This window comes from Bubalus kerabau, chromosome 2, assembly GCF_029407905.1.
Source record: "Bubalus kerabau isolate K-KA32 ecotype Philippines breed swamp buffalo chromosome 2, PCC_UOA_SB_1v2, whole genome shotgun sequence".
Classification (NCBI taxonomy): Eukaryota; Metazoa; Chordata; class Mammalia; order Artiodactyla; family Bovidae; genus Bubalus; species Bubalus kerabau.
This window is the reverse complement of record NC_073625.1, coordinates 191,004,543-191,108,504: the sequence shown is the minus strand read 5'-3', so window position 1 is coordinate 191,108,504 and position 103,962 is coordinate 191,004,543. Positions and strand designations below refer to the sequence as shown.

General features: G+C 50.3%; 3 protein-coding genes across 7 annotated transcripts; all 3 read left to right on the top strand.

Moving 5' to 3' along the window:
- The first annotated feature begins 25,768 nt into the window (after positions 1-25,768).
- On the top strand, positions 25,769-43,817 carry PTTG1IP (PTTG1 interacting protein). Its single transcript, XM_055569826.1, has 6 exons — positions 25,769-25,999; positions 33,571-33,623; positions 35,509-35,617; positions 39,420-39,594; positions 40,269-40,315; positions 42,106-43,817. Exons 1-6 carry the CDS (start codon positions 25,900-25,902, stop codon positions 42,150-42,152), a joined length of 531 nt encoding a protein of 176 aa, XP_055425801.1. The 5' UTR covers positions 25,769-25,899; the 3' UTR covers positions 42,153-43,817.
- A 16,460-nt stretch (positions 43,818-60,277) lies between these two features.
- SUMO3 (small ubiquitin like modifier 3) lies at positions 60,278-70,896 on the top strand. Its single transcript, XM_055569825.1, has 4 exons — positions 60,278-60,433; positions 65,991-66,119; positions 68,222-68,293; positions 69,607-70,896. Exons 1-4 carry the CDS (start codon positions 60,413-60,415, stop codon positions 69,697-69,699), a joined length of 315 nt encoding a protein of 104 aa, XP_055425800.1. The 5' UTR covers positions 60,278-60,412; the 3' UTR covers positions 69,700-70,896.
- A 2,762-nt stretch (positions 70,897-73,658) lies between these two features.
- On the top strand, positions 73,659-100,390 carry UBE2G2 (ubiquitin conjugating enzyme E2 G2). 5 transcript variants are annotated; one of them, XM_055569820.1, is made up of 6 exons: positions 73,659-73,816; positions 82,134-82,169; positions 82,264-82,309; positions 92,493-92,611; positions 94,767-94,891; positions 98,653-100,390. In XM_055569820.1, exons 1-6 carry the CDS (start codon positions 73,774-73,776, stop codon positions 98,962-98,964), a joined length of 681 nt encoding a protein of 226 aa, XP_055425795.1. In that variant the 5' UTR covers positions 73,659-73,773; the 3' UTR covers positions 98,965-100,390. The 5 variants fall into 5 exon arrangements, with proteins under 5 accessions (XP_055425795.1, XP_055425797.1, XP_055425799.1 ...); XM_055569822.1 differs by having other exon boundaries at positions 73,663-73,816; positions 94,767-94,907; positions 98,653-98,887; XM_055569821.1 differs by lacking the exon at positions 73,659-73,816 and adding an exon at positions 81,958-82,021.
- Positions 100,391-103,962: the final 3,572 nt, after the last annotated feature.

The window sequence follows — 103,962 nt, the reverse complement described above, 5'->3', positions numbered from 1 at the left end:
TTTCTTGTGGAAATATTTGTCTTAAGCTATGTTAATGTGCTATGCATTTACTCCAGCCTCTTTCTTCAAGTCGTTCTGCCTAATGGCTCAGAACCTACTTGACAAACCAGTATGTTATACTCAGATATTGTTCCCCTAATCTATGTAAACGAAGATATTTGTATGGTAATCTGTCCTTCTACAAGATTCAAGTTAATCATTTTATGGCCCAGGATGAACCATTTGGTGCCAAGATTATCCCAAAATGCATCTTATGGGTGAGGAGCCTGGTGCCATTCTGAGTTTTAAGACATTCCTTTCTTTCATTAACAGACTGCTAGTGACTATATAACATCCAGCTGAAGACTAGCAGAGGGGTACTCTTTCTGCCCACTTCTGATGCCTATGTCAGAAGCTTTCTCTATCTCCTTTATACTTTAATAAAACTTTATTATGCAAAGCTCTGAGCGATCAAGCCTCAGATCAAGTCTCTGGCCCTGGATTGAATTCTTCTCCTCTGGAGGCCAAGAATCCCGGCCGTCTTTTCATTCAACGACAACCTTTTGGATGTTTGTTTCTAGACTGTGGGTGCATTTCAACAAGCTAATTTTGTGGGTTTGTTTTATCCTTTAACAATGACACCTCCATCGTGCACAATCCTGTCTCCTTAGGCCGGTCCATCCCAGCACTGGTACCACCGGGGAAGGAGCTAGATGCTGCTAGGACCACAGGCCAGGGGGGCCCTCCCTCAACCTCTGCCCCCCTGCCCCCACCAGGGGATTGTGGTATGAAAAGCTCTGAACCATGGCAGAGCAAGCACACAGCCCAAATGGAGAATTTAGGATTGGGTTCCCATACAGGCAGGTCGTGACCCTTGGCAGGTGGCACACACGGGGTGGGGAGGGAGGAGAAAAGGGGGGAGGGAGGGTATCAGAATGATGTGGGAGCATGGTTCATAGCGAGGCCCAGTGACCAACTATCCAGGGTGGCCTGGAATGTCCCGGGGTTTTTTTTTTTTGGCCAAGCCACATGGCATGTGGGATCTTAGTTCCCCAATAAGGGATGAACCTGAGTGCCCTGGAGTGGAAGTACGGGGTCCCAACCACTGAACTACCAGGGAAGTCCCAAGGGATTACCCAGTTTAACCTTCAGATTTCCTTATCCTGGGAAATCCTGCAGTCTCGGCAAGTTTGGACAGTGGGCCACTTCTGCTATCTGCACTTTCCCACACAACCAAGCAATTAACTCAGTTCCCTGAGGACACTGATCAGCGTCCCACAAATTTTACTTAATTCTGATTCCATCTGCCTGGAGATCTCACAGATGTAAGAGCTCAGTCCCATCAGACCGCCCCCATCCTTGCCCGTCCCAGGCCACCTGTGCTTCTGATGGACCAGCTATATCGCTCCGAGATCTGGTTAACTTGCCAGAGGGGCTCACAGAACTGGAAAACAATTTATTCACTAGATTACCAATTTATTTTTGTAATGAATGAACAGCCAGAAGGGCTGCAGGGTTTCTGCACTCTCTGAGCCCACTCTCCTCGCCCTGGAAGCCCCTCAAACCCTGCCCTTTGGGGGTTTCTATGGAGGTTCTGTTGCAGGAAGGGGAACCTGCATGTGTAACCCTCAGAAATGAATTGTCTTAGGAGACACACGTGCTGACAAAGCAAGAGACTTTATTGAGAAAGGACACCCAGCCAGAGAGTAGCAGGTTAAGGGAAACCAGGAGAACTGCTCTGCCATATGGCTTGAAGTCTCAGGTTTTATGGTGATGGGAATAGTTTCTGGGTTGTCTCTGATCAGTCATTCTGACTCAGGGTCCTTCTTGGTGGTCCATGCATGGCTCAGCCAAGATGGTACCAGCGAGGAAAATTCTGGGAGATTGGTAGGGCATGTGGGCTAGTGACTCCTCTCTCCTTTTGATCTTCCTAAATTCTTCTGATTGGTGGTATCTTGTTAGTTCTGCATTCCTTACTAGGACCTCCCATTGTAAGATAACTCACACAAGTGGTTACTCTCAGGTCTGGCCAGGGCGGGCAGTTTTGATTGGTGGTTCCCATAATATTTCCATTATATAGGCCTAGGCGCAGTTGATTATATCACTCTGGCCCCTCTCCCCTCCCTGGAGGTCGGACTGCCAAGGGGACTGGAAATTCTCCTGGCAACCGGCCCCCATCCACAGCTACTTTCCAAAGGTCACAGCTTGAACAAACTCTGATGTGGTTGAAAGGGGATTGTTGCGAGTAACCAAGACACACATTTTTTCACTCATCACTCAGGAAATTCCAAGAGTTCTAGGAGATCTGTGCCTTGAACAAACATATATTTCTTACCATATCACAGTATCACAGAATCCTCGGGGACCCAAGCAGACCTGCAAAGGGACACATGTAGGGGGCATCTGGCTTTTGGTCCCTTTTGTTCAGTTGCAAAGTCGTGTTCAAGTCTTTGCAAACCCAAGAAGCACGCCAGGCTTCCCTGTCCTTCTCTATCTCCCTGAGTTTGCTCAAACTCAGGTCCATTGAGTCACCTACTTTTATTTTAAACTCTAACTGCTGAGGGCCTCTTACTGTTGAGACCTAGGACCTGGGCAGGTGAGGAACTAGAATAGTGGATGCCTTTGAGGCGGGAGGTAGATGCCACCCCCACCAGGGTAAAGCCCTTGAACATTCTTTCCCTGTAGACTGAAACTTCAGGATGAGAATCGCAGGACAATTAAAAGAGGAGGCTGGGCCCTGCCCAGGCCACAGATCTCTCACTCCTGAGGTCAGGAGACCTCCCTGACCACACGCGCTCAGAAAGGCTCCTGGGAGGTCAAAGGGGAGGGATGTCATGGGATGTTCCACCCATATGCCTCTGTGATAGAATCTGTCTTGGCTGAGAGATGTGTGCACACGTGGGAGGGCCCTGAGATATACCAGAAAAGAACTGAACTAGGGAAACCAGAATGACTGGTCAGAGGAAGCCCAGAAGAAATGCCTCATAAAAGTAACCTAATCTGCCACGAGTGTACAAGTCTGCATCTCAAGGGCTCTCCCTCTGAGTCGGTCTGTGCGTCTGTCCACACGTATCGCACCCCTGTGTGTCCACCCACACGTACAGAACTCCTGTGTGTCTACCCCCCGTACTGAACTCTTTTTCCACTTAGTAAATACTTACTTCACCTCTTTCCATTTCTATGGCAATTCTTCTCAGCCAAGCTAAAGGGCCAGGGCCCTGGTCACTGACCACTGGTCTAGTGGCTAGAATCAGGAGCCTGAAGGAATATGAACAGCAGACTCAGCTGCACTCAGTCCATTTCCTGTTTTTCTGACTTATTCCGGCTAGTTTCCAAATAATCCTTTTGAAATGTTTCCACCTTCTCCTGGTAGGATGGAGACCCCAGGAAGGAGAGTGGACCCTCGGGGTGAACCCTGAGGTTCAGGCCCATCCTGCCTCCCCTGGCATGACCTGGGAAAAAGTTGTTTTCTGCTTTGTCAAAGTGCAGGCGGAGGACTTCCCTGGCAGTCCAGTGGTTACGGCTCTGCACTTCCAATGCAGGGGCTCGGGTTCCATCCCTGGTCAGAGAAGTGTCGTGTGCATGTCGCATAGCATGGCCCTCTAATTTTTTTCAATTGAAAAAGAAAGAGGTACTGGTGGAGGGGTCCATAGCGCCCCCTTCCTGTCCCTGAGAGGAAGTGCTTTAAGGATCCTGACTGTCCACGTGGGAAGAGATGGGTGGCAGAGTACCCCTGCCTCGGTCCAGGACAAATCCTTAAATTCTTGCTTTAAGGATCCTGACTGCCCACATGGGAAGAGATGGGTGACAGAGTACCCCTGCTTCGGTCCAGGACAAATCCTGGGGCCCTGAGAGGCCCGACCTGCCAGGGCCTGGGGAGCCTTCCTGCTTGCAGCCCTCCTTGGAGCCATCCTCATATCTGGGGGTGCATGCATGGCCCGTACCATCTCTCAACCCAGCCATGGAAAATGGGCTCCGGACACTCAGCACAGTCTTCTACCTCTGTCCATCCCTCCCAATGATCCCTGCCTATCTAAGAGCCCCACAGACCTTCCCAGATCCCTCCCAGTGCTCAAGGGTTCCCTTGTCCTCAGCTGAACTGAAAATAATCCCAGGGGTTAAAATGTGACCTGTCTGGGTAGAAGCTTTCATCTTTTCACACAGCCTTTCTGGAAGTCATTCTTTAACTTTCTACAGAATATACTAACAATGATGAGAAAATCAAATGGCACGCTCGACCACCTAATAAAAACAGCATGTTACGGGAACCACTGATGGAAGTCACCTGTCCTGACCAGGCCTGATAGTAACCACTTGCGTGAGTTATATTACAACAGGAGGTCCCAATAAGGAACTCGGAATCAACAAGCTACCACCAACTGGAAGGATTCAGGAAAGGTCAAAAGGAGAGAGGACACACAAGCCCACATGTCCTACCAATCTCTCAGAATTCTCCTCGCTGGTACCGTCTTGGCTGAGTGACGTGTGCACCCCAGGAAGGACCCTGAGTCAAAATGACTGGCCAGAGACAAGCTGGAAACTAATCCCATCACCATTCAACCTGAGACTTTGAGCCACGTGGCAGAGCAGTCCTCCTGGGTTCCCTTACCCTGCTGCTCTCTGCCTGAGCGCCCCTTCTCAGCACAGTCTCTTGCTTTGTCGGTAGGTATTGTTTACTTGGACAATTCATTTCCGAGTGTTGCCCACTCTCAGGCCCTGAGGGGTCCCCTTTCCTGCAACAAATTCAGGTGAAAATGCCTAACCTGGGTGACTCCCACATGCACACTCCTGGGGAGGGGGAGTTGGAGCTCCAGAGCCACCAGGGCTTAGGCCGCCGCCCACTGGGACTGGTCTGCTCTGTCTGTGGACAGCCTGCTCCATCTTGCTGGGGTGCTGCAATTATTTCTCCCAAGCTGACTCCACTGTGATTGTGTCAGTATAATTCCTTAACCATTGTGCTTGCAAAAACAAATTCCACATTGCAAACAACAATCAGTTTCTCCAGAAAGTGCTGTATTTCACATTTTTCATCAGCTTGATGCTCTCTGACAATTGAATGCGTCAAGTTTAATAATGCTGTGACCACCTCCAGCTTTTCAAACAAGGACTAGGGCTCTAGTTACTATTTTTTAAACTTCCTCATTATCTAATTATCCCAAAACCTCAGTTGGATTTTAAATGCCTTGGCTGAGGGCAGCGTTTGAGATGCAGCCGTGAACACTGTGTCTTGGTTAATGTGACAAATGCCCAGTGTCTTTCAAGAGCCAGCACATGGTTGTCCTGTGGTTGTTAGGATGAAAAAAAATGTTGCCTTCTGGACTTTCCTGGTGGTCCAGTGGTTAAGAATCCACCTGCCAATGTAGAGGACACCAGTTCGATCCTTGGTCCACGAAGACCCCCCCACCCCATGCCAAGGAGCAACCAAGCCCGTGTGCCACAATTACCAAACCCAGGAGTCTAGAGCCCATGCTCCACAACAAGAGAAGTTAGCACAAGAAAAAGCCTGAGCACCACAACTAGAGAGAGGCCCCAGCTTGATGCAACTAGAGAAAACTCACATGCAGCAACTGTCAACTTAAAAAGATGAGGACCGGAGCCCAGGAGACAGCACCCCAGATGGTTATGAGAGACTGCTCCAAAGAGGTGGGGTGGGGGGGGGGGAAGGCCATTATATGTGATTTTGGTGAAGAGGGAGTACATGGAATCAAGCACTTATCTTACAAAAGGTTCTCTGCTGGTCATGAGGAGCTGACGTCACCATGAAGGGATTCAGTGCTTTTCTAGATATGAAGAGGTGCAAGGATGGGGATCATGAAATCAGTTCCTGAAAATATCTAACTATCTAAAGATGCATTCAACCAGTTTCCTGAGCACAGAGTGCCCCACTCCACCCCGAACTCCCTTCACAGGGTGTCAGCAGCTGCAGCAGCACAGGGTTCAGTAAACCACAGAGGCAGATGCCAAGTGCCCTTGGCAAGCGCTGGCAATCTGTTGCTGACACAATGAACACCCAGTGCAGCCAAAAATATAAAATAAAATTTTTTTAAAATGTTGCTATCTGGGGACATAGTTCTAAGCTGAGGATGGTATGTACTCCACTAAGAATGCAAATGTGGCTTTTTAAAATTTTTTATTGGAAGTTAGTTCAGTTCAGTTGCTCAGTCATATCAAACTCTTTGCAATCCCATGGATTGCAGCACACCAGGCTTCCCTGTCCACCACCAACTCCCCGAGCCTGTTCAAACTCAGGTCCATTGAGTTTGTGATGCCATTCAACCATCTCATCCTCTGTTGTCCCATCTCCTCCTGCCTTCAATCTTTCCCAGCATCAGGGTCTTTTCCAGTGAGTCAGTTCTTTGCATCAGTTGGCCAAAATATTGGAGCTTCAGCTTCAGCATGAGTCCTTTCAATGAGTATTCAGGATTGATTTCCTTTAGGATTGACTGGTTGGATCTCCTTGCAGTCCAAGGGACTCTCAAGGGTCTTATCCAACACCACAGTTCAAAAGCATCAATTCTTCAGTGCTCAGCCTTCTTGATGGTTCAGCTCTCACATCCATACATGACTACTGGAAAAACCATACTTTTAACTAGACAGTAAAGTAACTTTGTCACTAAACTAATGTCCTGCTTTTTAATATGCTGTCTTGGATTGTCATCGTTTTTCTTTCAAGGAACAAGCGTCTTTTCATTTCATGGCCACAGTTACCATCTGCAGTGATTTTGGAGCCCAAGAAGATAAAGTCTGTCACTGTTTCCACTGTTTCCCCATCTATTTGTCATGAAGTGATAGGACCAGATGCCATGATCTTAGTTTTCCGAATGTTGAGTTTTAAGCCAGATTTTTCACCCTTCTCTTTCACCTTCATCAACAGATTCTTTGATTCCTCTTCACTTTCTGCCATAAGGGTCTTGTCATCTGCAAACCTGATATTATTGATATTTCTCCTGAGAATCTTGATTACGGCTTGTGCTTCATCAAGCCTGGCATTTTGCATGATGTACTCTGCATATAAGTTAAATAAGTAGGGTGACAATATACAGCCTTGATGTATTCCTTTCCCACTTTGGAACCAGTCCCTTGTTCCAGGTTCTTGAGCAACTGTTGCTTCTTGAGCAACAGTTAGAGCAATACAGATTGAGCAATACAGATTTCTTAGGAGGCAGGTAAGGTGGTGGTCTGGTATTCCAATCTCTTGAAGAATTTTCAACAGTTTGTTGTGATCCACATGGTCAAAGGCTTTGGAAAAGTCAATAAAGCAGAAATAGATGTTTTTCTGGAACTCTCTTGCTTTTTCCATGATCCAACAGATGTTGGCAATTTGATCTCTGGTTCCTCTGCCTTTTCTGAATCCAGCTTGAACATCTGGAAGTTCACAGTTCACGTACTGTTGAAGCCTAGCTTGGAGAATTTTGAGCATTACTTTGCTAGAGTGTGAGATGAGTGCAATTGTGCAGTAGTTTGAGCATTCTTTGGCATTGCCTTTCATTGGGATTGAAATGAAAATTGATCTTTTCCAGTCCTGTGGCCACTGCTGAGTTTTCCCAATTTGCTGGCATATTGAGTGCAGCATTTTCACAGCATCATCTTTTAAGATTTGAAATAGCTCAACTGGAATTCCATCACCTCCACTAGTTTTGTTTGTAGTGATGCTTCCTGAGGCCCACTTGACTTTGCATTCCAGGATGTCTGCATCTAGATGAGTGATCACACCATCATGATTATCTGGGTCATAAAGATCTTTTTTGTATAGTTCTGTGTATTCTTGCCACCTCTTTTTAATATCTTCTATTTCTGTTCTATGAAGGCCTATAAGACCTTCTAGAACTAACAGAAAAAAAAGATGTCCTTTTCATCATAGGGGACTGGAAAGCAAAAGTGGGAAGTCAAGAGTAACTTGACTTGGAGTAACAGGCAAGTTTGATCTTGGAGTACAAAATGATGTAGGGCAAAGGCTAACAGAGTTCTGCCAAGAGAATACACTGGTCATAGCAAACACCCTCTTCCAATAACACAAGAGACAATTCTACACCTACAATTCTATCTGGACATCACCAGATACTCAATACTGAAATCAGACTGATTATATTCTTCATAGCCAAAGACAGAGAAGTGCTATACGGTCAGCAATAAGAAGACCTGGAGCTCACTGTTATTGCAAAATTCAGACTTAAATTGAATAAAGTAGGGAAAACCACTAGGCCATTCAGGTATGACCTAAATCAAATCCCTTATGATTATACAGTGGAAGTGACAAATAGATTCAAAGGATTAGATCTAGTAGAATGCCTGAAGAACTATGGACGGAAGTTTGTAACATTCTACAGGAAGCGGTGACCAAAACCATCCCCAAACAAAAGAAATGCAATAAGGCAAAATGGCTGTCTGAGGAGGCCTTACAAAGTACTGAGAAAAGAAGAGACGTGAAAGACGAAGGAGAAAAGGAAAGATACACCCATCTGAATGCAGAGGTGCTCATATTTCATTCAGTCGCTCAGTTGTGTCCAATTCTTTGCAACCCCATGGTCTGCAGCACACCAGCCTTCACTGCCGGGAGCCAGCATGGGAGTCCCCACCCATGACAAGGTCATGTGGGAGAGTTCTGGTGGGCAAGGGGAGCCAGAACTCGAGGGGTGCCCCTCTGGGCCTGCCTGAGCGTCTACCCCCAAACCAGAATCTGTTTTACTATTTCACGACTTTCACCAACTCTTCTGACATTAATGGGGGGCTATCCCCGACCACCTTTCTCTGTAAGAAAATCAGCTTAAAACTCTAGTTAATAAATCTCCTGGGCATAATAGGAGTGTTTCAATTCAAACCCTTCTGATGACTTTCTAGTTTGCCTGACAGGTTTGTTCAGATTCTCAGAGAATTAAAATTGTTAGAATAGAACTAGTAGAGGATTTCTTTGTTGAGCTAATGCTTGCTGCCAAGTTTCCATATCCCTTACCTACTGTGTCCCTGGGAGTGTATTGATTAATATAGTTGGTGTATAGAAATGTAAGTAGTACCTTTAATGTTTGTAACCTTGGACCCTTGAGTTAATTCTTTTCTTGTTATAGCCCACCACACTTTTGCCCTATAGGAATGCAACTTTATCTAATGCTTTTGGAGGGTGGCACCTGACTTTAGAATAATCACCTTTAGAGAAAAATCAGTTTTCTGAAGAAAGGGTCATAAAATGTTAACAGGCCTCCTGGCCAGAAGATGATGTAAATCACCTAAAAACTTTTGCATATGATAAGTTTGCAGAAAGAAAGCCTGGCTTCGATAAGGATCAAGGACTGCTGACCTTGCATGACTCTACCCCTTCCCCCATTATCCTCTATGCACAACTTAAGGTATAAAAACCACTTTGGAAAATAAAGTGCAGGCCTTGCTCACTGAAGCTTGGTCTCCCCATGTCGTTCTTTCTCTTTCCTTTTCCTATTCAGGCTGATTCCATGGGGCGCAGGGGCTCTCTGTGTTCACTTTCCTGCCTGGGCTTCTAAGACCCACTCGAGAAGGTGCCTAAAGTGGGGCACCTTCAGCTCTTCCAGAGGGCGCCTGCGGCCTATGTGAACAGAGCAAGTCCCATGCTGGGACTTTATTGGCTTTCTGCGTAAACCAAGGAATATCAGCCTCTTTTCTCTCCTCTATTTTCTTAACTTCAAAATTCTTTCCTCATCTCTATATCTATTCTTTTGCCGACGCCGTCCTCCCAAGGGAATCCCTGAATCCTACCGGGGCTGGACCCCGGTACTTCACCATCTCCTGGAATTTGCTTAAATTCATGTCCATTGAGTTGGTGATGCCATCCAACCATCTCATCTCATGTCTTCTTCTCCTCCTGCCCTCAATCTTTCCCAGAATCAGGGTCTTTTCCAGTGAGTTGGCTCTTTGCATAAGATGGCCAAAGTGCTGGAGCTTCAGCTTCAGCAATCGGTCCTTCTAATTAATATTCAGAGTTGATTTCCTTTAGTGTTGACTGGTTTGACTTCCTTGCAGTCCATGGGACTCGCAACAGTCTTCTCCAACACCACAGTTAGAAAACATCAGCTCTTTGGTGCTCAGTCTTCTTTATGGTCCAACTCTCACATCCATACATGACTTCTGGAAAAACCATAACTGTGACTATATGGACCTTGGTTAACAAAATGATGTCTCTGCTTTTTAATATGTTATCTAGGTTTATCATGTTTTTCTTCCCAGGAGCAAGCATCTTAATTTTATGGCTGTAGTCACTATCCACGATCATTTTGGAGCACAAGAAAATAAAGTCTGTCACTGTTTCCATCCCCACCCCCACCCCCACCCCAGCCTCCTGCCATCTATTGGCCATGAAGTGATGGGACCAGATGCCAAGAGCTTAGTTTTTTGAATGTTGACAGGATGCCATTACTTTAGTTTTTTGAATGTTGAGTTATAAGCCAGCTTTTTCACTCTTCTCTTTCACCTTCATCAATAGGCTCATTAGTTCCTCTTCACTCTCTGCCTTAAAGGTGGTCATCTGCATATCTGAGGTTATTGGTATTTCTCTTGGCAATCTTGATTCCAGCTTCAGCTTCATCCAGTCCTGCATTTTACAAGATATACTCTGCATCAGTTCAGCTCAGTTCAGTTCCTCAGTAATGTCCAACTCTTTGCGACCCCATGGATTGCAGAACGCCAGAGTTCCCTGTCCATCACCAACTCCCAGAGCCTGCTCAAACTCTTGTCCATTGAGTTGGTGATGCCATCCAACCATCTCATCCTCTGTTGTCCTCTTATCCTCCTGCCTTCAATCTTTCCCAGCATCAGGGTCTTTTCCAGTGAGTCCGTTCTTTGCATGAGGTGGCCAAAATATTGGAGTTTTGGCTTCAGCGTCGGTCCTTCCAATGAATATTCAGGATTGATTTCCTTTAGGATTGACTGGTTGGATCTCCTTGCAGTCCAAGGGACTCTCAAGAGTCTTCTCCAACACCACAGTTCAAAGGCATCAATTCTTCAGTGCTCAGCTTTCTTTATGGTCCAACTCTCATATCCATACATAACTACTGGAAAAACCATTGCTTTGACTAGATGGACTTTTGTCGGCAAAGTGATGTCTCTGCTTTTTAATACGTTGTCTTGGTTTGTCATAGCTTTTCTTCCAAGGAGCAGGCGTCTTTTCATTTCATGGTTGTAATCACAATCTGCAGTGATTTTGGAGCCCAAGAAAATAAAGTCTGTCACTGTTTCCATTGTTTCCGCTATCTATTTGCCATGAAGTGATGAAACTGAATGCCATGATCTTAGTTTTCTGAATGTTGGGTTTTAAGCCAGTTTTTTCCCTCTCCTCTTTCATCATCATCAAGAGACTCTTCAGTTCTTCTTCACTTTCTGCCATAAGGATGATGTCATCTGCATATCTGAGGTTATTGATATTTCTCCCGGCAATCTTGATTCCAGCTTGTGCTTCCTCCAGCCCAGCGTTTCTCATGATGTACCCTGCATATAAGTTAAATAAGCAGGATAACAATATGCAGCCTTGACACATTCCTTTCCCAGTTTGGAACCAGTTCCATGTCTGGTTCTAAGTGTTGCTTCTTGACCTGCATACAGATTTCTCAGAAGGCAGACCAGGTGGTCTGGTATTCCCATCTCTTTAAAGGATTTTCCACAGTTTGTTGTGGTCCATACAGTCAAAGGCTTTAACGTAGTCAATGAAGCAGAAGTAAATGTTTTCCTGGAATTCCATTGCTCATATGTAGAAAAGTGCTAAATCCCTTCATGGTGACATCACCTCCTTGTGACTAGCAGAAAACCTTTTGTAAAGTAAGAGCTTGATTGCACCAAACTACTCCTTTCCCAAAATCACATATATTGACCTTACCACCTACCTCTTTGGAGCAGTTTCTCTTAGTTATTAATGCGAAGCAGTGCCCTGTGGGACTCCTGGACACAGAGGCCTTTTTGTCCCGCCTTTCCTATAGGTAAGACTCGAGCCTTCATGACCTCTCAGTTCCAAGAGGCAGAGCAGTTCTTTTTTTTTTTTTTTTTAGCAGTTCTTAATCAAAGGAGGATCAGCAATGAACCACCTGAGCCCAGACTGAAGGGCCAGAGAGATTCATCAAGATCAGGAGACAGACCACCTGAGACCCTGTACACCCCTCATCTTGTCAGCAACATTGCCCTTTCTAAACTCTGCTGTGCTGTGCTTAGTCGCTCAGTCGTGTCCAACTCTGTGTGACCCCCATGGACTGTAGCCCACCCGGCTCCTCTGTCCATAGAATTCTCCAGGCAAGAATACTGGAGTGGGTAGCCATTCTCTCCTCCATGGGATCTTCCCAACCCAGGGACTGAACCCAGGTCTCCTACATTGCAAGCGTATTCTTGACCATCTGAGCCACCAGGGAAGCCCCTGAAATCTTGCAGAAGAATGAATAGCCTGTTACTGTCTTAATTCTTATCACATACTCCTGCCTGACTATATAACCTCTCCCTGCTCACCAGGGAGGAGGGCACAGTTCTTGAGGCACTAGCCTACTCTGTTCCCCCTTTGCCTGGCAAAGTTATAAAGCTAGTCTCTCCTTCTCCTCCATAACTCTGTCTCCATATTTCTGTTTGGCCCTGGTGCACAGAGAGCCAAGATTTTGGCAACACTATCTCCAGCAGTCTCCTGGGCTGCAGTCCTCATTTTGCCCCAAATAAAACTTAACTTGCAGCTCTCACATTGTGCATCTTCTTTAAATCAACAACTGGAAGAGGTGGGGCAGACACAGCTTACTGCAGTCAAGGGCCCTTTGCTGCCTGACATGGGCAGGAAGGAACCTTGCCCCTCTACAAAGAGCCAGAGCAAAGTTGAAGACAGTCTTGTTAAAACATTCGACAGTCACACTGATGTGACCTCAGAGACCTGTGCGGGTCTGTGACCTGGTCTCTGTGCGTGGGAGGGCCAGGCTCCTTCCTGGCGCCACAGAGCAGCAGCGGCAGGACCCAGGCTCGCTCAGGGCTGCCCTGAAAGGGACCGGCAGGGACACGAACTCTGGGCTCTGACCTGTGGCCCTCAGGTCCTTTCAGTGTGTGACCCTGTGACCTTGTGATGCCAGCAGTGTGCTGAGCTGTGGCACGAAAGCTCATGGCAGCTGAGGTCATGGAGGCAGGAACTGGCGGGTCTGGGATGTCAGCTCACAGCCCTGATGCGCTGTTCTCCTGGCTTGGGGCCTTCTGCAGGAACCACGCTGGGCCCAGGTTTCCCCACCCGGCAGTGGGCACAATGAGGTCATGGTGTCTTTAGTCCCTGTACATGAAGAGGCACAGGTACAAGGCCACCAACCACGTCCTCTTAACTAAGAAAAGTTTTTCCACACTGACCCTAGGGGTTGAGGGCCAGTTACATTCCAACCAGATGGGACTGTCTTGGGGAGACCATGTGGAAGATTTTAAAGGCCAGGCCACTGAGTCCTAGTATGCTGGGGTGCTGGAGTTGCCTTTGAGGCAAGAGGTAGATGGGCCCCTGGCTGAACAATTTCTGAACAATTAGAAGCACCCTAATAGCAGAAACTCCATAAAATCAGGTATTAGGGGAATTTAATGGAAGTAGTCTTGTTCAGGCTTCAGAAGCAAGGAAGCAGAGGCCTCCAACCTTGCTGCAGGCCTGCCTGGACACTACCCTGACTATCTGCCTGCTCCTGAGGGCACCAGTTGTTACCTGAAAGCCAGGGACGCTGTAGATAAGATTGGGAGTGAGTCCTGGAATTCTCTTGAGCCCCTGAATCTGGCCAATCCCCCATGGTCTGGCAATCTTATCACTTACAAGATAAAAGATAAATAGCGTTGTAAAAAGATTAACATGAAACCAGAGCTACATTTCTGCTTGCAAACTGTTGATCAGTTTGTGGCCTGGGATTATAATTGGAAGCCCCTAAATTACAACTTTCAAGTCTCACCCATGGGGTGGAAGAACTTTCCCAATTGGGACTCCAGATTGCTACTACATGGGACTTCCCACACTGTTTGCATCTGGATGTTGGTTGGCCCAGTTTGGTGATATATGTGCTGTTACTCTCCTCTACAGTTTCTCTATTTTTTAAATGTTTGTATCAGTTCAGTTGCTCAGTCATGTCTGACTCTGTGTGACCCTGTGGACTGCAGCACGCCAGGCTTCCCTGTCCATCACCAACTCCTGGAGCTTGCTCAAACTCATGTCCATCAAGTTGATGATGCCATCCAACCATCTTATCCTCTGTCATCCCCTTCTCCTCCTGTCTTCAATCTTTCCCAGCATCAGGGTCTTTTCCAATGATGGTATTGTCAGCCACAAATTGGCACTTGCCAAGAGCTCTTGCCAGCAACTGAACAGCAACAAGGACATTTCCCGTCTACCTCTGTGGAGATTGAAGCCTATGTTGCTGCAGCTGCCAACCTTCAACACCTCTTGAGGGAGATCAGGGTGGAGAGTGAGGCACTCTGTGCTCCAGAGAATCTGGTGTAACAGGCCTTTGGATGGTTAGATTATTTTCAGGAACTGATTTCATGATCCCAATCCTTGTATCTTTTCATGTCTAGAGAATCCTAAATCCCTTCATAGTAACATCAGCTCCTCATGACTAGCAGAGAACCTTTTGTAAAGTAAGCACTTGATTGCAATGAATCCCTCCTTCACCAAAATCTTAAATATTTACATCCCCTATTACCTCTATGGAGCACTCTCTCAGAACTATCTCCTGGGCTGCAGTCCTCATTTTATCCCCAGTAAAACTCAACCTGCAATGCTCACATTGTGCACCTTTTTAGTCAACAGTTATGGTGGCCAATGAAGTGACCTAAGTCGACTTCCCTCCTCCACCTGAACTTCATGAGGAATTGGAGCTTTGGTACCAGCAGCAGCTGGGACCCTTGTGCCCATCCGCCTCCTTGGGGAGTGCAGATGGGAACTCTCCTGGTTCTCAGATATCCTGTATTGGTTGAGATCATGAGTTTTATTTGGTGGTGGAGCAGGTTACCTGCTCCCCCTGCCAGCTGAAAGATACTGAGGGAGGGGAGTTGAAATATGCTGGGGCACATCCACTAATACCCAAAATCACTGTGGACAATGACTGCCACCACGAGATTAAAAGACCCTCAATCCTTGGAAGGAAAGCTATGATAAACCTAGATGTGTATTAAGAATCAGAGACATTCTCTTTGCCACCAAAGGTCTGTATAGTCAAAGATATGGTTTTTCCAGTATTCATGTATGGATGTGAGAACTGGACCATTAAGAAGGCTGAACACCCAAAACCTGATGCTTTTGAATTGGGCTGCTGGAGAAGACTCTTGAGAGTCCCTTGGACTGCAAGGAGATGAAACCAGTCAATCCTAAAGAAAATCAACCCTGAATATTCATTGGAAAGACTGATGCTGAAGCTGAAACTCCAATGCTTTGGCCACCTGATGCAGAGCCAACTCATTGGAAAAGACCCTGATGCTGGGAAAGATTGAAGTCAGGAAGAGAAGGGGAGGACAGAGGATGAGATGGTTGGATGGAATTGCCGACTCAATGGACATGAATTTGAGCAAACTCTGGGAGATAGTGAAGGACAGGGAATACTGGTGTGCTGTGGTTCATGGGATTGCAAAGAGTCAGACATGACTTGGCAACTGAACAAGAACAGTACCCGCTCATAGTCCAGACACTGTGTGGGGCTTGGTTGAAAGATACCATGGGAATACCCACCCAGTGGAAAGGTACTGGGTCGGGGGGCTCAACTGAAAAAAATTCAGGAATACTGGGGGCTTGGCTGAAAGTTACCAACGTCACTCTGCTGCAGAGGACTGAGTGGTTAGGTAAGAGGCTGATCTGTCACTTTTCCTCAATTCTGCTGCCTTTATAGAATTTGTAGGGATAAAAGTGAGGAGAATGAAGAAAAGGGATAAGTCTCCTCCCAGCTGGTTACAGTTTTCTCAGGTGACTGAGAAATTTACAGAAGTGGTGGAGGCCTAGTCCTCATACCATGCAGTGGTCCCTTAGGGAAACCCATTCATTGATTAAAACACTTGCTCGTCCAGGGGTCACAATAACAATTAGCCATTTAGCAACCTGAGCAGCCACAGTCATCTTGGATTGCCAGATGCAGAATCTGAGACAAGTAAGATGGGCTGAAACAACTTTGGGATGGCTCCTGGAGGAGTGGAGGAGCAGCGCACAGGCCCATCACACAATTTTCCTAGTGATTTTTGTCCCTGACAAATTCAACTTAAAATGGGAAACAGTATCTCAAAAACAGAAATGAAGGGCATCAGAAAGTCAACTTCTGATTAACATTCCAACTAGATTTATGTACAATATATATACACTTATATACTTGCAAGTACCTAGTTAACTGAACTTCCCTAGTGACTCAGATGGTAAAGAATCCGCCTGCAGTGCAGGAGACCCAGGTTTGATCCCTGGGTCAGGAAGACCCCCTGGAGAAGAGAATGGCAACCCACTCCAGTATTCTTGCCTGGAGAATTCCATGGACAGAGGAGCCTGGAGGGCTACAGTCTATGGGGTCACAAAGAGTTGGACATGACTGGGTGACTAACAGATGTAGTTAATTGGAGAAATCATACTAAAGGACCTCTCAACAAAAATGTCCAAATTGGAGTTCTTTTGATACTCCAAAATTGATATTTTTGCATACACTTAGAAAATGCTGGCCATAAGATCAAACAGACTGAATGGAATGCTTTCTTTAGTATCTAGAAGGTTCTAAAAGAGGAAACAACAGAGTAACTTCTTTGCAGGAAATCAAATGAAATTGCTTGAAATTATATCGGAACTAAAAAATGCCACCTAGCCCTGACTCTGCCAGGTCACAGGTCTAATGGGACTGGGAAGTCACATTTAACATTTATGCCATTTGGCTATTGACTTCTTGGGCATCTCTTTGCCTTTTGTTTTGTTTGAAGTGTGACTTCTGGTTGGTAAGCTTCTGGTTTGGTTTGAGCACACAGACACCTAGTACAAACTGCTCAGGTTAAAACTGGAAGCCTACCTCTCACCTGGGAGCCTTCTGGGAACGACTTTAAATGACTGATCACCCCATACATTATGATCCAATGACAAGGAAGAATGGCCTAATAATATTAGATCTTTATTGCCATAAGATGGGAAAATAGACTGAAGTTCCCTTACGTCTAAGACTTTTCTCCTGTATTCAACAGCCTGGAGCTGATCTAAGACCCCCCCATCTCTCAGAGGGACAATCCCTTCCGGGACAGACATTTTATCAACCAGTTAGGGCCAATTTGAGCACCATCTGGCCTAAAATTTGGGCTCTGAAACTATGACCACAGGAAAATAAATATGCTTTTTGACAGTGTGGTCACAATATTCTTTAGCCTCCAGAGAAAGTTTGAAGGGAAAATTATCTCTTTAGAATCCTTGCCCTGAGGAAATAACTCCTATTATGCCTTGAGACCAGAGCTCTCTGGATCACTTATCTAGACCATCTCTAATTCCTGAAATTGAAGGGAAAAAAAAGGGAATGAAGCCTTAAAAATTTTTTTATTCCAACTGCTATTTACAAGTAGTGAGTTTTATATTGTGATATCTGATTCATAGCTAAGTTTGGAAAACAAAGCTATGAGATCTCTCATGTCTGTTTGGATGTACATGTGTCTCGGCTCGTGTCTTTGTCTTTGTCTTTGGATAATATTGGTGATTGCTGAGGTTAGTTTGTAAATGAGCTATAATCGAATCGGCAGAAAGAAAAGTAAGCACTTAAAAATCAAACAATTCTAAATACAAGAGAAATCAACCTAAATGAATTTCAGGTCTGTGTGGACTGGGAAATATTCAGTATTAAGTTAATACCCGGTGTCAATGTTTATTTGTTGATCTAACTAATACAGACATGTCTAAGAGTCATTAACATTAAGCACAATATTTTAATTGTGCCTAGGTTTAATATGTTAAATATTGTTATATCTGTTACAAGTTTATCAGCAAGGAAAGTAACTCAAGTAAAGAAACCCTTCAGGGAAGAATGTAAATGAGATAGGAGCTTTTGCTGCTGCTGCTGCTAAGTTGCTTCAGTCGTGTCCGACTCTGTGCGACCTCATAGACGGCAGCTCACCAGGCTCCCCCGTGCCTGGGATTCTCCAGGCAAGAACGCTGGAGTGGGTTGCCATTTCCTTCTCCAATGCAGGAAAGTGAAAAAATAAAGTGAAGTCGCTCAGTCGTGTCCAACTCCTAGCGACCCTATGGACTGCAGCCCACCAGGCCCTTCTGTCCATGGGATTTTCCAGGCAAGAGTACCGGAGTGGGGTGCCATTGCCTTCTCCGATAGGAGCTTTTAGATAAACTCTATTAAGAATAATTATATTTTATAAATATCTGTCTAAAATGGTCTCTGCAGGTTTTGGTAACCTGAATTTCTAGGGTTGTGCTAAACTGAGTGATAAAAGCTTATTGAATAGCTAGGTCATTTCGAAATAAAATAAGATTCTGAAACACTGATTCTTGAAAACGAATTTCCTCTTACAGAGAAACTTTGAGCTATTGATGAAAAATGCTTGTGCCATCCTGAGATGCTTTCTATAAGAAAGCAAAGGTTTTTTAGAAATTATCACTAGCATTTATACAGCCAGCAAAAACAAGACTGGGAGCTGACTGTGGCTCAGATCATGAACTCCTTATTGCAAAATTCAGACTTAAATTGAAGAAAGTAGAGAGAACCACTAGACCATTCAGGTATGACCTAAATTAAATCCCTTACAATTATACAGTGGAAGTGACAAATAGATTTAAGGGACTAGATCTGACAGAGTGCCTAAAGAACTATGGACAGAGGTTTGTAACATTGTACAGGAGGTGGTGATCAAAACCAACCCCAAGAAAAAGAAATGCAAAAGGCAAAATGGTTGTCTGAGGAGGCCTTACAAATAGCTGAGAAAAGAAGAGAAGCAAAAGGCAAAAAGAGAAAAGGAAAGATATACCCATCTGAATGCAGAGCTTCAAAGAATAGCAAGGAGAGATAAGAAAGCCTTCCTCAGTGATCAATGCAAGCAAATAGAGGAAAACAGTAGAATGGGAAAGACTAGAGATCTCTTCAGGAAAATAGAGATCCTAAGGGAACATTTCATACAAAGATGGGCACAGTAAAGGACAGAAACGGTATGGACCTAACAGAAGCAGAAGATATTAAGAAGAGGTGGCAAGAATACACAAAATAACTGTACCAAAAAGATCTTAATGAACCAGATAATGATGATGCTGTGATCACTCACCTAGAGCCAGACATCCTGGAGTGTGGAGTCAAGTGGGCCTTAGGAAGCATCACTACAAACAAAGCTAGTGGAGGTGACAGAATTCCAGCTGCGCTATTCCAAATCCTAAAAGATGAGGCTGTGAAAGTGCTGCACTCAATATGCCAGCAAATTCGGAAAACTCAGCCACAGGACTGGAAAAGTTCCATTTTCATTCCAATACCAAAGAAAGACAATGCCAAAGAATGTTCAAACTACCGCACAGTTGCACTCTTTTCACATACTAGCAAGGTCATGCTCAAAATTCTCCAAAACAGTCTTCAGCAGTAAGTGACCTGAGAACTTCAAGACGTACAAGCTGGATTTAGAAAAGGCAGAGGAACCAGAGATCTAATTGCCAACATGCGTTGGATCATAGAAAAAGCAAGGGAATTAAAAAAAAAAAAAAGTCTACTCCTGTTTCATTGACTATGCTAAAGTATTTGACTATGAGGATCACAACAAATTAAAGAGATGGGAATACAAGACCACCTTACCTATCTCCTAAGAAGCCCGTATTAAGGACAAGAAGCAACAGTTAGAACTGGACATGGAAAAAAGGACTGGTTCCAAATTGGGAAAGGAGTACGCCAAGGCTGTATATTGTCACCCTGCTTATTTCATTTATATGCAGAGTACCTCATGCAAAATGCCAGGTTGTATGAAGCACAAGATGTATAATCAAGATTGCAGGGAGAAATATCAACCACCTCAGATATACAGATGATACCACCCTAATGTGAGAAAGTGAAGAGGAACTAAAGAGCCTCTTGATGAGAGTGAAAGAAGAGAGTGAAAAAGCTGGCTTAAAACTCAACATTCAAAAAACTAAGATCATGGCATCTGCTCCCATCATTTCATGGCAAGTAGATGGGGGGAAAGTGGAAGCAGTGGAAGATTTTATTTTCTTGAACTCCAAAATCACTGCAGACAGTGACTGCAGACATGAAATTAAAAGCCTTTGCTCCTTGGAAGTAAAGCAATGAGAAACCTAGACAATGTATTAAAAAGCAGAGACATCACTTTACCGACAAAGGTCTGTATAATCAAACTATGGTTTTTCCAGTAGTCATGTGTGGATGTGAGAATCGAACCATCAAGAAGCCTGAGCACAGAAGAATTGATGCTTTTGAACTGTGGTGCTGGAGAAGACTCTTGAGAGTCCATTGGACAGCAAGGAGGTTAAAGCAGTCAATCCTAAAGGAAATCGAGCCTGAATATTCATTGAAAGGACTGATGCTGAAGCTTAAGCTCCAATAATTTGGTCACCTTATGCAAAGAGCCAACTCATTTTAAAAGACCCTGATGCTGGGAAAGATTGAAGGCAGGAGGAGAAGGTGGCAACACAGGATGAGGTGGTTGTATGGCATTACTGAATCAATAGACATGAGTTTGAACTAACTCCTGGAGACAGTGAAGGACAGGGAAGCCTGGTGTGCTGCAGTCCATGGGGTTGCAAAGAGTTGGACAAGACAGAGCGACTGAACAACAACAACATTTATGCTCACCAATCTATAGAATGCTAATATTAAGGTCAGTTTTGGGTTGCTTAAGGAAAGTAGGTTGTGTGTTTTTGATAAAGAAGCTATGAGGAATGGATTGCATTTTATGAAGGGAAAAGGAAGTATGTCTGACTTACAAGTGGCTGTTTCAGGATGTCAGAACAATCAATGTATACTGAAAATGATACGAAGGTTTGTGGATAGTGGACCCTGAGCAAAGAGTTTTGGGCAGGGTCAGGACAGACTAAGTTTAAAATAAATTTAATTAAGTTTACTTTTAAATGAACTTAAAACTAAGTTGCTGTAAAAACTTGAATTTGACTTTTCTCTCCATTAAGAGGATATGCTTTCTTCAGATGTTGAACTACCTTTGATAACAGATTTAAGTTTCTTTACCTCTTAAATAATCTGTTCTTTATTTGCCTTTGAAATCCTTTTTGGTTACTTTGGCTAAGTAAATAGCTATTGTCACCATGACCTATGATCCTATCTGACCGAATGTTCTAAACTCTTTTGATATTTATGGACAAAACTTCCCAAATCAAAAACTAACGAAACACTTCTGACTTCTCGCTAACTTTGGGATGCTTCAGAGGGCCCCTGAAACATCCCAAAGAGAGATATTAAACTAATTAGGTTCATTTGGTATGTCGAATTATATGGAAAGTATTGTCAAATGAGCAGTAAATCTACTCAGGTTATAGTGTGGTAAATATTACTAATACAAACATCCCAGAAATTATGTTCCTGCTAAGTCGCTTCAGTCATATCTGACTCTGTGCAACCCCATGGACTGTAACCCGCTGGGCTCCTCTGTCCTTGGGATTCTCCAGGCAAGAATACTGGAGTGGGTTAGCATGACCTCCTCCAGGGGATCTTCCTGACCCAGCATCAAACCCACATTTCTTACACCTACCTGCATTGACAAGTGGGTTCTTTACCACTAGCACCATCTGGGAAGTCCTAGTTTCTAAAATTCTGATACGTCCTCGTAAAATGTTATCAGTCATAATTCTAGTTACTATTTAAAAGTGCTGTCACAGTGGTAACCAATTTTTGCAAAAATGCTTTCTCTTCAAGAAGATTTATAGAAAGGACTTTTGGATAAATATTTTAATGGGATGCCTGACAGCTTCACAAAGATTAGCAAAATGACAGGTTTGGTGTGGGAGACTCATGGCTGAAATATTTACTTATAATTCCACTAATGCTATTAGCTATATTATTTGTAACTTTCCTGTTTTACAAGATTATTTTTTTCTTGTATTACCAAGTGTATGACTGAGCCACAAATGAAAATAATGAGGGCTAGACTTGAAGAAGCTGATCAAATGTATAACTCGGTATGTGATCAGTTCAGTTGTTCAGTCGTGTCTGACTCTTTGCAACCGCATGAACCGCAGCACACCAGGCCTCCCTGTCCATCACCAACTCCCGGAGTCCACCCAAACTCATGTCCATTGTGTCAGTGATGCCATCCAACCATCTCATCCTTTGTCGTCCCCTTCTCCTCCTACCCTCAATCTTTCCCAGCATCAGGGTCTTTTCCAATGAGTCAGCTCTCCGCATCAGGTGGCCAAAGTATTGGCGTTTCAGCTTTAACATCAGTTCCTCCAATGAACACCCAGGACTGATCTCCTTTAGGATGGACCTGTTGGATCTCCTTGAAGTCCAAGGGACTCTCAAGAGTCTTCTCCAACACCACAGTTCAAAAGCATCAATTCTTTGGTGCTCAGCTTTCTTTATAGTCCAACTCTCACATCCATACATGACCACTGGAAAAACCATAGCCTTGACTAGATGGACCTTTTTTGGCAAAGTAATGTCTCTGCTTTAATATGCTGTCTAGGTTGGTCATAACTTTCCTTCCAAGGAGTAAGCGTCTTTTAATTTCATGGCTGCAATCACCATCCGCAGTGATTTTGGAGCCCAGAAAAATAAAGTCACCCACTGTTTCCCCATCTATTTGGCATGAAATGATGGGACCAGATGCCATGATCTTCGTTTTCTGAATGTTGAGCTTTAAGCCAACTTTTTCACTCTGTTCTTTCACTTTCATCAAGAGGCTCTTTAGTTCCTCTTCACTTTCTGCCATAAGGGTGGTGTCATCTGCATATCTGAGGTTATTGATATTTCTCCCAGCAATCTTGATTCCAGCTTGTGTTTCTTCCAGTCCAGTGTTTCTCATGATGTACTCTGCATATAAGTTAAATAAGCAGGGTGACAATATACAGCCTTGACGTACTCCTTTTCCGATTTGGAACCAGTCTGTTGTTCCATGTCCAGTTCTAACTGTTGCTTCCTGACCTGCATACAGATTTCTCAAGAGGCAGGTCAGGTGGTCTGGTATTCCCATCTCTTGAAGACTTTTCCACAGTTTATTGTGATCCACATAGTCAAAGGCTTTGGCATAGTCAATAAAGCAGACATAGATGTTTTTCTGGAACTCTCTTGGTTTTTCGATGATCCAGCAGATGTTGGTAATTTGATCTCTGGTTCCTCTGTCTTTTCTAAAACCAGCTTGAACATCTGGAAGTTCATGGTTCACATATGTGATCAGTGATTATAATAGGGTAACTCTCAATATGGGAAGATGCAGAGAAGGTATACTTTCCTGGACCATAACTAGAAGACAGGTGTTCAGAGATCTTTGACTATTAAGACCTAGTCCAGTAAAAGCACATTGAGTGGCCTGTCAGCAAAATCTTCTCCAGAACTAGGAATGAGGCTTCCTAGCAACATGGGGGTGAAATGATCATGAAATCCCTCCCAAATTATGGTCCAATTTATGACCATGAGATGGAGAAGGCAATGGCAACCCACTCCAGTACTCTGGCCTGGAGAATTCCATGGATGGAGGAGCCTGGTGGGCTGCAGTCCATGGGGTTGAGAAGAGTTGGGCACGACTGGCCAACTTCACTTTCACTTTTCACTTTCATGCATTGGAGAAGGCAATGGCAACCCACTCCAGTGTTCTTGCCTGGAGAATCCCAGGGACAGAGGAGCCTGGTGGGCTGCCGTCTTGGGGTCACACAGAGTTGGACACGACTGATGCGACTTAGCAGCAGCAGCAGCAGCATGACCATGAGACAGCCCTGTCAATTACAAATTGGCACTTGCCAAGAACATTTGCCATAACTGAGCAACAACGATAACAATGAGGGCATTTGCCATCTGCTTCTGCAGGGATTGAACCCTGTGCTGCTGCAGCTGCTGACCTTCAACACCCTCTGAAGGGTATTACAGTGGAGAGTGAGGCACTCTGGCTCCAGGGAAATTGGTGGAACAGGTCTTTAGATAGTGAGGTATTTTCAGAAACTGATTTCATGATTCCAGTCCTTGACTCTCTTCATATTTAGAAAAGCATTGAATCCCTTCATGGTGATATTGGCTTCTCGTGCCTAGTAGAAAACCTTTTGTAAAGTAAGCACTTGACTGCACTGAACTCCTCCTTCACCAAAATCTTATGTACTGACTTTCCCCAACTATGTCTTTGGAGCAGTCTCTCAAAGCTATCTGAGGTGCTGTCTTCCAGGCTACAGTCCTCATTTTACCCCAAATAAAACTTAATTCATAACTCTCACATTGTGCATCTTTTCATTCAACAGTATATTGAAAGTAAGTTAGATAATTCTCTATTAAATATTTAATTTGTTTATTTGTGTATAACAAGTTTCTTTGGTTAACAAATCCTTTGAACCTGAAATGGAAGTTGAAGCTTTTGGCAAAACAGCAGGATGATGGAGGACAAGATAAATGATCACATATTCCTCATTCTCGAAGTTAAGAATTCTCCCACTAGACGTGTACAGAAAGGCTCGTTGGAGGTCAAAAAGGGAGGGGGTGCCACCCCATAGCATGTGATGTCAACCTACCCACAGGCCTCTTTGCTGGAATCCATCTTGGTTAAGAGGTGTGCACACATGGGAGCACCCTGAGGTAAACTCAATATGGACTCAGCAGCAGGCAAAGCAAGATGATTGGCTAAAGGAAATTCAGGAAGAAACACTCTTAAAAGTGATTCAAGCTACCTCAAGGCCACAGATCTCCTTCTGAGCATGCCTGTGTGTCCATACACACATACTCTTTTTCCTTCTAATAAAGACTTATTTCACTATTCTCTGTTTCTATGTGGAAATTCCTTTTACACAGCTGCTGGGTGAGGGCCTTGTCACTGGTTGCTGTCCCTGGTGGTCTAGTGGCTAGGACTCAGCGCTCCTTCCTTCCTGGCTCCATTTCAGTCTTTGGCAGGGAACAGATATATCCTGCTTCAAATGCTCGCAGGCCATCTGTCTGCATCCCACCTATTTCCCCAATGTCAGCTAGATTCCATGCTGGTGATGGACAGGGAGGCCTGGCGTGCTGCAATTCATGGGGTAGCAAAGAGTTGGACACGACTGAGCGACTTTTCACTTTCTTTCTTTCACAGAGACCCTACCCCACCCACCACCCACCCCACCCCGTGACAGAAGCTCCACCCCTGATCTCAGCACTGCTTCTACCAGGGGAGGTGGTCTTACCAGACTGGTCCAGGAAGCCACAAGTCAGGGACCCAGGAAGCTTAGGAGATGGGTCTCTGGCTTCCCTGTACCATCCCCGAAGCCACATTGTACTTTTTCGAACACAATCAAACACAAGAAAGCAACTGGACTCTAGCAATACATATTTTTTTATCGTTCCTTGAGGCCGTCGGGGCCGGAGCTGCAGCCTGCAGACCTCCCAGGAGAGGGCCAGCCGCGGCCGAACCCCGGGGAGGTGAGGGGCATGCGAGGATCTGGGTGTCGGGGCGGGAATGGGGGCCTAGCGCACTGGTTCTGCACTTCCTGCGAGACCAATCCAGGAAGCGGAGCCACTTTCTGACTCCTGGAAAGCTGCTGCACCCGTTGTGGGCCAAGGCCGCGGGGGCGCCGCAGCCGAACCAGCCCTTGCTGTCGCGCAGGCGCACTGGGTCGCACGGATCCCGCGGCCTGCCGCTTTCCTGCCGCGCAGGCGCACTAAGCCGCGCACCGGAGGCGGGATCGCGAACTGCTGGGAGCAGGCCGGAGGGCGATGGGCGGGGCCCCTGTTGCGCTGTGGCTTGGCTGTCGCCCCGCCCACTTCCGGCGTGCTGCTCTTCCGGGCGAAGGCGCCTGGCCTGGGTCCGAGGTGGGGCTAGTCCAGACGACGAAGGAGACAACGATCCACCGTCAAGGCTGCAGCGACCATGGCGTCCAGCGGAGTCCGCGGGCCGACGCCGCGCTGGGGACCGACACTCGGCAGCGCTGCGCTGTTCCTGCTGCTCCTCCCGGCGGCCGCCGCGCAGGGTGAGGGCGGTCGGGGGGCACAGGGTCAAGGGGTCGAGGGAACCGGGCGAGGTGAGGACAGGGGGAGCAGGGTCGGGGTCAAGGAGGGCGGAGGGCAGGGGGTCGCAGCCGCCCGGGGTGGCTGCTCCAGGCCCGCGCGGTTTGCGGGGACGGCCGGGGGCCACCCGAGTGTCCGTTGGTGGCCTGGGCCGGCCCTTTGTCCTGGCTCAGCATTCGGGCTGGTCCGGGACCGCGGGGGCGTCCTGGCCGAGCGCGCTGTCCCCTCTTTAATGTCCCCGCTACCCTGGGAAAGAGCTGTCGAGTGTGGACCCGGGGTCAGAAGCAGAGCTGGAGAGCTTGCCTAACCCACAGCAGGTCAGCGGCTGGAGTCCAGGGGCCTGGCCCTTGTGTGGGCACGGCTGGTGTGTTGGGGGGCCTTGCTCCCCTCGAGGATACCTGTGTGCAGCCCTTCCACCGATGCCCACTGTGCAGAGTAGACCCCTCTGAGGAGCTCCAGGGTCAGCGGCCAGTGCTTGAACTTGGCCTGCCCTGCCGGGGCAGATTGTAGGCTCTCCAGACCTTCCCTACTTGGGTAGGCGGGTGGCCCTCTTTGTTTATCCCACCACTTCTCAGTAACCACCTGTGCCCGGTGCTGAGCCCACATGGTGACTGGCTGATGGAGGCGCTGAGTTCCTGGGCTGCCTGACCTGGAAATAGCAGTTAGCGGGGTGAGGAGAGTGCATGACCTAAGAGCTCAGAAGCTCCAGGAAAGGGGCTGCTGGAGGGCAGCGTCCTGTGGGTGGTCTGCAGGTGGGTGGGGATCTTGGAGGGTTTGATGGGGGAGCTGTGTGTGGCGTGCGAGGGGTGGGGGGTAATCACCAGTGTGGAAAACAGAGCCTCTGGCTGGTGACCTCACCCACCTGGGCCAGCCTGAGGGGCCAGGGCGTTTCTCAGCTCCGGTCAGCTGTAGTTGCATCAACTCTGTTTAGCACTGCAAGGCACCTTTCCTCTGTGTGGCCCGGAGCGGGTGTCTGCGTGCAGCACTGCGTGAGTCTCTTCAGCCTCCTAAACATACTTGTGTGCACACTTGTGACATTATCTGTCAGTGCAGCGGTGGAGTTGCACAGAATAGGGAACTTTTGGTCGAAATTGACTTTTCAGCACAAATGTGAATTTTCAGCACAACAGGATATATGTAGCTGTAGAGAAAGTGTTGTTACGAAGACCTAGCTCCCATGACCATGGGTCCCAGGAGCCCTATGAGCTGGTCTGTTTGACCTGGGAGTGCTTTTTACTAAACAGGCTGGATGAGAACCAAATCTGCTATCACCCAAGAGTCTCTCCGGGGTGGCTGAAGGGCCTGCGCTCTTGTATTGTTAGAGTAGGTGTGTCAGGAAACGCCCCCCCCCCACCCCCACCCCCCCGTGTGTTTGGCTGCTTGCCTTTCATGCTGGCTTGGCCCTGGACTTCTGAAGCCACCAGAGACCCCTGTGAGCTGAGTGGGCGGGTCCTGTGACAGTTTGGGAATGAAACCAGGCGTAGTATTTCAGGAGAAAGGCCGCAGTTTTTCTAGCCACACTGAGCACTGAGGTGCCCCTTTCCCACAGAGGCTGGGCTTGCTGTGTGGTTTGACTGCTTGTCATGCCATAGGAATGTGACTACACCATCTATGATACTTTGCATTCCTTGTAAGGATGCTGTGCGTATTAGTCAGGAAAAATTACTCTAAAGAAACAGAACCAGCAGGATATATGTAGAGTTATTTGGCTCAGACCGTAAAGCATCTGCCTGCAATGTGGGAGACCCGGGTTCGATCTCTGGGTTGGGAAGATCCCCTGGAGAAGGAAATGGCAACCCACTCCAGTACTCTTGCCTAGAAAATTCCATGGATGGAGGAGCCTGGTGGGCTACAGTCCATGGGGTCACAAAGAGTCGGACACGACTGAGGGATTTCACTTCACACGACAGACTGGCTCACAGGACCGTGAGGCTGAGGAGCCCCATAAGCCGCTGTCTGCTCAACCAGGGAGAGCTGGCGTGTGGTCTAGTCCACACCTCAAGGCCGGGCAGCAGGGAGCCAGGGAGTCACAGCGCAGTCTAAGCCTCACTGGCAAGGGGAGATGACATCTCAGATCACACGGCAGATTCATGCTGCCTTGCCGTTTTCTGTCAGGGCCTCAGTGGATTGGGAGATGCCCACCTCCCTGGAGAGGGCCAGTGCTTTCATCTGTCCACCCGTTCAGATGCTAATCTCTTCTGGAAACACTTTCACAGATACTACCAGAAGTGTTTTTGGGAATTAGCTGGCAGTCAAGTGGTTAGGACTCTGTGCTTCCACTGCCAGGGGCCCCAGTTCCATCCCTGCTCGGAGAACTAAGATCCTGCAAGCCCTGAGGCTTGGCCAAGAAGAAGAAAAAAATCTTCGTAAAAAGGAAAAGAGAAACGGTGTTTTACCAGCTCTCTCGGTATCCCTTAGCACAGACAATTGACAGATAATATTAAGCACCACAGGTGTGTGAACTCAAAGACCATCACAGCAATCCAGAACCAGCCATGTCTTCTCTGCTGTGCACTTGGGTGGAGGGGAGGCATCAGGAACCCACAAGGTGTTGAAGAGCTTTGCAGAGAAATTCACTGAAGAAGTTTCATGGGCTTTGGACCCCACTTTAATCGTGTATGGGGTCAGACTCCAGCTGAGTTTCATCTTTACTTTGGAGGGAAGGCCACCCCTGAAAGGACCTCAGGATGTTGTCCTAAACAGGGGTCCAGAGGAGCTGTGGGGGTGGAGGTGGGGCTCCTTCAGCACTCTTTCAGTCCAGCAGCACTGCGGTCCTGCTGCTGAAAACAGGGGGCTCCCAAGCAGGTCACAGGGCAATGGGTGCGTGCACGGGTCTGAGCCTTTGCCTTGCTCTGTACTCTCCTTCCCCCTCTTCTGCCGAGGTGGTAAGACAGCCAGGACTTTGTGTCTACATGAACTTGCCGCCGCACTTCTCCTGGGAAGGTGACAGCCACAGCACCCCCTGCCCCCGTATCCTTTCGCCCTGCGCCATGGCCACAGTGCCTGATTCTGGGGACCTTCCACTGCCGCCGGCATGGCCAAATGCAGCCCTCTGGTCTGTTATGTTCCACAGGCAATATGCTTACTTGTTTCCTTGTTGTTAGAAAACATGCCCCTTCATACATGTAGTGTGTGTCCTTCCATGGTTAAGCAGGACTCACCTGAAACTGTAGGAAAGAGCTCACATGTACCATGGCTGGTATGTCTTGAGAACCCTTTTTCTTTGGCTTAGTTTTCCTGAGAGCACAAGACTTAAGGTTCTTTAGTCGGTGGCTCAGAGTCCAAGCTGGAGAGCCCGGCCTCAGCGACATTGCCCCTTCAAGCGCGGGATCTTGGGCAGGCATTTTGGCCCCAGTTTCCTGTTTCTGTGATGAGATACAGTGCCCTGAATGACCAAGAGTGCCTGGTCTCTGAATCAAATGTAAATAGTTAACATGTTTCTCTTTCTTACTATGCCCTGGTGTTTTCAAGGGCTTTGTGCTGACTTTGTGAGGGCTGTGTAACATTGGCGTTTCTGCACCGAGAACCTGCCGGGTAGTTCCAGGCCATGCTAGGAGCAGCAGGGGGAGGCCGTCCCCTTAGCCTGCTGCTCCTGGCCTCTCTGTTGACTTGTGTTGGCCCGTGACCTGGAGACGCTGGGCTGGACGGGTTTGCTAGTTCCTGCAGGACCAGTTGTCACACAGGCTTCTACGTTGGAAATTCTCCATGAAGAATTCCTGTGCTTTATTACTGTTTCTCTCTTGGCCACTGTTAAGATTGACGACAAGGAAGTGCAGGCTTGCTTCAGTTTTTCAGAAGGAATCGAGAGTGGATGTGCAAATGAGAGCGTCATGCAGATAGATCCCCACCGTGCCTCCCTGCCCAGCGCTTTATTAGAAAAAGTTCAGAGCTGCAGAGAAAGTTGAAGGAAAGATGATGTGGTGAACTCCAGAATCCCTGTCTGTTCTTGCAGCCTTGGCCATGTGTGCTCTGCCTTCCTGTCTGTGTCTGCCTGGGATGGCTTATTTTGGCTGTGTGACGTGGCTTGTGGGACTGTACTTCCCTGACCAGGGACTGAACCCAGGCCACTGCAGTGAAAGTGTAAAGTCCTATCCATTGGTCCGCCAGGAAAGTTGGATTACCCAAACCGATGAGAGCAAGTTGTGATGTGGCCATTTGCCCTAAGTTCGCCAGGGTGTATCTCCTAAGAAGGAAGATATCAGCAGCACATGACAGTCAGGTCTGCATGGTGACCATTAGGATGCTGCTGAACACTTGATTTAACACACACCTCGTGCACACAGATCACCAGTTACCCAGTGGCATCCTCCGGCCGCTGACCCCGGGCACGCGTGTGTTGCTGTTGGCTGTGGTATCTCTTAGCCTCCCTTCCCCTGGGGCAGCCCCTCAGCCTGTCCTTGGGCTCACAGGCCTCTTTGCGGTACCGTCAGTTTCCTCCGATCTGATTCGAGTGCATGTGGGGAGCGTTCAGCCACTGGGTAACTGTCCTTCCTGCACCCTCGGAGCACCTTCTCCCACTGGTCCTGTGGTCTTGTGGTCATAGGTCATACGTCTTGTGCACGTATTGTCTTCGTGGCAACATGTTTTATCACTCTTCGGGTGCCTTTTGTCTTCCTAAGTACAGTTAAACAGGGTGGGGGGTGCTCTGAGACCGTATGTAATCTCTTGTCCCTCTGCAGATGGCTCAGTGGTCTTGGCGTCCATTGTGGTGGAGACTCTCAGCTGGTTGTCCTTCTCTGTTTATTCCATGCTGGTGTGAAATCATGAACATTCAGGAGGCGAGAGTCCATTACTCTGATGTTTAAGTTGTGCCAGTTTGGCAAGGAGGACCCCCCCCCCCCCCCCACGCTGGCTTCTGGGCCTTTGTGCCACTCTCGGAGGCAGCAGGCTGTCTGAGGTGACGTGTCGTCTCTGCCCCAGTTGTGGGGCCAGCTGTTGTCCTGCACGGAGCCTGGTGCCTTGTAGTGGGGACAGTATCACCTACCCTCGGCCCCTTGGTGGACAGAACTCAGAATTCAGCTTTCAGGTGAAGCCGTCCTCACGGCAGCCCCGCAGGGCTCCCCCTCCTGCCATCCAAGGCCGGTGGGTAGGGGGGCTCCAAACACCTGTGGCAGCCCTGCCCTCTCGGCCCTGCTGTGAGAGGCGTTTGGGGGCCGTCAGCTTTCTCTGCCCTCCTGGGCTGAATGTGTCAAAGTAGTCTAAGATCAGCTTCAACACAAAGCTAACAGCACGCCACTGGAGGCTCTGAGAAGGCTGCTCTTTAGTAGTGATTGCCTTAGGATGGTATGTTGTGACAGACATGGGCTTTTATTTTTAAAAATGGGATGTACAGGAGCTACACTATTGAAGAGAAGCGCTCCCCAGCCCTCTCAGGTAGCAGTTTAGTACAGGTCCTGGTCAGCAAACGTTACGAATGAGATTGTGACTTAGACCTAAAGCTCCCTTTCCTTGCATTTCATCGTGAGAATCTCAGGAAGTCCAGGGAGCTGTGGGACCCAGGTGGTGAGCACTCCTCTGCCCACTGTTGGGTTTGTCACATTCTGAAATTACAGACACCCCCACCCCCGCGCCTCTCTGCACACGTCATTACCAAGAGCTCAGTGTTCCTCTCTTCTTAGATCCATTCATTCTTTGTGCAGTGAGATGCAGGAACCTACATGTGCTGTCAAGTGCATTCCACTTGTGCGACCCTGACCTCTTTCAAGCCTCAGAACAGGCATCTCCAGCGGTCGGGGCCCCACCCAGTCCGACCTGCCCCCCGCAGTTGAGTCTCACCTGTCCTGAACCCTGTGCTGTGGGCCTTTGTGGGGGCCTCTCCTGGCCCTCATGGTCTGTAGAGTCATCTGTATGCAGGCCTGCTTCTTTTGGGGCTGAAGAGTGTCCCACTGCAGGACTCCCCAGTCAGCTCTGTCCCCTGCCCCCCAGGCACTGCATGTGAGGAGGAGGTGGTGCTGGGAGGGGAGCATGCTCCCACTAGGCAGGAGGAGCCACCTTGCGGCTCTCCAGACCTGCAGGGAGGCCGAGGGCCACGCATGGTGCCTGGACCCCTGGGCCGTGTTCAACTCTCGGCTGTTACCACATGTAAAGTTTGCTGTCAGCTCTCCTGTGCACGGGGGTCTTGGTGTGTCTGGGACACACAAGACTGAGAGTGGAATTGCTGAGTCTTGGAGGAGCATCTTGTTGGGGTCCTTTAATGGACTGGAACCTGGTGGTCCGGAGTTGACGATAAGAAAGTGAAAGAGAGAAAGAGGCTGATATTCCCTGGTTTATGCAGATAACCAATAAAGCTCTTGACACAGAGCTTGCATCGCTCACTAAGGCACCAGGTGCCCTCTCGAGGGAGTGAAGGCACAGGGCACCTTCTCGAGGGGATCTGAGAAGCCCGGGCAGGAGAGTGAGCACGGCGGGTCTCTACACTCCAGAGAATTAGCCGGGGCGGGGAGAGAGAGAGAGAAACAAAAACGACACGGGGACCTAAGCTCTGATGGAGCAAAGGTGCTTTAATGATCTTTCTGTGAGTATATATAGGCTGTTGTACAAGATATTTCTTTCGACAATGATAAAGATCAGAAAACCAAACATACAGCAACTGTTACCAAGGGAACAAGGGATTAATCATGGTCACAAGGTCAGGAGACGATCCATATCTCAAGAAAGGGGATCGAGACTAAGCAGTTTTGTCGTAAAGAGAATGTTTACTAAAGGAGATTCAAGCCTGTCTCACACAATGACTTCAGTTCCTGGGAGCAGCATGCTGCTCCTCGTGAAGATAATCAAAGGACTTGTGAGAAACAGCATGTAGGAATCTTCCTGTTAAGCACTCCTGGACAGCATCTGTTTGTTTTCGAGTGGCTGAGCCATTGTGCACACCTGCTGACATGCTGAGAGCCCCTGATCCTCACCACGGTTTCACATCCTCAGTTCTTGCGGGTGGGAAGTGGGACCTGACTGTGACTCCTGTGCCTTTCCTAGTAGCTGAGGGTTGTACTCAGGCCTCTTCTGAGTGTGCGCACATGTCGGGCAGCCTGGGGTGAAGAGCAGCTGCTTGATGGTGGGTTGGAGAGTCTTTGTTCGTGCACCAGCTCTCCCCTGACTGGCTTGAGTTCCAGAGGTGTTAGCTGCTCAGCTTTGAGTCCTTCCTGTAGTGGTTGTCCCGTGAAGATGCCCAAGAGGCATGGGGTGTGCAGGGTGCTCCATGGGGTTGGAACGGCTTCTCCCTCTTGCCTGGGGAACCGGCCGGGGGCTGAGGCCTGGCTCAACCCCAGCCTGGAGCTGGTGTGGTCTTTGGCTCCAGAGTGTCTGCTGAGGAGCTGGTCATTGGTGCCCAGGCAAGAAGCAGGTGACCGTCTCCCGGGAGACCCCCGGGGTCAGGACCACGCACGCTGCTGGCATGTCCCCACAGGATTCCACTTACAGAGGCTCACCATGCACCTTGAAGGCTGGGTGTCCCTCTCCAGGTTCTGAGCATGACTCGCTGTGGCCTCCTGGTGTTGACACTGCAGGATTCTCAGTGATGTTCATTCTTTCCCTGCAGGTTGTTCTCAGAACACAAGCAGAACCTGTGAAGAGTGCCTGAAAAACGTCTCGGTAAGTGGTACGTGGTCAGCGCATGATGCAGAAGCACACTGGCCAGCTCTGACTCCAGGGGCCGTGTGCATGGTATGGGGTTCAGGGCAGTCAGTAACAGCTTTTCTTGGGCGATTTAAACTCTCAGGAGAGCAGCACACACCACCGAGTGTTATTAACGTGCTGCTTCAGCCCCTGAGAGCAAACGTGAGCCCCTGGCTTGCGGCCAGGAATGCATATGAGCCCCGGGGCCTACAGGTGTGGTGTTGGGTGAGCGCAGGTGCTTGAAAGTTGGGGGGACATGTTTAGCCCCTAGTCTGTGACTGTCAACCTGTGTCCAGGGCTTCCTGGGTGTCATTCCACCTTGCAGGCCTGTTGGGACAGGGGCTGGGCTGTTCTACACATGGGCCCTGAGACATGGCTGGCGTGCCTGGGGTCCTCCCAGCCCCCCATTCTTACCCAGTGCTGAGCGTCAGCTCTCCTGCTGAGGGGTCCTTGAGACAGAGCGCCCCGTGTTCTTTCTCATCTCTGGTTGGGTTTGTCCAGATGACAGTGGGTACACACGTCCTCTGAAGGCCTGACTCCCGCTCTGAACTCAGACAGGGGAGGGCTTCCCTGGTGGCTCAGTGGTGAAGAATCCACCTGCTCAATGCGGGAGACATGGGTGTGATCCCTGATCCGGGAACATCCCACATGCCTCGGAGCAACTAAGTCCCTCCTCTGTGAGTACTGAGCCTGTGCTCTGCAACAAGAGAAGCTACCACAATGAGAAGCCCACGCGCTGCAACTAGAGAAAACGTCTGAATAGCAGTGAAGACCAGTGCAACCAAGAGTAAAGAGTGCAGAGGAAAGCCAGGCCCTCGGTGTGTGACTCCTCGAAGCACAAGAGCTGCTGGAAGGGTCCATAGGCCCCTGCAGCCTGCCAGCGCCCCGCATGGTTCACCGCGTGCTTGTACCTCGTTATCTGAAAACAGGAGAGAGACGGTGGCAGAACTTCCGCGGAGGAGAACTTAGCGCAGTGCGCTCCAGGGGCTCTCAGTAAAACTGCAGGGGAAGAATGGAAGATGAGATGTTTAAAACTTGACGGTTTTAAAATGGAGGATTTCCCCCCAATTTTTAACTCAGGAAAGAACCACTGAAATAGAAGGAATCCTCAAATGGCCAAAACGAAGAGGGCCTTGCTGCTGTTTGTCATTTTGAGCATGAGGCACCAGAGTGTACACTGCCTCGGTGGTCCTGGGACCCCAGGTTTCATCGCGACATTTTTTTGGTAACAGACTCTCACCCTAACCTGGGATGGAAAAATAATGTTGTTTTCTATCCTGTTAAAACCTGTAAGAAAAACAACTTAGTGAAATCTTTACTTTCGAGCATAAAAATACCCACAATGTTCTAACCTGGGTGGGCTTGTTAGGTGGCTCAAACCTCCCATCTGAGCCAGCACGTGCCCGGCTCTGGGCCCCTGTCTGGTGTGCCAGCCAGGTCCCCACCACGTGTTCTAGGGACACAGGCAACATGGCTTCAGGTTCACTAGCACCACTTTCTCTTTAGTTCCATCGTCTTTAAAATGGACCACTCGGTGGAGTTGTAGAGGTCAAGTTAGGGTCTTTGCAGGGTAATAACCTTAGGTGGACACCACTCAACTGCCTGGCTTGGTCCCTCCTGCAAGGGATGTGGACCGTCCAGTGAGGGACGTGGGGAAGCACAGAGTGCCTGCCTTCCTGCCAGTGCTGCAGGAAGCCACGGGGCATGGGGGTGCCTGGTGGAGGAGGTTTGAGTGAGGAGGGCCTTGGTGAGTGGGTGGAGTTGAGCTGCTGTGTTGGGGAGGGGCTGAGGAGGGAACAGCAGTGGCGGGGGCGGCACAGGGCAGACCCTGGCCCATCTGACGTCTGACATCCTCTTCCAGTGCCTTTGGTGCAATGCGAACAAGATGTGCTTGGACTACCCAGTGACCAAAGTCCTGCCGCCCAGCTCCCTCTGCCGGCTAAGCTCCGCACGCTGGGGCGTGTGCTGGGGTAAGTCGCCACTTTCTTTGGTTTCTTGCAAAACCAGTGTCGTTTTGAACATTCTGGTTGTGCTCAATGAAGGGAAGACACCAGAAGTGGGGATGGCCAGTGAGAGTGCTGGTGTCTGAGAAAGGGGTGGCCCAGGTTTGATGGCCATGGCCTCTGTTCTGCAGGCGTCTCCCCACATCCCAGGGCCATGCAGGTGGTGTCAGCACCTGTCCGGGTGGCGGTGCTTCTCCTGGGGAGACGTGCACTCGGTGAGACCCAGGCTGGTTTCTAGTGGCCATATCAGTTGGTGGGTGGTACATGCTGCCACCTGGAACTCATTTTTATGAGTTGGGCTTATTAATCCTTCCCTTAGTGGCTCAGGCTCGGGGCCTTCCAGAGGCCCGCCTGGCTGCAGGTTGTAGGAGCTGGTGCTCTCACAGGGAGTTGTGATGGTCCGTTTGTGTGTTTGCATTTTGGGTTCATCTGCAATTTATTCTCTGTGTTACCTTTTTTCTAAACAATTTCTGTCCCAGAATCTGTCAGCCTTCAACTGAACAACTCACTTCTGATTTCACCCGCTGAAACCTCGGGGACCCAGAAGTTTGTGTCTTTGTGAGAGTGTGTGTGTGTGCACGTACACGTGGAGACGTGCCTGTTGACATCCACACAGCTGGCTGCCCTCCTAGCCACCCTCACTCCGGAAAGGCTCCTTGGGCCTCGCCAGCGTATGTGTCGTCCTGGTGTCTGTCTCCCCTGGACCTTCCCTCCCACCTGTTCTGCAGGGACGGCTCTGGCTCCAGGGAAACGTGGGCATCTCGGGCTTGAACTGTTAAAGTGCTTTCAACAGTTGGAAGCGTGACTCCTAACACAGTGCGCACTTGAGCCCTCACCCCTCCAGGCCTGAGCTCTAGAGTACATGCATGCGTATGCACATACGTGTGTGTGTGTACAGACACTCGTATTCTAGAGGGCACACACACATATGCACGTACGCGTGTGCAAACACTCGTACTCTAGAGGACAAACACACATGCACGCACGTGTGTGGACAGACAGACACACACTTGTGTACTCAGCGGGCTGTCACAGGAGCCTGCAGGTGATGCCACTCAGCAAGACAGACCACACCCAGTGCTTGCCTGTCCCCCGGGACCCCACGGGCGGCTGCCGTGGTGCGCTGGTGGACGTCGGGCTGTATGTGGGCTGCCATGTGCTCCTGTGTGGGCTAAACGCAGCTGCCCACCGCTCTGGGCATGCCCTTAGGAGCGGACTGCTGGCTCACACCAGCAGTTTAGCCTGTCAGCCACACGTTTCTCAGGAGTGGCCGCCCCAGTGGACGCTGCTTCAGGCAGGGCGGGGCCTTGGTCGGTCCTTTTCTGTGACGTGAGGTTCCCACCCTGGGGCTGTGAGTGTGGCTGACACAGGACACCTGGCCCTGGGCAGTTTGCGGAGGGGGCTCTGCACTCCACGCAGGCTCGCACTGGGTGAGGGCGTGCTGGGGGGCAGTCTTTGTGGTAACAGGAGGGTGGAGTGCCCACAGTTTGGATTTGGGCTCATCCTCAGGCAGGCAGGCAGGGAGCTGGGATCTCATGCGGGGGCCGCTGGAGACACTCCCGGCTCAGCTGGTCACAGCACGCCGCGCTCACAGGCCTGCACCGCAGGTGCTGTCTGTTCTTAGGGGCGACTGCAGGGGCGTCTTACTCAGGTCTAGGCATCATCGTGTGGGCTTGTGACTGTGACAGCCTGAAGTGCATACATTCAGTTGGAGAACAGCGAAGGCGATCGTTTGGCCCCTTGTCCAGGACCGGGTCTCTCTTTGCTCAGGTCTAATACGTCCTGTTGCCCATCATGGTGAGGTTTCTGTTTCTGCTTTATAACTGGGTCTAGCTGCTGACAAGAAAGGCTCCGGTGGGGGCAGGTGTGTCTTAGAGCCACGGTCTTCTCAGTCTGACTGGTTTCTAAAGTTGATTGTTTGGGAGTTCTCTGATCCAAAAGTTACATCCTCTGTTGCGAGGGTCTTGTGTTACTTCTATTTCTTGTGTTTCTGGCACTTCCAGGATAGGTCAGGGGAGAAAAAACCACAAGATTCATGGCCAGTGCTGTCACGCTGGCAGCCGTGGGGGCACCGGGGCGGTGGGCATCTGCCTCCCCCACCCCCAGCCAAGAAGCTGGCAGGGTCGAAGGTGATCAGCTCTGTGAGGCAAGCCCAGTGCTGCAAGCTATCATGGGAGGGTCCCACCACCATCCAGGAGTACAGGGCGGGGCCGGGCTGACTGGACGGTGCCAGGCTGTCCTCTGAGAGGCTCTGGTGTGAGAATGAAGTGGAAAAGTACTGAGCAGCTGGTTTTAATTTGTAAACCCTGAAGAGAAGCTGGAAAGAATTGGAATTTGTCCTAAGTGTGTTAGGTCTGGACGGGAAACCACAGTCAGCTGATGGCGGCGGTGCCGCCTTCCAGCCCCCAGGTGTCCCTTGGCCTGGGCCGTGGCTCTGGTGGGCCCTTGGCCCGCACAGGCGGACATGCCTCCTGCTGGCCTTTGACTCAGGTCATCAGAGCAGGGCTGGTCTACCTGCTTTTGTCAGCTTTCCTCAGGTTGGAAACATCTCTCCAGCATCAGGTGGTGAGGAAAGTTACCTGTTGCTTGAAGTTGATGGAAACTGGTGACTCAGTCACAGAAACAGGCTGGAGGAAGGTGGGGCATTGCCGCCACACCCTGGAGACCCCGTGGGGGAGGGGCGTCCCTAGTTCTGGAGACCCCGTGGGGGAGGGGCGTCCCTAGTTCTGGAGACCCCGTGGGGGAGGGGCGTCCCTAGTTCTGGAGACCTCGTGGGGGAGGGGGCGTCCCTAGTTCTGGAGACCCCGTGGGGGAGGGGCGTCCCTAGTTCTGGAGACCCCGTGGGGGAGGGGCGTCCCTAGTTCTGGAGACCCCGTGGGGGAGGGGCGTCCCTAGTTCTGGAGACCCCGTGGGGGAGGGGCGTCCCTAGTTCTGAAGACCCTGTGGGGGAGGGGCGTCCCTAGTTCTGGAGACCTCGTGGGGGAGGGGGCGTCCCTAGTTCTGGAGACCCCGTGGGGGAGGGGCGTCCCTAGTTCTGGAGACCCCGTGGGGGAGGGGCGTCCCTAGTTCTGGAGACCTCATGGGGGAGGGGGCGTCCCTAGTTCTGGAGACCCCGTGGGGGAGGGGCGTCCCTAGTTCTGGAGACCTCATGGGGGAGGGGGCGTCCCTAGTTCTGGAGACCCCGTGGGGGAGGGGCGTCCCTAGTTCTGGAAACCCTTTGGGGAGGGACATCCCCGGTTCTGGAGACCCCACAAGGAGGGGTGTCCCTGGTTCTGGAGACCCCACGAGGAGGGGTGCTCCTAGTTCTGCAGACCTCACTAGGAGGGGCGTCCCCAGTTCTAGAGACCCCATGAGGAGGGGTGTCCCTGGTTCTGGAGATTCCACAAGGAGAGGCGCTCCTGGTTCTGGAGACCCCACGAGGAGGACTGTCCCCAGTTCTGAAGACCTTTGGGGGAGGGACATCCTCGGTCTGGAGACCCCACGAGGAGGGGTGTCCCCGGTTCTGGAGACCCCACAAGGAGGGGCATCCCTGGTTCTGAAGATCCTTTGGGGAGGGACATCCCTGGTTCTGGAGACCCCACGAGGAGGGGCGCTCCTGGTTCTGGAGACCCACGAGGAGGGGCATCCCCGGTTCTGGAGACCCCACGAGGAGTGGCATCCCCAGTTCTGAAGACCCCACGAGGAGGGCTGTCCCCGGTTCTAGAGACCCCACAGGGAGGGGTGCTGCCAGGAGCGGTCAGGCCCTAACTCTGCACCTTTGAACTTGCAGTGAACTTCGAGGCCTTGATCATTGCCATGTCGGTGATCGGGGGCTCCCTGCTCCTGGGGGTTGCCATCTGCTGCTGCTGCTGCTGCTGCAGGAGGAACCGGAGCCGACGGCCAGACAAGAGCGAGGAGAAGGCCATCCGGGAGCGCGAGGAGCGCCGGGTCCGGCAGGAGGAGCGGTGAGGCCCAGCCTGATTGGGGGCAGCAGGGTGGGGTGCTCCTGCTGCCCAAGCTTCCTCCACGTCTGAAGAGCAGGACCATGTGGAGTGTCCACAGGGTTTTCTCAGGGTGGTGTGGAGGGTGGGAAGCTGAGTGTGGGGGCTGGGCTGGCATGGCCTCTAGCGGGTGGTCCAGTCCTGAGCCAGCAGAGGCTCAGCGGGAGGAAGGCATTTAACTAAGTCTCCTGTCCGTCTGAGGCCTAACTGGGCCTCTTGTGTGGCCAGTGCTCTGGTGACCATGTGTCCCTGATCCTGGAGCCCTTTGGTTAGTGTGTGCAGTACGGCCAGGATTGGGGGTGCTGACCTGCCAGCCTGCGGCTGCTGGGGGCCAGGACCCATGTACTCCCCACTGTCTTCAGAACCAAGGAGAAGATCTTTGCTGATTTGTTTTTATGTGTAAAGAACGTTTTCTAAAATCACAGTTAGGGGCACTGGAATTGGTTTTATCGAAAGGAAGAGTTGAATGATGTGCCATCAAAGCAGCTTTGAGTGTGTGCTTAACATCTGCCCATCCTGGTTGGGATGGCCACAGCCAAGCTGTCCTGCCCGGTCTGGCTCCAGGCCAGAGGATGTGAGAGGCACAGCTGTTAGAATTACGCTGTAGTTTGGTGCTAAACCAGATTTCTCTGTTTTAGGCGAGTGGAGATGAAGTTGAGACATGATGAAATCAGAAAAAAATATGGTAAGAGCAATGGGCTCCCCATTTCTGTTGGCAGGGGCTGGCCCGGCCTTCCTGGTCACATTCAGTGCCGGGCAGTCTCTGCTGTGTGTGGGGTGGCTCTCCAGAAGCACACGGTTGACCACTGGTTCCCCCGAGTGTTTGTGCCTCCATCGGCCTTCCCGGCACCTGTGTGCCCGTGAAGTGCTGCCTCCCTTCCCGTCTGCTCTGATTTGCCTTCCAGTGGGGGAGCTTCTGAGCTGCGGGGCCCTGTGTTCCCCGCCCTCATGCTGGAGTTGTTCTTGGCCTGACTTCCCACCCTCTCGGCAGTGGCCACACTCAGGCCTTGTCCTGGGAGCTGTGTCCTGTTCTGTTCCAGTGTTTGCTTGGTGAGGTTTTCCGTGGAGGGACTGTTTTCTTTGGTGTTAGGAGCATTGAACCTGCTCCTGTGTTTAGTTGGCTCTCTGCTGATTCGTAAACCACCAAGGTCATTGGTGTTTTCTGCACTTGGTTTCCTACGAAATTGGAAATTGTAGAAAGGAGCTTTTTGACATTTGATTAAAATTAATGGAAATAAGAGACAGGTGGGTGTGTGTGCGTGTGTGTGCGCACGCACATACACACACACACCCCCCTCTGATTAAAAATTAATGTAAATAAGAGGTGGGTGTGTGCTTGCATACACACACGCGCACACACACTCAGCTTTTTGACATCTGATTAAAATTAATGTAAATAAGAGACAGAGACAGGTGGGTGTGTGCTCGCATGCGTGTGTATGCGAGCACACACACGCTTGGACCTGTGCCCAACCTGCACAAGGCCTTTTCTGGAGCAATCAGAGATTCCCTGTATTCCTTTCAAGGAGCTGATCAGTTGCCCTTTAATTGCACTGATGGAATTAACTTGTGCGCATTTGTGTGACGCCCTCTGAATGGCCTGGACTGTGGAAGGAAGGCCTCGACCATGGGAAGAATTTGGGGCGGGGTCAGGGCTGAGCCTGATTGACACACAAGACACAGCACAGACGAAACCCCCTCTCCTTTGGGTTCCTTCTCACAAGGCAGCTTCCGTCTGTTTTTCCCTCTAAACTAGAAGTAGCGCCAGGAGCTGGTTTGGGTATTTTTTCCAGCAGGACCTCAACAGTACTGCTTTTACTTGGCACATGACAGTTCCCTACCCCAAACCAGCTGTGCGTTTCTCCCCAGCTGAGCTCACCGTCTTCCCCTGACAGACAGCACCCTCCCTCTGCCCGCACCTGGCCCCATTATCCCCCATGCCCCGAGCCCTGCGGGGAGGAGGGTTTTGCAGTGGCTCCAGCTGTTTAAAGAGAAGGAGAGTACGCTTCTCATGCAGGCAGCTCCTGGTCTCCGGGTGTTTAGCTCCTTCACTTTTGAACTGATAAGTCACCTTCTGCCTGTGATCTTAATTCTGAAAATTAATCAGGATTTATATAGAGCATCTCAAGTATGGTGCTTTTGTTTTCTTATATATAATTTAGCCAGCCATGGAGGGATGACACAGTGGCTTTCTTATTTCTTTCTGGATCAGCAAACAAGTCTTTTGTGCTTAGGACCTATTTTTCTTAGAAGTATTGTTTCCAGTAAATTTCACTTTGGTTTTAAAGTCGCCAGTAGTGTGACTTTTTCAGAAGGGTAGTGTCTGAGCTCCTTGCACACCTGTCTTCCTTGGGGCTTCAGTAAACCTTCATACGGGCTTCTGTGGAAACCTTCATACACAGCCTCACGTGCCGTTTTCTGGCTCTTGTTGCCTGTGGCTGAGTGTATTTCTAATCAGGCTTGTTTTGTTTTCAGGTTTGTTTAAAGAAGAAAACCCATATGCCAGATTCGAAAACAACTAAGACGCACTTGGTGGCGCGGCGAGCAGTCTCCAGGCCTCTAGTCAGCAGGGACCCTGCCGCCCGTGCGCCTCCCACCGTAGGGAAGGAAGCTGCCTCGGGCTGAGGCCTGGGAGCTTCTGTTTCCTCTTCTCTCGTTTCTGTATTTAATCACTTGAGACACGAAGGCTGTCAGGGCTTCTCTGTTCTGTTGTCCACTTGGGGAGGAAGCGGCACACCTCAGGCCTCCACTCGGCTGTGAGCCAGTGCAGACGGCCCTGCATCCAGGCCCGCGAGGTCCACGTGCAGGAAGCAGAGCGGTGCAGTCCGTCCTGGGACCTCCCCAACCCCTGTCGTTTCCAGTGCATCTCGGGGCCCAGGATGCAGTCTGACCTGACCCACACCAAGTAGCATTGAGCTGTAAACCTTTTTTTTTTATTATTGGATTTTATTCTCCCACCCAAAAGATTCTACCAAAAAGCTTTATTGTCAGAGTTCAGACTGCTTATGGGGTGATTTTTCAAGTTTGTGTCTTTACTGGTACATCAAGATATTTTTCTAGTGTTCATCTGAATTATAAAACCTCCGACGGGCAGTCGTCGGTCAGGTGCTATTGTGTCCTGGGGGTGGGAGGGCCTCCTGAGGCTCTGCCTGCCTTCTCTTCAGCCCCACTGAGTGTCAGCCTCAGGGTCTCCTGAGTCAGACCCTCCCTGCCGTCTCTGGTGGTCACTCAGGGCTTGCAGGTGACCACAGGCCCTCCCTCTAGAGGAGGGGGCTGCTGATGGGATCTCCACACATAGGCACTGGCGGCTGTCCCGCTTGTCCACCGACCCTAGCTCCCTACCCGTCGTCTGTCTCGGCCTGTCCTGGGCATCTCCCACAGAGGCGGCTTCTCACAGGGGCGCTGGGTGCGCGTGGTGCCGCCCTTGGGGTTCCTTTTTTCCAGATCAAGATGCAAGCCCGCAGTCGGTAGCCCTTGCACTTCCTGGCAGGGACAGCAGATGGTGAAGTCACTGTGAACAGCCTTTCTTTAAAAAATCTGAAAATAGTCCTAGTTGCCAGATTGTTTTAAATGAGAAAAACATTGAGCTTTGGGAAGGAAGGTGAACGTGCACACTAGGTAGGGGCGTCCATGCGGATCCAGGGGTCAGAGGGCATTGTCACACGGCCACATGTGCCTGGTCAGCCACACGGATCTGTGTTTGACCTCACAGTTCCACCCTCACGTTTCACAGACCAGAAACAACCTTTAACAAAGTCTTTTGTGTTATTTCTCTGATTTCTTGGGCATTTGATAGCAATGAAAGTATTATGAAACATTCCTAAATATAACAGTCTGCAAATTTTTACTTTATGCTGTTTGTTCATAAACTTTGTAGTAGATTTTAATGAACTTTGTATTAACTTGATAGTATGGATGTAAAATCACTCTTTCCTGACTTGAGGCTGCTGAGCTGAAAGCAAAGCCGGGTTGTAGATAAAACAGGTTGTTAGAGCGGGGTTGCTGGTGCACGAGCCACCCTCCCACACAGCACAGAGCCCTCCTGGGAGCGGCTCCGCAGTCTCACGTTCTTCTGAAGCAGCACCAAGAGCAGCCAGAGATTGTAACCTCAAGGAAACCACAAGTCTGAGTGCCTTAATCTTGAACCAGTTTCCAATCAGCTGATTAATACATGCTTTTGTTGACTATGCCTTGCGTTCCTTGTGTTTCATTTCTGGGGGCTGTGGACGTGAGTGCTTGGGGAGCAAGGGCAGCAGGGCTGCTGGAGTATAAGATGGGCTTCAGGACCCACTGGCACGAGTGCGCAGCCTGCTCCTAATGCCAGGCCGGTAGGGAGCCTCCACACCACGAGGTGAGTGGTCCCCGGGCCCTGCCTTGCGATGTGTTCATTCCTGCTGCAGCTCCCCTGCTTCAGACATGTGGCTAGCGCAGACACCTGGCCTTGTCCCCCGCTCCCTCCCCCTCCCCGGGGCCCCTCCATCTTGTGAGCTGCTGCTTAGTTAGGGTTTTTTTGAGCACAAGCCACATGTCTCTGCTCAGCCCTGTGATAAACGTTCTCTGCTCCAGACTCCGAGGTTAGTCTCAGTCACAGGGTTGCTGAAGGCAACTGGAAGGGACAGTCAGGCAAGGCACTGCGAGAGGAGGTTGGACCTATTCACACCTTGGACTGGGCTCTGCTGCCTCCCCTCAGGACACAACTCAGGAAGGGAAACCACGGTGGGGGCCAGGCTAGGTGGCTGCTTGGGGAAACTGGCCCACCTCCCAGGAAGGCTCCAGGCACTCACTGCCCACCAGTGCTGGCTGAGGGACAGTGAGGTTGTGCCAGCCCACAGGGAGCCTGCCTGCTCAGTGACTGAATCCCAGGGGTCCAGGCACCAAAATGAGCAGGAGCCTCTTCAGGGGCCACAAGACAACAGAGTCCTGGGCTCTCGAGTATGTGGTAGCAGGTCCAGGGGTCAGAACTGGGCCAGCATGCTCACCGCCTACCGCCCCACCACCCACCCTCAACCCGGTCAGCTTGCCCCAGGCCCTGTGACCCCGACTCCACCTTCCCACATCTCTCCCTGAGTCTGCCGGGCATCACAGGCCTCTGACCACAGCCACGTGGGCTCCATGATCCGTGACTGTGCTGTCCAAGCGTGCCACCCACCACTGTCATCAGCAAGTCAGCAACCGGCCTCCAGGGGACATTCTAGCGTGTTCCCAACAGCCAGACCCCTGGCATGCCACCTGCCCTGATCAGGCCACTTCCCCCCATTATCTGGCGGGGGTACACACGGTCTGGCTGAGCATCTGGGCTCCCTGCCGCCTGCTCACCAGGCCCATAAGCTCTGGTGATGTCATAGTCGGGTCAGGCGCTGCAGGTGACAGAGCCAGAAGGTTGACTGGCCTGAGGTCAGTGTGGAGGCACAGGCGTCAGATGGTCTAAGCTGGCAGGGCTCAGAGAGGAGAGGGAAGCAGGTGCCAGGCCAGCAGCTGGAGGGAGCCGAGTTAATTCGCCCCGGCAGCTGTGACCCTTGGGGCCTGGCCTGTGGCCCCAGCTGCTCCTCGGGGCTCGCCTGCCCTGGAACAGCCAGAGAGGGGCTCAGAGGATCTTGGAGTGCCTCCACCCCAGCCACTGTGATGAGACCACTGGCTTGAGGCGCACACACAGACATTTCCTGTCTCGGAGTCTGGGCCTGGGCGTCTCAGGTGGCCCCTCCTGTGGGAGCGTGCGGCCGTCCCTCCTTGGAAGGACCCTGACAGACGGGATTAGGGCTCACCCAGCAACTTTGTTCTAACTTCATTTCCTCATTAACCATCCCCTCTCCAGAGCTTGACATTCTGAGTGCTGGGATTAGGGCTTCGGCTTGTGAATCTGGAGGACACGACCCAGCTTGTCATACGCAGGGGGCCCCACATTTGACCCTTTACACCCGCTCTGGGATGCAGGGCTCTGCTCACCATCTCAGCGGCAGGGGTGGGTTCTACAGGTTCCCAGGCCTATCTGTAGGGCAGTCTTGCCTTCAGTCCCAGGCGCCGGTGGGGAGGCACCAAGTGAGCTCATCCCTGACACATGTATGGGCCTCTGGTTCCTACGGGCCCACAGTGAGCTAGACTCGAGTGGGACCCATCCTCATCTGGCCTCCACAGGCCCCACTCTGGCCAGCAGACCTCGGTGGCTGGCCAGGTCCCCACAGAAAATGTTAGCCGTTCAGTCATATCTGACTGCGACCCCCGGGCTGTAGCCCGCCTGGCTCCTCTGTCCTTGCCATTCTTCAGGCAAGATTACTGGAGTGGGTTGCCATTCTCTCCTCCAGGGGATCTTCCTGACTCAGGGATTGAATCCCAGTCTCCTGCACTGGGAGGCGACTTCTTTATCATCTGAGCCACTGGGGAAGCCGCCGCAGAGCTGGTAATAACTCCCGAGGGTCAGGGATTTCCTTTGCTCCAGGACAGTGGCCCTTGAAAATGGCTACAGGTCCATCTGGGGAAGCCCTGAGAACCACTCCATGGTCTCACCTGTGGTTGAATGACAGGGTCCTTTGTCACCAGCCTGGAGACCACTGGGGAAAAGCCAGGGGTCTCCATTACCGTTACAGCTGGGTTTTGCCCGAATTTATATGCACACTCAGTCATGTCTGACTCTCTGACCCCATGGACTGTAGCCTACCAGGCTCCCTTGTCCATGGAATTTCCCAAGCAAGAATACTGGACCAAGTTGCCATTTCCTTCTCCAGGGGATCTTCTAGACCCAGGAATCAAACTTGCTTCTCTTGCATCTCCTGCATTGGTAGGCGAGTTCTTCACCAGCTGAGCCACAGGGGAAGCCTTTGCCAGACTTCCGGAAGTCTTTGACCAAAAGACCTAGAATTTTCCTTAGCAGCTAAGCATCAGTTTCATTCTCAGGGCCCCTCCCCTGACAGTTCCTGGGCCTCAAAAAACTCCGATTCCTCTCCTTCCTTCCAGGTGACATATTATTTGCTCCTGGTCTATCTCTAGCTTCTGGTGCTGACCCCTGGCATCCACCCCATCAGGACCCCTTGGTGATCCATGGCAGACTCTCCAGTCTGCAGAGGTCAGCCGCTGAGGGTGCTTTGCCTGTACATTTCTCCATAACTCAGTGCAGGAAGTGCCCTGAATTTGGCTGGGAGGGCAGGGTGCAGGCTCACGTACTAGTCCCACCAACGGCCTCATTTCCAGGAGCCCATACCTTTGCTCCACAGCAGCTAACCTACCTTGACAGCCCACTGCCCTCGCCTGTGCCAGGCCCCGCCTCCAGGCACATCCACTGCCCTCCCCTGTGCCAGACCCCGTCTCCAGCACTTCCACTACCCTCTCCCGTGGCTGGCCCCGCCTCCAGGCGCAACGGTCTCCTGAGTTTGGGGAGGGAGGGACGCACGAGGTGGATTTTCCCCAGGGTCTCCAGGTGATGGTAATACAGAGCAAGGCTTAGAACGACTGCCCCAGAGGCTTGCTCCGCGTGATGTGGCCCGGGTTAAGTAGCCTGGCGTCACCTGGGAGCTCGATTGACTTGCAGAGCGTCACTGCCCACGCAGGGCCTGATAAGCCAGAGCCTGTGTTCCTCCGAGATGCCCTTACAGTTTGTCTGGAGTGTCCCGGCTGAGCACCGCCCACCAGGGCTCTCAAACGAGCTGCGTCGGAATCCCGGCATCCCCCGGAAGGCCCTTAAAACCCGGATGGCTGGGCCCCACCCCAGAGTCTCTGATCTAGCCTGTGCACTTGGAGCCTGTTCCCAGAAGGCAAGGGTGCTGCCCTTCCAGGGATGCAAGAGGATGACCCCGGTGAAGCCCGACGTCCTGTTAGCCCTGCGTCCCCGGCCTGCTCTCACGGCTGCACCGCTAGCCCCAGGCTTGTGCAGCACCTCCCAGGTCTGACAGGCGCGAGGCCTGTTTCTAGGATGTTCCCCAGACCCCGCCAGGACAGCTGAGGAGGACCCAGACCCTCGTTTAGGGTCGGGAGGTGATCGGCAGAGGGGCCCCACCTCCGCAGGAAGGGCCAGGTGGAGTCAGGCGACCGGAGGCTGTCCAGGGATCCAGCAGGGAGGGAAGAGGGATAAAATGAAGGATCGCTGACGATTTTTCTGGACCACGGGGGCGTTTCCCGGTTTCTCTGGCCAGGGGGAGGGGTTTTCTGCGGAGGTTTGGGCGGGTGCGCTGCCCGCACCGTGCTGCTCCAGGATCGGGATCTGTCCAGAAGTAAAAGAGCACAAAACCTGGATTCACCATGGCCTTTGGTTCGCAAGGTCTCCTTTTCTCTGGCTAGAGAGACAGGATGGGGTTTTGCCACCCGCACTGGCCTGTCACCCCCACACTGGGGGCACCCTCTGGTCGGAACTGGGAGGTGAAAGAGGAAGAACACCTGGAAAGTCACCGCATCGAGTCTCTTGGGTCTGCTCCCTAACCTGCCTCGTTCTAGCCTTTCAGAGTCTTCGCAGGTTGCTCTCACCGGAAGTCTCTTCTAGTCCTCGGAAGGCTGGTTTGCCGGGTGTAGAGATCTGAGCTCCATGTGTGTAAAGGCATCTGCCCTTCCTCTTCCTGGTCTGCGGCTTGCGTGGTCTCTGCATCAGGTGTGTGGTCTTCTGGTCCTTGTTCTTCTGCATGTCATGTGTCTTTTTTTCCCTCTGTCTGCCTTCAAGGTGACTTCCTTATCTTTGGCTTTCATCACCTTGAACATGACATGTCTTGGTGTGACTCTTGTATGTTTATTACGCTGCGGCTGCTTACTCACTTCGGTCGTTTTCGATTCTGTGCGACCCTGTGGACTGCAGCCTGCTAATCTTCTCTGTATACATTTAAATCCTTTTGAATTTGAATCTGTGCCATGGTGTCTTTACTTATAGAAAATTCCCAACCATTATTTTTTTCAAATATATCTCCTGCCCTTTCTTGCTTCTCCTTCTGTGACTCCAGTTGTTGCCAATTGTATGTTGTATGTGTGTGAGTGGCTCAGTCGTGTCCAACCCTTTGCGATCCCGTGGACTGTAGCTCGCTAGGCTCCTCTGTCCATGGAATTCTCCAGGCAAGAATACTGGAGTGGCTTGCCATGTTAGGCCATTTGAAATCATTGCAGGCTTTGTTTGCTCTGTTCTGTTGGGGGTGGGGCCCGTCTTTCCTCTCTGTTTAGTCTGGGTTATAACCATGGTCTTATCCCAAAGCTCCTGGTTCTTCCCCTTGTCTGTACTGAGTCTCCTCGTGAGACTGTTGAAGATCCTACATCTCTGTTTCCCTGTTTTTATTTCCAGAGTTTCCATGGGCCCCTTCTGTCTCCATCTCTGTGCTCAAAGTCTCCACTCTTTTCTTTATATTATCTTTTCCTCTAGAGCCTTAATATCAATTCGGTCTGACAACCCCAGCATTTGAGTCACATCTGAATCTGGTTCTGGTGATTTTTGTGTCTTGATTGTGGGAGTTTTTCCTCCTTTTTTGTGTGTCTTGTAATTACTGAGAGCAAGATACTGTCTGGAGGGCAATAGAGACTGCGGTTAACAGTATTTATATCTGGAAATGGACATTTTTCTTCTGTTTGGCTGCTATTGCAGGGGTCAGGCAGCTACCGGGGCTGACTGGCTCTGGGTTTTGTGGTTGTCATGGTTACCTTTAGTGCCCACTGACCTCACATTCCTCAGCATCACCCGTGCTGAGGGTGGAGGATGGTTTGCTGGAAGGTTTTTCTCAGTGTCCCCACTCCGCCTGGAACTCCAGGCCTGCCCTGCGCGCCTGCACCACGGGGAGGGGCTCTCTCCAGGCTCACTCCCCTGTGTGATGGACCCTCCAGCTTGCTTCTGGGCACTGACTGCCCTGGAATGGGGAGTGGCAGGTCGGGCTCCCTGTTGCCCTGGTGCAGGTTCACATGGACACAGATCTCATGTCCTTGCACTTTGGGGTGGGACTTAGTGACCCTGTTTCCTCTCCAGAGAGGGAAGACCACCAAGGAGCTGGGCCTGGATGTACTCTGACAATAACAGTGAGGTGACACCTTTAAAGGCTTTAGGCTTAGATTTCTATACCCAGAAAGCCATCCTTCTAATACCGAGAGATGTCTGGTGCGGACAAGACAAAGTGAGCATCTATCTGAGGAGCCTGAAAGCTTCAGTCTGAAAGTAAGAGCAAACTGATTAGGGAGAGGACCCTAAACTTAAACACTGGAAAGTCAAAATCCCAGCTTTCTGATGGGTTTAAGCAAAGTTGTAATTTTGAGGTTGTCCAACTTTTCTCATTTGTAGACTGAGATAATGATCATCCCAGCTTTCCACATCCTAGGCAGAACTCACCCTCCACAGGATTTTGCTTCTTGAGTTTTCTTAGAGACCTAATATGTGCTCAAACTTTGTAAATATTCCAAGGTGATTAAAAATATTACTTACAGCTTTCTTTGGCTTCCAAGTTCTCTCTCTATGCATTCAGTTCAGTTCAGTCACTCAGTCGTGTCCAGCTCTTTGTGACCCCATGGACTAAAGCACTACAGGCTTCCCTGTCCATCACCAACTCCTAGAGCTTGCTCAAACTCATGTCCATTGAGTCAGATACAACCATCTCATCCTCTGTAGTCCCCTTCTTCTCCAGCCTTTGATCTTTCCCAGCATCAGGGTCTTTTCCAGTGAGTCAGTTCTTTGCATCATGTGGCCAAAGTATTGGAGCTTCAGCTTCAGCATCAGTCCTTCCAATGAATATTCAGGACTAATTTCCGTTAGGATTGACTGGTTTGATCTCTTTGCAGTCCAAGGGACTCACATGAATCTCATCCAACACCACAGTTCAAAAGCATCAATTCTTCAGTGCTCAGCCTTCTTTATGGTCCAGCTCTCACATCCATACCTGACTATTCAAAAAACCATAGCTTTAACTAGACAGACCTTTGTCGGCAAAGTAATGTCTGTGCTTTTTAATATGCTGTCTAGGTTGGTCATAGCTTTTTTTCCTAGGAGCAAGTGTCATTTCATGGCTACAATCATCATCTGCAGTGATTTTGGAGCCCAAGAAAATAAAGTCTGTCACTGTTTTCCATTGTTTCCCCATCTATTTGCCATGAAGTGATGGGACCAGATGCCATGATCTTGAATGTTGAGTTTTAAGCCAGCTTTTTCACTCTCCTCTTTCACCTTCATCAAGAGACTCTTTAATTCCTCTGCTTTCTGCCATAAGGGTGGTGTCATCTGCATCTGAGGTTATGGATATTTCTCTCAACAGTCTTGATTCCAACTTGTGATTCATCCAGCCTAGCATTTTGCATGATGTATTCTGCATATAAGTTAAATAAGCATGGTGACAATATACAGCCTTCATGAACTCCTTTCCCAGTTTTGAACCAGTCTGTTGTTCCATGTCCAGTTCTAACTGTTGCTTCTTGACCTGTATATAGATTTCTCAGGAGGCAGGTAAGGTGGTCTGATATTCTGATATCTTTAAGAATTTTTTACATTTGTTATGATCCACACAGTCAAAGGCTTTAGTGTAATCAATGAAGCAGAAGTAGATGTTCTTTCTGGAATTCTCTTGCTTTTTCTATGATCCAGTGGATGCTGGCAATTTGATCTCTGGTTCCTCTGCCTTTTCTAAATCTAGCTTGAACATTCGGAAGTTCTCAGTTCATATGCTATTGAAGCCTAGCTTGGAGAATTTTGAGCATTACTTTGCTAGCATGTGAGATGGGTGTAATTGTGTGGTAGTTTGAGCATTCTTTGGCATTGCCTTTTTGGGGGGATTGGAATGAAAACTGACCTTTTCCAGTCCTGTGGCCACTGCTGAGTTTTCCAAATTTGCTGGCATATTGAGTGCAGCACTTTCACAGCATCATCTTTTAGGATTTGAAATAGCTCAACTGGAATTCCATCACCTCCACTAGCTTTGTTCATAGTGATGCTTCCTAAGGCCCACTTGACTTCGCATTCTAGGATGCTTGGCTCTAGGTGAGTGATCATACCATCGTGAGTGTCTGGGTCATTAAGATCTCTTTTGTACAGTTCTTCTGTGTATTCTTGCCACCTCTTAATATCTTCTGCTTCTGTTAGGTCCATACCATTTCTGTTCTTTATTGTGCCTGTCTTTGTATGAAATGTTCCCTTGGTATCTCTAATTTTCTTGATGTGATTGCTAGTCTTTCCATTCTATTGTTTTCCTCTGTTTCTTTGCATTGATCACTGAGGAAGGCTTTCTCATCTCTCCTTGCTATTAGAACTCTGCATTCAGATGGGTATACCTTTCCTTTTCTCCTTTGCCTTTCACTTCTCTTTTCTCAGCTATTTGTAAGGCCTCCTTAGGCAATCATTTTGCCTCTTTGCATTTCTTCTTCTTGGGGATGGTTTTGATCACCACCTCCTGTACAATGTTATAAACCTCTCTCCATAGTTCTTCAGGCACTCTATCAGATCTAATCCTTTGAATCTAGCTGACTATATAGTTTCTCCATCCTTGGCTCCAAAGAATATAATCAATCTGATTTCAGCATTGACCATCTGGTGATGTCCATGTGTAGAGTTGTCTCTTGTATTGTTGGAAAAGGGTGTTTGCTATGACCAGTGCATTCTCTTGGCAAAAGTCTGTTAGCCTTTGCCCTGCTTCATTTTGTACTCTGAGGCAAAACTTGCCTGTTACTCCAGTTTTCTCTTGACTTCCTACTTTTGCATTCCAGTCCCCTATGATGAAAAGGACATCTTTTTTTTTTTTTTTTGGTGTTAGGTCTAGAAAGTCTCGTAGGTCTTCATAGAAGCATTCAGCTTCTTCAGCATTAGTGGTTGGGGCCTAGACTTGGATTTACTGTGATATTGAATGGTTTGCCTTGAAAACAAACAGAGATCATTCTGTCGTTTTTGAGATTGCACCCAAGTACTGCATTTTGGACTCTTTTGTTGACTATGAAGGCTACTCCATTTTTTCTAAGGGATTCTTGCCCACAGTAGTAGATATAATGGTCATCTGAATTAAATTTACTCATTCCAGTCCATTTTAGCTCACTGGTTCCTAAACTGTCAATGTTTGTTCTTGCCATCTCCTGTGTGACTATTTCCAATTTACCTTGATTCATGGACCTAACATTCCAGGTTCCTATGCAATATTGTCATTTATAGCATCGGACTTTACTTCCATCACCAGTCACATCCACAACTGGGCACTGTTTTCACTTTGGCTCAGCCTCTTCATTCTTCTCTGAGCTACTTCTCCACTCTTCTCCAGTAGCATATTGGGCACCTACCGACCTGGGGAGTTCATTTTTCAGTGTCATATCTTGTTGCCTTTTCATACTGTTCATGGGGCTCTCAAGGCAAGTATACTGAAGTGGTTTGCCATTCCCTTCTCCAGTGCACCATGTTCTGTCAGAACTCGCCACCATGACCTGTCCATCTTGGGTGGCCCTACATGGCATGGCTCATAGTTTCACTGAGTTAGACAAGGCTGTGATCCAAGTGATCAGTTTGGTTAGTTTTCTGTAATTGTGGTTTCCATCCTGTTTGTCTGCCCTCTGATGGATAAGGGTAAGAGGCTTATGGAAGCTTCCTGGATGGGAGATACTGGCTGTGGGGGAATATGGGTCTTGCTCTGATATGTGGGGCCATGCTCAGTAAATCTTTAATCCAATTTTCTGTTGACAGGTGGGGTTGTGTTCCCTCCCTGTAGTTTCAGTTCAGTTCAGTCACTCAGTGGTGTCTGACTCTTTGCCACCCCATGGACTGCAGCCCACCAGGCTTCCTGTCTATCACCAACTCCCGGAACTTAAATTCACGTCCATCAGGTCGGTGATACCATCCAACCATCTGATCCTTTTTCATCCCCTTCTTCTCCTGTCTTCAATCTTTCCCAGCATCAGGGTCTTTTCCAATGAGTCAGTTCTTCACATCAGGTGCCCATAGTATTGGAGTTTCAGCTTCACCATCAGTTTTTCCAATGAATATTCAGGACCGATTTCCTTTAGGATGGACTGGTTGGCCTGAGGCATTAGTGGTTGGGGTGCCCTATAGTTTGGCCTAAGGCCAAACTATGGTAGGGGTAATAGAGACCTCCTTCAAAAGGACTTATGCCAAGACTGTTGTATTCAGTGCCCCTGACTCCACAGCAGGCCACTGTCAACTCATGCCTCTGCTGGAGACTCCTGGACACTCACAGGCCAAGTGTGGCTCAATCTCTTGTGGGGTCACTGATTCTTTTTCCTGGGTCCTGGTGCACAAAAGGTTTTGTTTGTGCCCTCCAAGAGTCTGTTTGCCCAGTCCTGTGGAAGTTCAGTAATCAAATCCCACTGGCCTTCAAAGTCAATTTCCCTGGGGGTTCTAAGTCCCTTTGCCGGATCCCCAGATTGAGAAATCTGTCGTGGGCCCCAGCACTTTTGCAACAGTGTGAGAACATCTTTGGTATAATTGTTCTCCAATTTATAGGTTGTCAGCTTGGTGGCTCTACGGTGGGGCTCACACATCTCTCAGGTCTGCTGTAGCCAGAGCCCCTGCCCCTGCAGCAGGCTACTGCTGACCCATGCTTCCTCAGGAGATGCCCAAAGACTCAAAGGGAAGTCTGGCTCAGTCTCTTGTGGGGTCCCTGAGTCCTGGTGTGCACAACATTTTGTTTGAACCCTCCAAGCATCTCTGGCTGGTATGAAGTTTGATTCTAAATGTGATTTCACCCCTCCCAGTGTCTTGTTGGGTCTTCTCCTTTACACTGAGTTGTGAGGTATCTTTTTTTGGTGGGATCTAACATTCTCCTGTCGATGATTGTTCAGTGGTTAGTTGCAGTTTTGGAGTTCTCACAGGAGAAGATAAGCGAATGTCTTTCTACTACACCATCTTATAATACAAGGTGCAAGCTTATTATCGCAAGATTATTATGTTACTCAGATCTTCTAAATGCTTACTTAGTCTTTGTCATTGTGACATCTTTCAGAAAGAAGATGGACACTCACCCAAACTTTGGTCCAGCTGTCAAGACTGATAACAACACACACACACACACACACACACACACACTAAGAAAGTATGGAAATATTTATCCTTTACACAAGGCAGCTTTTTGAGGTGAGCAGTGCAGGCCCCTCAAGCTGGTCTAAAAATGACTTGAGAGCCAGGAAAGGAGACGTACTTGGGCTTCTGTTGTGTTAGGGGTGTGACCTTGGTGAGGGTTCCAGCACGGGCAGGTGCCTCCTGTATGGTTTGAATTTCCCACTGGTACCAAGGGAGGCAGCGTCCAGGCTTTCTTTTCTGTCTGCTAAGATGTGGGGAGAAAGAAAAGACTCAGGGATGAGGCTTCAAAGATGTCAGCAGTTACCTAGAGGGGTGGGATGTAGGGAGGTGGGAGGGAAGTCCTAAAGGGAGGGGATATATTTATACATATAGCTGATTCCCCTCATCATACAGCAGAAATTAATACAGAAAAATATCAATAACCTCAGTTGGCAGAAAGTGAAGAACTAAAGAGCCTCTTGATGAAAGTGAAAGAGGAGAATGAAAAGGTTGGGTTAAAGCTCAACATTCAGAAAACTAAGATCATAGCATCTGGTTCCATCACTTCATGGCAAATAGATGGGGAAACAGTGGAAACAGTGGATGATTTTATTTTCGGGGGCTCCAAAATCACTGCAGATGGTGATTGCAGCCATGAAATTAAAAGATGCTTGCTCCTTGGAAGGAAAGTTATGACCAATCTAGACAGCATATTAAAAAGCAGAGACATTACTTTGTCAACAAAGGTCCATCTAGTCAAGGCTATGGTTTTTCCAGTAGTCATGTATGGATGTGAGAGTTGGACTATAAAGAAAGCTGAGCGCCGAAGAATTGATGCTTTTGAACTGTGGTGTTGGAGAAGACTCTTGAGAGTCCCTTGGACTGCAAGGAGATCCAACCAGTCCATCCTAAAGGAGATCAGTCCTGGGTGTTCACTGGAATGACTGATGTTGAAGCTGAAACTCCAATACTTTGGCCATCTGATGTGAAGGGCTGACTCACTGGAAAAGACCCTGATGCTGGGAAGGACTGAGGGCAGGAGGAGAAGGGGATGACAGAGGACGAGATGGTTGGATGGCATCACTGACTCAATGGACATGAGTTTGGGTAAACTCCAGGAGTTGGTGATTGACAGGGAGGCCTGGCGTGCTTTAGTCCATGGGGTTGCAAAGAGTCGGACATGACTGAGAGAATTAACTGAACTGAATTACACTTCAATAATAAATAAAAATTTAAAAATAATAAAATAGATAATAAACAACAGCCTACTGCAGCACACAGGGAACTCTACTCAGCACTCTGTAATAACCTATATGGGGAAAGAATTGAAAAAGAATGGATATATGGGTATGTAAAACTGAATCAAGTTGCTTTATACCTGAAACTAATACAACACTGTAAATCAACTACACTCCAATATAAAATAAAAATTAAATATATTAATGGATAAAAAGGGATGTCAATTTTTTCTTTGTGATGATCTTCTGGTCAATAAAGTGAATAACCTAAAACAAGCAAACAAACAAACAACAACAAAAAAAAAAACAGAGTCAGACTTCTGTTTGCATTTTCCTACCTGCTTCTTGGTGGAATGGACCCATTACTAATGTATTGATAATGTATCTCTCTGATGCTGAGGTTGAAGCTCCAATACTTTTGCCACCTGATGCAAAGAACTGACTCATTGGAAAAGACCCTCACGCTGGGAAAGACTGAAGGCAGGAGGAGAAGCAGACAACAGAGAACGAGACGGTTGGATGGCACCACTGACTCAATGGACATGAGTTAGAGCAAGCTCTAGGAGATGGTGATGGACAGGGAAGCCTGGCATGCTGCAGCCCATGGGGTTGCAAAGAGCTGGACACAACTGAGCAACTGAACTGAACTTAATGTATCTCATTGTCCATTTAATGCTTTGTGGTTTGAAATGTATTTTATCTGATATAAAGGTTGTTATAAGCTATAGTGAATTTGCCTTTTATTTTTACCCTTTCTTCTACTCTTCAGTTGTATGTCTTACAAACTTAGTTGTACTTTTTTGACACATTTAGGAAGCAACTGTCTTTAAATGGAACAACTTAATCCACTAATATCTAGTATGATTACTGGTATTTACTTATTCTTGGGCTTCTCAGGTAGTGCTAGTGGTAAAGAATCTGTCCGTCAATGCAGGAGACATGAGATGCGAGTTCGATCCTTGGGTTGGGGAAGATCCCCTAGAGTAGGAAATGGCAACCCACTCCAGTATTCTTGCCTGGAGAATCCCCATGGACAGAGGAGCCTGGCGGGCTACAGTCCAAGGAGCCACAAAGAGTCAGACATGTCTGAGCATCCAAGCACACACACAGCACATGATGTAGCAGCTCAGTAGCCATTAACCAAACACCATCACTTGGGGCCTCAAGTTCACTAAAATATCTTCATATACAATATTCAGAATAGAAAGTTCATGGAGAAAACCAGAAATCAAATGATCAAAACCAAGGGGAAAGAAATATGTATATATTAATAATAAATCCACTGACATTATTAGATAGATTTTAAAATAACTTTAAATAATATGTTCAAGGAAATAGTTTATGAGATGGAAATCTTCAGCCGATAAGTGAAATCTATACAAAAATAGAAATTTGTAAACAAAAATGCAATTGTTGAAACTAGATGAATTTAACAACAGATTAGACACAATGGAAGAGATGATTCTGAACTGGAAGTCAGGTTAGAAGAAAATAGAAGCAGAGGGAGTGGATTTTCCCAAGAAAATGAGAAATAACTTTCAAACCACTGCAAGAACAACGCATCAACAAAACGTAACCAATTAAAATAGTCATAAAAACAGGTAAAAGGAAACAGTGGAAAATAACAGAAGGTATTTATGTAGCACTTAACATGACTTGCACTCTCCTACCTTCATACAGATTAATGGAATGAGGTAAGTAAGTAAGTGTTAGTCGTTCAGTCATGTCCAGCTCTTTGCGACCCCATGGACTGCAGCCCACCAGAGTCCTCTGTCCATAAGATTGTCTAGGCAAGGATACTGGAGTGGGTTGGGTACCATTATTGAGCCATTTCACAGGGAAGTTGAGGTACAAGTTTTGCATCCAAGGTTAACTGGTTAGTAAAAGCAGCAGAGCAAGGATTAAAGCAAAGGAAATTATACTGGCTCTAAAATGAGAAACTAGAATAGAATATGTAATATACTAAGAATGTATAAATGGTGCTCAGTCACTCAGTCATGTCCAACCCTTTGCAACTTCATGGACTTGAGCCCATCAGGCTCCTCTGTCCACAGAATTTTTCAGGTAAGAGTACTGGAGTGGGTTGCCATTTCCTAATCCAGGGCATCTTTCCCAACCCATCACTTGTTTCCTGCATGGGCAGGGTGCTTCTTTACCACTGGTGTCACCCGGGAAGCTGATACATTATGTGTGCATGCGAGCTCAGTTGCTTCAGTCCTGTCTGTCTGCAACCCCATCATACCAATCATCAAATACCTGAAAAGAAAAACCACTTCCTATCTTTTGGGGATCTTCGCCCCTCAGAAAAAGTCTTTTCTGTTTTGGCATCTATCTGGTGTCTTCAGATTTTCAAAATATTTTATACAAATTTTCCAGTTGTTCAAAACCATAATAGTTTTATAATTTGCTTCATAAAAAACTCAACATATGAACATATTTTTCCTGTTATCAACTTTTTTTTTACACATTTAATAGTGGCATAGCTGTTCATTATATGAATGAACCGTAGTTTAATTCCTTTTGTAACACATTGAGATACTGTATTTCATCAATTCTAACCTGTAACGTGCATGGTTTAATGTATCTGTGTTAAAGAAAACAATGTCATATTTTATAGCTGCTGGTGTCTTAGAGTCACTGATGGGTCCGAACACTGCCTCTCTGAAACTACACCACAGCCAGTCGTCTGGGGGCAGGGGGTGATTCTGGTCCCAGTTGTCCACCTCTGTCCTGGAAGGGGCAGGCTCCAGAGACTCCCTTTTCCAGGAAGCACCCCTTGAGCTGGCCACTGTGCCAAGATCCTCTGGAACAGACACCATCGGTCACATTCCAGGATGACAGGGACCAAACTTTTGGACCTGGCTGAGATGGGAGTTCAGGTCTGACCACACCTTTCAACTGAGAGACTTACTCTGGGATGTGGCAGCTCCATTCTGGGGCGCTCTTTCACCCTCTCCTAAATGGTGCCTCTACACACTTTCACTTTTCACTTTCCTGCATTGGAGAAGGAAATGGCAACCCACTCCAGTGTTCTTGCCTGGAGAATCCCAGGGACAGGGGAGCCTGGTGGGCTGCTGTCTATGGGGTCGCACAGAGTTGGACAGGACTGATGTGACTTAGCAGCAGCAGCAGCCACAAAAGTGAATTTTTTTTTTAAAGTTGATTTTGACAATGTTTTGTCAGTGTTCTCTTTTCTTAAATAATTAAAAAATATTATTTTGGCTGCATAGGTCTTAGTTGCGGCACATCTTCTTTGCATCACTCAGGAGCTTTCGTGGCAGCTCATGTGGGCTCATGTCCAATAGGATCTTAAGTTTCCCCCACCAGGGAATCAGCATTGCCTGCATTGCAAGGCAGATTCTTAACCGCTGGACCACCAAGGAAGTCCCAAGAAGTGAATTTTTAAGAGTCAAAAACTGTTAAATTAAGGTCCATGAAAACTTGGCTTTATGGCCTTTCGATATTGACAGGAAATGCGCTGAACCCAACTGACTAGATCACTGTCTCCCCAGGTGCTCAGCTTCCACTGGCCAGGCTCAGAAGGTCCCTGAAGGGGGCTGGACAAGGGCAGAGGAAGGAGCCACACACAGTCAGGGAGCACAGATCGCAAAGTAGATGGAACTAGAGACTTTCCACCACCCCGAGGCCCTCTTAGAAAGGCCCCTTGATGCCTCTGTTCACCCGGAGCTCAGGGTGGAGGCAGCGGACTTTGGAGCCTGCGTTGGCCTTGCTGAATGAACGCACCATACGTCCTTTGTGGACGGAGCTGCCAGGTGGGTCGGCCTAGTAGGCATTCTTCCTCACTCCCACTTCCTCATGACCTGACCTTCGGCTCCTGCTGGCCTTTCCTAGTAGCGGGGGGTCCCCTCCAGAGCAGCTTTCACTCAGGTCTCCTAGGGCCAGGGTAGAGGTGGTTCGCCTGGCTGGCTTTATTTTCCTTGTTTCCCTCTGAGAAAGGAACGCACTATACGGGAGTCAGTGAGTGCAATGGGGCTTGACTGGTGGAGCCGCGGTAGGTGAGTGGCCAGTTCGGGAGAAGGGGACTAAAGAGGTGAACAGGCCATTCTCAGGCTACAAGATCAGGTGTCAGGCCTCATGGCTTGGATCTCTGTGCACCCTTGGGGGTCCCAGTGCGCCCCCTCGGGGTCCCCGCGCGCCTTCCAGCGCGCTCCCGGACCCTCGCTGGCCCCGGGCACCTCTGGGTCCCAGCGCCCCCTGCCCCACAGCTTACGCCTCGCCACGCCAGCTGCCCTATGCACCGCCCTGACCTCGACCCTAGCTGCTCTGTGCGCTCCCCGAGTCACAGCGTGCCCCCACTCCTCCAGCGGCCCCAGGCCTAGCTGCCCGGAGCACCCCCGAAGGCCAGACGCCTGACCGCGCAGGGCCCGCCCGGTGACGCATTTCCAACAGCCAGGAACCCTGGCCGACCGGGCACGCGCCCGACGTCCGGGAGCGCGCCTCGTGCACGCGCGACTACCACGTGACCCGCACCGGCCAACCTGCGCGCAGGGATTTGGGGGCAAAGCGCGGCCCCGCGAGCAGTTGCGGCGGGAGAGCGGCGGGCCGAGAGCGTGAGTCGCTCGCTCGGGGCTGCCTGCCGTCCCGCTGCCCTCCGAGCGCAGCCATGTCCGAGGAGAAGCCCAAGGTAAGGGCCGGCGGATGCGGGCCGGGCCGGACTCAGCCCCCACGCCCGCGCCGCCCTCGCGCCCGCTCCCCGGGCCCCGCCGCCCTCTGCCGCCGGCCGCTGGGACCCGTGTCCAGCCGCGCCGCTGGGCCTCCCCTCCCCCCTTCTCCCTCCACCCCCTCCCCCACGTCGCCCTGCCCCGCTCGGTTCCCCTCCCCCCGCCCTTTCGCGCCCCGCCCTCCTTCCAGACCCCGCCCCTACCCAGACCCCTCCCTCGGGTCCCGCCCCTCAGGGCCCCGCCCCTACCCAGACTCCGCCCTCGCGCTCCGACTCCGCCCAAGTCCCGCGTCCACTGTTGGAGCTCCACCCCTCCGGCTCCAACCCAGCCCGCTGTGCCGGGAGACCCGCCCCGTTGGCCCGAGTCTGGAAGAGCCGGCGCTTCTAATTTGGACCTTCTCCATCCGCCGACATCGCCCGCGTCCCCAAACCCTCTCTGGGACCGCCCCTCCCCAGGACCTCTTCCTTCGCCCGGACCCTCCCTAACTATGCACCTCATGGGAACCGGCCGGCCTGGGCTCTACTGCCCAGCGTGCGCGTGGTCCCCTCCTCAGTCCTCGCTGCGGAGCGCCGAGGGCGCAGGCCGGGCAGGGGCTCCGAGAGGCCTGACTTGTCTGGATCCACTGCGGCCCCTTGGGTGTGTGCTCATCCCGCGTCGCCGCTGCAGGGTGTGCGCTCCGCAGTCTGCTGCCCTGGCCGGCAGTCCTCGCGAAGGTCCGCGGTCATGAAAACTAGTCTTGGAAACGGGTTTCTGGAGATTTTCGTCAGCACTCTTGCTCTGCACGCAGCCTCTCTCTTGAACCCCGCTGCTGCTGCTTGGAGATCGCGCCCCAGTGCGTACCGGAGGCAGAGGCGGGCTGGGTGCGCTTGCACGGAGCCCCTGGACGGGATCCCACGATGGACGCGGCCCTTTCCGCCCTGGAGCCTCCTCGGAGCTGCCTTTGCTTTTCCAGTTGGGGTGGGAGGAGATGTAACTGCCTGCCTTTATGACCTCTAGGTGGTCTCCTCTTCCAGAGTTTAAATGCAGTGAGATACAGTGAAATACGCTCAATACTCATCCTTTGGGTGCGCTTAAGCTTAACACTACCACGTGTTCAATGTCCAAGGTATAGTTCAGTAGAATTAACTTGTTTTAACTACTTCAAAGACAGCGAGCTGGTTGTGCCTCAGGCCCCACCCTTGTCTTCGGAGGCCTTGGTTCCTTCCGGGCTGCTCTGGCTCAGAGATGCTCTCTCCTTCCGGCCTGGAGGGGAGGGGTAGGAGGCACACCCCCAGGCCATCTTGGTGCAAAGAAAACCTTGTGGACCAGTTTGCCTCCCCTGCAGAGTCCAGGTAGGGGACTGACCGGGTGAACCCTGCTGTGGTTTTTAGGGTTTCTTCCTTCCCTTTCCTTTTTTCCAAGTTTTGATTATTAGGGATTCGCTGCGAGTCTGGCCTTCCTCTTCCTGGTCTGTAGCCGCAGCCCTCTTTCTTTTTGCGTTCTGGTCCCTGCATCTCTGTTTTAAACACACCCATATTTTTTCATTAAGAAAGTGAATGTATCATCTGGCTATGTGCAAAAGAATGCAGTTGGCCCCTTCTCAACACTAAATTGGGAAGTTAAGTCAAGATGGATCAAAGACCTAAATGTGAGAATTAAGACAATAGAACTTTTAGGAGAAAGCATAGGACAAAAACTCCACGACATTGGACTTGGTGGTGATTTCTTGATTGTGACACCAAAGACACAGGTGTCATGAAAAAAAAAAACGACTTATGAAAATTTAAAAATTTTGTACATCAAAAGACACTGATAAAAGAACAGGGTAAAAATGCAACCACAGAAAGGGGAGATGATATTTTCAAATCACTATCAACCCAAAAAAACCCACAGAAGGCTGCAAATAAAGTAATTTGGGGTGTTAAGAATTGTGATTTGGGAGACACAGATTTGGGTAAAACAAAGAGCTTTCTGGGTAAGAGAAAGAATCAGGGGCTTACAAAGGCAAGAGCCACGAGGCTGAACCCTGATACAGAAAGAAATGTGTGTCCCGAAGGGGTGGCTGTCACGCGTTGGTTCAGGGTCAGGGTCCCACAGGCGTCTCGAGTTTTGGGCAGGTGTCCTGGATGCTTCGTCAGGACAGGACGTGGTCACAGGTCAGATTCCATCTGGGTTGAGATGAGCGTGAGTCCCGTCCTCAGTGGTCTCTGGGTTCTGTCTGAGGGGCTCTCTGAGCAACACCGACTCCCTTTTGATTTTCCTTCTACATTGCATATCTGATAAAGGATCAATATTTAGACTATATAGAGAACTCCTAAAACTCAACAAGAAAATAAGTGACCTGATTAAATAATGAGCAAAAAAACCTGAATAGACATTTCTCCAGAGAAGACATATATGAATAGCCAAGATGCTTGATATCACTGATCATCAGATCAGATCAGTTCAGTCCCTCAGTCGTGTCCGACTCTTTGCGACCCCATGAATCGCAGCACGCCAGGCCTCCCTGTCCATCACCAACTCCCGGAGTTCACTGAGACTCACGTCCATCGAGTCAGCAATGCCATCCAGCCATCTCATCCTCTGTCGTCCCCTTCTTCTCCTGCCCCCAGTCCCTCCCAGCATCAGAGTCTTTTCCAATGAGTCAACTCTTCGCATGAGGTGGCCAAAGTACTGGAGTTTCAGCCTTAGCATCGTTCTTTCCAAAGAAATCCCAGGGCTGATCTCCTTCAGAATGGACTGGTTGGATCTCCTTGCAATCCAAGGGACTCGCAAGAGTCTTCTCCAACACCACAGTTCAAAAGCATCAGTTCTTTGGCGCTCAGTTTTCTTCACAGTCCAACTCTCACATCCATACATGACCACAGGAAAAACCATAGCCTTGACTAGACGAACCTTTGTTGGCAAAGTAATGTCTCTGCTTTTCAATATGCTATCTAGGTTGGTCATAACTTTCCTTCCAAGGAGTAAGTGTCTTTTAATTTCATGGCTGCAGTCACCATCTGCAGTGATTTTGGAGCCCAGAAAAATAAAGTCTGACACTGTTTCCCCATCTATTTGCCATGAAGTGATGGGACCGGATGCCATGATCTTCGTTTTCTGAATGTTGAGCTTTAAGCCAACTTTTTCACTCTCCACTTTCACTTTCATCAAGAGGCTTTTGAGTTCATCTTCACTTTCTGCCATAAGGGTGGTGTCATCTGCATATCTGAGGTTATTGATATTTCTCCCGGCAATCTTGATTCCAGTTTGTGTTTCTTCCAGTCCAGCGTTTCTCATGATGTACTCTGCATATAAGTTAAATAAATGGTGACAATATACAGCCTTGATGAACTCCTTTTCCTATTTGGAACCAGTCTGTTGTTCCATGTCCAGTTCTAACTGTTGCTTCCTGACCTGCATACAGATTTCTCAAGAGGCAGATCAGGTGTTCTGGTATTCCCATCTCTTTCAGAATTTTCCAGTTTATTGATCATCAGGGGAATCAAATAGAACTACAGCGAGATACTGCCTGACACTCATTAGGATGGCTACTTTAAAAAATCAAAACAGAAAGCAGCAAGTGCTGGAGAGGATGTGGAGAAGTTGGAATTGTTGGTGGGAATGTCAAATGATGCAGCTGCCATGGAAGAGAGAATGGAAGTTCCTCAAAGAATTAAAAGCAGAATTTCCATATGATCCAGCAGCTCTACTGCTGGGTGAAAGTGTTAGTGGCTCAGTGATGTCCAACTCTGCGACCCACGGACTATAGCCCGCCAGGCTCCTTGTCCATGGAATTCTCCAGGCAAGAATAACTGGAGTGGGAGCCATTTCCGTCTCCAGGGGATCTTCCCAACCCATGAATCGAACCCAGGTCTCCTGCATTGCAGGCAGATTCTTTACCACCTGAGCCACCAGGCAGGCCTGGTCTGTGTGTACAGCAGGGTATTATTCAGGTTTGCTACATCAGGGATGAACCAGGAAGACATTATGCTGATTGATGTAAGCCAGTCACGAGAGGACATATACTGTAATTCCACTTACAGGAGGTCCCCAGAGGAATCAGATTCATGGAGGCCGAAGAATGGTGGTTGTCAGTGGCTGGGGGAGGACGAGTGAGGGTTTCATGGGGACAGAGTTTCAGTTTTATAAGATGAAAAGAATTGTAGAGATGGATGGTGGCGGTGGCTGTATTTTATACTACAAACTGTACACTTAAAAATGGCTGAGATGGTAAATTTTATGTGTATTTTAACACAATGAATAAACAGCAAAGAAATAAAAGAATAAGTGGATAGGAAATCTTATCTGTAAATGCAAGGAGGTACCCTGGCTTAGATTCTGGAACAGAAAAATGGTATTAGTGGAGAAAAATTGTGAAATACAAAACAGAGAAAGGGTATTAGTGGAAAAACGGGTGAAATACAAAAAAGCTTGCAGTTGTGTTGTCAGCGGTGCGCTAGTGTTGTGTTCTTGGGCAGGACGCACACTGCAGTGCGTGAGATGTTAAGGAGACCCAGTGGGGCGTGTAGGAGCGCTCTGCCTCTGTATGGCAGCTCTTTTGGAAATGTAGGATTATTTCAAAATTAAACCTTTATTTGAAAAGATGAAAAAGCAAAAGCATCCTTGGTCTCTGGGGAATGGTGAGGTGCTGATCGTGGGACCCCCAGCTTCATCAGACGGGGGCTCATTGCTAGAGTCTTGCCCGCTGGGACCACTTCTCAGAGCCACTCTGAGCTCCCCTACTCTGGTCTCCAGGGGCCTCCTTTCCTCTCTCCTTCATGTGGCGGGGAGCAGTCCCAGGGCTTGGAAGGGGGAGCGGTGGGGAAGGAGAGCCCCAGGAAGAGGAGAACTTGGCCGGGACAGCACACAGAATTGCTTTGGTCTTCATCCAGACTATGCAGATTGACTTAGGTCAGCTTTGTCATTTGTGAAAAAGCAGACACTCCTCTTTTCCCCAGCAGTGTGCTCTCGGGCTGAGCTCTGCTCAGAACACCAGCTTCTTGCACCAACTTCCAGAAGTTTCCAAGGACCAGAGACCTTGTTGATTGCTTAGCAGCTTGGAGTGTCCCATGGGTCATGTCCCATGGATAGGATAGGGCGGTGACCCTGTTCAAGTGGGACTGGCAACCCAGGATGCACTTGAGGGTGGCCCTCCCTGGGAGGCAAGCGGGGAAGCCGCGGGCAGTCTGGACCCTGAGCCACTGCGCAGCCTTCGTTCTGGCCAGAAACGTCTCTGGTGTCTTATTCACCCTGACCTTATTCACCCTGACACTTGAGTATAAGTCACTTGTGCTCCACTCTAAGAGCAACCTTACAACAAAGGCGGATCTTCTCTCTGTTGTTTTCTGGTGTTACACAGATTTTTTTCCCCCTTAAGCTGACGTTTGTGACAAACGCTAGGTTGGCAGGACACTTGCCTGACTCAGCAAATAGAAGTTACAAGTCAGTTTGGTATAAGAATACGACAGACACACCAGTGACTGAATTGCTGGGGACATTTAAGAAGCAGTGGTGGTTGTGGGGCAACAGGTGGAGGCCCAGATGCACGTCTCTTTGCAGGAGGGAGTGAAGACGGAGAACGACCACATCAACCTGAAGGTGGCCGGGCAGGACGGCTCCGTGGTCCAGTTCAAGATCAAGAGACATACACCGCTCAGCAAGCTGATGAAGGCCTACTGCGAGCGCCAGGTGTGGGGAGGGGCGGTGGAATGTGCGTTCAGGGGCCTGTGTGTGTGCTCATGTGTGTCCAGGCTGGCCAGGCTTCTCCGGGCGGGGCAGGTGTCTGGTGCTGTTGGAATCTGAACAGTGGGTTCTCACGGATTCCATCCCTCCTCCTCCGTGTCTGTGGAGACACTGCCCTGGCACAATTTGCTCCAGACACATTTAATCAGTTCAGTTCAGTCGTGTCTGACTCTTTGCGACCCCATGAACCGCAGCACACCAGGCCTCCCTGTCTATCACCAACTCCTGGAGTCCACCTAAACCCATGTCCATTGAGTCGGTGATGCCATCCAGCCATCTCATCCTCTGTTGTCCCTTTCTCCTCCTGCCTTCAATCTTTCCCAGCATCAGGGTCTTTTCAAATGAGTCAGCTCTTCACATCAGGTGGCCAAAATATTGGAGCTTCAGATTCAACATCAGTCCTTCCAATGACCACCCAGGACTGATTTCCTTTAGGATGGACTGGTTGCATCTCCTTGCAGTCCAAGGGACTCTCAAGCATCTTCTCCAACACCACACTTCAAAAGCATCACTTTCCTTTATTTACTGCTTTACAAGACAAAGAGCCGCCTCTTGTATGTGTCAGACTGTGCCCTGGGGCCCTGGTGCTCTCCACAGGAGCCAGTCCTCTGTGGGGGATTCTGAAATCCTTGACCTTAGTTTCTACTCTTGACTTTGATAACCCTTGCCTTGGCCTGTTTGTTGTTACTATTAAAAACACCTAAAAAAGCTCCATGCCTTCCTCTTTTTCTCCCCTCTTTTCAGGCTTTGCTCTTCAGAGGAGGTCACTATCAATTCCAGCTTTTTCTTTTTTCCACTTTTTCTTGATAAATATTGTTTCATGGAGAAATTTTGGATTTTGGAGACTATTTTCACCTGTGAAAGGTGGGACTTCTGCTCTGACCCGTGGTCCACACAGCCAGCCCCTGCCCCCGCACACAGCCTTCTCCCTGCACCCAGCCTGCTCTGGACTCTGCTGCTTTTGTGACCAGGCAGCCACCCCAGCCACATAGCAACCTGTGCTTATCGCTGGCTCTTGTCTGAGTCCTGTTGTTCTTGGTCTGGTGGTGGCCGTGTGTGTCGATTTCAGGGTGTCCCATCGTGAATTTATGCCCTGCATTTCCTGCCATGCTGCACTATCTCCCACCCGGGCCCCCTCCCTCTTGCCCCGCCTGGGCTGCCGCTCTGTGGTCCTCCCACAGAGCCTCCCAGGAATCTTTCTGCCCATGTATTTGGCCCCCCTCCTGGACTAATCTTTCTGGACTAATCTTCTTCCCCTGTCTTGATAAAGCATATCTTCCAGTATCTTGCTCAGAAAGCATATGAAGAATACTGCTTCTCTGAACGTGATTTGCTTTATAAACCTTCACACTTGAGTAATTTGACTGCATATAAATTTCTAAGTTGAAATTCATTTTCCTCTTTTGGAGTTCCTGCATCATATTCTTCTAGTTTCCCCCATTTGTATGAAAAGTTCAGTGATGCTCTGATTCTCGGTCCTTTGTTGTAATGTGGTTTATCTCTCCTAGCTTTCAGGACTTTATTCCTGGGCTTTTAGGTAGGGAGTTTTGTCTTAGACTCTTCTGGGCATGTTCTCGGCCTTTTGGTCTAGAAACTCAGTTCAGTTCAGGAACTGGACCTTCTGTCAGTTCAGTGACAGTTTGTGTCCCTCCCCAGTGGGATTCCATCCGATTTAGTCACCTGTGCCAGGTGTGTGCATCTGGATCATTTCCTCCAACTGTGCACGGGGCTTGTTGCTGTTGGTCTCTTTTCTGGGAGGTTTTCTCGACTTTGTGTTCCCGCTTTTTATGGGTGGTCTTGTGTCTGTCATGATTTCTGATTTTCAAAAGTCCTGGTTCTTTACTGTTTTCTGTGGCTCCCTTTTCCTGGGGGAACTCTCTGTTGTTTTCTAGCTGCCTCAGAGCTTCAGGCCCACTGGTGAGACTTTGTAGTCAACTGGGTCATAAATCTGTGTATTCACAAGTCTGGTGTTTTGATGAATGTGTGATTCTTTTTGAACTAATGTGTTAGCGGGAAATACTTACAGTGATAACTGCTTTTCTTTTCAGGGCTTGTCAATGAGACAGATTCGATTCAGGTTTGATGGACAACCAATTAATGAAACAGACACCCCAGCCCAGGTAGGAACCCAGCAGGTCTGCACTCAGGGGCTACTTCCGCCCTGCGTGTGGCAGCTGCCAGCAGGAACGCTCACATCTGAGAGTGACTGATTGCTGTTCATACAGAACACCGTACATTTTCTTTCCCTTTTTTTTTGAAGCGTGCTGCATGGCTTGTAGTTCCTGACGAGGGATTGAACTAATGCCCCTGCAGTGGAAGCGCAGAGTCCTAGCCACTGGATGGCCAGTGAATTCCCCTTACATTTTCTCAATGGCTTAGATTATTAGATTTTGTAATTTTGAGGTTTAGTTTTCAAATGAGAAAAATGTACTTTGTCAGCCTCCTTTGTGTTGGGGGAAGGAGCAGGAGGGCTGGGTTCTCAGCTGAGGTGGTCCAGGGTCACGGCCGAGGCCCAGCGTCCTCACCCCCCGACCCCACCCCCATCTCTGCTCCAGGTGAGCTGGGCAGATGTGATCGCCACCTCGTGTTGTCGGGACACTGGACCTGCAGCGTTAGTCTGCAGCTACATTCCTGCCTCCATCTCCTGCCCTCTGAGCACTGATGCCAAGGGGCATGAGTGGAGAGGGGTGCAGTGTGCTCTGTTTCCTCCAGCATCAGCCACCGCAAGCGGCTCTGTCAGGTCTGCACATCCCTCCTCGTGGAGGGAGAGCCTGGGGTCCAGGCTGCACCCCTGTCACTTGTCAGCCAGACGACTGCAGGGTCGAACATGGGGAGAATCAGCCAGCCTTCAGTGTAAAAGGGCTGCTCTGTGGAGGTTTCATCTGTGCTCCTATGGGGAGCCGCATGCCCCTTACACAGAGGGAAGGGGCAGCCATGGGCTCCCCCAGCCTCTGTGCTGATTTGCGTGCTGGGTCGTATCTGCAACAGGAGCCCTCCCCGTGCCCTCCCACCCCCCTCAGGGGTACTGCTCTTGATTTCTGAGCAGGATGCTACTCGACGGGATGGGGAGGCCAGCAGGGAGCCCTTCCTTTGGGATGGAGTTGGCTTTGGCAGCACCCATGTGGACTCCACCCCCTACCTCTGAGGTCCCCAGGATTCCGCGCTTCTGGCACTCACTCCTAGCTGAAATCTGATTTTTGTATACTTCTCAGTAAAACTTGAGACACTTTGCTTTTAACAGGACTTAGTTTCTCTGTCAGTCAAGGCGCTAGCGTTGTGGATTCTGTTAGGAGAACTTGCGGAAGAAGCGGGCTAACTGGAAAGCCATAGTTGAGCCTCTGTCCTCATGTGCCGACTTGAGGGTGGGCTCAGGTGCGTGGGGGCGGGTCCCCCCCAGCACGAGAAGACACTGACACACCTTCTGTGCCTGCAGCTGGAGATGGAAGACGAGGACACCATCGACGTGTTCCAGCAGCAGACGGGGGGCTCCAGGGTGGCCAGCTGCCTCTTGGGGAGTGGCCTCTAGAGCCCCCATCCCCTTGTGGCACCGTGCTGTGTTTGCTATTGAACAGTGGACGTGTGGCCAAGCCCATCAGCAGGGAGGCTCGGACACCGAGGACATTCCCCAGAAGGACTTCGCTCTGATGCACTTGAGTGCCACCGTGGTGATGGTCCCCAGCCTCCCGAGGCCCATCACCTGGTACCTGTGTTTGGGTAAAATGCGTGGTGAGGGACTTGGGCTTTGTTTTTACTTTTTCGTTTTTTCTCCCTCCTATGACATTTTCTCCAAGCTTGTGGCCTGAATGCCTGCTTTCTGTCTAGACGGGGATCTCACTCCAGGTGTTGACCCCCCTCATTCCAACCATGGAGAGAACTGTCACTACTCTGGGGGTGCTTCTGTGGGGCGAGTTTTGGGGTAATGGTTGGTATGGGAGATACACTTTCACTTACTGTTTCTTGCGGGCACAGGTTTTTTCAATGCTAAATATTAGAAATGTAAGCTTTGCCAGAACATAGTAAAGTTGAAGGGAAAATACTGGAATGTTTCTTAAAAGGTAAGAAGTTCTTCAGTAACACAGCCCTGGGCGGGGTCTGGGGCCCTGGACCCATTGCCACCAACTGCCGGTGACGCTGCTTTGACAACAAAAATGGGCTTTTCCCCTTTTCTTAACAGAGAAGAAAGTAAGTCCCACACGTCTGCTGTGCTCACAGTGCCAGGGCCTCAGATTTCCTCCAGTATTTGCTTCTGATGAGTAACAATGGTCTGTATGTAAACAAGGAAGATAGAATATTGCTGATTTTGCTGGTATGTTTTTGTGTAAAAGAGCTGCTTCAGAGTGTGGCTACAAGTGAGAGATGCCCCCGGGTTCTCCCCGAGGACCGTGCTCTGCTCCCCAAGTTGGTATGGAGCTTACATGTTACGTGTGATTTCAGTTCTGTGCATTTTGGGGTCTGTTTTGGTTAACCTCCAATGGTTGTCCTGTTGCCCTTCCGTGTGGACTCACTCCTGTCTGATGGCCCCTGGCTGCCTGCTTTGGTCACCTGAGCAGGATAACCACCATCATCTCCTGCTCGCCTGAGACCTTGCTGGAGAAGTCTGCACTTCCTTTGTACCTTGCTGTTCGGGCACAGGCGGGGGGTCTGCGGCTCTGTTGTGTTTATTCCCCAATTTGTACATTATTTGTTGTCCTTTACTACTGTCAACAGTAAATGTAGTTTGGTATTCTGTCTCTTGGCTCACACTCTATACTGCGTTTGGAGATTGGACATCGTGTCACGTTCAGTATTTGCAGTGACCTTTCAGCAAGACCACTCCGACTTCCATCTGAAGGCTGGCTCACCTGCACTCCTGCAGGCTGTGACATCCCTGCCAAGGCCGCCCCCTCCCCTGCAGAGCCCTCCTCCCTCTCCTGGGCTCCTGGGGGGGTTACCATGACTCTGGGCTTCTTGATATTTTTCGTGTTTGAATGTGAGACTGTTTTCCTTTGTGCAGTGCAGCTGACAACTTATTCCCTTATCTGTTTAGAAATGGAAGTGAGTTGATCCTGTTTTGGAAACTTCTGTGTTGCACTGTGATACTGTATCAGGGGGTTGGGGAGGTCCTCGAGCACAGGCTGAAAGCTCAGGGGCAGCGAGCACGTGACTTGCTTACAGCAGCAGCGGGCAGAGGTGTGGCCCAGAGAAGGTGTGGGGGGTGTGGAGCCCAGGAGGGCAGGCCCTGCACTTGAGGGGAGGGTGACATGTCAGGGTGCCTGAGGTCAGGAGCACTGCAGTTTCTGGGGAGCCCTAGTGCAGTGCTGCCTGAGCCCTACCCCCAGCATCTGACGGACAAGCAGGCAGTGTCCTGGAGGTTGTCTTTTTATCTTAGAAATGTGTGCAGATGGTGCATTTGGAATAACAGATCTGCTGATATATTAAAATACTGTTATGTAAAACCAGCTCCTAGAATCACTGGGTTAAACTGATGCTTCAGTAGGAGAGAGGCTCGTCTTTACTGATTCTGTTATGGGTGCCCTGGGACAGAGCTGGCACTTTCCCAGTTTCAGTACCAAAACCCCACACCCCAGGACTCCTTGGCCCCAGGCACACGGGTGGTGCCAGCCTGGCTGCACTGCACCGCGCAGGTGGGAGCGCACCCATTAATCTCATCTGCTCCATGACACCGCTTTTATGGAAAGAATCTGCAAAAAGCAGACCCTTTTTATACCTCAGAACTTCAATTCCCAAAGAAACTAGTTCATTCTGAACTTGCCGGCCTGTCCAGTGGGTGAAAGAAAGCCTGTAAGTATCACACACCGGGTGCTCGGAACCCTTGGGACAGCAGGACCAGCTGACCTGAGCTGAGATTTGCCAGATTTAGCAAATAAAACACAGGATGCCTAGTCTCAACTTGAATCTCAGCGAGGATGCACGGAGGGGAGTGTAAGTATCCTTGAAGGTGAGCCTGTCCCACCAGCCACAGCGAGGTGAGACTTCCATTATGTTAGCACCTCATATTTTGGGTTTTTGTCACTTGAAACTAATCCTGCTACACACTGCTGAACACAAACGGTGAACACACACTGCTACAACAGAATGACCTCAGAAAGACAGCAAGTGACCGACATGGATGCAGTTCAGAAAATACCCAGCATCTAATGGGTGCTGTTGTCTGAGCCTCATGTTGATCATAGTACTTTTCATTACCTGCACTAATGCCCTGTTTCAAGTAGAATTGTTGTTTAGTCGCCCTCTGACCCCTGACCTGCATGGGGGGATGGGGTGTAGCTGGATCACAGAGAAGGTAACTACTTGAATGGGAGGTGGAAACCTTAGGAGTATTTGCAAACCCATTACTTTTTGGAACTGTTTTAAAGTACAGTGTTTTTATATAAATCACCATGGTCATTTGAGAAGACAGTGTCAGGCTGAATTTTTGTTGATTCCTCTACTGCCAAACATGCATCATTGTGAGGTTTATTTGCGCGGTTTTATTCAACTCAACAGATGCTTCTTAGCACATCCAGGAACACAGGAGACAAAAACTCCCTGCCCTCATGGGACATGTTTCTGGTTAAAGGAGACAGATAATAAGTTGTATATATATATTATACTAGAAACTACACAGGGCATAATGTAGTAAATTCTACCCAACAGTATGTTGGAATAAGTGTGAATATAAAAACTTTAAGGAATGGGGTTCTAAGAAGCACAGTAGAGGAGTAGATAAATAAATGGGCCAATCAGCTGTAGAACCACCATGAATATTAATAAAAAAAGGACTCATCTAGTGACCTGTGATACACATTAGTCCGTGGAGAAGTCAGAGCAGCGGGGGTGGATGCTGGCTTGAGGCAGATGTCTAGGGGAAAACCGAGGGGGCCGCTGCCTGGGGCGGTGAGCTGCGGTTGTGCGGGAAGCCCATCCACCCTGGGGTAGGGGGGTGTCTGGCTGTTGCTCTGCTCCCTCCTCGGTCTCCAAAGCTCCTCTCCAGGCCAAGCTGAACCCAGACTGAGAGCGTAAAACGGCCACAATCGCCAATCTAACTTTTTCAAACCTCAAACCGCGTGAGAGTCGCCACCGAGCACCAACCGCTCTCCGCGTGGACGTTCTCGCTTTAACTGCAGTTGCGCCTGAAAATCACCGCCTCTGAACTGCGCGGGTGACGGCGCAGGAGCCCCAGCACGGTCCCAGGTGCACCCCAAAAACAATCTGAACGACACCCGCTCACTCGGCCCGCGAGAGGCCGCCCTACCCAGCCGCCCTTCCATGCGCCCTCCCTGCCCACCCGCCCTTCCATCCGCCCTCGTCGGCGTCTCCACCCTCCGTCCGCGTCCCCGCCGCCGAAACCCCGGAGGCCTCGAGGACGGAACAGGCGGTTCACACACATTCTGCTGGAGCCCGAGGCTCCGAAATCTTCTGCCAACTTTCCTATTGGAACCTGGATCCAGGGAGGCGGAGCTGACCGCACAAAGTGGCTCGGGGCCCGGACACCGCGCACGCGCCCCGCGCCCCGGAAGCGCTCCTGTGCCCTCACGGCGACCCGGAAGTGGCCTCGGCCTCGGGCGGGAGGGAAGAGAGCTGTGGAGGCGAGGCTGACGGTGCAGCTGTTGCCTGGACGATGGCGGGGACGGCGCTCAAGAGGCTGATGGCCGAGTACAAACGTGAGTTCGAGACTGCACCTTGCCCGCCGTCCGGTGCGGGGCGTGGACTGCGTCGGTGCGCCGTCGGGACGGGTTCGTGTGACCGCCCGGGGCCGCCCGCGACGTCCGGCTGGGAGAGGCCGGCGTGGGGCTGGTCTGGATACGCCGGCTCTGCGGTAACCGGAGGGCCAGCTGCCCCAGCCTCGCGGACGCCCGCGGGTCGGGGAGGGGCACCTCGCCGGCCTCCTGGGAAGTCCAGGAAGCGTCCTGGGGGTAGTGGGGAGCACATCGTGATGGGCCGGAGGTGAAAGGTCAGACTCGGGTCTCCGCTTTAACGAAGGGTTTTTGAGCGGTGCCACCTACCTTTCTTCTGGGTGGTGTTGACACAGCGTGCTTAGTGCTTAGTGCCCGCAGGATTTTCTGATGTTTGCTGAAGGCAAAGGGGAAAACGAGAACCGTCCTCTGCCTTCTACCGCGGAGGCGCCCTTGGAATCTCGGTGATGAGTGGGGGACGAATGCTCTTGTGTTTCCTGGGACACGGTGGCAGCCTGCGTGCGCTTCAGACCTGCCGGTCAGCTGTCCGACCTTGGCCTGGCCCTCGCCCCGCACCTTCCCCCATCCCCATCTGTGAGGATGGACCTTAGGCAGGTGCCTGACAGCTGGCTGTCTAGAGCGTGCGCTGTGACAGTTGTCGTTATACTGAGGACACTTTAAGAAGAAACTTGAAGATAAACTACAGTAATGAATGTCATAAAGCGAACTGGTCAACATGCGCGCACCCTAAACCGTCTTGGTGGCCCTGCACAGAGAGTATTGGTGTTTGGCTGGAGGGGACCAGTGTTGCAAGTGCAGGCTTAATAAAATAAACGTTTAAATAGTGCTCACCATCCAGTGTTCTCTAAGGTAAGAATGTATATTTAGGAAAGCCTTCTGGGGGCAGAGTGGGGAGATATGGTTCCCCCTGAACAGATTGGGGGTGGGGGCCACTGCCTCTGTCTCCTCATGGGACACCTGGCTGGGGTCAGGTGTCTGGGAACACATGCCGTCTCCTGCCATCCCAGTGTGTGTTGCTGTATCTGTTTGTGTGTTTGGCCCTGTTTCTAGACTGCCAGCGGGTGTTATTTTTGTAGAAGACACTATAAAACCCCTGCACAGGGAATTTAGGTGGCTGCTTCAGTCCAGTCTTTGCATCATTGAGCTTGTATTTTCTCATGTTGTCCCTTTATCGTACTTAAAAAAGTCTAACTATTTCAACCATATTGTCAGTTTGTAGTAATAATATTGTCAGTTTGTAGTAATAAAATGTAAAGAGCAGTTGATTTTCAAAGCTGTATCACAGAAATGTATCTTGTGTGTTTTAATGTGTAAATGCATAACATTTTGGAGTGTGTGTAGCACAGAGCTCTACAAGTGTCTCCAAAGACTCCAGTCCCCGGTTACCCATCAGACACTGACCTGGGCACCGCTGTGAGGGACTTTGGAAGTGTTGGTAACTAAGGAGCTGACGTTAAGGTGGGGAGTGTGTCCTGGGTTGTCGGGTGGAACCCAGTCATCACACAAGGCCCCCAAACAGACGAGGAGGCAGGAGGGGAGGTCAGGGACCCAGTGCAGGAGAAGGACCCCTCTGACAGGGCTGGGCCAGGACCAGAGGAACATGGTGGTCTCTGGAACCTGAGGACAACCCCTGGCTGGCAGCGGTGAGGACCTGGAGCCTCGGTCCTGCAGCCGCTGGGAGTGGGATCCTGCCAGGTCCCTGAGTGAACTTGGGTGGCAGCCTTGTGAGAGTATCAGCAGAGAACCAACTGGCCTGTGGGTGCCCAGCTTCTAACACAAAAATTGTGAGGTCATCGGTGGGTGTTGTTTTCAGCCACTGAGTTTGTGGTCATTGTCACATGAGCTATAAAAAACAACTGCAGTGTATTATGGGGGGGTTTGTTCTTGATGCTGTATCTCAGGAACATGACAAAATTCCACTTAGTGATTCTTTTGTGCCTTAGCATCCTGGCTTGCTGTCCTCCCGCATTTTAGGGTGGTGCATCCTTTGGGAAGGTATCCCCCCAGAAGCAGCTTCTGTGTGCCAGGGATTGGATAGATTTGGATGGGGTTTAGGCCTAATGTCTTGTACTTGAATAGTTATAGAACTGCAGAAACTCTGAGGTGGTAGGACCTTGGGTGTGAGTCTGTTCAGGCTCCTGATTTTACAGATTTTGTAGGGAATTGAGTAACAGACAAAATGATTTGCCCAGGTTCTTACAGCCAGAAAAAAGGAGAGGCAGGGAAAGAACCAAAGTGTCTTAAACCAACCTCTTTTCTTGATGTTTTATCTTCATGCATCTGGGATTTTCTAGGGGTATCATAGATGGACTTGGAGCTCCTGTAGCAACACATCACAATCAAGTGGGCTTAACGCAAAAGAAATTTATTATGTCACAGTCTGAAGGCTAGAAATCCCAGCAAAGTGTTGGCAGGCCTCGTTCCTCTGAAGGCTCTAGGAAGGATCCTTCCTTGCCTCTCCCAGCTTCTACGGATTGCTTCCCACGGCCGGCTTCCCTCTAATAAGGATGCCAGTCGTTGGTTAGGACCTATCCTAATCCGGCGTGTCCTTGTTTTAACTCGATTACATCTGCACAGCGCCCGTTTCCAAATAAGGTTACATTCACAGACTCTCGGGGGCACTGTTAAAGCCAGTACAGTATAGTAGGAACCCCAGACTTAGGTGTGTAGAGCCGAGCCCCTGTGCTTCTGCACCTTGTTGCCCCACAGCCTTCTCTGTCTCAGCTGGAAGCAATCCGTAGAAGCTGGGAGAGGCAAGGAAGGATCCTTCCTAGAGCCTTCAGAGGAACGAGGCCCACCAACACTTTGCTGGGATTTCTAGCCTCCAGACTGTGACATAACAAATTTCTTTTGTGTTAAGCCCACTCGATTGTGATGCGTTGCTACCGGAGCCCTAAGTCCATCTATGATGCCTCTCAGCCTTGTTCTTCCAGTTGTTTGGGCTGCAAGCCTTCGATTGTCTTTGCTGATTCGTGTTATTCTGTATCCACGTGTAGGCTGTTGGCCCACTTTTAGACTTTCTCCTCTATCTGGGGTTCCATGCTGGCCCAGGCTCTGTTGCCAGCACAGGAGGAAGTCAGATCAGGTCATTCTGCCCAGAAGCCCTCTTAGCCTCTGTGTGCCCCAGCCCTTCTGCCTCTGATCTCATCGACTCCTCTGCCCAGTACGACTCTTAAGCCCCGTGGGCAGCCCTTCCCTGCCCCACTCCCCTGGAAATGCCGTCTCTGAACACCAGACACCCTGGCCTTCCCGTTACTGTCGTCCTTCCCTGTCTTTATCTGTTTTTAGCTTTTTAAAGGTTTTATTGTGAAAGGTGTTATATTTTAAACAATATAGGAGGTATACATTCAGATATTACAGTAAAATGACACCAGCTTAAGGAGAACCTTAGCAGGAACTGAGCAGCCTGCAGTGTGTCCTTCCCACCCCCACCAGGAGTGACGACCACCAAATTTTGTGTGCCTTGTTCTTTTCTTTATAGTTCTGTCACTTAATATCCTCCTGCGAGCGTGCATGCCAAGTCGCTTCAGTCGTGTCTTACTCCTTATGACCCAATGGACAGTAGCCCACCAGGCTCCTCTGTCCATGGGATTCTCCAGGCAAGAATACTGGAGTGGGTTGCCATGTCCTCCTCCAGGGGATCTTCCCCTCCCAGGGATTGAACCAGCGTCTCTTCTGTCTTCTGCATTGACAGGCGGGTTCTTTACACTAGTGCCACCTGGGAAGCCTGTAATATCCTCCTACACATTTTACTGACTTTTGCCTGGTTTTATACTTAGTGGAGCTGGGATTGCACAGTATGTATTCTGCAAATTGAGTTTTTGCTCAGCACTGTTTCTGAGATTCATTTATTAGAGCTGTGTCCATTTTCACTGCTGAGTAGTGGTTATGTGTTACAAGTGTTTTATCCCTGTTTGTGCTTTGTCTTTCAACCTTTGTGGTGTCTATTTTCCTAGCCACCCTTTTGTAAACAGTTTTATTGAGGTATAATTGACCTGCAGTAAGCTGGTCTATAAAGGGTTCATTGATGACTTTGGTGTACGTGCAGCCGTCCCACCTCCCCAGCCTCCTCCTGCCTCTTTGTAATCCTCTGGGCCCTATCTTTCCTGCATCCCCAGCGCCCAGGCAATGACTAATCCACCTTCGGTCACGTTTATCACTCTCCTAGTTGTTTGTATTTTCTTTGTTAGAGGTCTTTCACTCTGCAGTAATGTTGCGATTCTTCAAGGTTGCTGCTTTGGCCAGTTGTCGCTCCCTGTCCTTGCAGAGGGACGTTCCTCTGTGTGGGCAGACGCACCACAGCTTGTCACTGCATTCGCCTGTCAGTGGACCTTTGGGTTGTTTCTAGTTTTCTTGGCTGTTACAGGTAAACCTGCTGTGAACATTTGGCTCCCTGTCTTTCTTTTGGGTAAATTCCTGGGTCACATGTGAGATGTGTGTTTGATTTTTAAAGAAATAGCCAAACTGTTTTCCCAAGCAGTTGTACCATTTTACCTCCCCACCAGCAGGATATCAGGAGGCCCACTGACCTGCTGACACTTGATGTGAGCAGGTTTAAAGTTTTAGTCACTCTGCTGGGTGTGTAGTGGTATCTTATTATGGTTTTAGTTCCTGTTTTTATGAGCTATCCTTATATCTTTATTGATAATATGTCTTGAGTCTTTTGCTCAGTTTTTAATTGAGTTTATTGTTTCCTTATTACATCCTAAGAGTTCTTTATATAATGCTGGTGCAGGTCTTTTGTTGGACGTTTTGAAAATGTTTTCGGTTAGACTGTGGCTTGCCTTTTTAAGCCTGCGGTGAGAAGCAGGTGCTGCTGCCCGGTTAGCATCTGGAGTGCGCTGTGCGGTGTGAGCTGTGTGCACTGGCTGTTTGGCAGGACTCTTGCTCCGTCACTTGGCTTCCCTCTGTCCCTTGAGTGACAGCACCTGCGGCTTGCCTTGTAATTTTCATAACAGTGCCTTTAAAAGAGCAAAGGTTTTAAAATTTTCAGTGACGTCTAGTTGATTGACTTTTAAACCATTTCTTGGCTCCTGTGTTACGTTTAAAAAATCATTGCCTAACATAAGCTCGCTAAGGTTTTCTCCTGTGATTTCTTTATACTGTTAATCTCTTATATTTCAATCTGCGATTCATGTCAAGATTCGTGTGTGGTATGGAATAAAGATCAAGGTTTATTTGTAGATTTCCAAATGGCTCTCTGAGTTTTTGAGTGCTGTACTAGCTTGCCTGGGCCTCTGTAACAAAGTGCCACAGGTTGAGGAGCTTAAGCCATGGAAATCGCTTCCTTACATCAGAGGTCCAGTGTGGCAGCACTGCCCCCTGAAGCCTCTCTCCTGGGCCTGTAAACAGCCGTCTCCTCCTTGTCCTCACGTGTCCATCCCTCTGCGTGCTGCGCCCTAATCTCCTTAAAAGGACACCTGTTAGAGTGGATTAGGGCCCACCCCCCCCCAACCTCATTTAATTTTAATTCTTTTTTAAAGATCCCAGTTATGCACTTTTCTCCATTTTGTGCCACTTACTGCATCCTGGAGTTCATCCTGTATGAGGACACAGAGGTGTCCCATCAGTAGGGGCGTCATAATATGACTGATCCCCTGTTGATAGACATTCGAGTCGTTGCCAACTCTTTTGTTTGTTTGTTTGCTATTACAAAAAGGCTTGAAATAACTAACTTTACCCACACGCCTTTTCTTATTTTTACCCTTATGTCCAGGGGATAAATTCCAAGAAATAGGACTGCTGGTCAAAGTTTATATTTTATTTTGTGCGGTATCTATTTTTTAAGTCACTACTTAAAACAATGTTTTTATCAACCAATTATCATTCTCAAGGAATCAGTGGCAAAGAATGGGCATTGCAAATTTCTCTGATATTAAGATTTTGTTTCTCTTTTTGAAGTTGTATTTATCATTAAACATGAAGCAATATGGTTGTGTGTGTGTTTTAAAACCAAAACAGCAGAACAGGTAAACAGAGCGTTGTTTGTTGTTCAGTCGCTAAGTCGTGTCCAACTCTTTGTGACCCCGTGGACTGTAGCCTGCCAGGCTCCTCTGTCCATGGGATTTCCCAGGCAAGAGAACACTGGAGTGGGTAGCCATTTCCTCCTCCGGGGGATCTTCCTAACCTAGGGATTGAACCTGCGTCTCCTGCTTTGGGTTCTTGGGGTTGCTGTAATTCTTTGCTGACCAGTAGGTGCCGCTGTTGACCAAGGATGGGGGCAGGCTGCTGGAGGTAGCGGTTCTCCAGCTGCAGAGTTTAGACCTTGCCCTTCCCTGAAGGGAGGGTGTCATTGAGGGGGTTGGGGGGTAGTTCCCAGGGGAACTCCATGCAGGAGGAAAAAGGCCAGCTCTTTTGGGTGCAAGTTCCTCCTCCAGGCCCAGGCACCGCACTCCCTTTCCTACTGACTATATCCGCCACCCCTCTTTAGCTCTTTGTAGTTCATCTATCCTAATCAGTTGAGGCAGTGACGGATTTTATTTTCTTGAGCTCCAAAATCACTGTGGACAGTGACTGCAGCCATGAAAGTAAAAGACACTTGCTCCTTGGAAGGAAAGCTTCGAGAAACTTAGCATATTAAAAAGCAGAGACATCACTTTGCCGGCAAAGATCCATCTAGTCAAAGCTATGATTTTCCTAGTAGTCATGTACAAATGTGAGAGTTGGACCATAAAGAAGGCTGAGCACCCAAGAATTGATGCTTTCAAATTGTCATGCTAGAGAAGACTCTTGAGAGTCCCTGGGACAGCACAGAGATTAAACCAGTCAATCCTAAAGGAAATCAACCCTGGATATTCATTGGAAGGAATGATTCCAGACTAAGGTCTTCTTACTCTTAGTTACTATGCTTGATCAGGGTCCATTCTCTGTCCCTTCCGGTAGCAAGCTATGTGTTACTGTCTAAAACTGCTTAGTCACATCCAGTGACTTCTCACCTGCTACTTCCTCAGATTTTTCTAGAAGTGGATTCATAGTTGGGTGGTGTTATAATTTGTTACACGTTGCTCTGCACAGAAGCATCTTTGTTGCTACCTGGATTCTAATGCTAGTCTTCAAAGTCATGACATCAACAATTAAAAAAAAAAAAAAATTCCTCAGCATGTCTCTTGGTGCCCGTGTGCACACATACCTGAGTTCACACTCTGGAGATGACTTTCTGGGTCATGTTTATTGTTGTTTAGTTGCTAAGTCATGTCTAACTCTTTTGCAACCCCATGGACTGTAGCCCACCAGGCTCCTCTGTCCATGGGATTTCCCAGGCAAGAATATGTGTCCGTGGCTGAGCAGTGTCCCTGGTGTAGATGGATTGTACCTTGTTCATTTACCATAGATAGACACTTGGGTGGTTTCCTATGTGAGGCTGTTATGATATTCATATGTCGAGAACATTCCCGTACGAGTCTGTGGGCACATACATTTTACATTTTATTTAATTTTACTCCATTCCTGTTTTCAGGTGCCATCCTGTGTTCAGGACCCCTGATTTATGTGTCCAGCCTGGACTGCTCTTTAGGGCTCTAGTCACAGGTCCAGTTTCCCCCTTGACAGACTGCATTTAGATGACTTGTAAGCATCTTTAACTTGATGTTTCAGAACTAGACTGTTTACATCCTTCTGAAACCTGTTTCTCTGGCGGGATTTTCCAGCTCAGCAGCACGCATCCTCCCTGTGGTTCAAGTCTGCCGTGCAGTTGCACCCTGACTCTCCCCGGCTTCAGTGGCCCACAGAGTTCAGCAAGGTGCCAGGGTTTCTTGGGGCTTCATGCTCACGGGCTCCTCTGTAGGAGCAGAGAGGTTGGGTCACCACCCCAGCAGGTGCTGAACGCGGTGGGGCCCCTCGGGGTCCTCTCCCAGGGAGGACTCAGGAGACTGCAGGTCCTTAGTCAGCATTATCATTTTGATCACCACTGTCAACATGACAGGAATTCCCATTCAGTCGGGATATACTATATCAAGTTTGATTTATGAGCTTAAGTCAGAATAACCAGCAGGAGTATTTTGGAAAGTTAAGCCAGTTTGTTTGTTTGTTTGTTTGTTTCTTCATTGTAAAGTGAAAGTGTTGGCAGTTCTGAAAGTGTCCTTTTCGCTGGCAGAAGGAACCGTTCACACAGTCTTGATCTGAAGTGTCAGTGCGGCCGCACTCACTTGGGACAAGCAGAATTCCCGTTTGCTAGTATGTATGCCGTGTCATGTATGAATAGCTTTATATATGTTTAACAGTTTTTTGTTAAAATGCAAGGTAATATGCATTCTTTTTCATGATGGCTTTACCTTTTATCTTACAGAATTAACGCTGAATCCTCCAGAAGGAATTGTGGCAGGTAAGGTTCTGTGAAGTTCAGTCTTTATCATTTACTCCTAACTGCCAAAGTTTCCTACAGAATTAAAGTTGTGGAATTTCTTCTTTGCCTGCAGGCCCCATGAATGAAGAGAATTTTTTTGAATGGGAGGCATTGATCATGTGAGTTCATCATATGTGTTGTTTGGTTTTAAGCCTTTACTGGAAATCAGAACTGTGGGTCACGTTCAGCAGTGTGACTGCTTGGAGGCGTCAACGGAGAGAGAAAGGCCAAGTGCACCTCTTCTGTTGAGTTTTTCTCTGTCTGCTGAACTGAAAGCAGAAAACGACATGAACATTTGAACTAGTTTACAAAACAGAAACCTTTGCACAGACTCAGAGAATAAATTTGTGATTGCTTGGGGGGATAGATGGGGGAAGGGATAGTTAGGGAGTTTGGGATGGATGTGTACACGGTGCTATATTTGAAATGGATAACCAACGGGGGCCTGCTCTGTAGCACTGGAACTCTGCTCAGTGGTATGTGGCAACCTAGAGGGGAAGGGAGTTTGGGAGAGAATGGATACATGTATATGTATGACTGAGTCCCCTTGCTGTCCACTTGAAACTATCATATTGTTAATCAGTTGTACCCAAATATAAAATAAAAAGTTTGAAAAGAAAAAAATACAAACAGCAGGTACATTCATCCAAAGGGAATGAGTGTTTCCTTAAAGCCAGTGAAAGGCTTAGTTAAGTATTTGTATTTGTAGAGTTTCAGAATAATGAAGTTTGGACTCTAGGTTAGCCTCAAACAGAATGGGCTCCGGCTTTGAAGAGTCCCTGAGAGCCTGGGGCCCTGGCGGTGGGGAGGGCTCCTCGGTGCGGTGCAGCCCCAGGCCTCTGGGTGCAGCCTGGATTCGTCTCCCCCCTCCTCGTCCCCCCCCTTCTCCCGTCCCCTTCTCCCCACCTTCCCAGTCCTTCCAGTCCTCTCCTGCTGCTCCTTTGTGTACCGTGTCTGGCCTTCCCTTGTCCCTGACTTAGAGACATGGCTTAGTTCCAAATGAGCAGTGTGGTTCCTGACTTCATTCTAGAAAGGTCCTGCCTGGATGTCATATTTCACTGTTAAGTGTCGCTTCTTGGTAAGAGCAGTGGACTTTTGACTCCAGAGTGTTCTTTGGCTCTGTGACCCAGGCCCTTGTTTTCTTTCGACCTTAGGTGTGTGATTCTTGACCGTTCTTAGGTGGTATTTTAAACAAAATGTGGTAAGGTAGAATTTAGGAAGTTGAAATTAAACTCAGTTTCAGTGTTCTTGTTAGTAAAATGAGGCCTTTCGGTTAGCTAGCAAGTTTTCTTCAGGTGGGGTTTTGTTGGGTCGAGGCATGCTCTGGCGGGGCAGGCCTGGGAGGTGTGTGAGGTTTGCTGGAGCAGGTGTGCGCCTGGGTGTGCAGTGTACTGTTAGCATCAGCAGATGCTCTGCATTTGCTCAGTGCTCATATCAGGTTTCGGAGAAGGCAATGGCACCCCACTCCAGTACTCTTGCCTGGAAAATCCCATGGGCAGGGGAGCTTGGTAGGCTGCAGTCCATGGGGTTGCTAAGAGTCAGGCACGACTGAGCGACTTTTCACTTTCATGCATTGGAGAAGGAAATGGCGACCCACTCCAGTGTTCTTGCCTGGAGAATCCCAGGGACGGGGGAGCCTAGTGGGCTCCCACCTATGGGGTCGCACAGAGTCGGACACGACTGAAGTGATTTAGCAGCAGCAGCATATCAGGTTTAGTCTGAGACAAACTGCTGCTGAATGTTGTCTGTGGAGCTTAGATTCATACGTGAAAATTGGTGTGAAAGTGAGGTTTTTTGATAAGCAAATTGTTTTAAAAATCATCAATAAACACTATCCAAAGAAAATATGTCACACCTAGCATTGCCTCATCGTTTGTTACAGCCAGTGGCTTGGGCCTGTGATGCCCATTTCTTGCCTGTGTGGAAGTGCTTTTGGCAGGAGCATGACTTCACAGTCTGTGTTTGTATCTAACAGGTACTGTCTTTCACCCCCTAAAGCAGGTCCAGACCGGAGGGTACGTCTCCTGGTCAACTTGTCTGCGTTTGAGGCACTCGGGTCAGCGGTAGCTTTTTATCTTTGGGGAAACAGGAGATTGAATCCCGTGAACTTGGTCTGTGATACATCCTTTCCATCTGTCAGGTCACATGCATTCTTCCTGTCCCGCCCAAGGCAGCCTGTCTGTGGGTGCACAGGGGTCAGCGAGCCCCTGATGGCCCTTCAGCTTTCCCAAGCCATGGCTGAGGCGCATTTAACAGAAAATAAGAAGCCCTTCTGGGACACTCGAGCTTTCCAGTGTGTGTGGTGTTTTTTAAAGGATTTACTGTTATGAATCTGTTAGAGTAAATATTACTAATTATAGGTAAATAGTATAAAATTAAACCAATATTTTGAAAACTTATCTTAAAAAGTGATTAGAACTGCTTTTAGGTAGAGCACTTTGTGTTTTAATAGGCTTTTGCGTTAGTGTGGAATTCCCCGGCCCCGGGATCTGCTGAGATTGTGGGTTTTGGTCCTGTTCCAGATCCTTCCACAAACAAGAGGCCGTTTACAAATGTGCTGAAAACATCTATTAGGGAATTAACTGTCCTCCCATTGATTTGTCTCACTCCGCTGTTCTGGCAGACGGCTGACTGAGTTTTGCTCCTTGGTGTGATAGGTTTTCTCTTTCCTCTTTTTATTCTTTGATTGTTTCCTGAGTTCCCTCCATTCCCTTGTGCTTCTAAAAAGCGCTGTGCCTGTTTCTGGGAGCCCGGTGCTGTTGGCTTTGCTGTAGTACTTACCTACGAGGCCTCAGCTGTGCAGCGAGGAAGACGTCTGTTCAGATGTCCCAGCAGCAAATACCGAGAGCCAGTGATATTGGGGCCTCGTCTGAGGATACAGATGTGTCCCGGGTAGCCCCACAGCTCTGTCCTGAAAAAGCAAGGTTAAGGGCCTAGGATGGGAAACCCAGCAAATTAAGGAACAGTAATGAAGTCGCCACAGCCTGTTCTTTGACTAAAGGAGATAGGAACTCCAGTGACTCTCGGCCCAGCTTAAGGTAGATTTTGAGCCCGTGGCCCAGGGGGAAAGGACTGGGGCTTCCGGTCAGTCCTGCTAAGGGATGTGGGTCCCAGGGCTGTGTGTGTCTGAGAGGCTTTATGGTTTTGGGCAGTCGCTCTGCCTCTCTGGATCAAAACCTTTGTCGACAAGTGGCTTCATGTCCACCTTGTCCAGCTCCAGGGTCTCTGGCCTGTACAACCTCAGTGGCCCTTGCTGCGGTGTGGCAGTGGTGGGGGGTGGTGGACACACGCTTTTGCAGGTTAGGAGGAGCCCTGCCGTGCAGGGTGGAAGTTTATCTTCCGTGTCAGGACAAGGCGTGGAGTCCTTGGAGTCTCGCTGCCCGGTTTCTGTCCTACCTCAGGCTTCTTAAAGCAGCTGCCATGGTCGAGCTGCTGTCCCATCTCCAGGTCAGGGCCCTGAGGCTGTGGTGAAATGAGCAGACCCGCCCCCCTTCCTGAATGGCTGGGCCCTTGGCTGACTCCATCCCCGTGTCTGCCGGGCACACTTGGGTCCCAGCTGGTTCACACCGGCTGTGGCTAGACTTCCCCAATCGAGGCCCCTCCTAGGCTGTGGCTAGGGTTCCTGGACAGGCCCTTCCTAGGCTGTGCTTGGCCCATGCTGAGTGCCAAGGCCACTGGCATGGTGCCGCCCTATACCAGGCTTTCATGACGAGTACGGAAGCTGGCTCCCGTTACTGCTGTGGCTGCTCAGATGAACCTGAGCTGTTACAGCACATGTGAATGATTTGTACTGCATGTCCTCTGGCCCAGCAGTTCGCTGCCTGGGGGTCCTTCATCGAAGTGTTATAAAGGACTTATGGTGGTCCAGTGGATGAGAACCTGCCTGCCAGTGCAGGGGACATGGGTTCCATCCCTGATCCAGAAGGATCCCATAGGCTGCAGGACGGCTAAGCCCTTGCACCACACCTATCGGAGCCCGCGTGCTATAGGGCCCTCAAGCCGCAACTACTGGAGCCTGCGGGCCTAGCGCCCGTGCTCCTGAACAAGAGAAGCACCACGATGAGAAGCTCGTGCACTGCATCTAGAGAGGAGCCCCCCTCTCTGCAGCTAGAGAAAGCCCACACAGTGACAAAGACCCAGCGTAGCCAAAAACAAAACCTGAAAAAAAAAAAGAGGTGTTACGAAGACCTGTGTGCGAGGACGTTCATTGCAGCATTCACTGCAGTCATAAAAAAAATGTGGAAACGTCATTGTCCCGCCCAAGTTACGGACGTCCAGTCAGCAGGATGCCGACGGCACGGCCACGTACGGTTCAGGCAGATGTTGGAAGGCAGGTCTAGACCAGTGTTGTCCCTGAGTAGGGCCGCTCCTGTGGGATGTTGGCCATGTCTGGAGACACTGGCTGACACCCCCGGATGGCAGGGGAAGCTCTTGCCCTGTCCTGGGTGGGAGAGTGCTGAGTGCCCCACAGTGCCCAGGATGCCCGAGGTGGCAGTGGTGGTGAGGTTGAGAGACTCTGGTGTGGCCGGGTACATTGAGCAGCTTTATTGAGAAAGGATCTACACGCAGAGTTTTACTTGGATCGAGTGTGCCAAGTCAGTGATTTTTTAGTACATTAAATAAGGAGAGTTTTGCAGTCATTTTTAGAGCATTTTCAGAAAAGTGCTCATGCCTGTGTGCACTCAGTCCCCACTCCCGCCCTCAGCCGCCGGCACCATCGATCTGCTCTCTGACTGTTGACTGGCCTCTTCTGGACTTTTCCACAAGTGGAGTCACAGGATAGGGCCTCTGGCTCCTTCTCTGGGCGTGGTGCCTTCGAGGTTCCTCCGTGCAGCCTGGGGCAGCGGCTCCTGCCTCTGTGCTTTATCTACTGCAGGGATCTGCCCACCTGCCAGTTGTCACGGTGCAGCTGTGAACTTTGGGTCTAAGTGTGCAGACAGGTGTCCCGTCCCCTGGGCTGAATGCCCAAGAGTAGACTTGCGGAGCCACGGTTTCACGTTCCCACCTGAGTGCTGAGTGTTCACTTCTTCACTTCCTCACCCTCTCTGTGTCGTCTGATGCCAGCTGTCCTGGTGTGTGTGAGGTGGGTCTCAGTGTGGGTTTGGTCTGCGTTGCCCTGGTGACCGAGGCTGTTGAGCATCTTTACATGGACTAAAGAGCCATTCAGATGTCTTTCTTGGTGAACTTAGAAACTTTTGCCCAGTTTTAATTGGGTTGTCTTTTATTTAGTCCTAAGAATTCTTTACATATTTTGGATGCAAGTCCTTTATCAGATGTGTAATTTTCAGATATTTTTTTCCCAGTCTGCATATTTTCTTTCCATTTTTTAATTTTTTAGGCCATGCTGTGTGGCATATGGGATTTGGGATCTTAGTTCCCCAACCAGGGGTCAAACCTGTGCCCCCTGCATTGGGAGCCTTAACCACTGGACCACCAGGGAAGTCCCTTCTTTTCAGTTTCTTAAGAGAGTCTTTTGAAATGCAAAGGTTTTTATTGCTGATAAAGTGCAGTTTCATGGGGTTGCACACGACTGAGGGGCTGAACTGAACTGAAAGTGCAGTTTAGCAGTTTTTCCACCTATAGATTATGCTTTTGGTATCATATATCCAAGGTAACAAAGATTTTCTCTTATGTTTTCCTTTAGAAGTTTTATATTTAAAGTTTTTAAATTTAGATTTTGGGGCCTGATTTGGATAATTTGGGGGTATAGCATTGGGTAGGGGGCAGCTACATATCTTTTGCATGTGGCTGTCCCTTTGTCAGAAAAGGCAATGGCACCCCACTCCAATGCTCTTGCCTGGAAAATCCCATAGATGGAGGAGCTTGGTGGGCTGCAGTCCATGGGGTCGCTGAGGGTCGGACACGACTGAGCGACTTCACTTTCACGTTTCACTTTCATGCATTGGAGAAGGAAATGGCAACCCACTCCAGTGTTCTTGCCTGGAGAATCCCAGGGACAGGGGAGCCTGGTGGGCTGCCGTCTATGGGGTCGCACAGAGTCGGATACGACTGAAGTGACTTAGCAGGAGCAGCAGTCCCTTTGTCTTGCACCATGTGTTGAAAAGAAAATCTTTCCTGTATTGAATCACTTTGGACCTGTGTCAGAATGAGTTGACCCTTGGTTTGAAGGTTCTGAATCCTGTCCTGTTGGCCTGTGTCTAACCCTCCGTGAGTGCCGCACATTCTCCGTCACTGCAGTTTGATAGTATGTTTGGAACTTGGGGAGTGTTCTGTTCTCCCTTTTCAAGGTGTTTTACCTGTTCTGGGCCCCTTGTGTTTCCACTGGAATCTGGGGATCAGCTTGTCAGCATCTCTGAAGAAGCTGTTGGGATTTGATCGGGATTGTGCTCAGTCTTTAGATCAGTTGGAGACATGTTGACTGTTTAACCATCTTGAGTGCTCCAGTCCATGCACATGGAATGTCTCTCCACTTACTCAGGTCTTGAAAAACTCCTTTCGGTGGTGCCATGATGTGGTGGGTGGTGTGAAGGTGTGACTGGATGCGTGTGGAGGGAATCCTGGAGGGTAAGCAGACTCGGCAGTGGCCGCCTCAGCTGGGTCAGGAAGGGGAGCATTTGCATTTATTCTCTATGTTGCTGTGTTTGCGTGTTTTCTAACGTACCTGTTTTCTTTAGAGTCAGAGTTTATGTTGTCGATGCTATTGTCCATGTCAGCATTCGCTATGACGTTCTTGTAATCGATGGACTTATTTTGTGAGCTTGAAATATAGTTCAAATCTATTTGATGTAAAGTTTTCAGAAATTTCTGTTACAGGCAAAAGTTAGGGGATAATTGTAGGCTACCTTTAGAGAGATTTAATCATGAAAATAATTATGTGGAAGGAAACTGTATTTGTTACTGCCGTGCTTTCCTGAAATGGAAGCCTGGTGCTTTTCTTCCTCAGAGTGACCAGCACTGGTTCTCTACATCAGGACCTGGGGTGCTGAGAACACAACGACAGAGGCTTGCGGCTGTCTGGGCCCGTCCCAGAGACAGTGCTGAGGAGGGCTGGTCCCAGGTGGCTGTAGACACTCAGCCCAGCTAAGACCACAAGGCTCCCACTGGCCCCCGGGACAACAGCTCCCTGTGGCCTGTCCTGTCTGTCCCACAGATGGAAGTCCTGTCAGCAGGACCTTCCTGGCAGCTTCTGCAGCCCCATTGCTGGCCAGGTGGCCCTCATACAGCAAGCGTGCCTTCAGTGACTTGGGGGCCTTGAAGCACAGCAGGGCACCCCAGAGCTGGAGCCCTGGCTTCTGGGGGCTGTGTATGCAGCCCATGTGGGCAGGGGAGGCAGGGGCTTTGGCATGAAGCTTTGACTGAGAGCAGAGCCCCTGCTCTGGCACCCCTTGCAGCTGCCCGCCCGCCTGCCAGCTGGGTGCTCCCTGTGGTTCTGCAGTGTGTGGGCAAGGGCGGTGTGCTCCCCTGACTGAGAGTGTCAGTGAAGCCGTGTGCCCTTCTTTTTTATGCTTTCATATGCTTTTTTTCTGCTTTTTATGGTCCTGGCTTTGGAGAGTAATTGTTCCTAGGTGATCCAGTTCAAGGGCGTGCTAGTGAATGGATTTACAGTCTCCATTACTTCAAGCCTTGTATGTACATTTGAGACATCTTGTCTGTGTGCTGTGACAAACTTGAAAAAGAGAACAGCATGAAAACAGCTTCTTCCACACCTGCTGCAGCTGGAGTGACGGGCAGGCTGCGGTCCTGGAACATGCCTGGCGGGCAGATGGCTCACCGAGCCCAGACACACCCAGGTTCCACGGTGGAGTGCCCTGGCTTCCCCATCGCCTTCGGAATGCAGCCGTGGGCTTCTTGTGTTATCTCTTGTGTTACAGTTTTAGAGATGAGAAGCAAAGCACAGTTCTTCACTTGAGGGTGATGTTGGAAGATTAACCCCGGGTATCTCCAGTGTTTATTGGCTCTACGAGTGACCGCAACCACTGTCCTACAAGAGGACCGAGCCTCGCTGGGCCTGGTCGGGTGGGGGCGTAGGTGCTGCGCTCACGGTGCCGGCCCCAGCCTCTCGCTCCCCTATAGCCAGGAGAGCAGAGTGGACTGCTGCTTTTACGGAGGAGACCAAGGCCATTCTGCTCTGCTCTGAATGCTGGTCTCAGAAAGGAAATAAAATACATCTCTCAGAGCTCTGCAGTAATTGAGGCCATCATTTTAATCAATTACAGTAGAAAATAACTCGTAGGCTTTGAAGAGTTTGTTTGCCTCAGATAAATATGGTTTTGAGGTGAGGCCCTCTTTAGTGGAGGAGGAGCGAGGCTGTCCTAAAGTGTGGCGAGAAAGCTGTCCAAAAACAACACTAATTATGTCTCCCATCTAAGTTCAGGAATTTACTCGATAGCATTTTCCGTGAAGTCAGCTGGCTTGCCACCACTCATGTGGGCACAGCCGCATGCTGGGCCAAGGCACTGGGTGTCCTGGAAGAGAGGAAGCCCCCATTTCAACCAGTAGTGAACCAGAGCATTTGAAAGTAGCTTTGATATTTCGGATGTGGGAGCACTTTAGGAAATGTTTGATCTTGCTTCTGAAGCTGTGGACGACACAGTGGGTTTTGTTTTATTTTAAAGAAAGCCCTGTTATGAGAAACAAAGACCTGTTATCAAAGTCTTGAGCAAATACTAGTTGGCTCAGTCCAAAAACACGACCTACCTAGACATTCTTTTCTGTTCTGGCTCGGAGCTGCCAGGGACAGTGAGGCGCTGCGAGCCTTCCTGGCATGCCTGTGGCCTGCTCTGCAGGCTCCTGGGTCAGCAGCCTGGGCTGTGCTCTGTGCCGCGCCCCCTCAGCCACCCGATCTGGGACCCGGCCCGAGGTAGGGGGACCCTAGCCTTCTTGGCACCCCCCCTGGGAGAATGCGTGGGGAGCCCCGCAGTGGTGTTCATCCTCTGCTGGAGAAGTGGGCGGGGTGCAGACCCCTTCAGAAGGGAAGGCTTGGGACAGCTGTCGGGGAGCCCCCCACACTCGCCCCCTGTGTGGCCGTCCTGTCCCAGACTCTGGTACCGCTGTCTTGGACACTCGTGCACCACACTGACCAGCTTTTCCCTCTGGTCTCCCCCAGAGTAGCAGGGACACAGTTTTCAGAATCCACGTGTGTGTCTTCCATTGAGAAAAAATAGCTCCACCAAACCCTTGTTGCCTTGATCTCGTTTTGACCATTTCCACCTGCAGCCCAGCAGTGGCGCAGCGCCAGCTCTGCTGCGCTGGGCGCCTTCACCAGGGAGAGGTCAGGTGTGTCTGCACAGGAGCCTCTGCTGTAGCGCAGGCTTTCTGTCCCCTGCCGTCTTCAGGGCTCGCGTGTTACATTGGCCTCAGGCCCTCTCTGCTCCTGTGAAGAGAACAGGATCCCTCCTCCTTGTTGGACTGACTGCTCTTCCCAAAGTGTTGCCCTGTGTCAACGTGTGTAGCTGTTATTCGTCAGTTCTGCCTCCTTATAAACGTTTGCTTAGGAAAGCTGGTCTAAGTGTCAGGCCTGTTTTATGAGACGTTTGTATCTGTGAGGGGAGGAGGTTCCCCCCGTCACACTGTGAGCAGGGTGGCTCGCCACTCTCTCTGCTGGCCTTGCATCTTGTCTGTTGTTCAGAATAGTGTTTTTAAAATTTGACAGGACTTTGAAAGTGGTTTGGCCCGTTTCTGCCATTTTCCGCACGAGGAGGACGTGAACCCAGGCAGGCAGGCGCGTGCCTGGTGACAGCGAGGACTCGGGTGACTTTCGGCCCAGGATGTGGAGCGAGCCCAGGCCTGCAGGTCAGGGCTCACGGCTCACACACGTGCGCTCGAGCCTCATCAGTCAGCCATCCCTGTGTGTTCTGGGTCTGCCCCTTGGAGGTTACAGAGTCACTTCTCAGGCACTTTCAAAAGCTACAACTAGCCTTCGAGATACCAGCTGGTGGCCGCGTGTTCGTTCAGTACAGTGGAGCCTGCTCTAACACGTGCCTTGGTGCGTGTCTTCATCGTAGCATGTAGTTGTACTGCGCAGACAGACGGGATCCTGGGCGCCCGCATGCCGGCTCCGGCTCTCTTCTCTGATCCCGCTCCTCTGGCAGGCGCTGTGGCCTCACTCTCACCCTTGCTAATGTGAAACTCTGCCTGGCCCGCCCTTCATGGTTTAAGCCGGATTGGAAGGGGACAGCGACACAGTGCTTCCCATCCAGAGGCAATTCATCATGTTATTTAGATCATCTTTTCACCTGCATTTATTTGTAAAGCAGTAGAAGTATCTTGTACTTATGTCTAAAACATGATAGACTTTGAAGAAAATCTACCTGTTTCTGTTTCTCTTTTTATATCTTCCAGGGGCCCAGAAGACACCTGTTTTGAGTTTGGGGTGTTTCCTGCCATCCTGAGTTTCCCACTTGATTACCCGTTAAGTCCCCCTAAGATGAGATTTACCTGCGAGATGTTTCACCCCAACAGTAAGTGGTCCTGAAGGAGTGTGCTGGCCCCAGGGGCGCCTGGAGGTGCGCGCAGGCGGGCGTGCGTCGCGTGCTGCGGTTCTGCCGTGTGTGTGGAATTTCCCATAATACACCATTAGACAGTCACTGTGGTCAGTAGCGGCAACTGAAGAAGTCAGCAAGTTCAAGGTGGTTAACAGTAAAATGCAACTGTGAAGACGATTGTGTGTAATTAAAAATAAGATTACATTGAAGATAAATACATTCTTTAAAATGACACCTGTGATGTAGTTTAAAGACAAATGTGGCCAATAAAGTTGTTGAGTTATGGGAGTGCTAATAGTCTGATAATATTATATTTGATGTTCAGATAATCAGTATGGTTTTAAAATTTAGCCTTACAGGGAGTGAGTATGTGTGCCACTTTTATTTTGTTAGTTGTTTTTGAGAGAACTGTGTGACAGCATCATGAAGGTTGGTCAGTCCATAAACACTGAGGCAGATTCGCCAGCAGATTCGCCGTGGGTTGCTGGGGTGCCGCAGTGAGCAAATAGTCAGAGGTGGGGGCTTGACAGTCAGGAGCTCCCATTTGAGGGCAGCGATGGGCGCTGATCACAGGGTTGTACAGATGAGAAGCCCCATGGGGGCCAGGAGGGCACCTGCGATGGGGGTGTGGAGCCCCCCTCCCGTGGGAGGAGCAGCAGGGGTGGCCAGGGTCTGTGTGGGGCAGGGAGGGGATCTGGCCTGTGCAGAGGCCCCGTGTTGGGGGTGCAGGGGAAAACCAGGGTGGGCCTCTTAGTGAGCATTAAGGATTCTGATGTTTGTCTGAGGAGCAATGGAGGTCCGCTGACAGGCTGGGAGAGGGTGTGAGGGGGTGGAGAGGCCGGCATGACCAGCGTGGTCTCAGAAGGGCCACGGTGTGCAGTGCAGAGGGCAGAGTGAGTGCACAGGCTGGGGCTTTGCTGTGGCTGGAGGAGAGAGACTGTCAGCCTGGCACCAGCGGTGGGTGCTGGTGACGAAGCCCTGTGGGTGGCAGTGGGCCCCGGGGTGGGGAGGGTGGGTTTTAGGAGGCCACACTAATGGCTGCAGTGGGGTGGGGTAGGGACACAGCTACTTCCTGATGCTCCTGGGGCAGCAGTGCCATCGCATGGTCCTACACTCTGAGGGAGTGACGCTGAAGTTGAAAACTGGACGTGTCCTCTCTGTCCGTGGCAGGGAGAGCTGTTCAAAGTGTCCTAGGTGCTGCCTGGGTGCCGTGTGTGTGGACCTCAGACGGACATCCCAGTGTCCAGGACAGATGGCACGTGGTCTTCTAACCCTTCAGTGAGAGCGCAGCAGCTGCTGGGGCTGGATGTTGGGGTGCAGGGGCAAGGTGTGGAGGAAAGGCTGTTTAGAGCTGCTCCCTCTGCTAGAGGGTGACAAGATGGTGGAGGTGAAGTCAGCCAGTTTATTTAAAACTGCCTGTTACTGTTACCACTTAGCAGCCTTACAGGCTGACGAGTGATCCCTGGGTATCTGAGTCTGTACCGATTCACCTGAGAGCTGTGAAAGGAAAGTGACAGGTGCATCTTGAGGGTCTGGTTAGGGGTGCTGTTGATGGAAGATGGGTTTCAATTCAAGCACAGCTGATTTCCAGAGAATTCAGGCGGTCATTTTCTGTTAGAATAAGTTACCAGGAGAAATCTCAGTACCTATGTTTTTCTGGATAGTTAAGTAATTCCTGTAGCCTTTATCCTAGTCACAGGAACCTGTGTTTTACACAGTCCAGTTCAGGGGTTTAGTGGCAGAATGAGGATTATCTGAGAAGCTCGTAATGAGAGTGTTGTGAAGATCCTAACTACGTGAGACACGTGGGTAGAATATCTGACGACCACATGGCCTTTCATTTATTCCCTTGGATGTAATACCTGTAAAATCCGTATGAAAATGGAGCCACCGCATGGGGACTAGGGCTGTGCAGACCGGCCCAGCACCGTGTTCGTGATCGAGCGGTGCCCTGGGGGCCCGCTGGGCCTGTGGGCGGTGTGTGGATGTTCGTGTGGCACCCAGGCCCCGGTTGTGTTGTGGTGGAGACAGCTCCCCTCAGTGGCCTCTGCTCACGCCTCTTCTCCGTGGTCTGACTGGGTGCCCAGTCACCAGCATTCCCTCGGCTAACCGTGTGTGTCCTGCCCCGCAGTCTACCCAGATGGCAGAGTCTGCATCTCCATCCTGCACGCTCCTGGCGACGACCCCATGGGCTACGAGAGCAGCGCCGAGCGCTGGAGCCCCGTGCAGAGTGTGGAGAAGATCCTCCTGTCGGTGGTGAGCATGCTGGCAGGTAACGCCACCCCGCCGCCCCAAGACAGTAGCAGTTCTGGTCCAGAGAAGAGACTTGACACTGGGACCTGCTTCTCTTTCTTTACTAACCCTTGTCTTGCAGCTCGCTGGTCCTTCCTGAGTGGTGGTGTTCAGTCGCTCAGTCTTGTCCGACTCTTTCCGACCCCATGGACTACAGCACGCCAGGCTGCCCTGTCCATCACCAGCTCCCGGAGCTTGCTCAAACTCATGTCTATTGAGTCTGTGATGCCATCTGACCATCTCATTCTCTGTTGTCCCCTTCTCCTGCCCTCAACCTTTCCCAGCATCAGGGTCTTTTCTAATGTGTTAACTCTTTGCATCGGGTGGCCAAAGTATTGGGGCTTCAGCTTCAGCATTAATCCTTCTAATGAATATTCAGGATTGATTTCCTTTAGGATTGACTGGTTTCATCTCCTTGCAGTCCAGGGGACTCTCAAGAGTCTCCTCCAACACCACAGCTCAAAAGCATCAATTCTTCGACATTCAGCCTTCCTTATGGTCCAACTCTCATATCCATACATGAGTACTGGAAAAACCATAGCTTTGACTATACGGACCTTTGTTGGCAACGTAATGTCTCAACTTTTTAATACACTGTCTAGGTTTGTCATAGCTTTTCATCCAAGGAGCAGGTGTCTTTTAATTTCATGGATGCAATCACCATCTGCAGTGATTTTGGAGCCCAAGAAAATAAAGTCTGTCACTGTTTCCAATTTTTCCCCATCTATTTACCATGAAGTGATGGGACCAGATGCCATGATCTTAGTTTTTTGAATGTTGAGTTTTAAGCCAGCTTTTTCACGCTCCTCTTTCACTTTCATCAAGAAGCTCCTCAGTTCCTCTCACTTTCTGCCATAAGGGTGGTGTCATCTGCATATCTGAGATTATTGATATTTCTCCTGGCAGTCTTGATTCCAGCTTGTGCTTCATCAAGCCTGGCATTTTGCATGATGTATTCTGCATATAAGTTAAATAAGCAGGGTGACATTATATAGCCTTGACGTACTCCTTTCCCAATTTGGAACCAGTCTGTTGTTTCATGTCCGGTTCTAAGTGTTGCTTCTTGACCTGCATACAAGTTTCTCAGGAGGCAAGTAAAGTGGTCTGGTATTCCCATCTCTTTCAGAATTTTCCAGTTTGTTGTGATCTATACAATTAAAGGCTTTAGCATAGTCAGTGAAGTTTTTCTAGAATTCTCTTGCCTTTTCTGTGATCCAGTGGATATTGGCAATTTGATCTCTGGTTCCTCTGCTCTTTCTAAATGCAGCTTGAACATCTGGAAGTTCTTGGTTCATGTACTGTTGAAGCCTGGCTTGGAGAATTTTGAGCATTACTTTGTTAGCATGTGAAATGAGTGCAGTTGTGCAGTAGTTTGAACATTCTTTGGCTTTGTCCTTCTTTGGGATTGGAATGAAAACTGATCTTTTCCAGTCCCGTGGCCACTGCTGAGTTTTCCATATTTACAGGCATATTGAGCACAACATTCCAATACCTCCACTAGCTTTGTTCATAGTGATCCTAAGGTCCACTTGACTTTGCACTCCAAGATGTCTGGCTCTAGCTGAGTGATCACACCATCGTGGATAACTGGGTCATGGAGATCTTTTTTTGTATAGTTCTTTTGTGTGTTCTTGCCACCTCTTCTGAATATCTTCTGCTTCTCTACCATTCTGTCCTTTATTGTGCCCATCTTTGCATGAAATGTTCCCTTGGTATCTGATTTTCTTTGAAGAGATCTCTAGTCTTTCCCATTCTGTTGTTTTCCTCTACTTCTTTACGTTGTTCACTTAGAAAGGCTTTCTTATCTCTCCCTGTTACTCTTTGGAACTCTGCATTCAGATGGGTATATCTTTCCTTTTCTCCTTTGCCTTTCACTTCTGTTCTTTTCTCAGCTATTTGTAAGGCCTCCTTTTTGCCTTTCTTCTTTTGGGGGGTAGTTTTGACCACTGCCTCCTGTACAGTGTCATGAACCTCCTCCCTGAGTAGTTGATGTATATTCTTCTTTGCTTTTTTATTTGGTGTTAATCGCATACTCTTCTCTAAGCATAAGCTTACTTTTCGTAACTGTGGACGTAGAGATGGTCTTGTGTCTGTCTGCCATGTCATTGGCCATGGTTACCTGTGCTCTGACCTGGGAGTCCTGCTGTATTACAGACACCGTATCCTGGGTGTAAAGCTCAGGCCACACTGACTGCAGCCTTAAGGCCACAATCTAGGCTCTTTCAGGTGTAAAGCTCAGGCCACGCTGACCGCAGCCTTAAGGCCACAATCTAGGCTCTTTCAGGTGTAAAGCTCAGGCCACGCTGACCGCAGCCTTAAGGCCACAGTCTAGGCTCTTTCAGGTGTAAAGCTCAGGCCACGCTGACCGCAGCCTTAAGGCCACAGTCTAGGCTCTTTCAGGTGTAAAGCTCAGGCCACGCTGACCGCAGCCTTAAGGCCACAGTCTAGGCTCTTTCAGGTGTAAAGCTCAGGCCACGCTGACCGCAGCCTTAAGGCCACAATCTAGGCTCTTTCAGGTGTAAAGCTCAGGCCACGCTGACCGCAGCCTTAAGGCCACAATCTAGGCTCTTTCAGGTGTAAAGCCCAGGCCACGCTGACCGCAGCCTTAAGGCCACAGTCTAGGCTCTTTCAGGTGTAAAGCCCAGGCCACGCTGACCGCAGCCTTAAGGCCACAGTCTAGGCTCTTTCAGGTGTAAAGCCCAGGCCACGCTGACCGCAGCCTTAAGGCCGCAGTCTAGGCTCTTTCAGGTGTAAAGCCCAGGCCACGCTGACCGCAGCCTTAAGGCCACAGTCTAGGCTCTTTCACAGCCGCCAGTGGTGCAGCCACAGTAGTCAATCCCAGGTGAGGACACGGGGCGCTTGGGCCACTCCCTGAGGTCAGCTTAGAACAGAGGAGTTAACAAGGTGAGGGGGTGGGGCATTTGGGGTGAGCGCTGAGCCTCATGGTGGCACTGCAGGACTGGGTGTGGCTGGAGCCCAGCTTGGGGAGGTTGCCCTGTGGACAGGTGCTCTCCCAGAGCCTGGCACTCATGGGGCTGTTAGACCATACAGCAGCGCCCACGAAGAGTCGTCCTTGCAGCCCAAGTGCTTGAAGCTGGAGGGGAAGGTCCCAGCTGAGAGGCGGGCAGGGCTGGGAAGACCCTGGAGGCTCAGTGCCTGGTGTGAGGGGGCTCCTGCTCCTGCCCTGACGGCAGGTGGAGGGGTGTTGTCTTTGGGACGGGAGTCCAGAGGGAACAGGATTTGGGGAAGAGCAGAGTTTGGGTGTGAGTGTCCACCCTTGACGGGGGCTCTCCAAGGCCTGGCCGTGGAGGTGAGGTGTGGGGCTGTCTCTGGAGGAGGCAGGAGGGGACGCAGCTTGGAAGGACTCCCGTAGACGGGACACAGGGGCCTCAGAGGAGCCAAGGGAGGAGTGGGCTGAAACCCTGGTCGTGCGGGGAGTGCTTCCATGGAGTGGAGAGGCTGGGCCCCACGGCTGCTCGGCCGACCAGCTGGTGTTAAGGTGAAGCCGTCGCTCTCGGTGGAGAAGCCCGAGAGCGGCTCGCACCACTCTTCAGCCTGGCCCCTCAGGAGGAGCTCTTCTCCCCAGAGAGCTGACAGCCTCCCACAGCTTCTGGTCTGCCTCGTCCCCTCCGTGGGGAGATGCCAATGCCCTTACGGGATATGGGGAGTCGTGCCAGGCCCTTCCGGGCCAAGCTCCTTTCACCTGGAGATTCTCCCTCTTTCAGAGCCCAATGACGAGAGCGGCGCCAACGTGGACGCCTCCAAGATGTGGCGGGATGACCGGGAGCAGTTCTACAAGGTCGCCAAGCAGATTGTGCAGAAGTCACTGGGGCTCTGAGCCTCCCGCGCCCGTGCACAGCCGCGCGCAGAGGCACTGCCAGGCGGTTCGCGGGGTTTCCTCTGGGACACTCAGTGACAGGGACGCTCTGTGCTGGTACCAAAAAAGGCGAGCTTGCAGAACCACAGCATCTGTGTTTTTTGTACCTTTTCCACCCCAGGCAGGCTTTTCTTCTGAAATGCGGGCTTCCGTAGGATGATGGCAGCCAGGCGCAGCTGGGGCGTCCTGCGAGGGGCGCGGGGACCGGATGCTCTGTCACCGCCGCCTCTCCCGCTGACGCGCCTGTGCACCCAGCACTTCCTGGCGTGGGAGCGGTGAGGGGATGTGCCAGCCCCGTGACTAGAGCCGGTGACTCTCCTCCTGAAGATCTGGGGCCTTGTTGCCCAGGCGGAGGGCTACAGCTGGCTGTCTCCGGGGTCCCTCTTGGTCCCCTTGCCCCAGCAAGGAGCACACGGCTTTGTTTAAGTACCTTGTTTCACAAGCAGGTTTTTGTTCTTGCAGTCTAGTCATATTTTTCATTTGTTGTATGTTACGAATAGTCACATTTAGAAATACTGTCAGGAAATAAATACTTTTTAAAAATGTGGATTAATGAAAAGGGGGTGCATAGAAAAGTCTTGTGCTGGCTGTAAGGCCCAGCGTCTTCCCTGCTGGTGTTCACTGCAGCTCACCCTTGAGTCTCGGGTACTAGTACGTTTCCTGGAGTGCGAGCGTGTGAAGCCAAGACACCTTTTGGGTGTGCAGGAGGTTTTCTTTTCCAGTCTGAAGGCTAGGAGGTTCTGAGCGTGTGTACACAGTGGCTGTGGCAGCAACTATGACTGTTGGGACAAAACCATTCTTTGCAGCTTGGGAGGGGAAGGCAGGGAAGGCCTCCCCTCAGCGCAGAGCACAGAGCGTGCCTTACCTGGACCTGATTGGCACCTGAGAAGCGTGGTGCGGGTCCCGGGTCCCTGTCGTGGGCGGGCGCTCAGCTGTGGTTCGTGATTTCGAGACGGTCTGCGTGCTCCGACGTGGGCAGCTCAGCCCTGGGGATTACGTTTCAAGCAATAACAGATCTGTTGCGTGCAGAATCACACATTTGGCCTGTTGCAAACAGGTTCAATTTAAATAGGAGTTTTATTTTTGAAATAAGGGACAATCTACAAGACGTACAGGACACTTGACATTGTGCTGTCCTTCGCCCTGCTCAGCGTGCTGCGGGCAGGGCTCTGCTCCCTGCGAGCTCACTGATGCTTGATGTTCAGCAGTTCCGGCTAAGAGGCTTCTGTGGGAACCCGAGTCCTCCTCCTCAGAAAGGGGTCATTTACAGGTTGAAGTTTAGTCCGAGGACTGCTCCTGGGAAAGGGGTGGGAATGGAGGTCTCGCACGTGGTGGTGCTCACAGGCCCGCCTGGGGCTGCAGCGCTTTCATGGAGAGGACAAAGCGGCTGTGGGCTGGGTGTGAGGGGTGGGCACTGTGGGGTGCAGTGGCCACAGGGCAGCGAGCCCGGAGACGGTGCAGAGGCGGTCCCTCTGCAGAATGTCTCTATTCATTTGTATTAAATGAAACGAGAGAGTCCCGTGGTGTCCTTATTCTGTGACAGAGTCTAATTCCTACGGTAAAAATAAAGTTCTATTTTCCCCCTATTCTGATCAGTGTTTTTCTTTGTCGTGGTGTGCTGTAATTGTATGGGAACAGCGGAGCGGCCCCCTGCAGAGCACGGGCACTGGGACCCCCACTGCCCCATCTCCCCAAGATGCCTGAGCTTCGGCGAGTTCCACTGGCTTCCTGTTCCTCCCACCCTCTGGTCTCCCCTCAATCCCCTGTGTCCGTGTCAGGGTCTGTGGATGTTTTCACCAACCTCATCAGGCAAGGGGAGACCAGCGGGCGCTGAGACGGTGCTACTGTTCTGCCCTCAAATCTCACACCCATCATGGCTGCGGGTCTCGTCACAGCTGCTGACACGAGTCTGGCCTCAGGCTGTGTTGGTGCAGAGGCCAGTTGCTGACCCGCCATACTGTTCCCATGTGGCCCTGTCACGTCCTTCTGCCCCCTCCTCCCTGGCTCCACGTGTGTATGGTTGGGGCTCGGCTCCTTTCCCAGCAGCGCTCATTCTGCCCTTTGCTGAGGGGCTTCCGTCCCGCTTTGTACTATTTTGATCTCTGACAGGATAGTGAGGTGGGGTCCCTGATGCCACCCTGGGTTCAGGGGGTGCTCAGGAGGCCTCACAGCTGCCAGCTTTTACAGCGAAAGGCCCAGGGTCTCCAGCATCTCCACAAACATGGCCTGGGGAAAGGTCAGGGAGGCACCAGACACAGGCTTCCCGGGACCCTCCTGGCCAGATCACACGGGGTGCACTTGATCCACCAGCAGGGAGCTCCTGGGAGACAAGCGCTGAGGGAGTTTATCAGGGGCTGGTCACGTGGGTACCCTCTGCCTGGCACCAAGACCCCAGAGCAGCAGGGGTGCAGCCCCCCTGGCTGGCACCCTGCACCCATCCATCGTGGTGGATCCCATGCTGGAGGGATTTTGCAGGGGCTCCAAAGTGACTGAGCAGCTTCAGTTGGTCCTGTTTAAACATTCTCCCGTGAGTCCCCAGGGGTTTCGGGGCTTGCACCTCTGATCAGGATCCAAGATGAGGGCAGCTCAGCTCCACCCTCAGAGGGGCGCAGGGAGCAGGGTGGGTGGGGTGGTGGGGATGGGGGGCCTCAGCTTGGGGAGGGGAGCAGAGGTCAGGGGTGAGACCTGACCACCTCCGTCCCTCTGCACAGGTTGCTGCCATTGCGGCTGGGGAAGGCCCTGTTGGAGCAGCTCCCGCAGGGCCCCAGCGGCAACACAGGGGGCACCCGGGCCTGTGGAGTGAGACCTCAGACTGGGAGCTGCCAGGCAGGGGTGCCCTGGGGCAGCCAGGCCAGATCGTGGGCCCCACACGCTGCAGGGGTGCATGCCCACAGCCTGTCCCCACCCCACGGGGCTCAGCCAAGCTGTGTGTGAGCGACTGGACGTCCGTGTGGCTTGGGCTGGCTCCAGGGAGCGGTGGTGACATTCCTTTCAAGTTGGCCTGAGCGTGTGCGTGCGGGTGTGGGCTTACCCTCCTGGCAGAGGGCCTGACGTTGGAACCAGCTTGGAGGGAAAGGAGAGACGGAGAATTGCCTTCCTGGTGGCTCTTTGAAATTCTGGGTGATGTACTTGACAAGTTGGAACCACATGAAACACTTGGAGCTTCGGGGCAGAGCAGTCTCGGGGATTCTCACGGGGTTCTCCTAGGGCAGCTTTGCCGGGTGACGGCATGAGAGGGAGTCCCACCTGCAGACCCTGGGCGCCACCTCGCCCAGCCCGGCCCTGCCTGCTCGGGGCTGGTGCCCCCCTACATACACGTGTGCACACATGGGCTCCTCGGGGCAAGAAGCCTTGAGGGCTCGTGGAGGGTGAGTGCCAGCCCCCACCCACCAGATCCTCCAGTATCCAGGGAGGAGGAGACCACCTGAGGTCCGGCCCTGTGGGACAAGGGGGGCATGGACCTCGGCCTTCACATCCCCCACCCCCTACACCCCCTGGGTACTGCCCGGTGCCCAGAGGGCTGACAAAGACCATTGGGCCTGGGCCGCAGGGACAAGGGAGGGAGGGCGTCCCAGGCCTACTGCATGGAGCTGAGATCACCAGGTTGCGATCACTGCCGGCCGGGACCAGCCCCAGCCAACCAGAGCCCCGCGTCGGGGGAGGGTGGGGTGAATCCCCTTCTGTCCACACTTCCCCAGATCATGGGGAAACACTGGGCCTTCCCTCAGCCAAACCAGGCCGCAAACTGGAGGGCACAGATGCCCCCAAAAGCAGGGCCTGAGCCAGGATATTGGAGGAAGGAGGCGGTAGACCAGGCCCCAGGCCTAGAGCACCTGGCACGCTAGGCCCGCAGGGAGCCCTCGGGGCTAACCTTCTGCGCTGGGGCCCACAGGTGGTCGAGGGAGTGGACACATTCTCGAGCCAGGGCCCTGGGTCTTTGGAACCACTTGGGAGAGGGCCTGTCCTCCCACCCACATCTGCATCTTTGTCTCCTCTTCCTGCCTTCAGCCAGGCCACCCCATCACATCAGCTCTGCCTGCTGTGGACGCGGAATCCATGTGGGCGAGCCAAGTGAGGTGCCGGCTGGGTGTTCATCACTGCCGCCCAGGGCCGAGGGGACACACAAAGGGTGCCAGCCGGTCATTGCCGGCAGATAATAATTGCCTCCAGATCCCTCGCCTTTTGAAGCACAGGCCAAGTCCTGCTGCTCCTGTGCTGTGAAGCCCAAGGGCTCCTGGTCAGTGGAGGACAGGGCGTCTCAGGAGAGCCTGGCACCACCTCCCCGACCCCATGCTGAGACGCGGCCCCCCCCCCCCCCCCCCGCCCCACTCTGGGTCATCTTCAGGACGCTGCTTAGACTTCACTCACTCTGAGGATGCCTGCCCTGCCCTGCCACCTGCCTGCACCCGCGAGCACCCTTTCCCTGTTAATCCCTCAAGGGAGTTGCATTTCCGGATTTTCTGTAATTACACCATCCGGTGTTTGTGGGTAATCCCGTCAGCATGTGGTGCAGTTCTTCCTGAAATTATCTGCTCTGCCAGCCTGGCAGCGCTCATGAGGCCGTGGGGTGGGCTTCTCCCAGTGTCTTGGTTTTGGCACCAGAGTCAGAGTCAAGGCCTCAAGGATCATTTGAAGAATCTCCACTGGATCACCTGTTTCTTGGAAGTTGGTTAGAATTCACCTGTTAAACTACTTGGACCTGCTGTTTTCTTTGGGGATTTTGTTGTTGTTGTTGTTTTTAACTTGTAAGCTGTATATAGTGTTGTATGTAAAATGGATTTTTGGGGACTTCCCTGGCAGTCCAGTGGTTAAGAATCTGCATTCCAGTGCAGGGGACACAGGTTTGATCCCTGGTCAGGGAACTAACATCCCATATGCCTTAGAGCAACTACAACTACTGAGCCCACACAGTCTGAAGCAGCGCACGGCAACTGGAGAAGCCTGAGTGCCACAGCGGAGACCCAGCACAGCGCCCCCACCCCAAATTGTTCTAGATAAAAGTGAAGTTGACTCAAAATGATTTTTGAAAACTGGATTTTTTTATAGGTAGCACATCCTGGGATCTTGTTTTTATGTTTTTATTATCTTTATCCAATGTGACAGTCTCTCTTCTAATTATTATTTCTAATGATCTCTCTTCTAATAATTAGTGTATTTC

Excerpts from the sequence above, each read along its gene's own strand:
- SUMO3 (XM_055569825.1), top strand. The coding sequence starts at position 60,413 with ATGTCCGAGGAGAAGCCCAAG. Across the intron at positions 66,120-68,221 it reads AGGCCTACTGCGAGCGCCAG|GGCTTGTCAATGAGACAGAT; the intron begins GTGTGGGGAGGG and ends TTTTCTTTTCAG. Across the intron at positions 68,294-69,606 it reads AAACAGACACCCCAGCCCAG|CTGGAGATGGAAGACGAGGA; the intron begins GTAGGAACCCAG and ends CTGTGCCTGCAG.
- UBE2G2 (XM_055569820.1), top strand. The coding sequence starts at position 73,774 with ATGGCGGGGACGGCGCTCAAGAGGCTGATGGCCGAGTACAAAC. Across the intron at positions 92,612-94,766 it reads CGAGATGTTTCACCCCAACA|TCTACCCAGATGGCAGAGTC; the intron begins GTAAGTGGTCCT and ends CCTGCCCCGCAG. Across the intron at positions 94,892-98,652 it reads AGAAGATCCTCCTGTCGGTG|AGCCCAATGACGAGAGCGGC; the intron begins GTGAGCATGCTG and ends TCCCTCTTTCAG.
- PTTG1IP (XM_055569826.1), top strand. The coding sequence starts at position 25,900 with ATGGCGTCCAGCGGAGTCCGCGGGCCGACGCCGCGCTGGGGACCGACA. Across the intron at positions 39,595-40,268 it reads CGGGTCCGGCAGGAGGAGCG|GCGAGTGGAGATGAAGTTGA; the intron begins GTGAGGCCCAGC and ends TCTCTGTTTTAG. Across the intron at positions 40,316-42,105 it reads TGAAATCAGAAAAAAATATG|GTTTGTTTAAAGAAGAAAAC; the intron begins GTAAGAGCAATG and ends TTTTGTTTTCAG.